Genomic DNA, 144,179 nt, shown 5'->3' with positions numbered 1-144,179 from the left:
CGGTCCCAGTTCCCGATGAGAGTGTTGGCCACCATGAGGGGGATGGTGTCGGGGTGAGACCAGCCCACCGCCTCCACTGCGATGGCGATGTGAGCCAGAGGCATTTTGTCGTCGCGCACACGGATCTGAAACAGCAGCAGAACAACTTCAATAATTATAATTCCCACTGTCAGTAACAGAGACTGCACTGACCTGCAGACTGGCTTTTTGTTTTGGATCACATTTCAACTTCAGTGTACATATACATATGTAGTTAAATAGTTTCACAGAGTGGTCCGTTTCTTGGCGACAACAATAAGCTCACAAGAACATGGGGTGTTTCCTTTTCAATATAACACATTGACAGTGTTATTAAATAAAATATTCAAACAGTTAAACAAAAGAAGGGCGTATCGGGGTAATACACACTTTCCATTTCTCCCAAATGTCCTCACATGTAAGTTCCTGGAGCCTCAGAGAGACGGTTATTCTTTCCATTACAAAGATTTCATGAATGATATCGTACCAATCATCTATAGATGGGCTGTTTGGTTTGAGACATTTCTCAGTGATTGCTTTCCTCGCAGCTACACTCCCAAATACATATTTTGTTTTCAGACTGTGTGAATAATGTTGTGTTGCTGTTTTAATATTTTAATTCAACTTTTTGTATTTTCTTTCCTTTTTATCACCACTGTAAAGAGTCTTTGAGCCCCTGAGAAAGCGCTTAGAAATCAAATGTATTATTATTATTATTATTATAGTAAGGCTGTGCTATGCTGACCAGCGTTTCCGCCAGGGGGGGGCGTCTTGCCGTTGCTCTTATTCAGCTCGGACTTCCCTGAACTCGAGCCGAGGGCGTCCAAAGAAATTAATAATTTGAGAGAAGATCGAGAGTTTTTATTGCTTGAAATGACGAAAAGGAAAAAGGACAAGAACATCCCTCTGCTGGAGGGGCAAAGGAGTCTGGTGGGATTCTTTTTGCCGCCAGCAAAGCACGTTCCTGTGACGAAAAAAACCAAAACACCGCCGCATCTTCCAAGGACCATGCCAGGAGGGGTGTCCCTGTCGGCAGGGAGACGTTTGTTAGGGAATAATTTGCTTAGGTATTCAACCTGACCCAGTTCATCGTTTTCTCTCCTCACTGTCTCTTTCTCACGGCATAGGTCTACGGCCTTGGGTATTGCTGCTATCTCTCTTAAGGAGGGGCAGCTTGGGCGCATTGTTGTTGCCAGTCTATGACAGAGCACAAGCCGCCATGAGGTAGTTTACTGTTCAGGGACTTAGGTTCCCTGGCACACATTATTTTCTATGGACGAGAGCTCTAGTTAGATTCAGGGTCCATAATTGTTTAGTCTCACTGATAAAGAATGTTGATTATTAAACTCCGAACTAGTTAAAACCTCGAGCTGCAGAAAGAGTTCTTCAGAATTGGTTTGGCAACCGCTGTGTCAACTCGTGACACACCACCTGTCTTGTCAATTCTCCGTCCGTAACTCCAAATAAACCGCCAGTGTTTGCCATCAAAGCTCCAGCTCTCCTCGTGCCTCTCTGAGTCCTGTTTCCAATTGCTTCAGAAGTTTCCCCCACAACATTAAGAGATAGTATAAGGGACGGCGCAATTCAAAATTGTGTGTGTGTGCATATGCAAAGAGATAGTATCTATAAGGGACGGCGCAATTCAAAATTGTGTGTGTGCATATGCAAAGAGATAGTATCTATAAGGGACGGCTCAATTCAAAATTCAAGTCACGTGACACAACGTGACGTCTCGGGGTGGACGCCCTCTCAGCCCTGGTCTGGCGGAAAACACTGATGCTGACTGATGTTGCTTTTGAAATAAACAACAATTGTTACACTGCAACGTCAGGGGAAAAAGCAAGTCATAGAGACATTTTGAGTTTTTAGTAAAGACACTAACCTTTAACCTCAACACCCTGGTTCAATTACCTTTGTTACATCTTTCTAATTTCTCTACAAGTGCTTCCTGCTGAAAAATAGCCCCCCAGAATTATGACAAATACTGACAGACATGTGTGTGGTTCAAGCCGCTTACCTCACTTCCTGTGAAGTTGCATGGAGGAAGTGCCGGAGCTTCACCTTTATAGATTCCAGGAAGTTTTCCAAAATGATACTTGGCCAGATCATTGAGCTCATCATGAGAAACTCCTGATAGAAACAACAACAACAACAACAACACTTCAAAAACCTCCTTAAGGGTTGAACAATTTTTTCTTTCCGGTCAAATGTCCGGAAAGAATTAATTTTACCGGACAAAATTGAAACTTAGCGGTCATGTTACAATAATAACAATAAGAATTGTGTATTTCAAGCATCCTACGTCATCGAGTGCCGCAGAAGGACTGTTCCAATGGTCTTAAAATCCCCACAATGCTTTGCGCACGGACCAATTTCCAAATCTTTGGCGGAAATCGCGCTCCATTTAAGGCGGGGACTCGCATATGACGCACACCTGTTAGCCTGTTCCACAATTCTTCGTTTTCCGAGGCTAGGAAGGATTCTTGCCTCGCTTCTGAAGCAAGTGACTCGGGAAGACATGTGCTACCAAGCAAGCGTCCTCAACATTGAGAAACACCCCGGGTGGCAACGCAAGAATCCTTCCTGGCATTCGGAAAACGAAGAGTGGAACAGGCGAGCAAGTGTGCAGGTGTGCGTCATCTGAGAGGCCCCGCCTTACATTTACCGCCACAGATTTGGGGAAATTGGTCCATGCGCAAAGCATTGTGGGGATTTTAAGACCGCGGAGTCTACACATGTGCAGCCTCGAAATTTCTCGCTACGAAGTACGCCGGGCTCGGTAGAATTCCAAGTATGCTGGAGATTGGAACAGTACTTCGGCGGGACTCGATGACGTAGTATGCTTGAAATAGTGGCTCTGGAGCAGCTTTACTCGACATTGAGAAACACCCCGAGTCTCCGTCAGACTCAGCAGCTGATCTGATCTCTGATCTCTCGTCCGGTTAAACTTCACTCGCGTTTATGTCCATATCGATCAGATCCAGCTCTCCTGACCGGCCTTTATAGAGAGCACCGATCAAACTATTAAGAGTGGATATCGGCCGATAAGCATCCCTAATTATTACCGGACATTCAGTAACGGAAACCCTGACTGGGAGTTATATATCGATCTGGGAGTTTTTATAGGTCAATAATAATATATATAAATGATGGATGTCTCTGACCTCCAGCAGCAGCCAGCACTATCCTGGCTCCTTTGTAGTGAGTGGTGATGTACTCCACCAGGTCTCCTCTGTTGATCGTCCTGCAAGCAAACACAACCCACTTACAGCACGAAGGAACCATGTACAAGACCATATAATAAAGCAACGTTAGAATTTGTAATATCATAATATGACATTCGTGTTGTCTTCTCCTGGTTTAAAAATGACAAAGAGTAAAGAGATGTCATTTTATATGGACCTAGTAGACTGTGGTAGCTGTTCTATTATTTCCTTGTATCAAGTTAGTCATTACATCTATATATAATTGATGATTATTTATCAAACATGTCATTGTGTAAAGATTTTGTGAAAGCACTAACAGTCAACCGTACAATATCGTTGCACTAACAGTAGAGATATTTCATTTTCTCATAAATCAATGCATGTTAGCTGCACTATAGCGTGTTAAATGAACTACTAAATGGAAAATAACTTGAGCTTTTGAGCATTTTATATATTGTCCTACGATTAAAAACATCCAACATACTGTAGGTTTAATGATATATGTACCTTTAACTCGCACACACTAGTTTTTTTAAGATAACGTAGATAAGCAAATGCACAACGTATGTATCTCTGTACACCGTGATACTAGTGTGTGTGTGTGTGTGTGTGTGTGTGTGTGTGTGTGTGTGTGTGTGTGTGTGTGTGTGTGTGTGTGTGTGTGTGTGTGTGTGTCATTGTCGAAACGCAATAACAATATTTTTGATCAGAAAACATAGTCTCACAGTAGCCTGGTGTGCATGTGTTAGTGGATGAGCACTATAAAAGATGGTCAGGGTCTCACTTGATGTTCTCGGTGGGGCCCAGGATGGTCCGCCCCAAAGCAGAGTCCCTGTACGCAGTCGCATGCAGGTAATCAAAGACCACTTCCTGCAGGTTGGTCTCCACTTCCTGCATCTCTCGGAGGATCACCCCACGCTCCCTCTCGATCTCCGCCTCCCCCAGCGTGCTGTTCTGGATGATGTCTGCCAGGATCTCCACAGCTGGGGACAAAAACACACATATATTTGGATAAATTGTTTCAAACGAAACAGTCTGTGCTGTTCAGTGCATTGAATGTGTAGCAGCCAAAATGCTTATTTACATTACATGACATGTTACTTGTTAGACGCTTTTATCCAAAGCGACTTACATACTCAATACTGTGGGCAATCCCCACAGGAGCAATTTGGGGTGAAGTGTCTCAGGGACACAACGACATGCTGACTGCAGTGGGGTTTGAACCTGTGCTCCCCTGATCCGAACACCAACGCACTAGTCCACTACGCCACACGCCACCCTGTCCAATTTAGCTGTTGTTTATTATTTTCTATTTATCAAGTATTTTTCTTTACTCGCTTTGAGCGAAAGGAAAATTGCTATATAAATAACATGTATTATTATTATTTGTTCATAATTTGTCACTGAATGTCAGGGCTTGGGGAAAGAGGAAGGGTTTTGATTTAGGTTCAGACATTTTCTTTTGACCGCGTGGTTCTGCTTTTAGTTATTGCTCACTTTACTTCATTAAACATCTTAAACTTGAACTTAAGTACTATCTTTTATCCTTTAACTTCAGAAGTACCAAGCCTAGTCCTAGCCTTTCTAGCGACTTCATTTATTGAAAATTGAGCCGCAACAGAATGTGTTATTTTTGGTTGTGCGACATCTATGATGGATTTTCCTCTAAACCAGGGGTGTCAAACTCAAGGCCCGGGGGCCAAATCCGGCCCGCGACTTCATTTTATGTGGCCCCACAAGAGCTTGCAAAGAATATAATATGTTTATTATACGGTTACGTGCTACTTTACAGAAGCACGTTGCCCATAAACGACATGTCCCACAATGCATCTCAAATTTGCCTTTTTCTCAGAATTTGACTTTTTTTTGTCCAAATATGCCTTTTTTCTTAGAATTAGCCTTTTCCTCATAAATAGATTTTTTTTTCAAAATGTCACTTCTCTTTTTCAAAATGTCACAATCAATGTTTTTCCAGAATGTGGCTTTTCTTTTAAAATCATATTGTGACATTCTTACTGAAGAGACTTGCAATTATTTGCTCTAGACTTCTGCTTTCAGACGTAGTTAATTATGAAGTTATATTAATTATTGATATAGTCTTAAAGTTTCAACCGGCTCTTTGAGTGCAACCATAATGCTGATGTGGCCCGTGATGAAATTGAGTTTGACACCCCTGCTCTAAACTATTGTTTGTCCTCTCCTCATGGTGACATGTTCCTTTCTATCATAGCCATTTGTATTCTCTTTGTATCCATCCCTACACACCAGAGTGGCCCTAATATCACCGCACTGCTGTACTGTACCTCGTGGAAGATCTTTAGAGAAAGCTTTGGCGTAATACACCGTTTGTTCTCGAGATGTATAAGCGTTCAAGTGAGCTCCCATGTTCTCGATCTCCAACTCCAGATCCAGCTGGGAGCGCTTCCTGGTGCCCTGAAGGATACAAAGGAGAGCAAACCTGTTATACTTTGCATTGTTAGAGAAAAGGTGTGAGACAAATGTCACTCGTCATCAGCTTCAGCTTCAATCTCAGGATCCATGTATTTGTGATCCTCTCTAGAATGGAAGTAGTCATCACATACAGAGCATCAACTAGTTCCTGAACAGTGTCCTTCACATGCTGATATCCAAGAGAGGGAGTTACACAGTCACAAGATGGAGGAATACCGGGTCTTGTAATCATACATCCTGTCATGTTCAAAATAGTTTTTACAGAAAATTTGCTTTTTTTTCTGAAAATCTCAAAATTCTGACTTTTTCAATAACATTTGGACTTTTTCAAAAAAAAATTGACTTTGCCTCAAAATCTTAAAATTCTGACTTTTTCGCAAAATTTTGATTTTCTCTCAAAAAATTTACTTTGCCTCAAAATCTTAAAATCCTGACTTTTTCTCAAAATTATGACTTTTTCTAATCATTCATCCCTGGCTTGATCTTCAATCTCAGGATCCATGTATTTGTGATCCTCTCCAGAATGGAAGGAGTCATCACATACAGAGCATCAACTAGTTCCTGAACAGAGTCCTTCACATGCTGATATACAAGAGAGGGAGTTACACAGTCACAAGATGGAGGAATAGAAAGCAGTATTCAATGTTTACTTCAGATTAGCTCCACGTCAGAAATGAGCATGCTTGTCATATGTCTATCTCCATAGAGGCTGAATCATCATGTTAATCACATAGCTATCATATGCCTAAAACAGTCCTGATGCTCTTCTAGGTAATCATACATCCTGTCATGTTCACAGCTACAGTTGGGATACCTTTGTTATCATGTTACTCTCATATTGGAAGAGGACATTCACTATTTTCCCAACAAAAGGCAATTATTTCACTCTGTAAAATTCACCTTTGTATCATTTGCAAGCATGTGTTTATAGAAAAATCTACATCAAACTTCAATAGCTATTGCACGATGCAAATAAGTCACAATAGAAGACAAGAAAACGTATTTTCATTGTCTTTATCTCACCTTAAATGCCATATGTTCCAGGAAATGTGCTGTGCCATTATTTCTGGCGTTCTCGTAGCGACTGCCGGCATCTATCCAGAGGCCCACCTGGAAAAAAACAGAGAATAAATTAAGTTGCCTTCTGCTTTAACCAATGTTGTGAACTAGAGATCACTTTTTAAATGTCTACTTTACTTGGTCTTATCACAATCTCTAATGTCATGTATGTGAAACACCCCTTGGGGCTGCATGTATGTATAGAACTTATGCCGAGTAAATAAATAAACAAGTTCAGTTTAACTTAGGGTGAGTGAGTGAGTGAGTGAGTGAGTGAGTGAGTGCTTACTGTGCAGGTGGTGAGCCCAGAGTCTTCTGAAGACACTCGGAGTCCATTTTCTAGAGTTGTCACCTTAGTTTCAGGAACATTGAGAGCCACTTGTTGAGCAGCCTGTGTCGATAACAGTCTGTGAGATCCAGGTGTGAGCTGCAGGTGGAGAAAACACACAAATGAATGCGATGGAAATTATACTACTAAAATTAGTAATCGTTTATTAGGAACAAACAAACAACCAATCTTCCTGCAGAAAGGACTCAAGACTACATGCACCATCTCATCATTCCTTGTTGTATGAAGCTGTGTTGCAAAAACAATCCCACATGTGTTATTAACCAGTGTCATAGCCTAAAAAGGTCAAATGCACCAACTAAAATAGAGTTTTAAACACTAAGACAGCCATAGGTTCAAATTGAGTTCAAGTGGTAGTAATAGTCCTTCTACACTGAGGCAAGCTAAATTAAAATCAGCTCCAAAAGATCAAGACTTCTTGTCTTATAAGTTGAAAGTCATGATTATGCAAACACCGTTTTTTATATATTTACTGTTGTACCTTCTATGTATTTATACCTCTAAATGCGTGTATATATGTGTCCATTTATAAGTATGTAGATGTGTATAGGTATATTTAAGTGGGGGTAAAGGTGTGTGTGTGTATTTATATAAGTCGAATCTGAATTTCCGGTCTGTATTACACAAATAGAGGAATTGACAATACATTTGACTTTGAAGGGTATACTAGGGTTGTACTAAAATGTCCAATACATTGACAGCTTATCATGATGACACTGCAGATTTAGGACAGTGGCATCATATGTTACAACCCACCCGTTATTGATAATGAATTTAAATGACCTATGTTTAGGTTTAAATGAAATGATACTTCACATATTACCAGAACTTGAATTGCCTTATGTAAGCTACCAGAGACTTTAACTGTCAGCAAACACTGGGAGCTTTTCCTCAGTTAGACTGTAATTTTGACACCTGGAGAGAAGGTATAATAACCAAAACACCACCATAAACACAATCTTCTTACCCTGTTTGAAGAACATGTCTTCAGTAAATTCCTTTGAAGGAGATTTCTCCCAGCAGACGTGAGGCGCTGTAAGGACGCCGCCATATTGTTTGTTTGTCACACTGCGCATGCGTCGCGTTCAATCACGCAATCTTACGCTACATCCGCCGTTGAGGAGCAGAGGATTTCATTTAAAGGAAAAAAACAGAATTGTTGCGAACATTAAAATGTTTTTTTCAAATAAATAGGCAATCTCGACAGTCCATATGATCAAGAGCTCCTTAAATCATCCAAATCGACCCAAAATGTATGAAAACAGCCTACAGAACTGCGTTTTTGCAAATTTGAGGCTTTTCCGTTTAAATTGAGTATTATTTCTAGGCTCCGTCAAAAAGTGTATTTTGTTTGTTTTTCTGATTATATTAAATATGATTTACTGTTAAAATAGTCACATTCTTTCTTACTTTTGTTTTCCATCGTTCAGTTTATTTTGAAAGGATCTGTCATTTGGGACCCGGAAATGGACCTTTATTCTCGCGCGAACCTCTTCAGAAATCTCAAGTTTGTCTTCTGGTTGTCAACGTTCTTCATAGCTCTTGATAGTGAGTATTAGAGACAAACCAAGGGTTAAAATACAACTTCATGCAGAGCAGAGAGACCACTACGGAGTCGGATATTTGAAGGTATTTCAGCATTAACAAAAACCTTGTTTCTCTTCTCTGCCTGCGGTTTAATATCAAGATAGTATCGCTAGCTGCTAATGTTGTGTTAGCTCTTGTTGCTAATGCGTAGCCCTAACGTTGGCTGATGCATTAAAACAGTGGGCGTTATTATTTATACAGAGGTGGAAGAAGTACTCAGATGTTGTACTTGAGTAAAAGTAGAAGTACCAGAGTGTAGGAATACTCTGTTACAGTAAAATTCCTGCATTCAAAATGTCACTCAAGTAGAAAAGTATTATCATCAAAATATAGTGAAAGTAGCGACAGTAAAAGTAGTCATTGTGCAGATTGGTCCATTTCAGAATAATATATATGATATGTTTTATAATGGTTGATCATTAAAGTGTTCTCAAAGCTGGTAAAGGTGCAGCTAGTTTGAATGACTTTGTATACTGCAGGGTAGCTTGTGAATTTACTCCAGGTGGAACTAAAGTCTGATTTAACACTTGATTATATTTCACATCATTCATCCAGATCTGTAAAGTAACTAAAGGTATTAAATACATGTAGTGTGGAGTAGAAGTACACCATTTACCTCTGATTTGTAGTGGAGTAGAAGTACAAAGTAGCATAACATGGAAACACTTAAGTCAAGTACTTGAGTAAATCGACTTAGTTACTTTACATCACTGATTATCTTTGGTGTGGCTTCCAGACAAGAAATGGCCGGTGGAGGGGATCTAATGGACGGCGACCTGGAAGATGGAGAGATTTCCGGATCTGGCTCGGATACGGAGATGGGAACAGCCCAGGTTCCTGCAGCTTTTAGCGGGCAGTCCTTCCACAACAGAGCCGCTGTCCAGCCTTCTGCTGCCTCGTACAGAAGTGGAAATAAGCCGGTGTCCAGCGACAGTGACCAGGATTCTTCGGACGAGGATTCGACCGTTTGGCGCCACAAACGCCTGAAAGCATCCAACGACGCCCAGCCGCCGCCTTCCAGCACCGCCACGAGGCCAGAACCGACCCGAATGGACGTACCAAACGCTCCAGGAGGCCGAAAAGTGAACAACATCTGGGGCTCTGTGGTGCAGGAGCAGTGCCAGGATGCCGTGGCTGCAGAGCTGGGCATATTTGGTATGGAAGGTGAATTCAGCATGTCCAGCAGGAATGTGGAGACGTATAACTTTGTCCTGGCTCGTAAGATAATGGACAAGGAGAGGGAGCTGGAGAAACTGGCAAATAAAGACGGAGAGGTGAACATGCTGGACACGGACCTGGAGGATTGCATGAAGGAGCGAGGATCAGAGGAGAAATCGGGAGGAGATACTAAGAGGAAGAGATCGGTGAAAGAGAGAATCGGCCCCCGAGCTGAAATGGACACCAAGGGTCGATATGTAGTCACAGAAGACGACCTTGAAGATAGGGTGACGGATGAGATAGCGTACAGGCTGCGGGAGCCTAAAAAAGACCTAATAGAGCGCATCGTTAAAGTCATCGGGAATAAAAAGGCCATCGAACTGCTGGGAGAGACCGCCACGCTGGAGGAAAATGGCGGCGTGTTCACGATGGACGGCAGCAGGCGAAGGACGCCCGGCGGGGTTTATCTCTACCTCCTGAAGAACACACCGAGCATCAGCAAGGGCCAGATCAAGAAGATATTCTTTGAGGAACAACACAACGACTGCAAGAGCAAGAAGGCGGCGCAGAAGAGGAGGCGGAACATGGTGGCGAAGAAGATGAAGCAGGCCATCGGCACGCTGAACCTACAGGAGCACGACGATGTCTCCAGGGAAACGTTCGCCAGCGATACTAACGAGGCTTTGGAGTCACTGGAGGACGCTGGAGAAGAAGAGGAAGGTCAGGAGGAAAGTGCTTCGGGCATCGAGGAGACGGCGGTGGTCTACAACGCTGCAGATCTGGAGGTCTTCTGAGTGATGTATGAACTCTGGGAGGTTTTGAGCAAGGACATTTAGGATTACAACACAATACTAAAAGTGCTGTCTGCTGATTCTTAACACCTGAGTGATCTTTGATTTGCTTCTACATTCAAACGAGAGCTTATGTTAACGTCATAGATTTCACTTAAACACAGAATGACCTGCCGTATGAACTCGGGGAGGTTTTCAACAAGAACTTTTAGGATTAACATTACAACACAATACTAAAAGTGCTGTATAAGTGCTCTCTGCTGATTCTTAACACCTTAGTGATCTTTGTTTTGCTTCTACATTCAAACGAGAGCTTATGTTAACATCATAGATTTCACATAAACACAGAAGGACACAAGACACAAGACAGGGTCTAAAAGAGACACACACACACACACACACACACACACACACACACACACACACACACAGGCAGTCTGAACTCTGGGAGTTTTCAACAAAAACATGTAGGAATTAAAATGAAAAGCACTGAGTACAGAATCCAAACTGATCCTTTGTGTTGCTTTTACCTTCAAAGGAGAGCTAATGTTAACGTCATGGATTGATCGTTTTCAGCACTTAAACACAGAATGACTTTCCGCAATTTAGTGTGATTTGTGATATAAATGTCATTGTTCATTTTTCAAAACGTCCCTTTTTTTGTTGTTGGAGAAACAGTAAAGCTCTTCTGTTTATTTTCTATCATATTAATTGTCTTTGTTTATACATTTAATTCGGATATACATTTACTAAATTAATTTGTGTGGAATATGAATAAAGGTGACTCTTGCAATTGCATTCTCTACTCTTTTTTTTTTTAAATGTTTACTTTATGAAAAATATATATTTACTCTTATCGATACGTATATGTTCAGAGAGAGTTTGTACGTTAATCTTATTTATTTTAACATCCTTTAAAACATTACATTTCAAATACGATATCAACTCAACATTTTTATTTCAGCATGATTGTAATTGTCTTCAAATATGTAGCGAAAAATATCCGATCAAAATATAAATCGTAGCTACTACAACCTGTCAAACAAACCACACATACACTGCATATATATATTCCCCTTAGCAACGGTCTGTTATTCGTAGCAACGGTCTGTTGGCAAAAATCAACAACCCCCGGAATGTCCAAATTAACCAATCAGAATTAAGTAGTCAAAAAGGCGGTGTCCAATAAGCAGGGAAGGTGTAATAAAATATAAATAGTTGAATAATAATAATAATTTTAAAGTTACTACATCTACGAAATTCTTACCATTCCTCCTCTCTTTTGGAACAATTCTAGTCCCTTTTCATTTGCCTTAAACCTCCACCAGTAATGTCCTATTTAAAGGTCCCATGTCATGGCCATTTCTACTGATCATAATTCCATTGTTGAGGTCTACTAGAATACATTTATATTGTGCAATTTTCCAAACTCACATTGGTTTCTCATACAGCATCTCTGTATAGTATGTGTATTCACTCTCTGTCCTAAACGGCTTGTTGGAGCTCCTGCCCCCCCCCCCCCCCCCTCCCTGTGAGCCCAGTGGCCGTCTGCGAGACAGCGAGACACAGCGAAACCCAGCCCGAAACACACACACACACCCGCACCCTGGCTAGGAGTTTGTGTGTGTGCCCAGGCTGAGTTCCGCGGTGTCTCGCTGACCCCACACCAGTGAGCCTCGCAACGTCCCGCCGAGTGTGTGTGTGTGAGGAAGTCCGCGGATTGGTCCAAACGTAACGGCTCCGCGAACATTACGTTACGTCACTATACCCGAAATACGTCACTATACCCAAGAAGTAAACAATGGAAAAAGAGAAATCCCCAACGAGGCGTTCTGGGGCAGCATAGACAGGTCTTTTCTGTGTTAGAGTTTTACTCGCTACAGGGTGTACTTTGAGGGTTTGTGACTCTGCAGACCGTTTACATGCAGAAAAAGCTACATAACACACAAGGGGACGGGTAATAACCGGAAAAGCATGACATGGGACCTTTAAATAATATAAATTGCAAGAATTCTGCATAATGTTGCCTCTTCAATACATGTTTTTATTCTTGATTCAGATTGGACCGGTAGGTGGCAGCAAAGGTCTGATTCTGGTGGTGGCTATAGCCTGAACTTTGTAGTACATTACTTTACTTACTTACTGAATGTTTGACTTTCCTAACAAGTTATCAACACTGTCTTTCTCTCCTTTAGTTCTGGGCGTGTAGCATACAATGTACTTCTCTTTCTTTTAAAAACAGTGATGATGAAAGCAGAATATAAACAAACAATAGAGTCTGGTCATTTCTCTGTTTTGTCACTACTAAGTACATTTATCTGATCTTTTTGGACGTGTGACAATATGTTGATAAATGCAGCTTTAATGTTCCATGTACCCCGTTTACCATCCACCGCTTTTGCTTTATCTTGAGTAAACAAATGCCCCCTGCTAAGGTGATATCAAAGTGAACTACGTGGCGCCTTGGAAATGATCATTATCTCTCGGTTCATGCCTGCCACATGAAAGACCCAGGAATAGCATGTTGAATAATACCCACCATTTATGGCTATTTCCATATATGCTGTCCGTTTTCTCTGATAAGCCAGTATAGTGTGTAGTTCATGCAGCAATTAAACCATCTGATTAATGCCTGAAATCGACTGTCACTGCTCATCTGTAGTGTTTATTGCATTCGACTCTCTGTTCACATGATGGCAAACAGACGTGTATTGTTTACTCTGCGATCAAAGCCAGATTATCAAAGAGATGTGAGCAGGAGGTGACATGTCTTGTCTCATTATTCATGGTGGAGTTTGTTGCATGCAGGCTCTGGTCTCAGGACCTCTGTATCTCTGTATCTGTCACCTGGCAACGAACTTGTTGCCTGGATACAACACGCTGTTTCTTATTTCTATTGGATCAAACAGAACCAGGGTTGAAAGACTTGTCTCGTTGGGAGGTGCTGCATGATGTCAGCACTCACAGGGTCTCCATTTTCCTCATTTATGATGGCACTTCTTTGGGAGTTGTTCCCCATTTATTTGTTGGGTTTATTTGGAAGTTTTCTCTATTAATTCTGTTTTTTTTGGGGGAAACTTTCCCTTTTAATTCTGGGGTTTCTTTGGGAGAATTTCCCCATTTATTATGCACTTTCTTTAGGAGTATTTCCCTATTCATTCTGGGGTTTATTTGAGAGTTTTTCTCCATTCATTCTAGGGTTCCTTTGGGAGTTTTTCTCTATTAATTCAGTTTTTTATTGTGGAAGTTTTCCCTATGTATTCTGGGGTTTATTTGGGAGTTTTCCCAAATGTATTATGCAGTTTCTTTGGGAGTTTTCTTCCTTTATTCAGGGGTTTATTTGGAAGTTTTCCCTATGTATTCTGGGGTTTCTTTGGGAGAATTTCCCCATTTATTCTGAGGTTTATTTGAGAGTTTTTCTCCATTTATTCTGGGGTTTATTTGAGAGTTTTTCTCCATTTATTCTTGGGTTTATTTGAGAGTTCTTCTCCATTTATTCTGGGGTTTATTTGAGAGTTTTTCTCCATTTATTCTGGGGTTTATTTGAGAGTTTTTTTCCATTTATTCTGGGGTTTATTTGAGAGTTTTTCTCCATTTATTCTGGGGTTTATTTGAGAGTTTTTTTCCATTTATTCTGGGGTTTATTTGAGAGTTTTTCTCCATTTATTCTGGGGTTTATTCTGGGGTTTATTTGGAAGTTTACTTATTCATTCTGGGGTTTCTTTGGGAGTATTTTCCTATTAATTCAGTTTTTGTTTTTAAAGTTTTCCCAATTTATTCTGGGGTTTCTTTGGGAGAATTTCCTCATTTATTATGCACTTTCTTTAGGAGTATTTCCCTATTTATTCTGTGGTTTATTCTGGGGTTCCTTTGGGAGTTTTCCCTAATTTATTATGCAGTTTCTTTGGGAGTTTCCTTCCTTTATTCTGGGGTTTCTTTGGGAGAATTTCTCCATTAATTCTGGGGTTCATTTGGGAGTATTTCCCTATTAATTCAGTTTCAAGAAATTCAGTTGTGGAAGTTTTCCCTATGTATTCTGGGGTTTATTTGAGAGTTTTTCTCCATTTATTCTGGAGTTTCTTTGGGAGTATTTCCCTATTAATTCTGTTTTTTGTGTGTGGAAGTTTTCCCTATGTATTCTGGGGTTTATTTGGGAGAATTTCCCAATTTATTTTTGGGTTTATTTGAGAATTTTCTCCATTTATTCTGGGGTTTCTTTGGGAGTATTTCCCTATTAATTCTGTTTTTTGTGTGTGGAAGTTTTCCCTATGTATTCTGGGGTTTATTTGGAAAGTTTCCCTAATTCTGGGGTTCCTTTGGGAGTTTTCCCCCATTTATTCTGGGGTTTATTTTAGATTTGTCCCCCATTTATTCTGGAGTTTCTTTGGGAGTATTTCCCTATTAATTCTGGGGTTTATTTGGAGTTTTCTCCATTTATTCTGGGGTTTCTTTGGGCTAATTTCCCCATTTATTCTAGGGTTTTTATGTCAGAATCTACCTATTTATTCTGCGGTTTATTCTGAAGTTTTCCCTAATAATTCTAGGGTTTCTATATGTACGTTTTTATGGGATGAAACAGAACCAGGGTTGAAAGACTTGTCTCTCTGGGAGATGCTGCATGATGTCAGCATTCAGAGACAACACATAAAATGGCTGTGGATGTGCACGCAGAAGATAAACATCACTTTTGACAGACACCACATTTCTTTGAGCATCGTCTCCCCTCCGAGCCGTGTCATGGAGGAACGGCTGGTATGTCACAAATCAAGACTTTTAGAGAAAGCTGTTCAAAGTCTTTTCCTTTCTCTGATGATGATAATGACACAAGCAGTAGTTAAATGTATTCTAAGTGTATCCGTGCACTCCCCGCTGACCCGTCAGAGCTAATCCTGGAGACAGAGAGGCAAGAGAGGCGACTTTAATTAGACAACCATGCTCCGGGCAGAGAGACTCACTTTTTAAATGTGTCTTGCTATCACAGTGTCTCACATCATATGTCTTCTCTGAGCTACAGCTGGAGGAACAGCATCAGTGAAGGTGCGTTAGGTAACATCATCTATGAGGACTACTGAGAACACAGTGACTCACCACTTTTACCAAAACAAAGGTGACCCAGTTTGGAGGAGAAAGGAGACGATGGATCACTTTGATTAATGTCAGCTCTGGAGATGATGTCACTTATATCCCAAAGACTTAATGTCAGTGAGGAACAGTTTGCACCTGGTTCATGTACAGCTCAGTAGGGATGTTAATAATTAAACGTGACCTATTATTGTTACCGTTTTTGTTTAAATAGCTATTAAAAAAAGCTTGACTTCACTGAATTAGTGGCTTTAAGTACGCCTGAGCTGGAGTTGTTGCTAACTTTGATGCTAACCTCCTTCTTTGTTTGAGTCTGGAGGAGATGTTGCATTTATTCACTGAAAATTAAACTGTACACACATTGAGAAAACCCAGACAGAGTGATGTTATGGCAGGCAAACACACAGCTTTGCAGTTTACCTGTTGATGCGGTGAAGCAAAGGGTGAGGTAAGATGTCAAATTACCTACTTTTATGGAAAGATAACAGTCTCTTTTTGGTTGTTAGACTCCTTACTTCCTGTGTGTTTAAGTGTAGATATATTACAAAAATGACACAGTTGTTTTCTTTATTGAATGCATGACTCTCTGTGAACGTCTAGTCCACATTTTGTGACATTATGGTCATTATTTCTTGAAATACATGACAGACACAACCCCCTTTAGAGGAGACTACATTTCACTATATTTTTGGTTAAAAGAAGAATCAAAACTATTGAAGAACAGACCATGAACTAGCTTCAGGAAGTCCTTATAGCTATGTTTGGTTCAATGCATGGTGTTTTTAGAGTCAACATAAATGCTCCTTTAAAAAAATATATATATATTCCTATCTTACATTTAAGTTATACAGCAGCCCAAATGATTTGACAGTCTACTCAATTGAAGCGTGAAATTGACAAGAAGTCCCAACATTCAGTTTAAATTTAGTAACATCTTTTCAAACCAAGCATGAAATTGCTGAGAGTGGCCAAGAAAAAAAGAGGACCCGGAAAATAATAATAATGTAATGTCTGACAGTGCTTATTAAATGAGCTGAAATAATGATAGATCCCTCAAAGTACTCAGTTCAAAGTACATATTGACAGCATTGATGTTACAGATGCATTTGTATGGGATTGAATGATTTAAAACGTATCTAAAGCCATCATGAATCCAATGTTTTTTTTTACCCTGCACAAATATATTAAAGTAATATTAAAAAAGCATTCTTTGGGATTTTCTGATGGACAAAACTAACTTTGTTGTCAACATCCAAAGTAAAAATTTCCCGCGGATTTATATGACTGCACATATTCTCCTTAGCAACGGTCTGTTCTCCTTAGCAACGGTCTGTTATCGAGAATTAACAACCTTCGGAATGTCCAAATTGACCAATCAGAATTGAGTACTCAATAAGCCGGGAAAAGTAGGTGTAATAAAATATAATATTGTCTAAATATAGCTCGGCTCCAATGCCACTGATTTCCTTTTCATATAACGCTTGATGAACCATAACTGAAGAATATATTTTGAAGAATTCCTTTTCATCGATGTTCCTCGTTCTTGACGTGGGTGGCCTTTTTTTTTAGTCGCTGTTAAGCAGCCAACTATGCCAGCACTATTTATACGACTGTCTTTACATCCTTACAAAGCTTTAAGCGTATATATGACGTTCTTCCAGCTCTTTCTCTGTTTCTCTCATCATTCAGAGAAACAGTGTTAAAGTCATTCGCTGTGACGTGGGCCAGCCTCCATTAACCAAATGTAAGTGGGTGGTTTTCAGTAGGTGTCTACATCACATGTGTCAAACTCAAGGCCCGGGGGCCAAATCAGGCCCTTGGTGGATTTAATTTCGGCCCGCAGGATAATTTTTTAATTACTATTAGATCTGGCCCGCCGGTATATTGCACGCACACCTTCACTCAATCCTGAGGGTTTCCTCAGCTCAGAGCCTGAGCCCAAACATTGATGACCTTGCACCCGAGATGAGATGCCAAGTATCTGCTTGAACTAGCATCAGAGCAGCACACTGAGTTTACATGGATGTTTCCTTCTGCACTTTTTCTCTCACGACAACAGGGCATGTTTGGTTTTCTCTTTGAGGGAAATAGTTTTTTTGAAGCTGTTGTTGGCCTGTGGAAAAATGTAATCATAAGAAATGACTCTGGAAAAGCTGCAGATAGAGCCATAAGAAATGAATGCAACTGATTATTTAATGTTTAATGTTGTTTTTATAGGCAATAATTTAAGCTTTGTTAGTTCCAGGTTTAATATGTGCAATAAGTTCATTTCAATAAGTTTTGCAATAAACATTGAACCAGTCCGGCCCTCGACTAGTACCCATTTTTTTATTTTGGCCCACTGTGTATTTGAGTTTGACACCCCTGGTCCACATCAACAGAGTAATGTAGAGCAAGTGAACAGTTTTGGGTATCAGCATCACAAATAGCCAGTCAAAAATCACGTTAAGGTGTGTTCAATCAATCAATGTTTATTTATATAGCCCAATATCACAAATGTTACATTTGTCTCAGTGGACTTCACAGTTTGTACAGAATATCAGTATGACAATACGACACCCTCTGTCCTTAGACCCTCACATCGTACAAGGAAACACTTCCAGAGAAAAACCCCACAGTTTAAAGGGGACATGGGAGAAACCTCAGGGAGAGCAACAGAGGAGGGATCCCTCTCCCAGGACGGACAGACGTGCAATAGATGCCGTGTGTAAATCGAAAAGATAATACATTTACAACATAGGTAGACCAAATGTTTGGAAATAAATGTGTGTTGTTGCTGTGGTCCTGCCAGACGCCCACCTTCATATATATTTTTTTGTTGATCTGTCTTATTTTTCTTTAGTTTTTCCACATTAATTATGAGATTTATTTTGGATATTTCTCAATTTTTTCTGGCATTTCTTTGGGAGTTTTTTCCTAATTTATTCTGGGGTTTCTTTGGCAGTTTTTCGCTTTTTATTCTATGGTGTCTTTGGGAATTGTTCCTCCACTATTCTAGGGTTTATTGTGAGGTTTCTTTGGGAGTTTTTCCTTGTGTGACGCGAGGATCTAAGGACCAAGGGCTTTGTATGTTGTACATATCACCATATTGGCATGCCCCTCCCCGTCCAGTCTGCTGATATCTTTCTTTTTAGGTCACTCTCTTCTAAATGTTTTGATCTGGACCAAGTGGCGGCGTCCTCTCACTGGATGTCGAGCTCATTAATCTGACGGTGACTTCTCCACCCCGTCATTCCTCTCTGGCCCTCAGATAATGGGCTTCTATTATGTTCACCACTCTGTAATCGTCCAGACTCTCAGACCACTATGATTGCTTTTGGCACCGTAATGCCCTCCGAACTGCTTCACATCTGTCTGCCCCATCAGTGAGAATATAGGTCTCTGATAATGCATACTTTGAGACAGCATGGAGTAGAAAAGTTCTGGGTTTTCAGTATGTATACAGTGAGCTGTGACCTCTGAAATGACGCCTGTTTTTTCAATATTTTTCAGTCACAGTTTGCTATTAAATCTGCAGCTGCTGAGAAAATTGATATTTTTTCAGTGTGAATTGTTTCTGTACTTAAGTACATGTTTCTGGTATCAGTACTTTACTCCACTACTTATTTTTCTGACCACTTTTTACTTTGACTTATTACATGTTGAACCCAAATACCTGTACTTTCTACTTCTTACATTTTGAACACAAATACCTGTACTTTCTACTTCTTACATTTTGAACACAAATACCTGTACTTTCTACTTCTTACATTTTGAACACAAATACCTGTACTTTCTACTTCTTACATGTTGAACACAAATACCTGTACTTTCTACTTCTTACATTTTGAACTCAAATACCTGTACTTTCTACTTCTTACATTTTGAACACAAATACCTGTACTTTCTACTTCTTACATTTTGAACACAAATACCTGTACTTTCTACTTCTTACATGTTGAACACAAATACCTGTACTTTCTACTTCTTACATTTTGAACACAAATACCTGTACTTTCTACTTCTTACATGTTGAACACAAATACCTGTACTTTCTACTTCTTACATGTTGAACACAAATACCTGTACTTTCTACTTCTTACATTTTGAACACAAATACCTGTACTTTCTACTTCTTACATGTTGAACACAAATACCTGTACTTTCTACTTCTTACATGTTGAACACAAATACCTGTACTTTCTACTTCTTACATGTTGAACACAAATACCTGTACTTTCTACTTCTTACATGTTGAACACAAATACCTGTACTTTCTACTTCTTACATGTTGAACCCAAATACCTGTACTTTCTACTTCTCACATTTTCCAAACAGGCTGGTTCCTTTAGTTTGAATGTGTGTTTGGTGGCGTGATCATTATTATTTAGAGTCATTGCGTGCCTATTGATTTGAACACGATCCGTGTATCCATCATTTCCTGGTCTTCTCTAAGAAGAGGGACCAATGAAAACGTTGTCATGTTGCCGTTGTTCAGCATGGAAACATTCATTAGCTAACAATGACATTATTGTTCTATTAATATAAAGGGAGGTCAGGTACTCTTTAAAACAGCTGCTAGTTATGGGTACTTTTTACTGAAGTACATTTCAAAGCCCTCTTTACTTTTACTTGAGTAAAGAAGTTTAGTCAGTACTTCTACTTTCACCAGAGTCTTTTTAAACACGAGTATCTGTACTTCTACTTGAGTAAAAGATGTGTGTACTTTTGCCATCTTTGTTTAGGTGGCACCTGGAAGGCACATTTCATCCAACTATGTCCTCCATCCATCAGCCATTTAGAATAATGGTGCTAATTTGCGGAGTCCACCCAGAGAAATGTTTGCTTTTGGTGTAAAAGTCCTATAATTAGATCATGGTTGTCTTTCAAGCATCAGGCTATGAGAAGTGTGCTTCGTCCTGATTCTCCGGACACATTTAGAGAACAGATGCAGAGGGGAGATAAGATAATTGAAGGGGAATCTTGTCCAGCATGTCTGATTGGAGTTAGCTGGAACTCTGGGGGATATCTGAGACACGCGTCCACTCCATATCAGATCGAACATGTTAATTATATTACTGTAATCAAGCGTATGCGTCTTGAGTGTGTGTGTGTGTGTGTGTGTGCGTGTGCGTGCGTACGTGCGTGCCAGGATTCAATGACAACGGATTGTAAGGCAACAGAAATGGATTTATTCATCTTGAAAGATTGTTGACTGGACATAGATTGACCCCCATCAACGTTATGCTATGCAAATATAAATTCTGCAACCAGACGCCCACCTTATGATTTTTTTTTGGAGGCATCCGGAAGATTGTTGAGTTTTCCTCATTTTTTCTTGGGATAAATAAAACATACATACTGCAAATGAAATTGTCTAACAATACTGTGAACATCACAAATTATCGTAACTTTTGATGTGTCACAAACGCCATTAATTAATATACAAAATAAAGAGTTTAGGCGCCCACATCGAACCTCGTCGGCCTCCACATGTAATCTTGAAAAAATGGGCACGTTTTATTGGTGTTAAATCTGAGTTGTACCACCCTTATCAGTCTAATCAGGCTTTTACATTGTATAATAAACGGTCCAGTGGTCTTCATCCTAACTAACCGCTCTATACTAATTCCAGTGAGGGAACCGTGCACAGTTCATCTACATGTTCAACACGATTAAGGAATACTTTTTCACATAAATTGCCCCTAATCTGTGTGATTCCTCAGTTTAACATTAATTGGCTCACTAAATCACTGCCAGCAGACTGACACCAGTGTGAGATTAATAGGCCTCAATAAATCCTCCCGAAAGCAGCAGTCTGGTCGCTGCGGAGCGATTTGAGATGGATGAGGAATGTAGGTATGAGAAGAACCTCTGAATTAAACCAACTTTGGAGCACCCTCATCCTTAATTAATCTGAAGTGGAAGCGTTTTAAGTGTGAAGTCAGAGAAATGTTGCTCCTTTCAACAAAGTTAATCCCTGGTCTGCTCTAAAAATAGCCAAACATTCGTCTACAAGGAAACTAGATTAGCTGCTATATTAGTCACTGGGTCTCAGCTACAGTCACATGTACTGCTTTTGTTTTACTCCCACTGATAATAACTAAAAGCCGACAAGAGTGAGTAGGAGCACGTTTACTTTCAGGGCCTACAACACAAGCTTTAGAAAGCACTAGTTCAATATTTTAGTAAAAGGAGCCCTTTAATGCTAATTTTCTGGTTCATATCAGTATGTAGTGTCTCTACTTTAAAGAGTCCTCTCCTGCTGATGTTCAGGTGTATATCAGTATTTAGTGTCTCTACTTTAAAGAGTCCTCTCCTGCTGATGTTCAGGTGTATATGAGTATGTAGTGTCTCTACTTTAAAGAGTCCTCTCCTGCTGATGTTCAGGTGTATATCAGTATTTAGTGTCTCTACTTTAAAGAGTCCTCTCCTGCTGATGTTCAGGTGTATATGAGTATGTAGTGTCTCTACTTTAAAGAGTCCTCTCCTGCTGATGTTCAGGTGTATATCAGTATGTAGTGTCTCTACTTTAAAGAGTCCTCTCCTGCTGATGTTCAGGTGTATATGAGTATGTAGTGTCTCTACTTTAAAGAGTCCTCTCCTGCTGATGTTCAGGTGTATATCAGTATGTAGTGTCTCTACTTTAAAGAGTGCTCTCCTGCTGATGTTCAGGTGTATATGAGTATGTAGTGTCTCTACTTTAAAGAGTCCTCTCCTGCTGATGTTCAGGTGTATATCAGTATGTAGTGTCTCTACTTTAAAGAGTCCTCTCCTGCTGATGTTCAGGTGTATATCAGTATGTAGTGTCCCTACTTTAAAGAGTCCTCTCCTGCTGATGTTCAGGTGTATATCAGTATGTAGTGTCTCTACTTTAAAGAGTCCTCTCCTGCTGATGTTCAGGTGTATATCAGTATGTAGTGTCTCTACTTTAAAGAGTCCTCTCCTGCTGATGTTCAGGTGTATATCAGTATGTAGTGTCTCTACTTTAAAGAGTGCTCTCCTGCTGATGTTCAGGTGTGACCATTTACCTGCACAAACACCAATATAAACCAGTATGAATATAGGTAGATATAGTTGAGAGAAACATTTCTATCCTCTGCAGTACATGCATGCTTAAGTTGTGTTAAAGTGGGGTGTGTCTGCTCTCATAACCCTTCACAGACGTCAGAATAAAGACCCCTATGTGGAGATGACATGTCTGCAGATCTAAAGCGACGGAGCGAAGCTGCAGGCGCTCTGATTGGTCGATCCTCCTCCCCTTAAAACCTGCTTCAGTAATGTAGCTCCCCTTGGTCTCGAGGAGCAGAGTGGAAAATCCAAAGTGACTGGAATTATGTAGAGTGAAAACACACTACTGGCTTTTTATAGAAACCGAACCGCCTCCCGTCGGCATGGTAACTGGCCCCCCCAATTTCTGGCGGTGTGAACAGAGGCGTCCCTCTCCCTTTCCCTGTGTTGAGTTTTCGGTTTCTGGATAATCGAGGTGGTGACAGAGAGGTGAAGCGATTTGACGTTGTGACTCACACACATCTCACTTTCAGCTACTCGTAAAACATTTTCATCCAGCTTTGGCTTTTGACCTGCTTTCTTAATGTCATCCGCTTTAAATACCTGGACAATTGTGTTCTTATCAACCTGTGGCATGTTTTTCTTTATCTAGTGTACCCCCATTTTCATTTTGGACCTTTTTAGTGACACAAATCTGACGTTTTCTAGCCATCGTGTGGATCAAAAAGCAGCCCTTTTTTATATACGTGCAATTCCCACATGCAATTCATATTTATTCGATTCAATTCAAAAGCTTTATGGTCATATACACAGCTACAGTGTAGTTACAGCAATGACATGCTGACGTCCCAGGCTCCTCCAACAATGCAACATAAATATATATTCGACATAAACAAATAAATAGCAAGAAATCCCACTTAATCCCAGAAATAGACTGTTGCAAGACTGAAGTGCAAGACATGCAGGAGAAGTGAAATATACACAAATAATATAGGATTTAAAATGAAATACTGCTTATTGTTATAATAAATAATGTGACATTTTCTGTCGTAGCCATGACAATAAGACACTCTTCTCACCTGAGACAGCTGGTTTTATGGCTGCATGGAGGAAATGAGAATGGGAGTGATTTGATTTGGATTCAGGGAGACGTGTGCACTCAGTTAAACACAAACTGGAATGAGAAGCTGCAGAAACAGATGTGATGTCTGCTGTTGAAACGCTGCTGTCAGGTCGCATTGTTACCAGACGTGCATTTATAACAGGGAACGCTTATGAATAAGGTGTGAACTGAGCCTTAGTCACACTTCATTTTCCGATTGCTTGACCCTATCTGTCATTTAAAGAAGCCCTATTATGCTTTTTGTGGTTTGCTGGTTTCCCCCTTTCCTGTAGTGTGAAATATATTTTTTTAATGCATGTAAATGGTCTGTAAAGGTGGAAATCCTTGTGTTTCTCGCCTGAAATGCCTCCATTGGACTCCTTTTGTTTGCTTCCGGAACATGATGAAACTCGCGCTTCGATTGGCTAGCGCTCCAACACATTGTACGTGATAGGTTAAGGGGGCGGGACATCTCTAAGTGGTTGACCAATCACAACAGAGCCGGCCAGCTAACAAGAAATAAGAAAAAAAGCTTACCTTATGCTATAATGAAACTACATGAAGGTCACATGACTTTACATCACAACCGCTAAGCTAAAGGTGGCTAATGTTCGGCGTGATGACTTTTAGTAGTTTATTTAGTCACTTGTTAGCAACCGCCATTTTTGAGATACATAGAAGCTTCAGATATTCACGAGTGGAGCTTTTACTGACATATTTAATGTCTCAAAACAAAAACTAAATTGTGTTAATTTAGGCATCTAACCAAAAACACATTTTATGAATCATTGACTAACAAGGAAACTTGAGGTGGCAAAATGCAGGTTTTTAGGACTAATTTCCGCAGTTAAGCCCAGTTAATTTCTGCACTACTCTTAACCCTTATGTTGTGTTCGGGTCTCCCGTGACCCCTTTCAAGTTAAAATTATATAATAACTACGCTCTAGTGTTTTTTATCGGAACAAGGTTTCATGATATCCTCCACAACAGCTATATAAACACTACAAAACTGATTTTGACAATTTTTGCCAAGTCTGAAGGTCTCTAAAAAAGTGTATAATTTGGTGTTTGTGTCTGGGAAGACCCACCAGAATTGTTTTGGGTCACTCTGGGTCAAATTTGGCCCAATCAAGATTCATCTTTGACTTTAGACACCCCACCCCCACCCCCTTCATCAACTGTAACCATTTTTTTCTCGCAACATGCACCTGGTCTCCCCTCCCTCTGCCCCCCTCCCCCCATGGGAACTCGACCTTTCACAAAGAATATGTACACTAACACTTGAACCTGAACACACACATGCACGTGTGCAATATGTGGTGTAATGTGTTTTGGGGCCATAACATTAAATTACAACAGGATTGTACGGTTATGAATGCATTATAAGTTAGTTATGATGTAATTAAAACAATATTGGATGATAGTCATTTTTTGTGTGTGTTTTGGACTGAGATAAATCATGGGTCAAAATTGACCCGCGAACACCATGAACGGTAACAGCTTTTGAACACAACACAAGGGTTAAGGCCAGTTAAATGATCTATGTCAGATTTTGGACAACACTTTTTACTGACAGGTTATTCTCATATTTTTATTATTAACTTTTTACACATCCTCAGTGTGAGTGCAGCAGCAGAGGCTTGTTGAGTAAAGCTCTGTGGAAGTAGAGTTGAGCAGTGATTCCTTTTCACAGTTACAGATAAACGGAGAGGTTTTAAAAACAGATAATTTATCAGCAGAGACTTTTTCACTCCCACTCAACAAAGGTCACAGATCACGGTGATATAGTTTTGTTTTTATTCTGTAATCCAATAACGGTGTTAACAGAAAGGAGTTTATGAACGACTCCTGAAGGTAACAGTGCTCCAGGGTTTTTCTCAGCTTGGTGGTACTACAGTTGGTTGTCTTGTTGCTAGGAAACATTGAGATATATTTTGGACCCGGCTCATCTCTTGTTGTGTGTGTTTGCTTATCGTCCAATATCTGTCTGTGTGCTTTTGTTAGGACTGTCTCAAAGACTTCCTGCATCATTGTGTTTCCTTTCAGTAATAAGGTGTGACTCATAACCCTTAGCAACAATGCCTTTTCTTTTTAAAGGTTAGATATTGCCCAGTGATATGTCTGAGAGATGGATTATTTTATTATATGATTTTAGAATATTTATGCAACCAACAATACATTTAGTAATCAGCATTATTCCAAGATATTGAAATAAAAGCTATTTATATTTAATCGACCGGACTTCTTTTCTGCGGATTGATATGACTGCACATTTTTTTAATATTTTTTTTTAAACAACAATAATAATAATATTTTTTAATTACATTTTTTTAATAATAATAATTATAACAAAGAGAAAAAAAAAACGTTAAAAAAAATAAAATAAATACATTCTCACATAGTCCCTTGATCCTCCTTAGCAACAGTCTGTTCTCCTTAGCAACGGTCTGTTAGCAAGTATTAACAACCTGTGGAATGCCCAAACTGACCAATCAGAATCGAGTATTCAATAAAGTGTTGTAATAATGATGCGTAATGATGGTGGAGGCCCTGACCAACGCTTTTCCATAACATAACACTTCTTTGTTGTCATTTTACTCAGAAACAGCTGAAACAGTAGTTGTGCTAAAAACAGGTTTACATCCATATCATTGGAGGAGGGCCTTTCACATATTTAAAAATAAGTAAGATTGAGAACAGAACCATACATAATGTTTTAGTTATGAGTTATATGTCCTTACACCCAGAAGATAATCATGCAAATAGTGCCACAGAATACAATGACGACTTTCTTGTATTTTGTTTCCCGTGCATCTTTACATAAATCCACCACAGCTACAACAGACCAACACCTACAAATATCGACGCATGTTAGGATGTGACCTTGCTTCCTCTTTACCGCCTCCTCAGTCCTCTCCTCTCCAGATGGTTTCCTTCCTATCAGCGCTTTGCAAAACATCAGTTTCATTTCCTATGTTGCTCAAAGGATACTGTTGCATGACTGATGAATGCCGACTTGGAGATGCATGATGCAAATGAAACTCCTTAGTTATGTTGTGATAGATAGATTGATATATTGATAGATTGATAGATGGATAGATAGATAGAAGGATGGATAGATAGATAGATAGATAGATAGATAGATAGATGGATATATAGATAGATATATGTATAGATAGATGGATGGATGGATGGATAGATAGATAGATAGATAGATAGATAGATGGATAGATAGATAGATAGATGGATAGATGGATAGATAGATAGATAGATAGAGATACATACTTTATTGATTGATTGAAATTAATTTGTTACAGAAGCAGAAGTGTGTTCAGGCTTCATAATTCAATACTTCAAATACTTTAAAAAAGTGGAATAGAGAATTAACAATTAAAAAATAAAATGAAAAAATGAAAAATATTATATCAAATATAAACAATATAAACAAAACAATATAAAATATTCTGGATAATTAAAATAAAAAGTCAAAAAATAATACAGGATCCAAACTATCACAGGTCTTTTATAAGAAAGGAAAAACTCAAATGTCTAAGCCTGTTCCACTCTGAGCCTGTTTTTCAGGTCTCAGGCTCGAAAATGACATTCCCAGAACAAATGACCATATCTTCCCTTCTAAAAGGGTTAAATTAATAATCTTTTCTCAAAGTAATGATAAACCTGTGAGTTGGATGTAGAAGTGTCAGAATCAATATAAATGTTTTTTATTTTAAAGAAAATTCAGATTTTACATAGTAAAAAACTATAAATTATAGTGTCCGTCCAAAAATTATTTTTTACAGATAGTGAAAACTACCCTTGGATGATGGGTTAGTAGACTAAAAGCTTTAGGAATCCAAAGTACAACATATAATAAGTACCCTGTATCAAGATTGATGCAAAACAAGTGAAATTTGACCTTTTTAGAGAGATTTAGCCAAAAACTGGGCCATCTGGGGTCATTTGGGTGGATTTGACCTATCTCTGGCCCCCCTTGCTCGATCTGGTTGGTTGACATACCCTTGTGACCGTTAGAGCCAATAGAATCGAAGGAGGAGACTCACATAGACACACATTGTAAAGAAAAAATGTTGCCGCTTCGCGTGTGGAAAGCGAAACTAAACTGGAGGAATGTCTCCTTCTGGAGTTTGGAAACTAAAACGCAGTTGTATTGCTTATGGATTATCAGAAATAATTTCAAAGAAGGCACAGACACATAGGATGAACCTATGGATTAACTGCAGCATCGTTTTTTTATCGTTTTAATGCCATTGAAGACCACTTTTGACCAAGGTAAGCCATATTTACATGTTTAGCTTCTTGGCTCCACATGTGATGATGTACGCTTTCGTTGATAGCGTCGCGAATGTTATCACTGAGTGTTGAGGTGGGCACCGTTAGATTCAGTGTCTCCAGGACACCAAAAAATAGTGTTTGGTTGTGCATCTAGGATAAGTAATAAGGGAGTTCTGAGTGAGTTTATGTGCCTTTGTCGGTCCCGTTTTTTCGATCGAGGCTAATTCAGAGGCTGAGTGCTAGCATTGTGGGGTTTTTTTGAAAAAAAAAATTAAAAAGATCAGTTAGCTGAGTTTCTTCCCGTTACATGGATATAACACATTCATAGTTTTATTCAATATTAAGATTCCTTAGACGTTGTTTCCTGCAAATGACGCGTTTATCCGCCCGGTACCGGGGGGAAGGTGTGAAACAGGTGTCTTTACCTTGTGGTCTGTTTTTTAAAGTCTGCATGCATCAGTTAACAGCAGCTATCCAAATCAACTGTATTCAGATAAAACAGACACCTTCTCACTCTGATTATCCGTATGATTTGACCTTGTGAAGTAGTAGGTATGAGTTGTACAGAAGATCCACCTCTGAGCTTTGCATGGAGCTGCATCCCATTCATGTGTATAATTATCGTAAACATTACTCCGGTGTAAAATCACAACATGACACATAAGTGACAGATCAATCATCTCTGCGTGATCTATGACTTCTCTGCCTGCGGCTACACATTAAATGTCTGAGTAATGCTTCATGCACCGCTGAAGCTATCGCCCTCTGTATCAGGAATCAACCAGCAGGCTTTAATGTTAGTAAAAACCTAAAAATTGCATATAGTGTTTGTTGCAAAAGGATCAGATGTTATCTCTTCTACTGCCTGAATCTGCTTTATGGTTTTCACTTTCTTTGCTTCATTTGTCCTGTTTTTAATTCAGCAGGTGAACCTATATGTTCATAAAATAGTGTGTGTGAGCTTCACCGTGTGTGTTAAACTCACAAGTAACTTACGTCATTATCTTCAAATAAAAAAGTTGTTTTTTGCAAGACAACAGGATATATTATATCGTTTTATGTATGAAACATTGTTTTCTCATGATCTCAAGACCTTCATTAACTCTGGGAAACAACTTTCTTTATATAAATGTTCACTTTTAGACTTAACAATGCTTTAGTTATTGAAAACGTGTGAATCAGAAGAGCCTGAAACAACCCTTACAGCACTGTGCAGTGTTTGTGAGCTTGTATTAAACTAAAACGGAGCATTTTCTGTCAGCTCAGATTTGATTTCTGCTTTTTTTAAACTGTAGTATGTGCTCATGTGTTTCTTGTTGGTGTACAAGCCTGAAAATGCAACAAGTAGCCGGATACAGACCTGGGAGGCGTGTGGTGCAGTGGGTTGTGCGTTGGTGTTCGGATCAGGGTTCAAACCCCACTGCAGTCAGCATGTCTTTGTGTCCCTGAGCCACTTCACCCCAAATTGCTCCTGTGGGGATTGTCCACAGTATTGAGTATGTAAGTCAATTTGGATAAAAGCGCTTAAAGTGACATGTAATGTAATGTAATAATGTAATGTAGTTTGGAGATAAAGTAGGAAATTATGTATTTTTGTCAAATCCCAAACAAGTTATTTTAACGCTGCAGAAGGCTAAAAACAAATCCTACGTAACATGAGTTTCTATTCTAAAACAAAACTGAGTAACAACTTTCAAAGCTAAAAAAAACATAGACAAATGTTCATCATTGACACCATTGAGGACTTTTCTAAAAACTAAAAACGTAACAGATTGAAATGCAGAAGGCTAGGGTTGTGATAAATGAAAGATACAGCACTGATGACAGTTTCTCTGCAACATATCCAGCCATGATATCCTCCAGTGTGTGTGCTGTGATACATCCAGCTGAGAGGATAACAGAGACATCATCAGACGGGCTGTTTGGGACCTTCTGCCTTTAGCCTGATTGATTTAGACCCTGGAAACACAGCGGATCATTGGGTCCATGGTGAGCCCACTCCCACTTTTCTGCCTCTACCTGCCATTATTTACATTTTGAGAGGTTTCTGCATGTGAGGATTACTGATTTCTATCAAGGTCAAAGCTGGAGCACCTGAAGGAAGATAGGAACAGAGGGAAGGGGAGAGATGGAGGTTTGGGAAGGGGCGTGGAAATGGTGGTTCTAGACCAATTTGACTGGGGAGGTCCTGGGGCCAGTTATTGAATAAGAGGGGCACATTTAATGCTGGACAAGGGGGACAAAGACAGTGTTTTTATTGTATTTCTTAAAGGTCCCCTATTATACTGTTTTTCATCAACAGGTCTCCAGATATATCCAGAGCCTGTCTCTGATTGGCTGAAACACCAAACAGATCATTGCAGCATCCCATAATCCCCTCTGTTTCAGCCCTGTTTCCAAAGTGCTGATTCTCTGTCTGTTACTTTAGATGAAAATAAGGAGCCCCTCCCCACGCCCCTCTGAGAGATATTTGGTTAAAAAGAACTCAATGGTGCTCTAGGAGGAGATTCAGGTGATAAGGGGGGGGGGTTACCTTGGTTGCTGATTGGTTCTCACACACACTCACACACACTTGTTGCTGTGTTTCTATCATTCCCTGTTGTACTTGAGATTCACAATTACGTTCATCAGATGTGAATTTTGATACCGATCCCACTTTCATCCAAATGTGTGTTACGTAATCCTTTTCATATCCTCTGCTGCTTTGTCCTGAGAGTACCCTGTTGCCATGGTAATCCATGATGGGATTGATGCTGTTTGGAGGACAAGTGGAGGGCAAAGTCCCAGCAAACTGCAGCTGTCCTTCACTGCTTCGTGTGTTTGTGCATTTCAGGTGTATATCAGTATGTAGTGTCTCTACTTTAAAGAGTCCTCTCCTGCTGATGTTCAGGTGTATATCAGTATGTAGTGTCTCTACTTTAAAGAGTCCTCTCCTGCTGATGTTCAGGTGTATATCAGTATGTAGTGTCTCTACTTTAAAGAGTCCTCTCCTGCTGATGTTCAGGGTGTATATCAGTATGTAGTGTCTCTACTTTAAAGAGTCCTCTCCTGCTGATGTTCAGGTGTATATCAGTATGTAGTGTCTCTACTTTAAAGAGTCCTCTCCTGCTGATGTTCAGGTGTATATCAGTATGTAGTGTCTCTACTTTAAAGAGTCCTCTCCTGCTGATGTTCAGGTGTATATCAGTATGTAGTGTCTCTACTTTAAAGAGTCCTCTCCTGCTGATGTTCAGGTGTATATCAGTATGTAGTGTCTCTACTTTAAAGAGTCCTCTCCTGCTGATGTTCAGGTGTATATCAGTATGTAGTGTCTCTACTTTAAAGAGTCCTCTCCTGCTGATGTTCAGGTGTATATCAGTATGTAGTGTCTCTACTTTAAAGAGTCCTCTCCTGCTGATGTTCAGGTGTATATCAGTATGTAGTGTCTCTACTTTAAAGAGTCCTCTCCTGCTGATGTTCAGGTGTATATCAGTATGTAGTGTCTCTACTTTAAAGAGTCCTCTCCTGCTGATGTTCAGGTGTATATCAGTATGTAGTGTCTCTACTTTAAAGAGTCCTCTCCTGCTGATGTTCAGGTGTATATCAGTATGTAGTGTCTCTACTTTAAAGAGTCCTCTCCTGCTGATGTTCAGGTGTATATCAGTATGTAGTGTCTCTACTTTAAAGAGTCCTCTCCTGCTGATGTTCAGGTGTATATCAGTATGTAGTGTCTCTACTTTAAAGAGTCCTCTCCTGCTGATGTTCAGGTGTATATCAGTATTTAGTGTCTCTACTTTAAAGAGTCCTCTTCTGCTGACATTCAGGTGTATATCAGTATTTAGTGTCTCTACTTTAAAGAGTCCTCTCCTGCTGATGTTCAGCTGTATATCAGTATGTAGTGTCTCTACTTTAAAGAGTCCTCTCCTGCTGATGTTCAGGTGTATATCAGTATGTAGTGTCTCTACTTTAAAGAGTCCTCTCCTGCTGATGTTCAGGTGTATATCAGTATTTAGTGTCTCTACTTTAAAGAGTCCTCTCCTGCTGATGTTCAGGTGTATATCAGTATGTAGTGTCTCTACTTTAAAGAGTCCTCTCCTGCTGATGTTCAGGTGTATATCAGTATGTAGTGTCTCTACTTTAAAGAGTCCTCTCCTGCTGATGTTCAGGTGTATAACAGTATGTAGTGTCTCTACTTTAAAGAGTCCTCTCCTGCTGATGTTCAGGTGTATATCAGTATGTAGTGTCTCTACTTTAAAGAGTCCTCTCCTGCTGATGTTCAGGTGTATATCAGTATGTAGTGTCTCTACTGTGACATGTCTCCATGCTTTAATACTGCCTGTGCTGCAGCACCTCTTTTCACCCTCTGTCTGAAACCAGAGCCCAGACTGCTCTGATTGGTTAGCTGGCCGGCTTTGTTGTGATTGGTCAACCGCTTAGAGATGTCCCGCCCCTTAGCCTATCACATACAATGTGTTGGAGCGCTAGCCAATAGAAGTGAGAGTGTTTGATTATATTTTTGCAGTTTGCAGGAGTTGGTGACCGACTTGCATATTCTAATGTGAGGTTTGAGGTGTTTCTTTTCTCATTACAGAGTTGCTTTTCACACAGTTTACTAATAACTTTGTTCACTTTCTAATTTTTTCTAATGTTTGAAACCAAAAAGTTGCCAAATAGAGGCTTTTGTATTCCTTCTGCTACCAATAGCGGATATGTTTTCTTGCTGGGGTTAGGACTACATAGTCAATTTGGCATAGCTATACAGCAATAAAATAATTCCTCACACCACACATAATGTTTCCAGCTGCTTACATTTTATATGAATGGTTCCAAACAGCCTTCTATATCTCCATGCTAAAGCAGGTACAGGTACAGTGAAGCAGTCGTAGTGGAAAGGTTTCCACACACAGCCTTTCCCTGGATATGAAAATACTTTCCTGTGTACTGTAAATGTGAAGGCTTGCCAGCCAACAGTGTGCCGGATGGCTTCCTCCTGAAGCATATAGCGTATCCATATTTCAATCAATTTTCAATGACTCCCATCAGGTTACAGAGGGAGAAAGGTGACACACACAGCCATTGACTTCCACTGATACCTGCATCCCAATTTAGATGTAAGAGACACTGCTGAGATGTGACATATCTGAATGATTAGGATCTTGTTAGCATTACAATTATTACCAGAGGTGGGAGAAGTATTGAGATCTTGTACTTGAGTAAAAGTAGAAGTACTCAGATCTTGTACTTGAGTAAAAGTAGAAGTACTCAGATCTTGTACTTGAGTAAAAGTAGAAGTACCAGAGTGTAGGAATACTCTGTTACAGTAAAAGTCCTGCATTCAAAATGTTCCTCAAGTAAAAGTAGAAAAGTATTCTCATCAAAATATAGTTAAAGTAGCGACAGTAAAAGTAGTCATTGTGCAGATTAGTCCATTTCAGAATAATATATATGATATGTTTTATAATGATTGATCATGAAAGTGTTCTCAAAGCTGGTAAAGGTGCAGCTAGTTTGAATGACTTTGTATACTGCAGGGTAGCTTGTGAATTTACTCCAGGTGGAACTAAAGTCTGATTTAACACTTGATTATATTTCACATCATTCATCCACATCTGTAAAGTAACTAAAGGTAATAAATACATGTAGTGGAGGAAAAGTACACCATCTACCTCTGAATTGTAGTGGAGTTGAAGTACAAAGTAGCATAACATTGAAATACTAAGTAAATGTAGTTACTTTACACCTCTGCAATTATGCACATAAACCCTATAGAAGAACATGATCAATATTAACATAAAAATGCATTTGACAGATGTTTCTTGTCAAAAAAAACTAATACTAAGGCGATCATTTTAGTTTTATCTTACAGTTTTACATTAGAGTCCTTACGAAAAATGTGCCAGCAGCAGCTTGGCTTCAAAATGTCTGATTCTCAGTGTTTGAATGGGAGAATTGTTGGAAGGACTTCTATTCATCTGTCTAAGGGAGATGAAAAGACAGCGTTTTTCTATGACGGCAGTTCTGATAAAAGCTCCAAGGACTTATCTTTAAGAGAAAATCTCAGCACCTTTAACTAAAGGTTACCATTTCCAATTCAATATTTCACAGTCCATGGAAGCAAAGCACGAAGGCGTTCAGGAGCTTCACTTCGACTATACAGTTTGTTTATTTATTAGCAGAAGAACTCAGAAACCTTGCAGTTGTTGTTTTCTGATGAGACTATTTTACCTGTGTTAGAGTAAGTGGATAAAAGGGAATCAAAATGGGATTTTTGATCTCTCATCAATGTCAAATTCAGACGTACAAAAGCACCTTTTAGACCAAAATTGCATGTAAAGAAAATGTGAAAGGACAGAAGTGGGAATGATTGTATATATTTGTGAGAAAAAGTGTGAAATCTCTCGTGACTTTCTAACGGACTTTCTGTCACAGTTTCCCTGCCTGCTGCCCCTCTGTAATATAATACTCTTTATATTATGATTACTAGGCGACCGCTAAGTGGGAAATACCAACCCAGTCCCACAAGAAAACGTGTAATAGCTACGTTGGTCGACAGGGCAAATAACCCTCTCAAGACGTGACATGGATACAATATTTTGTAAAAAAAAAACATGGAGCTCAAATAATCTTCGTAATATCTATCAAACTATGGATCCTACACATCCACTGGACGTAGATTTTAAAAGTACAATATAAACTTCTAGCTAGAAATGTAATCAAAAAGCATTATAACGGACAAACTATCCTACAATTTATTATTTTCCTCAAAAAATAAATCGGGTGTCCGCCATGTTTTTTTTTTCTCACGCTGGGAAAGTTTGCGATCACGTGACATGGACACCGGTCATTAGAAATGAATAGAGGCGAAGTCCCGCCCATCTACTTCCGACCCATGGGACCTTATTTCGGAAAAATTATGTATTGAAGTCAATGGGGAGAGAAAGATTATCTTTCGATCCCGTTTGAATTGTGCCATGAATTACACATATGATGTTTGTCAAACTAAAAAAATAATTTCCATGTAAAAAAAGTCACAGTTTGTCGTAAAACTGTTGAAATATAAGACTATGAAAAATACGCAACTAGAAAGACTACAAATCCCAGAGTCGCGTAAGTGAGCACGTTAGTTAGCATTACAGCCTTAGCCTTGTCATTTTTATTAGCCTTAACATGAAGTAACATTAAGTAACCCAAAATGTAAAACAGTAAGAGTAGTAGTCATATTTCGTGAACCCTTTGAAGAGTACTGTCACACCGGTGTGATCATTCTATAATACACCGTTTAAGCCCGGATGCCCCCGGGGAAGACATGCTAATGCTAACGCTACATTAGCATCGGCGATCTTTTCTACTTCATGCTATCTGCACAAATGGTTAACATTGAACATTAAAAAGATCAGGCAGTTCAGAGAGAATCAAAGGAAGGCAGGCAGGCAGCTTTGCATGACATTCTTCTGGACGTGTTTCATTGTGGTGATAGTGAGGGTAGTCAATCCCTTGTTTGGCAAGACAGTAGTGACGGCCATCTTGGTGACGTGTGTTGTTATGCGAGACCAGAGATGTAGTTCATTGAGCGGTTTCACACAAAAAAAGTCTTACTTCAAAGTTTTACTGCAAAACATTTTTTTTTTTACTTGAAAAATTATCTTTTAAATTGACAAACATCATATGTGTAATTCGTGGCACAATTCAAACGGGATCGAAAGATAACTTTTCTCTCGCCATTGACTTCAATACATACTTTTTCCGAAATAAGGTCCCATGGAGGTCCACCGGAAAGGGAGGGACTTCGCATCTCTATAGGAAAAAATATTGTATCCATGTCATGTCTTGAGAGGGTTAATTGTGAATCTACTACGTTTTGCTCTGTGGACAAACGTAGCTATTACACGTTTTTTTGTGAGGGTTGGAAATACCTAATGTTGGAATGGCAAGTGCAGGACTTTGATTTAAAGTGGACCTATCATGCTATATTTGAATAATATATTGTAGGGCCATACCTATATAAAACATGTCTGTGAATTCTTTTTTTCAAAATACCAAACAGATCATGCATTTTAGCCATGCCTCATTTCGCTCTATTTGCTCTTTTCCAGCCCTGTTTTTGCAAGGGCTGATTCTGTGAGAAGTCTTCTTCGCTGCTTTTGTGGCAGACTACAGTGCCACTTACAGGCCTGGCATATGTACTACAGCGTCTCCAGCGCTTTCGAGCAGCAATGGCCGTGGCCGTGGCCCAACCCCCCATTCCCCTGATAGGTGGAGAGTTGCCCATATAGGCGGAGCTCCCTGTTTCTGACGTCAGAACAATTTCAAATCTGTATCAGCTCCGTTGCAGCCCCGTTTTTAGAGATTTGGGTATGGAGGAAAAGAGAGAGGGTTGTGTTTTCTGACACTTGGTGAGTTCCCTGGAACACCGGGGACACATATTCATGTATAAAAGACGTACAAAAGTGCATTTTGCATGATAGGTCCCCTTTAACTTAGGTTTTTATTTCCTTGGTTATTTATAAGCCCTGCTTCACTGCACCTCTGTATGAATGTTTTAAGACTTAGCGTTGGTTAATATATTCAAAACTCTCAAGCTGTTGTCATAAATACATGCAGAGCAGATCCAAAACAAGACGCCTGCGCTAATGTTGATTGTAGAAACAATGCAAAACAAAAGCCTGAGAGTCTTCTTCCTCGTTGGATTGACTCAGCAGCTTGTTTGTGTTTCTGCTCGTTTTTTTTAATCACAGAGGTTAGTTTCTCTGCTTTTTGAGAGTCCACCATTTTAACACTGCGATTCACCTCTGCGCCTGTTGCCAAGCAACTCCTGACACTTCTGGGATGTGCAGTGAATGCAGGAGCTGCTGTGGTGTTTTCCAAATTGTTTGCACCGTGCACCAAAAGGTTTTTCATGTCGTCCGAAACAGACTGACACGCGCTCGGAGTATAGAAATGCATCGTGGTTTTTATTGTCAAGAAAACAGACGTCATAAAGTGACTGGAGCAGCTTTTAAAGAGCCTCCATAAATGTGTAAATACAATCTTCTTGCACTATTTCTATTGTATTTGTATTTACTTGCACATCTCAAAACATTCTCTTGCACTATTTTATTTGTATGTCCTATATCATACCCTTCAATAGTGTTTTATTGTCAGAGCTTGTACATTTTTTTATCTTCACGTGCTACTGCTTTAATTCTATTTTGAGATGTTTAAATGATTGTTGTTTTTTATGCTGCTGCAACGCAAACATGTCCAATATGGGATCAATAAAGTACCTCTTATCTTATCCTATCTTATCTTATATATATTCATGTGTCACTGTTGGAGGAGCCTGTGACTTCAGTTTTTCATTGCCATATCTACACTGTAGCTGCTGTACATATGACAATAAAACCTTGAGTCTTGAGTCTTGAAACTTGACTGTGGCGAGGAGGCAGCGAATAAATTGACTTTTAGTCCAAAACGGCTGAGTTTTAGGCTTTAATGAAGCTTTGGAAAGTTCAGTCCATGATTTGACATTTAAATATTCCATCTCGATGATTGGATGCTGCCCTGTTAGAGTCTGAAAATCTGTAAATGATTTAGTGTTTTCGTCTTTTAAAGCAGAGACACAACAAGGACAGAGGGGGAAACGAGGCTGGCATTTAAAATGAAATGATAGAGAATAGGACTATGCATTTCATTTTTGTTTCTTAAAAAGTCCCTCCCAGCTTTTTGGAGTTTTCCCTTTCCTGTAGTGTGTTATTTAGGTTATTGTGACTCCTTTGTTTACTTCTTGAACATATTGACATCACACTTGCGCTCCTATTGGCTAGCGCTCCAACACATTGATTGTGATAGGCTAAGGGGCGGGACATCTCTAAGCTGATTGACCAATCACAACAGAGCCGGCCAGCTAACCAAGCAGAGCAGACTGGGCTCTGGTTTCAGACAGAGGGTGAAAAGAGGTGCTGCAGCACAGACAGTATGAGAGAAATAAAGAGCTTTTTGAACATTAAAGCATGGAGACATGTCCCAGTAGAGACACTACATACTGATATACACCTGAACATCAGCAGGAGAGGACTCTTTAAAGTAGAGACACTACATACTGATATGCACCTGAACATCAGCAGGAGAGAACTCTTTAAAGTAGAGACACTACATACTGATATACACCTGAACATCAGCAGGAGAGGACTCTTTAAAGTAGAGACACTACATACTGATATACACCTGAACATCAGCAGGAGAGGACTCTTTAAAGTAGAGACACTACATACTGATATACACCTGAACATCAGCAGGAGAGGACTCTTTAAAGTAGAGACACTACATACTGATATACACCTGAACATCAGCAGGAGAGGACTCTTTAAAGTAGAGACACTACATACTGATATACACCTGAACATCAGCAGGAGAGGACTCTTTAATTAGTTATTCATAATTCGTTAAGTCATTCATCTTTTATTAGTATCAAAATTACGAGTTTTCTTAATTATCTTTGCTTCATTTGCACTTACTTGAGGCTAATTGTGGTGTTTGAGGGTGGCGACCCTGTCTGACTGTTCTTCCAAATCACACAGAATATAAGGTCATGCTTAACGAATGTCAGCAGCAGATAACAGGAGAGGTGAAATCCCGTTTGTTCAGCAGGACCCCGGAGCTTCACTACATGTGGATTAATAAACTGATAAGCCTAATGAATCCTGACAGATCCGAACAGGTGAACAGGGGCTAATGGAGGTCGCCTGATCCGTCTGTAGAGGTCCTCATTCAGACCATAAAACAAAGGAGGAGGAGAGGAAATGAAATGGCATTTGTTAAACATTATCAGAGGTGGGAGAAGTACTCAGATGTTGTACTTGAGTAAAAGTAGAAGTACTCAGATCTTGTGCTTGCCAGCCAACAGTGTGCCAGATGGCTTCATCCTGAAGCGTATCCATATGTCAATCCACAGTAATGACTCCCGTCAGGTTACAGAGGCAGCCATTGACTTCCACTGATACCTGCATCACAATTTAGATGTAAGAGACACTGCTGAGATGTGACATATCTGAATGATTAGGATCTTGTTAGCATTACAATTATTACCAGAGGTGGGAAAAGTATTGAGATCTTGTACTTGAGTAAAAGTAGAAGTACTCAGATCTTGTACTTGAGTAAAAGTAGAAGTACTCAGATATTGTACTTGATTAAAAGTAGAAGTACTCAGATCTTGTACTTGAGTAAAAGTAGAAGTACCAGAGTGTAGGAATACTCTGTTACAGTAAAAGTCCTGCATTCAAAATGTTCCTCAAGTGAAAGTAGAAAAGTATTCTCATCAAAATATAGTTAAAGTAGCGACAGTAAAAGTAGTCGTTGTGCAGATTGGTCCATTTCAGAATAATATATATGATATGTTTTATAATGATTGATCATGAAAGTGTTCTCAAAGCTGGTAAAGGTGCAGCTAGTTTGAATGACTTTGTATACTGCAGGGTAGCTTGTGAATTTACTCCAGGTGGAACTAAAGTCTGATTTAACACTTGATTATATTTCACATCATTCATCCACATCTGTGAAGTAACTAAAGGTATTAAATACATGTAGTGGAGTAAAAGTACACAGTTTACCTCTGAACTGTAATGGAGTAGAAGTACAAAGTAGCACAACATTGAAATACTCAAGTAAAGTACAAGTTCCTCAAAATTGAACTTAAGTACAGTACTTGAATAAATCTACTTACCACATTAGCTGCATGGCTAAAAGTGAGAAGTTTGTGAGACACAGAATGATGACAAGCCATTTGGATTTAAAAACAAGAAGGGTTGAGTCCTTTTGAACTCTAAAGAAAGGGTACAGATAACTGAAAACAGATTTAGATAAAGCAAGGACAGGTTATTTTGCCAATAGGAATGTATTTGGTTGTCACTGCTGTTCTTATATATCAATACTGAGCTTAAGTGGCAGGCTCAATGTGTCACTCATAACTAAATCTTAATCTGTGTGTGTGTGTGTGTGTGCGAGCGTGCGTGCATGTGTGTGTGTGTGTGTGTGTGTGTGTGTGTGTGTGTGTGTGTGTGTGTGTGTGTGTGTGTGTGTGTGTGTGTGTGTGTGTGTGTGTGTGTGTGTGTGTGTGTGTGTGTGTGTGTGTGTGTGTGTGTGTGTGTGTGGTGTAGTCCCTGTACAATTCAACACTGAATTCATCTTCCTTCAGAAACCATGTCCTTCACGGCCCTTCGCTCTGACTCTAATTGAAACACATGGAGGTAGCTCAGCTGAGCGCTAACACGATGACTCGGGGGATCATTGCGCGTTTCCCTTTCACTGGGCGACTGATATTTGAAAGATATGAGGAGTGGGTGGATGTCTGTTTTACACCTTTGGCATTAGCAGAAGCCTGAAAAAGGCTCTCAATCCCTGAATGGCAGTGTGTCCATACATTACATTTAAAAGAAAGTGCCATTTGCTGTGAACTCTAATCACATGTGTCACAAAATCATCATCCTTATATCAAAGTGGACCTATCATGCTATATTTGAATAATGTAGTGTAGGACCATACCTATATAAGGCATATTTATATATTTTTTTTTTCAAAATACCAAACAGATCATGCATTTTAGCCATGCCTCATTTTGCTCAATTTGACATTTTTTAGCTCTGTTTTTGCAAGGGCAGATTCAGTGAGAACAGCACCATCTACTGGCCTGGCATATGTACTACAGCGTCTCCAGCGCTTTCAAACGGCAATGGCCGTGGCTGTCTCCTCGTGATTGGTGGAGTTGGCCCAATAGCCGTAGCGACACTGTCCTGACGTCAGGACAGTGTTCAAATCTGGATCAGTTTTTATCAGATCCGTTGCAGCCCCTTTTTTAGAGATTTGGGTATGGAGGAAAATAGAGAGGGTCGTGTTTTCTGACACTTGGTGAGTTCCCTGGAACACCGGGGACACATATTCATGTATAAAAGACGTACAAAAGTGCATTTTGCATGATAGGTCCCCTTTAACAATGGATCAAATCACTACATACTGTAAAACCTCTCAAAACATTCTCTTTCACTGTTTTATTTGTTCTAAAGTATGTCCTATATATATATTCATGTTGCACTGTTAGAGGAGCCTGTGACCTAAGTTTCTCATTGACATATCTACACTGTAGCTAATGTGCACATGACAATAAAGCCTTGAATCTTGAGTCTACATATCATTTGAAAGAGTTGCTTGTAGTGAGAAATCCACTGAGAATTATACAGTTTATAATCAGGCATGATTTTATTTTTTAAACTGCAGTATGTGCTGAATGAAAGGCAGGTTTAACTATGAATAAAATCTCCGAGAAACACATTTTAGATCCTAAATATATCTGGTTCTTGTTTTCTAAATTGTTCTGTTGTCCTATAACACACTTACCTTCTTACATTTGATATTGATGTAATCCAGAAAGTTATCATTACTAGCCTATAATATTTGATACTCAGAGTAGTTCGCTGATTACATTGTTTTCCATGTACCTAATAATTGTATTGAAATACATTTTTAAACTAACTGTATATAATTATAATCTGCAGTTCCCCTCACAGATTAATGTTTTATATCTCGTAGATTTCCACCAGCTGCAACCTTCATGTTTTGTTTTAACGCTGTCGTCATCTTCGTTTCCAGCTGCAGCCGAAAACATGATAAAAGGATCTGATAAACCCACTTTAAGCAGCATTTAACAGCAGAAAGACAGCGTTTTCGTGGCAGCTAAAGAGCCAGATGTTTCCTTGCAAGCTGAGTGTGTGAACCTCAATTAAATACAATCACTGGAAAGACTGCAATCAAGCGAAAACATGATAATATTGTTTGGTTTTTAAATGAATGCACCTTTTTAACCCCCATCCCCAAAGCATAATCTCCATCTTCATTCCTCCTGATGTTACTTCTGAACATCGTTATCTCATTTTTCACTTAAACGCTAATTAGATGTAGCCCACAAGTTGTTGTTGGAGTTTGTGTCGCATGGCAACAACATCGATGTGAGGCTCCTCGCTGCCTTTGAGCTGCTGTTTCTCTGCGTCTATAATGATGCACACAGGAAATAAAGCCTATGATCATGAGTAAATAAGATGCTGCCGCTTAGTCTATGAATTCCTTTTTCATTACAAGAAAACAGACTCCCTATTCTCTCTAATAAGCAATAACAAGCATGGACAGTGCAGGGAGAGTTGCTTTATATATACATCACATTTGATAAGCTGCAAAGATCAACTCTAAATAAGAAAAACACGTCTGATTCGCCCAGTGATTGTTTTTTTTCTCACTCTGCCATTTCCTTGCTGTTTCTTAAAGAGTCCCTGTTTGGCTTTTAGGGGTTCAGTGTAGGTTTTCGTGACTCCTTCGTTTACTTCTTGAACATATTGACATCACTACGAAACACTCACGCTTCTATTGGCTAGCGCTCTAACACATTGTACGTGATAGGCTAAGGGGCAGGACATCTCTAAGCGGTTGACCAATCACAACAGAGCCAGCCAGCTAACCAATCCGAGCAGACTGGGCTCTGGTAAAATGTGTGTGTTTAAAGGCAGTTTTGTGTGTGGTGTGTGTGTGTGTGTGTGTGTGTGTGTGTGTGTGTGTGTGTGTGTGTGTGTGTGTGTGTGTGTGTGTGTGTGTGTGTGTGTGTGTGTGTGTGTGTGTGTGTGTGTGGTGTGTGTGTGTGTGTGTGTTGTGTGTGTGTGTGTGTGTGTGTGTGTGTGTGTGTGTGTGTGTGTGTGTGTGTGTGTGAGAAACTTGGCCAAAGACATAAAATATTACCTGACAATCTGTTTTGCTGTTTTGCTTAATTTCAAAGTTTCAAGACTATTTGACCCGTAACCACATCCAATAGGGAGGTCACAGCGTACTGGGGTACACCTCAATTTCACACCTGAAAACCATCAGTCAATTAATCAATTAACAGACAAAAACAGCAACAATTAAGTTATTTTGTTGGGTTCAAATGAATGAACAATTGCTCAAATAATCCCATTCGCATCTTTAAAGCATTCCAACAAGCAGCTGTATAAGATATCGGAACAAATTATGGTTATAATAACAAAGTATTTGATCAAAGAACAAGTGGAGGAATTGAGCAACAAATTTGAACCTGGAAATGTGCATAATATGGTCTTTTTAAAACCCAGGGTTTTAAGGGCTATAGTTCACAACGTAATAACACGAGAGGCTGTCCCATAGTCAATGATGGACTTTTTTATTCATCCATAGCCACCGTTGGAAACTTAATACCAGAGGAGGAGAGACATGAGCAAACAAAGACAGGAGATTTAGAGAGACAGAGGGTGAAAGACCGTTTAGCAGCTGGTATTTAGTCTCCTGTCTGAGCAAACAGAAGAAGAAGAAGAAGAAGCCTGTCAGGTTGAACTTAGCGTCGCTGAACACTTACTAAACATGTGTGGAGAAAAAAAAACAATGACTGGGCGATTCAGAGATATTTTAGTTATCTAGAGTTGATCTTTGGAGCAGAGCACAGTTTATCTAATGTGGAAATTATATGAAGCAACGGTCGCCCTGCCACTGTCAATGCTGGCTATTGCTTATTACAGAGAAAATAGGGAGATCCTATTTTCTTGGCATCATCACCTCATTCAATCAAATCACGCACACATACACACGCACACACACACACACACACACACACACCACACACACACACACAACACACACACACACACACACCGTCACACACCTTCACACACACCATCACACACACACACACACACACCACACACACCACACATCACAACACACACAGCCTGGAAAGGCCCAGATGATCTGAACGTTTTCTGCAAAAGTGCCACTCTAAAAGCGATTATGTTTCATTACAGTGGAAATGGGAGAACAGGGTTTCCTGGTGCCTTAGGATCAATAACCCCTCCTAACCCTAACCCACACACACACACACACACACACACACACACACACACACACACACACACACACACACCCTTCATCATCTCTTTTTATTCTTTAGTGTTCTAATTTAATTCATAACTTCTGTTAATCCCTCGTGTTGTCATTAGGGGCTGCAGAAATGAATGTGTTTTTACATTTGGACTGAAGCAGAGGAGTTGGTCTAAAGGGCCAGAGGGTTGGATGAGTCACTGCTGGGGTTTTATTGTGTTTGGGCTAATTGTAGGATGTGAGCTGTATTTGAGAGGAACATCACTTCTCAATGTGGAAAACACGAGCCTGATGACACACACAGGCTTGGGGAGTAATGGATTACATGGGAAACAAAAAAAACGGTATTCTCTTGCAGTTACATTAAGAAATACATCATCAGATTACTGGTACATTTCCAAAAATCGGGGATTACTAGCAGGATAACAATGTTTCAATCAGGAGAGACGGTTTTGATGTAAGAATACATATTTATTGCGAGGAATACACAAATTAATGTAATGGTGTTTTGGCGATTAGGCCCCGTAGTGCAGGAGTATCAATCGGGAGGGGAAAACTCCGATCCGATTAAACCCCCCCGGGGTCTAGACACTGGTGGTGGTGAATGGATAGTTGGGTTCAGTCTGAAGGGGAGGGGCTTAGCTTGACCCTGGATTCAGAGGGACAGGAGGTGAAAAAAGGGGTTGCGTCGAGTCACCTGAAATGACAGCTCTCAGAGGGGGGAGAGCAAATTTAAAAGGTTTGGCAGAGCGCTATGATAGGCTTGTGAGAATAGGGCGAAGTGATTGGTTAAGCTGGAGAGTGACGCCCCCGATCACTTATTGACAGGAGAGAGAGTAGTAACGTAGCATAGTAAATGAATGAGTAAAGAAGGTCTTCCTGGTTGAACTTGCGCTGAGCTCCATTAGTAAAAACCTAAAAAGAGCATCTAGTGTTTGTTGTAAAAGGATCAGATGTTCTCTCTTCTCTGTGAGCTGTTCTGTTCTGTAGGATAATACTTTTTACTTTTAATCATATCCTTCTTTCTATGTGATTTTTAACATTAACATCTATAAAGTGATAGTGTAATTTACGACTGTTTAGCTGCATTTAAATCACAGCCACCTGAATTATTCACTGTTTTTAGGGCATGAGGTTGTGTGGGAGGCTTCTCTTTCGTAATTACCGCTGACCTTTAACCCGGCATAATGCTACAAACACTATGGAGAGTATTATCTCATTATAAGACAGCTTCTGGCAATAATCCATCTGATAATTAAGAGCAGTAAAAATGGCTTCTGTGAATTACAGCTCCCACACCTTCAGACCCGGCGACCCGGCCCTCCCATTTGACATTCCTGCCCTCCCCAATAAACACGTTTTTTTTATTATTGATAAAAATAATTAAAAAAATTTAAATTATAAATCAACTGTGAACAAATATTTGTTTCTCCGAATCGAAGGGGAAAAATACAAAAGCATTGCACACAATTTAATCCAATCAATGTTGTGTAATTAACAAGGATAATCTGGTGTTTTTGAGTTGATGAGTAGTGGAGATATCACTGTCAAATCAATCGACATTAAGGAGAATACTTACTTCCGGGTGTAAAATCCTCCGTTATCCAATGGGAATGGACGCTCACATTGCCTTTGAGAGCCGCCGACATAAACGGATGCGGTGCTTCCATGAGCGTCAAATACCGCCGCCGATGGGAATACATTGCAATCAGTTTAAAGCTCTTTGCGTCCGTTTATGAAGCTGAAGGAGCCTCGGCGCGTCCCACCTGCACGCCACGGGACCCTGACCAAGCGTCGCTCCTGGACGTTTAGGGAGTGAGAGTGTGTTGGCACTGAAGAGACTTGCAATTATTTGCCCTGGACTTCTGCTTTCAGACGTAGTTAATTAATAAGTTATTATCCTATCCGATAATAATCCAATTCAGAGGCAATAATGTAATATAATACATTATTTTATATATATTATATATTTATATAGTTACAACCGGCCCTTTGAGTGCAACCTTTATGTGAATGTGGCCCGCGATGAAATTGAGTTTGACACCCCTGCCCTACATGTTTGAGCACCCTCTATGAAACGTACAGCACCCCTAAAATAAAATCTCTGCCGTCGACACTGGCCGCGGCACATGACGGTTTTGTGTGCCCTCCCATGAAAATCATAAGCCCTCTCTGTAGATTTGTTCTGACGCCGGGTCTGCACACCTTTAGTTCTATATCAAACATGTATTGTGTAACCCTCTTTGCTCTTTATCTCTTAGACATAACATGACTAATGGACCAGCTAAGAGCTGCTAAACTGGTCCAATTGTTAAAATAATAAAGCCCAAAGTTATAAATGGGACATCTGTCTTTTCAAAATAAAGCACAGGCTTTTGTAGTTATTCGCTTTCTCGTTTATTTTGACTGTGATGGATTATATAAATGTTTTTTCCGTTAATTACACATCAGCTGAGAGTCAGTGAGTGCGAGAGATAAACTGAGGAAAGACGCTATCAGGCCCTCTCAGCGTTCTCTCAGTAATTTGGCGCCTGAATGCACCGCAGCACAAATAAACAACAAGAAGCAGAGACTCGGGTGGTGTTAAATGTTTTAGTCCAAATCCATTAAAATGATGTCTGGCTACATTAGGACGTCGAACATTATTCAAATGTGAGGGGATGTATTTAAAAATGTATGATGCTTTCTTGTTTTAAAATATAAGTAAATGTGTTCTGTCTTTGAATGAATAAATGTGTTTTGTGCAGCTGTCTTCTTCTGCTGTTCCCTTAAAGGTGGGGTAGGTAATTCACTTCAGAAACACTTTTTGTTATATTCCGTGGAATGCTCTTAACATCCCGATAGCAATGAATATATGAAATGCTTTGACAATAAATACATAAAAAAACGTCATCTGTGGAAGCCGTGGCGCTGTAAAAAGCACGACCAATCATCTGAGCCGGCCCGGCTAAAATAACTGGATGGCCTACCTGCCTGTCAGCCTTCCATCTGTGCACAAACTTATCTCGTGCCCTCATTGGTCATGTGCGCGTTCGTGTGTGTTGGAGGAGGGGCTCTGTAAGGAAGTCTGAAGGAAGGGGCAGATTTTTTCTGGCTGTGTATTTTCAAATTCTAGCGATCTCGAGCTGGTTTCTCCAAAATTACATACCCCACCTTTAAGTGTTTACTTCCTGTTTGTCTTCTTCTGCTCTTCCCTTAAAGGTAGGGTAGGTAAGTTTTGAGAAACCGGCTCGAGATCGCTAGAATTTGAAAATACACAACCGGAGAAAATCTGCCACTTCCTTATAGAGCCCCTCCTCCAACACACACGAACACGCACATGACCAATGAGGGCACGAGATAAGTTTGTGCACAGATGGAAGGCTGACAGGCAGGTAGGCCATCCAGTTATTTTAGCCGGGCCGGCTCAGATGATTGGTCGTGCTTTTTACAGTACTACGGCTTCCACAGATGACATTTTTTTATGGATTTTTTGTCAAAGCACTTCAGATATTCATTGCTATCGGGATGTTAAGAGCATTCCATGGAATATAACAAAAAGTGTATCTCGAGCCGGTTTCTCAAAATTACCTACCCCACCTTTAAGTGTTTATTTCCTGTCTGTCTTCTTCTGCTCTTCCCTTTAGTGTTAACTTCCTATCTTTCTCCTTCTATATTTTGACTCTTTGTTATTGTTCTTTTATGTATCTCATCTTGCTCTGTAAAGCACGTTGGGCAGCATCTTGCATGAAAGGTGCTATATAAATAAAGATATTATTATTATTATTGTATGAAATTAGTGTGATTGGAAAAGTCAGAGAAGGAATTATCCAGATTTTCTCAAGAAATAACAAAAAGACAAAAGCCCGCTAACCTTTGCAAGATCACAAATCCACGGTGCTAAATGCAGCCGCTCGTAACTCCTGATGCAACGCAGGTTTATCTCGACTGTCTCATTAAAACGCTGCGGGGTCTATGATCTGAACCTATGTAACAACATGGAGGCCGCTGAGCTGGATGAGTCTTCAGCCGATCATTGGGAATGTCTAACGTGAAATATGTAATACTTCCCTCCCCATGATACTCATTAGGACTTTATCTCTCAGCAGGGTGTTTCCCTTCTTCAGCAGCCTCCATCTCGAACCTGACGGATGTAAAATTGATCCAGGTTTTCTTTCAATTAGCTGTAGATGTTTTACTCTGGCTAGCGTTTGCTCCCTAACATATATTTTTCTTTTGGAGATCAATACTCCACATATCTATAACAATATATTACTCCATATATTTAGATAAAATGTTTTTCAGTGGAACAGATGTGCAATTCCTATGTCATCAACCTGTCATTAAACTGCTTTCAAAAACCCTTAAAGGTCCCATGTCATGCTTTTCTGGTTATCACCCGTCCCCTTGTGTGTTATGAAGGTTTTTCTGCATGTAAACGGTCTGCAGAGTCACAAACCCTCAAAGTACACCCTGTAGCGAGTAAAACTCTAACACAGAAAAGACCTGTCTATGCTGCCCCAGAACGCCTCGATGGAGATTTCTCTTTTTCCATTTGTTTCCCATGCGGTTCCCGGAAGAAACAAATGGACCAATCCGCGGAGCTCCTCACACACCAGGACCTTTAGCGTACATTTTCAACTAACAGGGAGTCCCATTGACTTGCATAGAGCTCCCTGGCTGGTAATAGACGAGTTGGGATGGCGGAGAAATGCTCTCCGCAGACCCATTCTCACAGCGTTTATAAACGTTTTTCTTACTCAATATCAAGCCTAACTTATTGTGTTTACTTCGGCTGTGAGTGTTTGTGTGTGCTCAGGATTAGTTTTGCGCTGTCTCGCTGTATCGCCGACCCGGAAACCACACCAGTAAGCCAGATCATTGAGCAGCGAGCCTCGCAACGTCCCGACCAATCAGAGCACACTGGGCTCACAGGGAGGGGGGGGGGCGGAGCAACAAGCCGTTTAGGACAGAGAGTGAATACACATACTATACAGAGATGCTGTATGAGAAACCAATGTGAGTTTGGAAAGTTGCACAATATAAATCTATTCTAGTAGACCTCAACAATGGAATTATGATCAGTAGGAATGGCCATGACATGGGACCTTTAAATGGCTTTTTGTTTTAAGCTTTTTCTCACATATTGTTCGTTTTTTGGGGGAATTTCAAAACCTTTACAAATAAATAGCTACATTTGCATAGCAGAGCTTCTATCCATGCCTCTTCCTGCAGCTCCATATATCTACAACAATATATTACTCCATATATAGAAAATAAATGTTCAGTGGAACAGATGTGCAATTTCTAAGTGTCATTAAACTGCTTTCAAAATCCCTTAAATTACTCTTTCTCACATATTGTCAGTTTTTTGTTGGAATTTCAAAAACTTTTTAGAATAAATAGCTACAAGCTTCCATCCATGCCTCTTCCAGCAGCTAAGTAAAGGATGGAGCTATGGAGGAGTCAGTATCCCACATCCTAACACCGTGAAGTGGACGAAATGATGGCTGAAGGACCGATGTGTGGACTCACTTCCTGTTGCAGCTGGAATATCTTCACGATCTTCATCTCATCTCTGCTGTTTGGTTATTTAATTTGTATGACACTTGTAAATGCAGCTCTTTGGTTTTTCCAGCACTTAGTGGGCAGCCAATGAGGGGTGTCATGTCAGTGTGTGAGTAATTTAAAGGGTTTTGAAGTAGGCACCTGGAATAAAGCTGGTAAATGGAGCCGCTTGACTTGAACTTCAGGATTGATATGTGACAATGACATTATAAACATTGTCAGCTTCTATCAAAACATCTTCAAGGGGCATCAATGTGTTACAATACATTTGATCTCTTATACTACTTTCTATCCTTTGTCTTTTTTCTGATATTTTTTTCACTTTTGCCGACATACTATACTATTACCTATTTACTTTGACTTTTTCCACTTTTTCCGACATACTTTGACTTTTTTTAACATTTCGACATTCTATATATCAGTGACCATCAACTGGCGGCCCGCGGGCCAAATGTGGCACGCCAGACATTCTCATCCGGCACGCGCTGTGGCGCTGGCGGAGTGGTTAGTGCGTTCGCCCCCCACTCATTTCTTTTTTACAACGTCTCGTGAGTAATGTGCAGTACCGGAGTCCAACAGAGAGGCAGCAGCTGCGGGACAGTAGTAGGACCTGCCCTGAAGAAGAAGTGATCCTTCGTTAGCGTGAAGAGTCTGCTTTATGCGCTCCGCAGTAGCCCCCCGCTACGAGGCTCCGGCGACTTGACAGTACATGAGTGTGCTCCACTAGCACCCGGGGGGGGGGGGGGCTATATATAAAAATCGCTGGCCCCCGAAAGTGTCTCTAGGAATAATTTTGGTCCTTGGACAAATGTAGTTGGTGATCCCTGCTATATATACTATGACTTTGTTCCCTTTTATCGACATAGTATACTATGACTTTTTTCACTTTTTATATAATAAAAGTGACATAGTGTATGGTAAGTCGGAAATATATGAAATTAGTCGAAAATATCATAAAAAAACAACATAGTAAAGTCCTGGTATAGTATGTCGAAAATCTTTTTTCTCAACATATTATACTTATTTTTGTTTTGGTTTTGTTGGACTAATTTAACCCCTGTATATAAATAGAAACACAGACACAAACGTTTCTCTGTCTCTCACTGAATGAGAACCAATATGTTTAAAACAGCCTCTGATGCATATGTATTTCCAGCAGCTGGTGTCCTATAGGCAGGAGGAGGAAGGTGGGTGCGTGGAGGAGAGGGAAGAAGTCGAAGAGATTGAGAGACATTGTGTGTGTGTGTGTGTGTGTGTGTGTGTGTGTGCGTGTGTGTGTGTGTGTGTGTGTGTGTGTGTGTGTGTGTGTGCGTGTGCGTGTCCTGTCCTGAAACACACTCTTCTCGTCGGCTGTTTACATCTCTTTGGCACGTCGTCTGTGGCTGTTTCCATGGCGATGGGAGTAAAGATAGTTGGGATGTGTCAGAGATGCAGCACTTTGCTCAGTTTGCTCGATGGGAGTTGAAGAGTGAACAGGAAGTGGGAGTGAACAGGAAGTGGGAGTGAACAGGTCACACAGGAAGTGGGAGTGGAGGGCAGCGGCTGAGAAACGCTGGCTTGTTTTTTGGGCAGAGACTGGTTCTGTTGACGCTCACTAGGGAATGATGCTGTCATGATACAAGGGTTTAAAGCACATTTAAAGTAGATGATTAAGTAGAACATCCACCTCCATCGCTACCTGAGATACTGCACATTTTACAGAACGACATTATTGGTAGGTAGAAAGCCCAGAAAGGAGATCACATGCAAAGTCAGCAGTCATTGTGTATAGTTGTGTACTATATGTAGTTTAAATATGGTTAAAGGGGCTCTTTTATTCTCATGTTCAGGTGTATATCAGTATGTAGTGTCTCTACTTTAAAGAGTCCTCTCCTGCTGATCTTCAGGTGTATATCAGTATGTAGTGTCTCTACTTTAAAGAGTCCTCTCCTGCTGATGTTCAGGTGTATATCAGTATATAGTGTCTCTACTTTAAAGAGTCCTTTCCTGATGATGTTTAGGTGTATATCAGTGTGTAGTGTCTCTACTTTAAAGAGTCCTCTCCTGCTGATGTTCAGGTGTATATCAGTATGTAGTGTCTCTACTTTAAAGAGTCCTCTCCTGCTGATGTTCAGGTGTATATCAGTATGTAGTGTCTCTACTTTAAAGAGTCCTCTCCTGCTGATGTTCAGGTTTATATCAGTATGTAGTGTCTCTACTTTAAAGAGTCCTCTCTTGCTGATGTTCAGGTGTATATCAGTATGTAGTGTCTCTACTTTAAAGAGTCCTCTCCTGCTGATGTTCAGGTGTATATCAGTATGTAGTGTCTCTACTTTAAAGAGTCCTCTCCTGCTGATGTTCAGGTGTATATCAGTATGTAGTGTCTCTACTTTAAAGAGTCCTCTCCTGCTGATATTCAGGTGTATATCAGGATGTAGTGTCTCTACTTTAAAGAGTCCTCTCCTGCTGATGTTCAGGTGTATATCAGTATGTAGTGTCTCTACTTTAAAGAGTCCTCTCCTGCTGATGTTCAGGTGTATATCAGTATGTAGTGTCTCTACTTTAAAGAGTCCTCTCCTGCTGATGTTCAGGTGTATATCAGTATGTAGTGTTCTTCTTAAAGAGTCCTCTCCTGCTGATGTTCAGGTGTATATCAGTATGTAGTGTCTCTACTTTAAAGAGTCCTCTCCTGCTGTTGTTCAGGTGTATATCAGTATGTAGTGTTTCTACTTTAAAGAGTCCTCTCCTGCTGATGTTCAGGTGTATATCAGTATGTAGTGTCTCTACTTTAAAGAGTCCTCTCCTGCTGATGTTCAGGTGTATATCAGTATGTAGTGTCTCTACTTTAAAGAGTCCTCTCCTGCTGATATTCAGGTGTATATCAGTATGTAGTGTCTCTACTTTAAAGAGTCCTCTCCTGCTGATGTTCAGGTGTATATCAGTATGTAGTGTCTCTACTTTAAAGAGTCCTCTCCTGCTGATGTTCAGGTGTATATCAGTATGTAGTGTCTCTACTTTAAAGAGTCCTCTCCTGCTGATGTTCAGGTGTATATCAGTATGTAGTGTCTCTACTTTAAAGAGTCCTCTCCTGCTGATGTTCAGGTGTATATCAGTATGTAGTGTCTCTACTTTAAAGAGTCCTCTCCTGCTGATGTTCAGGTGTATATCAGTATGTAGTGTCTCTGCATGTCTCCATGCTTTAATGTTCAAAAAGCTCTTTATTTTTCTCATACTGCCTGTGCTGCAGCACCTCTTTTCACCCTCTGTCTGAAACCAGAGCCCAGTCTGCTCTGATTGGTTAGCTGGCCGGCTCTGTTGTGATTGGTCAACCGCTTAGAGATGTCCCACCCCTTAACCTATCATGTACAATGTGATGGAGTGCTAACCCCTCTAAAAAAAAGGTATATTGTTCTTTAAAAAAAACACCTAAATACACTTTGAGTTAGCCAAGGCTCTCTGAGAACTTGAGAGATACATTTAATTTCCATTAGTGCCCAAAATCTCTGAAGAAACTCAAGATTATGCCTGAAACGTCAGCCTTTGACCTTTGAAACATTAACAAAAACACATACAAGCCTACTTGAGATGTTAAGTAACTATTTTGTAAGGCTTGACATGATTGTATTGTAAACAAGAAATGGGAATATCTTGTCAACGGCTGTGAGTATTTTTAAGTAAATCAGAAATCAGTGCATCAGAGAAAAGGACAAATCAAAGACAGAAACAACCAGTTAGATAAACAGTTTATGTGAATCCCTCACATAGCATTTACCTTCACTCTGTACACACTGGGTTGAATGTGAAATACAGAATGTCATTTCATTTTTTTTCTATTTTATACATTTGTTTTCAGCATGCACGAACGGCTCCACGAATACAGACTTCAAACTAGAGTTTTTCCTCACAGTAAAACGTACGAAACATCGGATCAAAACCCTGACAGTTCGAGGACACAATGGGAAGCGCAGCATCAGACTACCATGACTTTTTTTTGTTTTACAAATAAGAGCAACAGTAAAGAAGACACAAAAATACATGTTCTGGATCCAAACTACATCATCCCGAAAAGACACAAAGAACGACCACTCCTTTTTTCCATTAACAGAGTGAAGCAGCGTGTGCACAACAAGGAGGATTGTGGGTAAAAGGGTGACACTTTGACAGCTAAACATCAACGTTGCAGTCCTTTCCGTCAGAGCTGCATTTTGACTTTTGCCTTCTTGTTTAAAACGGGCTGCTGAAATCACAGTGTGGATCGGCGTTTAGTTTTTTTTGGGTTTTATTGCAAATCTTGATCTGATTGTTTGGGATTTTTGCTACTGTGCAGATGTAGCCATTCTAGAAGTCCCGCTTTATAAACTTCTGCTACACTTTTTGCTCCGACGGGGCAACTTTGAAAAAATAAAGTTATGCAGTTTCGAGTAGTAATAATACATTTGGTTTTGCAAACATCTGCAGCACATATGCACGACTTCGGGGACTTCTACAACGGCGCCTGCATCACAGAACTCTGTCTCCTTGGTGTTGGTGCTCAAACTAACTGGGAGAGTGACGGTCCACTCCGACCAATCAAACTGCAGATCTTACCCTGGTGTTTTTAGGATACACACACACACACACATTTACACACAGCAGAGCACTTTAAACCTGCTGGAAATGACCAAAACAGAAGCAGAGATGTTACATGTATCCAACTTTGTCTCTCTATACCGTATATACTGTATGTAGAAGTTCATATATAAACACTTCATTTTTAAGTACACACAAAGTGCCTCACATCTTAATACACTTGATTGAGTGTCATTTAGCAACCATCGTTACCATCGAAAGACGTTTGTTGTCTTATATACAGGAGCGATATCTATACAGTCTCTTTTGAAGACGTGTCCGCTGTGCTCTCCTTTTTTTTTCTCCACAGGAAAACAAAACAAGACGTCAAAGAAAACGTAAATGCTAATCCAAGTTCTCCCAGGATTTCCTTTTTGATCTTTAACTTCCTGTTGAGCCGACAGCTGTCAGTCAGAAAGAGTCTTTGTGCGCCTCCTCGTCCACATAATGTCCTGCAGGACGTCCTCATGACTGAAGACTTATCCCTCCGTCATTCAAATAGGGAATGATTCGTCTACATTTAAAAAATATAAACACAAGTCTCATCTCTAAATATCAGAAATGCATCTTCTCTTGAACGTGTCCATATAGCACAGATCTCTGTCAGCTTATATCAGAACTCGGGGGTGATTCAATACTTTTTATTTCTTTTTTAATTGTTTGATTTTTTATGTGTGAGACGCATCTAGCTGTGAGCCAGTTTCTAGGCAACCATCTGCTACTGTTTCAGTATGAAGGGATGGGAGAGGCTGCTCTACACCTGTTGGTGCATAGGAAGAAATGTGTGAAATATTGTGAATGAATAAAGAAAAAGGCGTCTTTGGTGCATGAGATTTCAAAACTGTAACATGTTCGTCTGTGTAGTTTGAGAGCAGTTAATAGCCCTTAGTGATGCATGGTATACTGTGCAGGAAAATGATGTAACAGTTGTTGTGTTTGTGATCAACAAATCTGCTCTTAGGGTATAAATTGTGTGCAAATGCGAAAAAAATCAGGATGCAAATTTCTCATGGTGTAATTTTGTTTACTCTAATTATAATTGTGTCTCAATATTATGTGTTAATCACAATTTACGAGGCTCTGTAGAGGAGATGAGCCACAGGAACACCCAAAATCCGGACAAATTGGGGAACACTTAAACATCTCAAGCGTGCGTGTGTGTGTGTGTGACCTAGAATTACTATCCTCGTGGGGACCTACATCTGTTTACACAGTCACGTGTGGGGACTCGCCTCCCTTATGGGGACAAAAGGGAGGTCCCCATGAGGGGAATCATTAATTTTAGGGTGAAGACTTGGTTAGGGTTAGGGTTAGGGTTAGGCATGTGTTGGTTATGGTTAAGGTTGGGATAAGTCTCCAGGAAATGCATGTAAGTCAATCTAATGTCCCCTGAAGTGATGTATACATGGTATGTGTGTGTGTGTGTGTGTGTGTGTGTCAGTTTGGTCAGTGTTTGTTTGTTTTGAAAAAATGAGTGGGGATGAAGTATTAGTTGCTACTATCACATTTAAGTCACATTTTGTTGTCAATTAATTTCTTGGTGTCATGCAATCTTGAATGTAATGTAATTCTACCCTCACTCATCCTGTTAAAAAAATAAAATTATACAAAATATGATGTGTTAATCATCCACTGATTCAAATGCTACAAGCAGCACCTTCAAGAGAAACCACACAACAGGTACATATCTTCTGAGGGATTATTGAATAACCCCCGTTTAAACACACATTAACACCAAATCATGACCAAAAAAGTGTTCTGCACAGCAACCCTCACACCTGTTACCTGTCCAAAATGGCGGTGTAATTTCCTCCAGGATGTTAAGACAGAACGCTGCTCTCTGCTTGTGTGAAACCAGTAAAGACAACCTCTTTGCAGATATCTGTGAGTGAACAACCAGAGACACACACACAGCTTTGGTGGCACCCAGTCAGAGGAAACAGAAACATGGAGAGAATTGGAAATGGAAACACACACACAGCTGGTATTCTGTGTGTTCGCAGTCTCCTGGGTGGACTGTAGATGAAGGAAATGGCAAAATGAGACACGAGTCTTGTCCGAAAGCCCAACATAATAACGTTAAATTAAAAAACTCTTCCTATATATATGTTTTGCAATCTCACGGTGTCCCTTCCTGCTCCCCATGCCGTGTTGTTGGATGGTGACAGGATGATCCATGCAATAACACGAGCAGGTGAGAGACAGATTGTGAGTCGAGACAAACGTCCTCTTCTGTCTCCAGCACGGAAAATAAAGTCATGTGAGGTTAAAATGATATCTCTCTCTCTTTCTTTTTTATTGGAAGCACGTCTTTTTCACCTAAATACAGCAACATCCCTGATATTTCATGTGTCCTTTTATCTATGGCTGCTACTTCTGAAGCCAAGGGGTTTTATTGCAAGTGTCAAACATTATCGAGCTAAAGGAACTCCAGGAAAAGCTCATCTATCTGCAGGGAAAAGTGAGAAGTTGCTCTAATAGTCTTAGTTACACATGTAAGTACTTATGCACTATAATTCTTCATTGTGGAAATGTATCATAAGTCTAATTTAATTATACTTGTCTTCATAACTTCCTAATTTGGGTTTTACCACATGTATGTTAGGTTTGTAATTACCATGCGTGATGTATTTCCCCCTCTGTCCTTTGTACCATTCGAACTGTAAAGTCCACTGTCAAATGTCAAAATGTGTGATATTGGGCTATAAATAAACGTTGATTGATTGATTGATTGATTGATAGACTGTAATGTAAATTGCATGTGTGTGTGTGTGTGTGTGTGTGTGTGTGTGTGTGTGTGTGTGTGTGTGTGTGTGTGTGTGTGTGTGTGTGTGTGTGTTGGAGGAGGTCTCAGAGGATGGAGGGGATGGGGGAGCGAGAGCGTCGCAGAGGGCAGGGCGATCCGTACGGCGAGGTCACGGGAGAAAACCTCAGGGTGTTCGATGACAGGCTCGAAATGTTGTTTAAACTCCGGGATTTCTCATAGCCTTCAGATGGAGGAGCGACAGAGAGGAGGTGGAGGACAAATACACACACAGGCAGGCAGGCGAGCAGGCAGCAAGGCAACGATCCAAGTCCAAAGAAGCCGAGCGAAACCGAGACAAGACAGGAGACAGAATGAGACAGAGCATGTTTAAAATGTGGTCATGCCAATAAATGTATTGTATTGTATTGTATTGTATCGTGAGACAGAGCAACAGTCACTGAGAGCATGCACAATCCTGACTGAAACTGTGAGGCTTATTGAAGATGTGTATATGTAATCAGGAAACTCTAAACGTTACTGTTTTCCCTTATACTGTAAGCAGTGAAAAAACGGAAATGTTGACTTTAATTAGATGTATTTTGTACCTTTATTAGGTTAGTTGAAAGCAACTGTGGGGGAAACTTCTGAAGCAATTGGAAAACAGGTCTCAGAGAGACACGAGGAGAGCTGGAGCTTTGATGGCAAACACTGACGGTTTATTTGGAGTTACGGCCGGAGAATTTACAAGACATGTGGTGTGTCACGAGTTGACACAGCGGTTGCCAAAACAATTCTGAAGAACTCTTTCTGCAGCTCGAGGTTTTAACTAGTTCGGAGTTTAATAATCAACATTCTTTATCAGCGAGACTAAACAATTATGGACCCTGAATCTAACTAGAGCTCTCGTCCATAGGAAAGAATGTGCGCCAGGGAACCTTCGTCCCTGAACAGTAAACTACCTCATGGCGGCTTGTGCTCTGTCATAGACTGGCAACAACAATGCGCCCAAGCTGCCCCTCCTTAAGAGAGATAGCAGCAATACCCAAGGCTGTAGACCTATGCCGTGGGAAAAGAGACAGTAAAGAGAGAAAATGATGAACTGGGTCGAAGGTTGAATACCTAAGCAAATTATTCCCTAACAGCAATGATATTAATTTTAACCTTTATTTAAACGTATATTTAATAGCCTTCAAATAACCTTGTACTTAAAACACATCTTTCTTTTCTCTTTTATGTATTTGCATTGCTTTTGATATTGAGGTAATCCAAAGGTAACGAAAGGTAATCAGGTTATTATAATTACCTCTATATTGTGATACTCAAATTAGGTTCAATTTTTTTTGACAAGTAACCAGTGATTCAAATGGTTTACATTTTTAAATGAACCCTCATTTTTCACGTGTGACCCTGGAATGAACTCTGCTTTTAAGAAATACCTGTGTGATTAAAACCCTGTCCAGAATTAAGTGTGGAAACTCGTCAAATAGGAGATAATGTTATTCTTAAACTAGTTGTATTAAACATAAGAATAATTCATTAGCAGTTATTCATCTCATGGCATTATCGTTAGTATATTCTTTCACAAGAAGTTAGTAAATCTTACTTTACTTATACATCCCATTGAGGCATCTAGTTCAAATGTATATAACAATAATGTATATTAAGACTACCAAAATGCACTTATAACATACTGAAGATAATACCTTTGTTTTTTAACACTTTAATGATGGATTCACACTTTCCACCTGCTAAAATTACAGAATGTGAAGCCCCCTTATTGAAATAAACAAGCAGCCAGATCATTAATTAAATTGAAACACTCGTGAGGAACATGGAAACCTCATTAGCATTTTGCACACCGCACCATTCGTCTGTTTCAGAACAAAGGGCAGCTGTGTGTGTGCCAACAGGTAGATAAAGGGACTAAAAAGGACCCCATGTTTTATTCATCATGGAGGCACAGCTGCGGACGCCTACACCCAAAGACACTATTGGAGAGAGGCCTTCCTGTGAGAAAAACCTCCATGATGTGGTTTATCTGCTATAATCTCAATTACAATCTGATAAACAATCAACAAGTAACATCTGAACAGCTTTCCACTTCTCGTAACTGTTAGGGAATAATTTGCTTAGGTATTCAACCTTTGACCCAGTTCATCATTTTCTCCTCTCACTGTCTCTTTCTCGTGGCATAGTTCTACGGCCTTGGGTATTGCTGCTATCTCTCTTAAGGAGGGGCAGCTTGGGCGCATTGTTGATGCCAGTCTATGACGGAGCACAAGCCGCCATGAGGTAGTTTACTGTTCAGGGACGTAGGTTCCCTGGCGCACATTCTTTCCTATGGACGAGAGCTCTAGTTAGATTCAGGGTCCATAATTATTTAGTCTCGCTGATAAAGAATGTTGATTATTACACTCCGAACTAGTTAAAACCTCGAGCTGCAGAAAGAGTTCTTCAGAATTGGTTTGGCAACCGCTGTGTCAACTCGTGACACACCACCTGTCTTGTGAATTCTCCGGCCGTAACTCCAAATAAACCGTCAGTGTTTGCCATCAAAGCTCCAGCTCTCCTCGTGCCTCTCTCTGTATTTAATACGTTGTTGTTTTGTCACTTTCGCTAATACAGAATTTGTGATTGTGTATTTTTATGATACACAAATCTGAAACATGAACTGCTCTGACTGTTCTGATTAGATGTATTTAAATAATATTACGCACATAATGTAAAATGAAAAATGAAAATCCACATCTCATCTATTATAACATTTAGCTCCAATTAAATGCAATCATGTTTAAAAACCTGTTGTGTCTCGTCAAATGTGTTAGTTATGTTTTTGTATTTTGTCTGTCATTTCCTGTTTTATTTTGTATTTACCTCTTGTCTTTCATTTCAGGCCCTAGTTTCTTCCTCCACGTGTGTGTTTTTCCCGCCATCATCAGTGTCTGCCCCGCCCCTGATTGTTTCCACCTGTCCCCACTCACCTCATGTTTAAATAGTCCTGTCTCTCCCCTGTCCTGTGTCAGTTTGTCTGGTTTGTTTCCCCGAATGGTCGTGCCGAGCCTCGGCTCAGAAAGGACTGCTTTCTCTCATGTCAGGTTTTGTTGATTTTTGTAGGCTTAAGTTTTTTCTTAAGTTCTCCTTTTGTTATTCCTCCTTGTGAGCGCTTTTTGTTTATTCCAGCACCTACTCTGTTAAGAGGGATTTCCTGACCATTGGAATGTAATAAATAAATGTTATTACATTCAGGACTTTGTCTCTGGGTCGTGCATTTGGGTTCATCAGTTTCTGTCGAGGTCCTGACAAAACCTTTGATTCCTGCATGCAGTTACCTGTCATTCCACTTCTCGTAACAACATATTTTATTATATTTGTATGAGTATTTTTGTCATATTATACTGTACGTTGTTTTTTGGTATATCTACAGTTCGTGTAAATATTGCTCTACATGTTAGTGTTATAATAGTTGTTATATTTTTGGTTGTTTTTCTTACAATTTATCATCTTTGACTGTTTTTATGTATGCACCACATACACCAAGGGAAATTCCTCGTATGTACGCTGCGCCTCCCCTGAAGCTTTCTGGTTCTCACTTTGAAAACCGCTGCACTAGATCATTGGTATTCTTACAAAATGGGAGTAAAATCTTCCCTTTAAAGGACGGCGCTCTAATTGGAGGAAAGCATGGATTTAATTTTGGTCCCGAGAGAACAGTAGCACTCTGAGAATTTAGAATAAAGCTCGGACAGCCGGACGTTAACTTCTGCTAAAAGGCTATTAGATCCAACGCTTCCACATTACACAGCGCAGATTAACACAACAATAATGCCTCGAGAAGCTCGAGATAAAATGGAGGAATTCATCTTACATGCTTTAGTCTTCTTAATATCATTTTAGTGTGGTGACATATTATAGAGGCGGTTACCAAACATTGCCTTTTAGTGACCACACAGTGTCCACTGCATGAGTGTCTCAGTTTATACTTCATGACCTTTTCTGCTTTTGAAAGTTGCATGACTCAACAACAGGGCTTCCCTTTCTTAGTCTGACCTTTCCATCTGTGCGTCTATGTGCAATATACCCTGTTTTGCAATTAACTTTTGCTAAATGCAAAACAGTACCTTCAATCTCAACACCTTTATATGTTCACCTAGCTTTTACATGTTGATCAACCATGGTTTTAATAACATGTGCTTATCTCTATTAAAATATTTACCTACTGTACAGTTCAATGCAATCACATTAAAAGACCTTTGATTCCTCCATGCAGTTACCTGTCTTCCTCATCCCTCCGTCTGCAGCGTAGTCACTGGCAGCGAGCAGGAAGCAGGTTCCCCCCCCGCTGAGGTCCTGCTCTCGGGTGCTGGACCTCCTCATCGGGACCCTCTCCTCCGGGGACAGAGTGAGGTCACTGCCCCCCCCACTGCAGTCTGCTGACAGAACTGACACATACAATCTATATTTTAATTCCCTGACTCAAATACTTGTTCTTTTAAAACCCAACAGAGATGGCAAAAGTACACACATCCTTTACTCAAGTAGAAGTACAGATACTCGTGTTTAAAAATACTCTGGTGAAAGTAGAAGTACTGACTAAACTTCTTTACTCAAGTGAAAGTAAAGAGGGCTTTGAAATGTACTTCAGTAAAAAGTACCCATAACTAGCAGCTGTTCTAAAGAGTACCTGACCTCCCTTTATATTAATAGAACAATAATGTCATTGTTAGCTAATGAATGTTTCCATGCTGAACAACGGCAACATGACAACGTTTTCATTGGTCCCTCTTCTTTAGAGAAGACCAGGAAATGATGGATACACGGATCGTGTTCAAATCAATAGGCACGCAATGACTCTAAATAATAATGATCACGCCACCAAACACACATTCAAACTAAAGGAACCAGCCTGTTTGGGAAATGTAAGAAGTAGAAAGTACAGGTATTTGTGTTCAAAATGTAAGAAGTAGAAAGTACAGGTATTTGTGTTCAACATGTAAGAAGTAGAAAGTACAGGTATTTGTGTTCAACATGTAAGAAGTCAAAAGTCATCAGGAAAATAATTAGTGGAGTAAAGTAGTGATACCAGAAAAATGTATTTAAGTACAGTAACGAAGTATTTGTACTCCACTACTTCCCACCTCTGAAACTCAATGTCAGGTGGAGTTACTCCAGTATGAATGGTGCCATTTCAGTGATAATATCAATTATTTGGGCCACATGCCAATCAATTATTTGGGTCTACATGCAAATGACTTGCATGTGGAATAAGACCAAGTTCTGACCACTTGTTGATTAGAAACACATTAAAAAAAATATTCCTCTGAGGATGGAGTTGCTCTGTTCCTGCATTTGAGATCAATTCCACTTGTATATTGACTTTCTTTAATACTTTATTAAATATAACAAAAGACAAACTTTGTCCATTAATCATTTATCAGTTTCTCTTAAGAATTTCCTCTACAAATTTCACCTGAGATATAAAACAACACTTATTTGTAATAACCTAAACGTCTCAGTCTTACCTGAGCGGTTGCGTTCGAGTCCCCTTCCTCCTTTGGTGTTGCACAGGTCACTTTGAGTGCTGTTGCAGGTGGTGTTGAGCTCAGCTTTGCAGTAAATGGGCGACCCCCCCTGCACCGCCTGAGGAATGTGCTTCTTCCTCTTCTTGGGAAGCTTCTGCTTGGCCATGGCCAGCGAGTAGTACATCCCAAAGTTATTCACGATAACAGGAACGGGCATGGCTATCGTCAGAACGCCCGCCAAGGCACACAACGCACCAACAACCATGCCTGACCAGGTCTCTGGATACATGTCTCCATAACCCAGTGTTGTCATGGTCACCACGGCCCACCAAAAGCCAATTGGGATGTTTTTGAACTTTGTGTGGTTGCTACCCGTTGGGTCGTTGGGATCTGCGCCAATTCGCTCGGCGTAGTAGATCATGGTGGCGAAAATAAGTACTCCCAACGCCAGGAAAATGATGAGCAGCAGGAATTCGTTGGTGCTCGCTCGTAAAGTGTGTCCGAGCACTCTTAAACCCACGAAGTGACGCGTTAGCTTGAAGATACGAAGGATTCGAACGAAGCGAACCACTCTGAGGAAACCTAACACATCTTTGGCAGCTTTGGAAGAAAGGCCGCTCAACCCAACCTCTAAGTAGAAAGGCAGGATGGCCACAAAGTCGATGATGTTGAGGACGCTTTTAATAAACTCCAGCTTCACCGGACAGAACGTGACGCGGACGAGGAACTCAATGGTGAACCAGAAGACGCAAACGCCCTCCACATAGGTGAGAGCTGGGTCAGTTTCTATCTCGTACTGCGGGCCTGAGTCCGGAGCGCTGCTGTTCCTCGTTGGATCTGTCTTGTTGATGATGGTGTTAAACGCTTCGTGAGTCTCCAAGCAGAAGGTGGTGATGGAGACCAGGATGAAGAACAACGAGGCAAAGGCTATAAACTACAAGAGGGGAGGAGAAGAGCAGAGAAAAACATTGTGTTACTGTTAGAAAAATCGTACTCGTCACCAGCTTCAATCTCAGGATCCATGTATTTCTGATCCTCTCCAGAATGGAAGGAGTCATCACATACAGAGCATCAACTAGTTCCTGAACAGTGTCCTTCACATGCTGATATCCAAGAGAGGGAGTTACACAGTCACAAGATGGAGGAATACCAAGTTTTTTCTCGAAATGTTGTTTTTTTTCTTAAATTCCCAAAATGCTGACTTTCACTCAAAATTCTGACTTTCTCTCAAAATTCTGACTTTCTCAAAATTCTGACTTTCACTCAAAATTCTGACTTTCTCAAAATCCTGACTTTCTCTAAAAATTCTGACTTTTTCTCAAAATTCTGACTTTTTCTCAAATTCCCAAAATGCTGACTTTCACTCAAAATTCTGACTTTCTCTCAAAATTCTGACTTTCTCAAAATTCTGACTTTCACTCAAAATTCTGACTTTCTCAAAATGCTGACTTTCACTCAAAATTCTGACTTTCTCTCAAAATTCTGACTTTTTCTCAAATTCCCAAAATTCTGACTTTCACTCAAAATTCTGACTTTCTCTCAAAATCCTGACTTTCTCTAAAAATTCTGACTTTCTCTCAAAATTCTGACTTTTTCTCAAAATCCTGACTTTCTCTAAAAATGACTTTTTCTCAAAATTCTGACTTTTTCTCAAATTCCCAAAATGCTGACTTTCACTCAAAATTCTGGCTTTCTCTCAAAATTCTGACTTTCTCAAAATTCTGACTTTCTCAAAATTCTGACTTTTTCTCAAATTCCCAAAATGCTGACTTTCACTCAAAATTCTGACTTTCTCAAAATTCTGACTTTCTCAAAATTCTGACTTTTTCAAAATTCTGACTTTTTCTCAAATTCCCAAAATGCTGACTTTCACTCAAAATTCTGACTTTCTCTCAAAATTCTGACTTTCTCTCAAAATTCTGAGTTTCTCAAAATTCTGACTTTCTCAAAATTCTGACTTTTTCTCAAATTCCCAAAATGCTGACTTTCACTCAAAATTCTGACTTTCTCTCAAAATTCTGACTTTCTCTCAAAATTCTGACTTTCTCGAAATTCTGACTTTCTCAAAATTCTGACTTTCTCAAAATTCTGACTTTTTCTCAAATTCCCAAAATGCTGACTTTCACTCAAAATTCTGACTTTCTCTCAAAATTCTGACTTTCTCTCAAAATTCTGACTTTCTCAAAATTCTGACTTTCTTGAAATTCTGACTTTCTCAAAATTCTGACTTTCTCAAAATTCTGACTTTTTCTCAAATTCCCAAAATGCTGACTTTCACTCAAAATTCTGACTTTCTCAAAATTCTGACTTTTTCTCAAATTCCCAAAATGCTGACTTTCACTCAAAATTATGGCTTTCTCTCAAAATGCTGGCTTTTTCTCAAAATCTCAAAATTCGGACTTTTTCCGAATACTTAAAAATGTTAATAATCACTCGTCCCCGGCTTGAGCTTCAATCTCAGGATCCATGTATTTCTGATCCTCTCAAGAATGGAAGTAGTCATCACATACAGAGCATCAACTAGTTCCTGAACAGTGTCCTTCACATGCTGATATCCAAGAGAGGGAGTTACACAGTCACAAGATGGAGGAATAGAAAGCAGTATTCAATGTTTAGTTCAGATTAGCTCCACGTCAGAAATGAGCATGCTTGTCATATGTCTATCTCCATAGAGGCTGAATCATCATGTTAATCACATAGCTATCATATGCCTCAAACAGTCCTGATGCTCTTCTAGGTAATCAGACATCCTGTCATGTTCACAGCTACAGTTGGGATACCTTTGTTATCATGTGGACTCTGATGTTGGAAGAGTACATTCAGTATTCTCCCAACAGTTACTATCAATCCATCACAGACATGTTGAATGACGCTCTACTGTATGTACGGCTGTCGTGTCAAATTTTCATATAATTATTTAAATAATATATATAGATTATGTCTCATAACTCTGATTGCCTTTCAGTCGTTTATTTAGTATTTTTAATGTGTTTAAAAGAGACATATGTTAAGGATTAACATTTCAGGAATGGCAAAAGGTGGATTTGCAAATGGTTAAGGACTTATGGTTTAATGGTGGGGATGTTTAGATAATGCCTAAAATAATTTAAGGGTGGGACCAGTTGACTATTTTCTCTTTACTATATAGTGTGACTGTAAGCTGTGTTCTGTGTGCAAAGCCATTTTATCCTCTGAGGATGAAGTAGCTCTGTTCCTGCATTTGAGATCGATTTCAATTGTATATTGACTTTCTTTATTAATGTATTAAATATAACAAAAGACAAACTTTGTCCATGGATCATTTATCAGTTTCTCTTAAGAATGTCCTCCACACGGTGACTGGGAATCCATGCCCCGAGATAAATACATTAATTTACTCCAGAGAAAGACATTGAACCCAGAGACAAGTTAAATGAACTTGCATCAATTGGAAATGACTCCAGAGAGAGAAGCAATCTATTAGCAAGAGCAACAAACAAACACACACTTCCTCTTTGCTCCTGGAGGGAATGTAGGAGTGCACACGCAGACAGATTTAATTTAATACTGATGCTATGTTGGGCAGTTGGGAAGGAAAGTGGATTAACTAACCAGTCAGTATGGGATCGAGAAATGGGTTTGTCTTTGTGCAAATCGTTTTTTTGTTCTCCTATAGCACATTGAGGCCCAGGCTCCACGGGAACGCATACGGCAAAACGCATCGGAGTAACGCAAACGCCAAAAAGCTTCCGTCCACACGCAATATACACCGGATTATGTCTTGCTACACGAGACGGCTCCGTTTACATCCAACCGCTGTAAAAGCTGCAGTACATATGCCGAGCCTGTACGTGGCGCTGTAACTTCCTCCACAAAAGCAGCAACTTCCTCCACAAAAGCAGCGAAGAAGAATGGTTGTCATGGCTGCACTTCTGTTTATTCTCCTTGGTGGGGGCCGAGGGATCCGGGCAGAGTTTTTCGCCGGTCAACGTGTGTTAAAGTTTAAATCTTCCGGACAAAATGATAAAAGTGCCGGTCAAAGGTCTTCTTTGTTATTTATTGAGCTTTAAAACAAATGAATAACGACGATATAATGATATATAATAATAAAATACACAGAGCCTGTCTCTTTTTCCTCTCTTCTGACAGCATCAGTGTCTGTCTCATGCAGCAGCTGATCCTGTAATGATGACCCGACAGTAAAAATAAACATATTTATAACTAGTTTAGGTAGTTTGAGAGGTAATTAAAATAGCTAAGGGTGATGATCTGACTTGAAGTGTGTGTTTTGCTCCCGCTGCTTCACAGCCGGAGGAGCTGCGTGTCTCCGTCCTGTCAGATTAGACTTCACTCGCGTTTATGTCCATATCGAGATAAAGATAAATAATCTGAATTCAGTGTGCAGTGTACTTTTGCGGGGTGAGCAGCAGAGGCGGGGCTATTGCGTCATCATTATCAGAAACGGATGACCGTATAGGCTACCACACGGCCCCGTTGGACCCCCCAGAGCGCTCCGTTCCCAGATCTATCCACCTTTGGACCCGTTGTCGTTTGCAGGGTCCGTTTCTACCGTTCCGTTACGGCGTCGTGTGGCAAAAAGGGCTATACGCAAGAGAAATATGCGGATACAACCCGTTTTCGTTCCCGTGGAGCCTAGGCATAAGTCATGTCACTTTTCCATAGTTGCATTGTATTACATTTCAGGCTGTTGTCCTGGATTCAAGTTGCAGCAATAACAATAAAAACATGAATCACTACAATAAATGGATGTCTTCTTTATTCATGGTTTACTTCTAAGGAATTCATTATTTTACAGAATTGTGTCAGGCATGGTGGTCCATTGGCTGCATGTCTTCGCCCATCTTTCCCCCTTTCCTGTCTTTCTGTAGCTTAACCAAAAAAGCCATCTTAAAATGTGTCAAGTCTCGTTAAGAAAAACATGTGAGTTATAACAACTGATAATACAGCAGAATGTATCCGTACCACGTAAAGCATCGCCTGATTTAAATAGAAATTGTGCTTCAAAACAACTTTTTCTTAACCCTTAGATGCACGAGTGACTGGACCCTACACTCTTCCATAAGTGGGTCTAAAAGGACCTGTATTAGAATAATATGTGTTTTTATGCAATTTTTGGTTAAGAAAAATCTCTTGTATAATATTTAGTATTATATTTTGGTTCACACTAGAAATATTTTATATTTAATTTTTCACTATTTATAATTTTAGAAATGTCTTTTTTCCCATAGGTTTCCATAGAAAATGCATGCGGGTCAGTTTTGACCCACTTATGGAAGCTTGGGGTACTAATACAAAAACTACAATTTCTTAAAATGTAAATTAAAAATGTGAATGGCATGATATCCAAAACATGTTTTTTGAGGAATAGCTGGAATATGAAATGATACATTTTATTAATTACAAAGATACTTCAAGAAAACCACCTCACCGGGTCCAAAAAGACCCACTTATGGAAGCTTGGGGTACTAATACAAAAACTACAATTTCTTAAAATGTATAACATTTAAATTGAAAATTCAAATGGCATGATATCCAAAACATGTTTTTTGAGGAATAGCTGGAATATGAAATGATAAAAAAATGTCATTACAAAGATACTTCAAGAAAACCACCTCACCGGGTCCAAAAAGACCCACTTATGCATCTAAGGGTTGTTGAAATAGAATTGAAGTAACTTTATTTGGCAAAATGACAGCCCTGCAGCTCAGTCTGTAAATAATTCAAGGATTCAAGGCTTTTATTGTCCTTTGTTCATAGCTACACGACAAAAAGTAAACAAACACTGAAATAATACGAAAAAAATTCAAAGTTGGAGAGGAACCAAAGACGCGGCAGCCATCTTTATTTAATGAGTTACATAGAGATTTCGTTCTTGTTTTGGTGTTCCTCTGCACACCACCTGTCAGACGCAGAGCTCACATCCAGCTTTCCTGCGAGACGGAGCAGATTTGCTGCTTTCTTCACATCCTGCGCTCCTCCTACTGACGCCTGAAGAAGTCGTTTCACACCCTGCTTTGTTTTGGGATTGCATGACTCACACACTCTGAAAATATCGTTGCTGTTATTTGGGTCGCCCTGCAACTGAACTGTGTGCAAACATTTACTCTCCTGCTGGGAGCATGGGCTCTTTTTATATATCGTATACACTATATCTCTTTATCTTTCTTTATTAAGTGCCTCTGTCTGACTGAGGTTACTCGGTATCATCCACTTTCTACATTCAGTTCAATAAACAGGATATGATAATGCTCAGAAAACATTACTTTAAACAGAACAGCCGCTTTTGACAGAAAGCTTCGTCTCACTTTGCACACTGACCCTATCATTTTCTGTTTTTCCAATGTCCCCCTAAATCTTTTTATATCTCCTTGCGCTTTAAATACTTTGGTGATCGACTGAAAGTTAGAGAATCACAAGGACCAAGATTTCATGTTCAGAGTGTTTTTCTTTTTCCATTGCCTTATTTAGTCTAGTAGTGGAAGTAAACAAGACTCCATTTCTGCTATTTGCACTTGCAATCGGACAAAAAATTCTATTATTTTTCCTTATATCATATAGTCTATATTTTAATTCCCTGACTCAAATACTTGTTCTTTTAAATCTCAATGTCAGATGGAGAAACTCCAGTATGAGTGGTGCCATTTCAGTGATAATATCAATTATTTGGGCCACATGTCAATCAATTATTTGGTTCTACATGTGACTCAAATGACTTGCATGTGGAATAAGACCAAGTTCAGACCACGTGTTGATTAGAAACACTGTAAAAAAACAGAATTTCCCTAGAATTGCAACACGTATTTCTCAGCTTTGAAACATGCAAACTCTCCCCGTGCTGCTCATTTCTGGCTTCCTCCCTCTCTGTGTGCCTCTTATCATGAAATAAGCTGAAACTAGCAGCAGGAGATGTTTCCTTTCGCTGCACCAACTAACAACAACTCATGTTGGGCGGTCATTTTATCACGTTCACGTCTGCAGAATGAATATATACACGACCTCTGTAAAAGCTGAATCATGTCACATTAAACCAGCCAGGAGCCAAATGCACATGCATACACATTACATTACAATGCAAGTGCACACACTGACACCCTGTTTACACACACACACGCACGCACGCACGCACGCACACACACACACACACACACACACACACACACACCCTCACAGGGTTATTTATGATAGGCATTAAAATGCAAAGGCGCTGCTCCATGTGATTGCAACACGCTTCTCGACATGCTGATTTCCAGATCACACACTCTGCATGCTAAGTGACGCTGGGATCTTTATAAATGGCTGGTTGAAGGGTGGGCACGCACACACACACACACACACACACATTAACTTCCACATTAACCCTAATAATAACCAATCCTACATCTTTACCAGGCATGTGGATCTAGAGTAATTTAATCAAATGAGACAGAAACAAACATCTCCCAAAACTAGCTTCTGTAAAGACCTTTCTGTTTCTGTTCTGTCATTGTGTCTGATGTCCTTTATGAGTGCTGCATCACGTTGAGCTTATCACTCAACACTCACAGGAAGAACACAACGTCTCCTCCAGGAACAAATCAATCATAACATGTTTCCTCACACACCTTATAATCCTCTCTGCTGCCTGACACCTGGGCAGAAAGATAAATGACAACCTTCTTTAACGGCTCCGTGTATATTTTGACACAAACTGAGACATTTATTATGATTCAGCCATCAGCCGTATCACAGCGCTGATACCATGTGATCGCTGGAACATCCTGAAGCAGCGAGGCCTTCCTCTTAATCACATCATTTTACACAAGATGCTTCTGACACTCCCAGTGCTTGCTTTGTTCCACCAGACATGAGGGAAAAGCCAGATCAAACATCTCTAAACACAAGACCCCCCTGATAACAGGCATGGGTTGTTAACAGTAAGTGATACATCAGCATGGACTAATGCAAAGTAAAGAAACCTGGTGGTCGACAGAGGTGGGAAGTAGTGGAGTACACATCGTTACTGTACTTAAGTACATTTTTCTGGTATCAGTACTTTACTCCACTACTTATTTTTCTGACGACTTTTTACTTTTACTTCTTACATTTTGAACACAAATACCTGTACTTTCTACTTCTTACATGTTGAACACAAATACCTGTACTTTCTACTTCTTACATTTTGAACACAAATACCTGTACTTTCTACTTCTTACATTTTGAACACAAATACCTGTACTTTCTACTTCTTACATGTTGAACCGAAATACCTGTACTTTCTACTTCTTACATTTTGAACACAAATACCTGTACTTTCTACTTCTTACATTTTGAACACAAATACCTGTACTTTCTACTTCTTACATTTTGAACCCAAATACCTGTACTTTCTACTTCTTACATTTTGAACACAAATACCTGTACTTTCTACTTCTTACATTTTGAACCCAAATACCTGTACTTTCTACTTCTTACATTTTGAACACAAATACCTGTACTTTCTACTTCTTACATGTTGAACACAAATACCTGAACTTTCTACTTCTTACATGTTGAACACAAATACCTGTACTTTCTACTTCTTACATGTTGAACACAAATACCTGAACTTTCTACTTCTTACATGTTGAACACAAATACCTGTACTTTCTACTTCTTACATGTTGAACACAAATACCTGTACTTTCTACTTCTTACATGTTGAACACAAATACCTGTACTTTCTACTTCTTACATGTTGAACACAAATACCTGAACTTTCTACTTCTTACATGTTGAACACAAATACCTGTACTTTCTACTTCTTACATGTTGAACACAAATACCTGTACTTTTTTACTTCTTACATGTTGAACACAAATACCTGTACTTTCTACTTCTTACATGTTGAACCCAAATACCTGTACTTTCTACTTCTTACATGTTGAACACAAATACCTGTACTTTCTACTTCTTACATGTTGAACACAAATACCTGTACTTTCTACTTCTTACATGTTGAACACAAATACCTGTACTTTCTACTTCTTACATGTTGAACACAAATACCTGTACTTTCTACTTCTTACATGTTGAACACAAATACCTGTACTTTCTACTTCTTACATTTCCCAAACAGGCTGGTTCCTTTAGTTTGAATGTGTGTTTGGTGGCGTGATCATTATTATTTAGAGTCATTGCGTGCCTATTGATTTGAACACGATCCGTGTATCCATCATTTCCTGGTCTTCTCTAAAGAAGAGGGACCAATGAAAACGTTGTCATGTTGCCGTTGTTCAGCATGGAAACATTCATTAGCTAACAATGACATTATTGTTCTATTAATATAAAGGGAGGTCAGGTACTCTTTAGAACAGCTGCTAGTTATGGGTACTTTTTACTGAAGTACATTTCAAAGCCCTCTTTACTTTTACTTGAGTAAAGAAGTTTAGTCAGTACTTCTACTTTTACCAGAGTATTTTTAAACACGAGTATCTGTACTTCTACTTGAGTAAAGGATGTGTGTACTTTTGCCCTCTCTGGTTGTCGAACAGGCTTCAACAATCACTGATAAATCAAATGATCCTCTGTGTTTTATTTCAAGATGCAACAAAGCCAGCTAACTAACTTACTTTTAAACTCACTTCAGCCTAATGTCAGACCGACTACATGTTTACCTCGTGTAGAAACTCCTCTTGTATCCCGGACATTCAAAGTCAAAGTCAACTTTATTGTCAATCTTTCAGTTTGTGTGTACAGACAGAGAAATCTAAATACCGTTTCCCACAATCCCGAATACAAAAACAAATATAAAAATTGCATTGCTTTGATCGATGTCCACAGGTTTTCAAATATCAGCCTCTGAGATGTGTCCATTCCAACACCAAAACAATGAAGGTGAATGGAAGTTGGATTTTGAAGCTCATATTTGAAAATGTGCATTTCAAAAACCTTACTTTTCACGATGCCTTTATATACTTAAAGAGGACATATTATGCTCACTGAGATGTCCCGCCCCTTAGCCTCTCATGTTTTATGTGTTGGAGTGCTAGCCAATAGAAATGTGAGTGTAACATAATGATGTCACTTTGTTCCTGAAGTAATGAAAGGACGAACACAGGGATGTTAGCCTTTGCAGACCAAAACCAATATAACACTCTACAGTAAAATGGAAAACCACCAAAAGCCAAACAGGGCTTTTTTAAATGTCATTTTGAAAAGAATATTTTTTAATTATAACTTTATGTATAATACAGCGAGGAGAATCAGCTGCCACACTGGGGAGTGATCAACTAATGTCAAGCATGTAGTGACTAAGATCTGCCAAAATGTAATCTTAAAATAAACACTAATGATATTCTAAATATCCTGAGGTAAATCCAGGAAGCTGCAGCACTCAGAAAGCTAAAAGCAGAACGATCCTCAGGGGTCACACACATTTTTTTTGCACACAACATCTTGTGTTGGCACAGCAGCTTGTTGGATGGGCAAACCTCCCACACACACACGCTCAGTTTCACCAGCTGGCTCGGCCAATCACAACGCTCGATGCTCTCACTCTTTGGGACTCCCACCATCTGTTTGACACAATGAGTGGAAGCTTTGCCTGAGGCCACCATCCACTGTGACATCACCAAACTCACACCACACACACACACACACACACACACACACACACACACCACACAACACACACACACACACACACACCACACACACACACACAGACACACACACACACCACACACTCAGTGTCTCTGATGAGTCCCGGGGGGAAACAAACACAGGGAGAAATCTAAAGTAGGGAATGTCTCTCTCTCTCTCTCTCTCTCTCTCTCTCTCTCTCTCTCTCTCTCTCTCTCTCTCTCTCTCTCTCTCTCTCTCTCTCTCTCTCTCTCTCTCTCTCTTAATGACTCAATTTATTTCCCCTCTCTTCATGCTGCCTGGTAACAAATGAACCAGAGCTTGTAAACAAAGTTAAATAGAATCAACACAGCCGACTTTTGGCAACGTGTGATCCCGGCAGGTTACAGGTTGTGAGTGCTAAGCTAACTTAAGCTCAGCATTTCACCCTGACTTCACTGGGTCGTGCTAAACTTTCTCACCACTGAGAACAGCTGATCTACACCCTTCTCAACAACAGTAAAACAATTTATATATCTGCAGTATGTCAAAACATAATCTCACAGATGCACACACACACACACACACACACACACACACACACACACACACACACACACACACACACACACACACACACACACACACACAGATATAAAAGCTAGGTTTGGTTGCCTTTAACGCACACACACACACACACACACACACACACACACACACACACACACACACACACACACACACACACACACACACACACACACACACACACACACACACAAACACACACACACACACACACACACACACACACACACACACACACACACACACACAACACAGATATAAAAGCTAGGTTTGGTTGCCTTTAACGCTTGTTGTGTGTTTGTGGATTTACACAAGCCTTTGATATTTTTCATCATTATCTAAACACACATGCAGTCGGTCTGCTTCCACATGCTGTGAGATAATAACTGAGCCAGCCTGTAGGAGGAGAGTGTTGCATGCTGGGAAAAAGACGCCAGTATTTTTGAAGTTCTGTCACATGGAGCTCCACGTTTCTTAAATTAAACGGTGGTTAAATCAACATTATGCAGCGTGGTTACAGCTGAATGGCTCATTTAAACACCATCACAGTGCATACATAATTAAAACCGCCAAGTAATTGATTTCCGTCTCAGACATATTCTGTATAGAGACAAGGCTGGATGATGTTTATTTTATTGAAGAGAGATAAGATATAAAAACCAGTGTCTCTGATGAGTCCCGGGGGGAAACAAACACAGGGAGAAATCTAAAGTAGGGAATGGATCTAAAGCAGTGGTTCTCAACTGGTCAGGCCTCGGGACCCACTTTTTCCTTTGTCAATAAATCGCGACCCAACATTTTGAACCGTTCAAATCAATTCAACAAAAAATCGTGCTGTAATATATATACGCTTTTCAGCATACAGTATTAATGAAAGTGAAGTACAGTGCATATATCCCTTATGTCCCTCCACAGAACTAAAGTATGCTTTTAAAAAAGGTTTAATGAGATGATGGAATCAAAGCTGAACTGTATAACATACAAAGCCACACATGCTGAAAACCCATCCCCAGGGGGGTCTGGGGGGATTCTCCCCCAGGAGATTTTTTGAAATACTAACATATAAACTACACATTCTGGTACACTCTGAGAAGAAAATAAATAAATCTATTACTACCCGACATATTAATAATATTTTATGCCATTGTTTGTTTTTCACTTTGTTCTGACAGCTTGCTGCTCCACACAGAGAGCAGAGCAAAGAGGAGATAGTCTGTGTGAATTACTTTAAATTGTGGGTAAGGGTAGATAGCCCCCATTGTTCTGTGACCTGTCAATCATCAAACCGGGGGTCATATTTCATTATTTGTTCATTTTGATCTGAAGTTGTACCCATGGATGTATAAAGGATAGTTCTACCCAGAGCCATGGCGCTGGTTCTACCCATGGATGTATAATAAGAAGGTTCTACCGCAAAGTTATTCTCCGTGGGGACTTCCGGCAACAATCTTGATTCTGATTGGCCAGAAGACTCGAACAAACATCAGCAAAGATGTTTTATTGAGAAGATGATCACTACGTGACAGAAGTTTTCAAAACCGTTTATTGTCTCCGGTACTTCCAGTCCAACGCCTACTGCATGCACAGCGTTAGAAAATCGGGCCTTCAAAATAAAAGTTAGACTTTTTTTTCAATTTTCTTTTTTCAATTTTCTTTTTCAATTTTTTTTCTCCAAAAGGTTGGATTGGATAGGGGGAAAAGATAAGATGCAGATAGGGAAATTAACAGGTGGGCTATTTGGCAGGAAACATGGTTTCCCCTCCATTCCCTTACAATTATAACTTTTGGTGTCTTTCTTCAATTTAATATGCCATTCCTTGCACACTTAATGTAAATAATATCCTACTTTTAAATTATGTAAGCTGTAATTTGCCCTTCATCGTGTATATTTGACAGATAGTCAATATATTTGTATCTTTCACTGTCAACTATATATTTTACTTTGTAGTTCCGTTTCAAAATGTCCCAATTTGAGATTATTAAAGTATATCCATAGCAGGGTTTGCCGTCACTCACTCGACTAAAAGGATGACTTTTAATTATTTCATTTATTCTCGCTGCTAATTTAGTATCAACAGTAGAAAAACGATCCCTAACACCTGACCGCAGACAGAACAAAAGCACAGCTCCAGATGACAGGAGGATTTGCTGTTCCTTTGAAACTCACAGCTTTGGCAACCAACCAGATGCCAGGGCTAAAAATAGCCTCACAAAACATTTACAGCTGTTCTAATATTAATTATTCATTGTCAATATAAAAGTCGGCTGTTAAAAGGTACACAGAGTACTCAAAGGGTCAAGATGAAGGCTGATTTAAAGAGGTGTTTTCCCTCTCCTGTAGTGTGTTATAGGTTTTAGTTGCATGTCAACGGTCTGCAAAGAATAAAATCCCAACGTTCCGGAACACGGTGACATCACCACGGAACACTCGCGGTTCCATTGGCTAGCGCTCAAACACATTGCACACATTAAGCAGGAGAGGACTCTTTAAAGTAGAGACACTACATACTGATATACACCTGAACATCAGCAGGAGAGGACTCTTTAAAGTAGAGACACTACATACTGATATACACCTGAACATCAGCAGGAGAGGACTCTTTAAAGTAGAGACACTACATACTGATATACACCTGAACATCAGCAGGAGAGGACTCTTTAAAGTAGAGACACTACATACTGATATACACCTGAACATCAGCAGGAGAGGACTCTTTAAAGTAGAGACACTACATACTGATATACACCTGCACATCAGCAGGAGAGGACTCTTTAAAGTAGAGACACTACATACTGATATACACCTGAACATCAGCAGGAGAGGACTCTTTAAAGTAGAGACACTACATACTGATATACACCTGAACATCAGCAGGAGAGGACTCTTTAAAGTAGAGACACTACATACTGATATACACCTGAACATCAGCAGGAGAGGACTCTTTAAAGTAGAGACACTACATACTGATATACACCTGAACATCAGCAGGAGAGGACTCTTTAAAGTAGAGACACTACATACTGATATACACCTGCACATCAGCAGGAGAGGACTCTTTAAAGTAGAGACACTACATACTGATATACACCTGCACATCAGCAGGAGAGGACTCTTTAAAGTAGAGACACTACATACTGATATACACCTGAACATCAGCAGGAGAGGACTCTTTAAAGTAGAGACACTACATACTGATATACACCTGCACATCAGCAGGAGAGGACTCTTTAAAGTAGAGACACTACATACTGATATACACCTGAACATCAGCAGGAGAGGACTCTTTAAAGTAGAGACACTATACTGATATACACCTGAACATCAGCAGGAAAGGACTCTTTAAAGTAGAGACACTACATACTGATATACACCTGAACATCAGCGGGAGAGGACTCTTTAAAGTAGAGACACTACATACTGATATACACCTGAACATCAGCGGGAGAGGACTCTTTAAAGTAGAGACACTACATACTAATATAAACCCAAATATAGACCCATTAAATTATGTGTGATGTAAGTATGTATCTACCGTATATAAGAGTTTCAAAGAACACTTAAATGGAGTATTGAGTACAATGTGTTGCTTAGTTTTCTTAGATTACTTGGACATTGCTAAATATCTTTGACTGATCTAGTCAAGGTTTTGGGCAAATAATATGAGTAACATTCAAACTTGGGAAGAATCTAAAATATCAGTTCTTTGTCAACATCATGGTCCTAACTTTAAATCCATAATATTCCCTTTGTGACGTCGCCTGTCAAAGATACCCCAAAACATGTCTGGTAAAAAAGAAGTAGAGACAGATATTGAAGTGAGCAGCGGGAAGGCAGCTTATCGTAACATCACTCAAAATAACACAAAGGCTGGATTCAACCTCTCCTCTCAGACACAAATACACCCAGGGAGAGAGGGATACTAAATATAACTTCAGTCCTCTGTCTAGCTGCCTTTCATATGCTCATCAATACTCTCACTGCTCTCACACGTGCCTGGATCATGACAGATGATGTTTTGAACACGTCTATGATGTAGCAGCAAAAATATATGAAGAGTGTTCAGTGAAGAGAGTGGACATTTTCAAACGGCCGCTAAAAAAAAGTTTTTAGATTGTATATCAGTATGTAGTGTCTCTACTTTAAAGAGTCCTCTCCTGCTGATGTTCAGGTGTATATCAGTATGTAGTGTCTCTACTTTAAAGAGTCCTCTCCTGCTGATGTTCAGGTGTATATCAGTATGTAGTGTCTATACTTTAAAGAGTCCTCTCCTGCTGATGTTCAGGTGTATATCAGTATGTAGTGTCTCTACTTTAAAGAGTCCTCTCCTGCTGATGTTCAGGTGTATATCAGTATGTAGTGTCTCTACTTTAAAGAGTCCTCTCCTGCTGATGTTCAGGTGTATATCAGTATGTAGTGTCTCTACTTTAAAGAGTCCTCTCCTGCTGATGTTCAGGTGTATATCAGTATGTAGTGTCTCTACTTTAAAGAGTCCTCTCCTGCTGATGTTCAGGTGTATATCAGTATGTAGTGTCTCTACTTTAAAGAGTCCTCTCCTGCTGATGTTCAGGTGTATATCAGTAACAGTGGTTGATATTGGAATAAAAATCCACTCAGTTTGTAGAAACTTAAATAAAAAAGAGGAAATCTGAAAGTTTGACATCAACAGACTCTTTCTAAAACATCCCAGATGAAGTCTAGCATCCGTTCCTTTCCCCCCGAGCCACATGACGTCTCTAAAGTTGCTGCTATGCAAATCACAGCTTATCTTAACAGCCCAAAAGATGTAATTTCACACATAGGACACTGACTGACTGCCCATATTCCCCTAAATAAAAGACGTGATTCCTTTGATTCTGTGTTCATGTACCGCTTCCCAAATCCCCGGAGACTTAATGTGACATTAATCACATTTCAAGGCTGCGACACATCTGAGAGTCCGCCACGATCGTCTGAAACATCCTGGATATTTCAGCGACATGTTGGATTCTGCGTGTGTGTGTGTGTGTGTGTGTCTTTGTCACACACTGATGTATAGAAGCTCAGCCTCGCTCTGAGAGACCCCACTAACAGGCAACAGACAATGCTTTAAGCACTGTGTGTGTGTGTGTGTGTGTGTGTGTGTGTGTGTGTGTGTGTGTGTGTGTGTGTGTGTGTGTGTGTGTGTGTGTGTGTGTGTGTGTGTGTGTGTGTGTGTGTGTGTGTGTGTGTGTGTGTGTGTGTGTGTGTGTGTGTGTGTGTGTGTGTGTGTGTGTGTACCAAAATGTACAGGGTTGGTATGGTTACAATAAAAAATATCAAGTATCAAAAAATAAAAGTAAAATAACTTAATTACTTTCTGTTACTTTTGGGTTATTTAAAATGAAATGTAAGCAAGTACGGTAAATCCAACAGAAAATAATATAGCTCACACACACTATTTTATGAACATATAGGTTCACCTACTGAATTAAAAACAGAACAAACGAAGCAAGGAAAGTGAAAACCATAAAGCAGATAGTATAGTATAGATACACACTTAAAGTATTATCCTACAGAACAGAACAGCTGACGATAACGATGAAGAGATAACATCTGATCCTTTACAACAAAACACTAGATGCTCTTTTTAGTTGTTCAGTAATCCATTACTCCCTAACCATGGTTATATATAGTATTAATGTGTGTCTTATTTTATCTTCAACACAAGACATTTTGACAGGTTGAATTTCCACGTGTCTCTGACCCACGCTTTAAAAATCAGACGACATCTAAAAGTATTATTTTTGGCATACAACTCTCACTACTTTGACAATCTCATAAAAGTAAAAAAACATACAAAAATAGCACGGAGAGAACAAAGCAACTGCCTCGAGTTATCGTGTGAAACATGTCATAAAAAGAAGAAAACAAAAAAAAGTGTCGTTATGTAAATGAAGACAACCGGAGCTATTTAATAAACGAGAGGCTGGTAGACAAAAACGTTTCTTATAACAATGCCATGTGTTTTCAAAGGTTAAACTTGAACTATTTGGCCTTTTCTTACGATCATAAGGACAACGGTCATGCACATAATAAGCAGCAGTCTGTTATCAAGTATTAACAACCTCCAAATTGAATGGAGTATTCCATTAAGGCATGTAATATTGTGAATACATACAGTGCTAACTAACTCTATATGTCAAATGGAGGGGAACATATGACTGTGTGTGTCCGTATATTTGTACTTCTTTGATTTTCATATTGTGAGTAAAAGCCTCGTTGGCAGGGATTAGCTGAGCTCTCCCAAGACTCCATGAATTCATGAATAATGTATTGTCATTTAAAAGAAAACAAACATGCTATTATATGGGGAGTAGGAATTAAAAAAGGGGAACAAGACTAGTCAAACAGCTTCTATACATCAGTGTGACACACGCACGCACGCACGCACGCACGCACGCACGCACGCACGCACGCACGCACGCACGCACGCACGCACGCACGCACGCACACACACACACACACACACACACACACACAGCCACACACACCCTTTAATCACAGTCAGCCTACTGTCTGTCACTTTGTGTTTTGACTCCTGCTCCAGATTTCATGCCCTCATTTTAGCCAAAAGCTGCACCAAAGTGGGTCAAACACAAATATCTTTGGCTGGCCAGGTCAGACAGAGCAGTCTGGGTAAAAAAAAAATTCCTTTCTCGAGGGAGAACAGGTAGTACCAGACTGTGGAAACTAAAAAAAAAGAAATAGATATAAATGACCCCAGTTATCAGTGGGGGAAGTTTTGTTCCTCTCCATTCTCTGATGAATAAAGGACGGCATGAGACGTCTAACACAAGGTCAAAGCTGATTGCTCTATTCAATTTTCAGTCTTTTTATACATATCTGTGAAATAAAGCAGAGTTAGATAGTTTTCACTTTGCTGGAAATGTGACACTTGCTTCAAAATGAGTATCTAGATGCAGGTGTTCCTCCTAAGAATGAGATAAAGAAATATCGAGCTGACTCATTTCCATCTGGCTTCGCTTCATTATTCAGTCTGACATCATGTTTCTGTACGCCTCTCTCACAACCACAGCCATAACCAATCAGCAACGAGTGGCGTATCCTTCCTGACGTACGAGCAAAGAGCATTTAAAGTCTTTCACGACAATAAAAGGACAGGCAGTGAGAATGCATAATGTGAACTACAGGGATTTGTAGCCAAGAGGTCTTATGTGTAATTATTTCCACAACAAAAGTCCAAAAACAAATCCATGATTGTCATAAAAGAAGTCTGAAGATCAATAGTTGATCTCTCATTCGAGCAAGATAAACTCACAGCAGATCAATGGGTTTTTTGTTGTTTATTCAACATCTTCAGTGCCGTGGTGGCTCTCGCTGAGACACGAGGTATAAGGGAATAAGGGAAAGTCACAGTTGCTATGGAGATGTGAAACGTGTAAGTGGCGGCTGTGACAAAAGACGAGGCCGAATCGCACCGATCGGCCCTGAGCTGAATGCTGATGTGTTCTGACTGCACGATGTTCTCAAACAGACGTCAACTCTTACCTGAGACTCTCATTATGTCTATAGAACATATTATATACCAACTCTGTGCAGCAGGCATTACACAGAAAGACACTGAGGACAGCTAGATGCTACCAGAGGGGGGAGGAGTACTCACATCTTGTACTTGAGGAAAAGTAGAAGTACTCACATCTTGTACTTGAGTAAAAGTAGAAGTACTCACATCTTGTACTTGAGTAAAAGTAGAAGTACTCACATCTTGTACTTGAGTAAAAGTAGAAGTACTCACATCTTGTACTTGAGTAAAAGTAGAAGTACTCAGATCTTGTACTTGAGTAAAAGTAGAAGTACTCACATCTTGTACTTGAGTAAAAGTAGAAGTACTCACATCTTGTACTTGAGGAAAAGTAGAAGTACTCACATCTTGTAATTGAGGAAAAGTAGAAGTACTCAGATCATGTACTTGAGTCAAAGTAGAAGTACCAGAGTGTAGGAATACTCTGTTACAGTAAAAGTCCTGCAATCAAAATGTTCCTCAAGTAAAAGTAGAAAAGTATTATCATCAAAATATAGTGAAAGTAGCGACAGTAAAAGTAGTCATTGTGCAGATTGGTCCATTTCAGAATAATATATATGATATGTTTTATAATGATTGATCATGAAGTAAGAAGATATGATTCTACACTGTATTGAAGTAAACATGTATTGTTTGAACTGTTTTATGTAATCACAACGGTTTGGGTAATTATATATAGAATAGGAATGTTATTCTCACTTTTAAATTCACTGGCTCAGAGATTCTGTGTTTCAACACACCAACATCCTTATCATCCCTAAAAGCCAGATGCGGTCATTAAGTCGTTAAAAGACATCGTAAAATAAGTGGAGAAGAGTTTAAATGTCGGAAGGAGGAAAGGTTAGGTGAAAATATCCCCTGGGAAAGGAATGTAGAGTAAGATAAGGTAAAGATAAACATTGACTTTTGACCTAGTGTGGTTTGGGGTCTCACTCTGTTCGAAACTCTGATTGACCTCGGCCAGAAGCGAATCCAGCCAATCAGGACACTTGGAGGAGGTGGTCAGTTTAAACAGCTCCTCCCCAGGGGCTCTCTAATTCGCTTGGGAGAAAAGTGGGAAGGAAGAATTCAACACATCTCCGCCCCAAAAGTAGATAGAAATACTGATGTTTGTGTGTGTAAAAATGCTTTTTGGGTTTGGTGAGTTTGTTGGTCCTGATAACTGTATCCGCATCGCATCACAAACTTGAAGTCCAATTTCTTCTCGTTTGATGAGTTTGTCTGGTCCTGACGCATTTATCCGCATCGCATCACAAACCTGAAAAGTCCGGAGTGCTCGAGTACTCTGTATAACTTGTATATGTGTTTGGTTTCCTACTAGAAGTAAACTCAGATAATTTGTTATAACTTTGATTCCGGTGTTTTCAATTCCTTTCTTAATTTAATAGAGATCCAGCCTCATCCAACGAACGGCGCGTAGCAGAGGTATTCTACTCCAACAATCATTAAAGTGTTCTCAAAGCTGGTAAAGGTGCAGCTAGTTTGAATGACTTTGTATACTGTACTGCAGGGTAGCTTGTGAATTTACTCCAGGTGGAACTAAAGTCTGATTTAAGACATGATTATATTTCACAAATCTGTAGAGTAACTAAAGGTATTAAATACATGTAGTGGAGTAAAAGTACAAAGTAGCATAACATGGAAATACCCAAGTAAAGTACCTCAATATTGTACTTAAGTACAGTACTTGAGTAAATGTACTTAGTTACTTCCCACCTCTTGATGTTTCAGACGTCACTAAAGTAAGAGTAACTTCAGTCTGTTGGGGCTTTTAATGACTAACAAATTGAGAGTGAATTACACGGACACAACACAGAGGAAAACGCTTGTTGTGATTACAAACTGGGACACAATCACAAATCCAGCATGTGTCTGTTTACAGTGATCATTTAGGGTGTTATCATTTCAAAAACATATGGAAAAACAGTTGGTAATTTAGTTTTTACTTCACTCCCTTGAAACTTGATGCTGTGTGCACAATGAAATCATGACAGGAAAAATTAAATAATTGTAAAAAACAAGCCAACAAGATGCAACAAAGTGCTCCTAAGTCTACCTCAGAAAACCACCGTTCACCCAACACACCTTGCTGTCTTATATAATAATAACTTGGATTTATATAGCACCTTTCATGAAACCCGAGGACATTTTACAACAGGAAGAGGGGCCTCCCACGGGAGGGAAGAAAAAGAAAACAGTCACACAACAGGGACGAGAAGACAAGAAGATAATAAGCACAATTTAAAAGGCTGGGCGCAAACATGTTGGAAATGAAATGTCTTGAAATCAGGATTGGAAATTCTAAAAGAGGCCCTATTCTGCTTTTTGGGGTTTTCCCTATCCTGTTGTGTGTTATATAGGTTTGAGTGCATGTAAACGGTCTGCAAAGGCAAAGGATGGATACACGGATTGTGTTCAAATCAATAGGCACGCAATGACTCTAAATAATAATGATTACGCCACCAAACACACATTCAAACTAAAGGAACCAGCCTGTTTGGAAAATGTAAGAAGTAGAAAGTACAGGTATTTGTGTTCAACATGTAAGAAGTAGAAAGTACAGGTATTTGTGTTCAACATGTAAGAAGTAGAAAGTACAGGTATTTGAGTTCAAAATGTAAGAAGTAGAAAGTACAGGTATTTGTGTTCAAAATGTAAGAAGTCAAAGTAAAAAGTAGTCAGAAAAATAAGTAGTGGAGTAAAGTACTGATACCAGAAAAATGTACTTAAGTACAGTAACAAAGTATTTGCACTCCACTACTTCCCACCTCTGCATTTCCCGTTGAATTAGTCTACATCCATAACCTCTCGTTGAATGAGATTTGTCAGGTGGGTTAAAAGCACAGAGAGATTCATCTGTAGTTTTCTCATGTGCTCTCTCAATGAAAACATCGTCCCCTCTGTCATGAACCTTGGAGTGACCTTCACTAGCACTTTTCAATTCGACAAGCAGGTCAGCACTGTAGTCAAATCCTGCTTTTTTAAATAAGACTATTGGCCAAAACCAAGTCGTTTTTATCTTTTAAAGACCTAGAAAGGGTTATTAACGCCTTTGTTACCTAGAGACTGGACTACTGCAACGCTCTGTATGTGGGTATGGACCAGGCCTCAATTAAACGCCTGCAGCTAGTTCAGAACGCAGCTGCACGTCTTCTGACTGGCCACAAAAAGCGTGACCACATCACCCCTATTCTGGCCTCACTACACTGGCTTCCAGTTCGGTTCAGAATTGATTTTAAAATCCTTTTATTTGTTTTCAAAGCACTAAATGGGCTGGCTCCGGCCTGTATAGCCGAACTCCTCCAGTGCTACACCCCAGCCAGAGCTTTAAGGTCTGCTGACCAGCTGCTGCTGGTAGTGCCCAAGACCAGGCTCAAAACCCGAGGGCACCGAGCCTTCGCAGCAGCTGGCCCTAGGCTCTGGAACACTCTGCCCCTCCATGTGAGGTCGGCCCAGACCCTAGGGGTTCTTAGATCCTCACTAAAAACTCACTTCTTCTCTCTGGCCTTTTAGTCAGAGCGGAGCACGACACCTGACTATTCCCTGTGTTTTTTTATATTTCTGTTGTAAATTATTGTCTTTTATTGTGATTGTAGTAATGTGTTTTTATTACTTGGACAGCACTTTGGCTCGACCAAAAATCGCTTTTAAATGTACTATATAAATAAAACTTGATTTGATTTGATGTGAAACAAGCTACAGTAAATGAAAATATCCTTTACCCATCAGTCTGCTGGATTCCCTCCTGTTTAACCCTCTCTCTTCTCCCCTCAGGCAACTTCAAACTGCAGGTCCCACTTTGCTGTTATTCTCCACAAGTTGGACGCCCACGTGCACACGGTGAGAGAGTATCGCAGCAGGCCTTAGAGAGCCGTCCGGCCGGTGATATAATCCCTCGTGGGATTCACTGTTGACCCTCGAAAGGTCACAGAGAACGAAATACAGGCCGGCTGAGAAGAGGCACGGCAAGCTTGGGTTACTATAGTGAAGCCTGGTTGAAAATATCAATGTGAACACCTTCCAACATTTGTGTGTGTGTTGTTTGATAAGCTACACATCAACCATTTCTCATATTATACAGTGTATGGACACACATTTGAAGTGAATAAACGTATAACCACATCCTGCACCTTACTTTTAAATGCCTTATTTGGAGGGAAGGTTGGGATTTTAGCCTTTGCAGACCCTTTACATGCACACAAATCTATATAACATACTACAGGGAAGGGAAAACCCCCAAAAAGCAGCATAGGGCCCCTTTAACTTTGAATATAGTGTGAAAATACTGACATTTTATCAACTCTTTGCAATTACTGGTTAAATGCAAACAGCATTTCAATGTACAATAAAGTTGAATCTAATTTTATTTTAAATCAATTATTTTCAAGACTGAAAGTGAGCATTATGTTTCTGTACCTTTCTTATTCTGTAATTGTATATTTTGTACTTTTAATGCTCAATAAAAAAAAAATTCAGCCAAGCTTACATATCCTAGAAAACTGAAAACCGACTCTAACAAGCTAACAAGCCGACCCTTTTAATGGTTTATTGCCCAATACTGTTAGAGGGCAGTTAACCATTAAGGGGTTATACAGTAGACAGGGATTTAAAAGGTGAGATAACCAAAGCATGATCTAAATATTGACTGTCGACCACCACACATTTCCTTTAAATTGGATCTTGATGTCCCTGACAAACATCGCTGATTGTAAAAGTCTCTGGGGTTTGACAAACTTACAGTAACAACCGTCCTGTTGTCCTCTGGTCAAATTTCACCCGTTCCCAAATGTTTTTATGTCAGAATTAAGGTTTGTTTTATGTTAGTGCAAGAAAGGAATGGATATGTTTTGGGTTTTATTCAAATGTATATCATCTGTGGTCTTCTAGGGGTCCATTTTGTAAAATCTTTCAACATTTTTGCCTTTTTTAACTCAGAATTTAGGTTTGATTTTGTGTAAATTTGGTAAACTGACCATACATTTAAAAAAGTATCTTGTAATCTTGTGGTATTTAGTCAGAATAAAGTTGGTTTCAATAGGTGTAACACAGATTTGGGTGATTATTTATACTATTTGCTCCTTAAAGTAGTCAAACCACAGCTCCATGGAAACACACAAGCAGCCTAGACCCTGAATGTTAATGAAAATGAAGGTCAAGGCTTTTCTTATTCATTTTTTAAATGTAATATATCAACCCTGTGCTGGTTTGTGATCTTGTGACTGATGAGTGTCCTGTGGCTAAAATGTGAACCAGCACCTTTTCACTCTGACACCTCGGAAATAAAGCATTGGGGTTTGTCAGCACCCATGGGAGCTGTGTGCAAAATAATTGGCCAGGAGATGAATAATACATTTGTTGTGGCGTCTTAAGGCCTCGTACTGAAAGCTCATGTTATTACCTTTTAGATATGATGGCCATTTTTCTTTTTTAACATCCTTGTGCACATTCACGCGCAACAAAATCCTTGATTCTCAAGATGGAAACAAATGAATATGAATGACTTTGAGCCAGCAATATTCTGAATATATTACAGCGAATACAGCAGGATTTTGACAAAACACACTAATAAAAAAGCACCTCTTCCTGGTGTGATGACCTCCACTTGACAGCGCTGCTAATCTGTGATACTGTTGGATGTCTCATTCAACTACAACGACGCGTGTGCAGCCGTTTATTTTTTGCAGAAACGATCAAAGCTGTACGTCTGTCGCCACTACGGTAAATCTATTTGTGGCTTACCTGCTGAATTATTCATGTGAGATGTTTATTCTGGTCTCAGGTAATAGTGTCAAGTTGAATTGTTGTAGAGAAGCTATATTTCAAGCTCTCTGTACAGTCAAATATATTAAAAGAAATACACATATTCCAGCAGTTTTGGAGAGTATTTGTGTTACTATTTCATATTTGTATTGTTTATTTAATGCAGATAAGGAGGTTGGGTCCCAATTAAGAGGCCAAACCCATTCAACCTTTGAACCTTTGACTATTTATAATACATTTGTTGTGGCGTCTTAAGGTCTCGAAGGCAAATGGTATTACTTTTAGATATGATGGGATACAAGCGGCCGAGATGGGTTTTCTCCGCAGGGTGGCGGGCGTCTCCCTAAAGGCCCGGACACACCAAGCCGATTTTGGCCGTTGATGGGCGTCGACACGCCCTACTCAGATTGGTGTGTCCCGCACCGTCATGTCTCCCGCGACGGTGGGCAGTCGGCCAAATAAATCACTCTGATTGGCTGTTCAGCTAGCGAATCAGTGCATGAGAAGCGAAACGGAAGTGAGGGACCCAAACAAACGATTAAGAAGGCAAATCTGAGATTTCATTTAACTCCAGCTTTCGACACAGGTTCAGGAAAGCCCCATGAGCTTCTCGCTGTAGAGTGAAAATGGAACGCACACGCTATTTGTTGTTTGTTTATATCACGCAGTCTGTTCTTCTTCTCTCGGTGTATCACGCAATCTGTCTTCCGGTTGTTGCCTCTTTTCAATGACGAATACACACTACCGCCGCCTGCTGGTAAGGAGAGTTATTGCCACTCACGCATGCGCAGTTTGTACGTGCTTCTTGGCCGTCGGCTGAAGTCTTTGCGGTGTGTTCCAGTGCGACACATGGCCAAGACGCAGAGACGTGAGGCGACACAACAGTCGGGGGTCCGTCTGTGTCAGTTCTTTGGTGTCAGCTTGGTGTGTCCGGGCCTTTAGGGAAAAGGTGAGAAGTTCAGTCATCCGGGAGGGACTCAGAGTTGAACCGCTCCTCCTTCGCGTCAAAAGGAGCCAGTTGAGGTGGTTCAGGCACCTAGTAAGGATGCCACCTGGGCGCCTCCCTAGGGACGTGTTCCAGGCACGTCCAGCTGGGAAGAGACCGAGGGTTAGACCTAGGACCAGGTGGAGGGATTATACCTCTCCGCTGGCCTGGGAGCGCCTTGGGATCCCCCAGTCAGAGCTGGTTGATGAGGGGAAAGGAACGTGTGGGGCTCTCTGCTGGAACTGATACCTCCGCGACCTGACCACGGATAAGCGGGAGAAGATGGATGGATGGATGATGGGCATTTTTCTTTTTTTAACATCCTTGTGCCCATTCACGCGCAACAAAATCGCTGATTGTTAAGATGGAAACTAATGAATTTGAATTGTTGTAGAGGACCTTTGGTTCAAGCTCTCTGTACAGTCAAATATATCAACAAACATAAACATATTCCAGCTGTTTTGGATAGTATTTGTGTTACTATTTCATATTTGTAATGTTTATTTAATGCAGATAAGGAGGTTTGGTCCAAATGAAGAAGCCAAACATACTAAACTTTACAACCTTTGACTATTTCTTTGTCTGTTTGCAGAGCAGGAAACTAACATATTTCAGTGAGGTTATAAACCAAGGGTCAGATGATTGCATACCCAGAAAAAACATGCATACGGATTTTCCTCTTGCATAAACTATAATTTATAAAGGAAGAATATGTGGTGAGACCTCATGCTGACTTCAGACCACGCACACACGCTGTTTTAGATGAAATACTTTAGCTGCAGGAGATATAATAAGGAGCAGATTGAATACAAATGAACCTTTAAATGTGGTTGCCTTCTGTACATTTTCATAGCAAACGTCAATCAAAGATGCGTTAACAAACCTTATGAGTTGTACATTTGAGTCGTCACCTTCCTGTTAATGTTAGTTTAATTTAGTGCTGAATTGTGCAGCACTTTCTAAAGTCGCTTTTAACATGAGTGCTATGAATGAATCTCTTTTCAAATTAATGATGGAGGAGATGTCACTATGACGATGTGATGAATCTACAGATGCTGAAGACAGACAGAGGGACAGCTGCTCTAATGCAACACAATTAGGGGAAATTACGACGTTTTTACATCCATTTAAAACTGTGGAAAAGAGGATCATGCATGTGTGCGCACAGCTTCACAGTGAAAGCATATGTCTGTCGTTGTGTGCACACAGTGTTTTAGTCGTGAATCAACACAGATTTGTATGCATATGGCTCCAAGTGATTAGTGTTCTTTAGTCGCAGATCTAGGTACTAAGATTGTTATTAATTCTACTTGATTTCAGGGTTTCTCGCAACTGAGACTCCAGCTGTTATCTTGTGGATCTCACGTCTAAAAGGTAAATGGCTATGTGCATGTGTAACTGTGGCAGATAGATAGATAGATAGATAGATAGATAGATAGATAGATAGATGGATGGATGGATGGATGGATGGATGGATAGATAGATAGATAGATAGATAGATAGATAGATAGATAGATAGATAGATAGATAGATAGATAGATAGATAGATAGATAGATAGCGCAAAATTAGACCAGTTTTTGACAGATTGCTGCATCCCTACCACCACTTTGCGCTTGTCTTTGCATATTTTAGTTAAAGGGCCCTTAAAATACCAAAAAAACCTCCATGGTTGCCATCAATTAAAGCCTAGGTGGCATGGCAGTGTGCCAAAAAAGCTCTGAGGAATCAAACATACCATTAGTACAATAATTACATTTCCGTCAGAAAGCTAATGAGATACAAACCTTCGGGGAGGAAGAGGCAGAATGAGACGCAGATAAAGAAGCAGAGAGTTAAGGAAGGAATAACAAGTGATGCTAAAAGGGAGGCATGACGAATGAGGGGGGGGGGACAAGATAAGTTATATTATGAATGAGGAGAGGAAGAGAGGGGGTGAGGATAGTAAATGTGGCTGCCATCCTGACCATTCTTTGTTAAATTGGACAGATAAGATGGAGAGGCTCTCCTCGTCCACATCCATTTAGCCAATTCGCAATCTATTGTGGAAAAATAAATGTGCTTAATGATTAAACACACATTGTTTTACGCGACTGGCGATGGAGTTGAAACACATGTTTGACCTTTGATCTGTGCAACAAAGACCCAGCAACAATGAACACTATTGGTGAGCTTCAAACGTCAGAGGTCATTCCTGCACGCACAGTATTTCTGATGCTACACCTGAACATCAGCAGGAGAGGACTCTTTAAAGTAGAGACACTACATACTGATATACACCTGAACATCAGCAGGAGAGGACTCTTTAAAGTAGAGACACTACATACTGATATACACCTGAACATCAGCAGGAGAGGACTCTTTAAAGGCAGAGACACTACATACTGATATACACCTGAACATCAGCAGGAGAGGACTCTTTAAAGTAGAGACACTACATACTGATATACACCTGAACATCAGCAGGAGAAGACTCTTTAAAGTAGAGACACTACATACTGATATACACCTGAACATCAGCAGGAGAGGACTCTTTAAAGTAGAGACACTAAATACTGATATACACCTGAACATCAGCAGGAGAGGACTCTTTAAAGTAGAGACACTACATACTGATATACACCTGAACATCAGCAGGAGAGGACTCTTTAAAGTAGAGACACTACATACTGATATACACCTGAACATCAGCAGGAGAGGACTCTTTAAAGTAGAGACACTACATACTGATATACACCTGAACATCAGCAGGAGAGGACTCTTTAAAGTAGAGACACTACATACTGATATACACCTGCACATCAGCAGGAGAGGACTCTTTAAAGTAGAGACACTACATACTGATATACACCTGAACATCAGCAGGAGAGGACTCTTTAAAGTAGAGACACTACATACTGATATACACCTGAACATCAGCAGGAGAGGATTCTTTAAAGTAGAAACACTACATACTGATATACACCTGAACATCAGCAGGAGAGGACTCTTTAAAGTAGAGACACTACATACTGATATACACCTGAACATCAGCAGGAGAGGACTCTTTAAAGTAGAGACACTACATACTGATATACACCTGAACATCAGCAGGAGAGGACTCTTTAAAGTAGAGACACTACATACTGATATACACCTGCACATCAGCAGGAGAGGACTCTTTAAAGTAGAGACACTACATACTGATATACACCTGAACATCAGCAGGAGAGGACTCTTTAAAGTAGAGACACTACATACTGATATACACCTGAACATCAGCAGGAGAGGACTCTTTAAAGTAGAAACACTACATACTGATATACACCTGAACATCAGCAGGAGAGGACTCTTTAAAGTAGAGACACTACATACTGATATACACCTGAACATCAGCAGGAGAGGACTCTTTAAAGTAGAGACACTAAATACTGATATACACCTGAACATCAGCAGGAGAGGACTCTTTAAAGTAGAGACACTACATACTGATATACACCTGAACATCAGCAGGAGAGGACTCTTTAAAGTAGAGACACTACATACTGATATACACCTGAACATCAGCAGGAGAGGACTCTTTAAAGTAGAGACACTACATACTGATATACACCTGAACATCAGCAGGAGAGGACTCTTTAAAGTAGAGACACTACATACTGATATACACCTGAACATCAGCAGGAGAGGACTCTTTAAAGTAGAGACACTACATACTGATATACACCTGAACATCGGCAGGAGAAGACTCTTTAAAGTAGAGACACTACATACTGATATACACCTGAACATCAGCAGGAGAGGACTCTTTAAAGTAGAGACACTACATACTGATATACACCTGAACATCAGCAGGAGAGGACTCTTTAAAGTAGAGACACTACATACAGTACTGATATACACCTGAACATCGGCAGGAGAAGACTCTTTAAAAAGCAACCCTAAAGGCCTATAATGGGATTAATATTAGCGATTATTAATCCCATTATAGGCCTTTACGGTTGCTTTTGAAAGAGTCCTCTTATCTATTATCATTTGGAATTATGATAATAAAAGAGCGAGAAAATTCACATCAACTTCCCTGCGACTCTCATCAAATTAGCGCGTTAGCTCACATCTGGGAACAGTGTGTCAGCAATGTACCATCAGACAGTCTGTCACGCACCTGTAGACGCACACACACACACACACACACACGCACGCACGCACGCACGCACGCACGCACGCACACACACACACACACACACACACACACACACACACACACACACACACACACACACACAACGAAGTTAAGTCTCTCTATAGTGTCAAATAGTTTGCGCTGTGAAGCAGGATATTACATGTCTACAGTATATATACTGGGAAGTGATAAAGTATTTTGACGACAATCTTTTTGTTAAATTGGATAATACTATAACTACTTTTGCTACTTTTGAATGGAGGATGGATCGCTAAATTAATATTATGTGATGCAACGCTACGACGTCCTCCTCATTTGTTTGGACACAAATTGAGGCGAGTCAACCAACAATCCTGATAAATAACAAACGCCACGACTCTCTCTCTATTTCACAGTATCCCAATGTAACATATTCAGGATTGTAAAACATTTGTTTCAAGTCTTTTTCATGTACTGTATCTGAACGTCTCCCTTTCAGTAGAGAAAACACGTTTCAGTGCAAAACAGAGAAAACGTTCTGCATGCTGGTGCCTTGTTTTTATTTCTTCACGAGTCTGCAACTGGTGCCGACTCATGCTTCACTCCGGCACGAAGCATTCAGTGTTTCTGCAGTGAGAACGGATCTTCAAACGCAGAGAGGTGGAGGTGATCTCAGCAGATAGACCGGGTGGAGATAACCAGCTTTGTTTTCCCTGAAGGTATCGGAGAAAAAAGAGCGACGGACAGATGTGTGGAGTGAGAGGCCAGTGCTGCAGATTGATGTTGTGCTAATATGAAATGAAACTGCCAGAGGCGAGGAAACTGTGAAGTGTCCTGGGATATGATGAGAGATAAAGCAGAGATTGAGGCTGTGTGTGTGTGTGTGTGTGTGTGTGTGTGTGTGTGTGTGTGTGTGTGTGTGTGTGTGTGTGTGTGTGTGTGTGTGTGTGTGTGTGTGTGTGTGTGTGTTGTCAGCATTGTTCGTGTGTGTGTGTGTGTGTGTGTGTGTGTGTGTGTGTGTGTGTGTGCGTGCGTGCGTGCGTGCGTCTGTGCTGCGTGCGTCTGTGCGTGCGTGTGTGTGTGTGTGTGTGTGTGTGTGTGTGGGTGTCAGCATTGTTCGTGTGTGTGTGTGTGTGTGTGTGTGCGTGCGTGCGTCTGTGCTGCGTCCGTGCGTGCGTGCGTGTATGTGTGTGTGTGTGTGTGTGTGTGTGTGTGTGTCAGCATTGTCTGTGTGTGTGTGTGTGTGTGTGTGTGTGTGTGTGTGTGTGTGTGTGTGTGTGTGTGTGTGTGTGTGTGTGTGTGTGTGTGTGTGTGTGTGTGAATCATGTATTGTTTGTGAATGAGAAGTTGAAGTATCTGAACGCTGCATAAAGAGAAGGAACAGGTTTATTGATACGTACGAGGAATTTGACTTGATGTCGTGGTGCATACATAAAAGTAAAACAAAAATGTAAAACACAGATAGAAAATAATTTTAATAAAACTATGATAACATTAAAAAATTATAAAAAATATATTCAAATACAGCAGTATTTTCATAGCAATTGAATGGAATAAAATCTGTGCAGTAATCTCAATCTCACATTACAGCCTACATTAGGGATAATGTAGCTTTTTATTTATTGCCTTTCTCCATTTACAGTAATATCCCAGTGTGTCTGTGTTTTCTCTACCTCCAGTGGGTCTGGGTCAAATTCTAAATGAGACCCAGGACAGTGGAGAAAAAACCATCGACATCCAGACCTCCCTTGACTCTCAGATGGGTTTATAATTTCCAAATTCTGTCAAGGTCACTGCTATCCGCGGCCAGAGACAGAGACAGAGGTCTGTGTGTGTGTGTGTGTGTGTGTGTGTGTGTGTGTGTGTGTGTGTGTGTGTGTGTGTGTGTGTGTGTGTGTGTGTGTGTGTGTGCCTGCATGAGTGCGTGCGTGCGTGCGTGCGTGCGTGTGCGAGGTTATAACGATTGAGGGAATGCAAGACTGAGGAAGATAAACGGGACATTTCTTCTTCTTTAGATCCATCCACATCGAGTTCTTTTACTACAGTGAATATAGGATTAATGTTAATGACAGACATTTTCCTGTACTGTCATTAAAGGTATAATATGTACCATTAAATGTCTATCTATTAATAACTGGGACAATCACATTTGGCATCATCTTTTGGAAGAAGCGTCGCAGTAACTGGAGGAATATCAGCGGCGTCTTTGTTAGAGAAACCAGGTTATACATGGTGATGAATGGCTGGTAACAAATTGAAGTGAAAAACGAATCCTCCACCTCCCCCCTTTTGTTTTCCTCCAATCACAGTGAGTCCTCTAAAGGCCCTCTGGGAGACGGAGGTAAACAAAAGACATTCAATCCACACGAAGACGGTTTGAAATGAGTTGCATTATTGTGCTGCATTGGGATTGGTTGGTGACTTAACAGACATGTCCCAGTAGAGACACTACATACTGATATACACCTGAACATCAGCAGGAGAGGACTCTTTAAAGTAGAGACACTACATACTGATATACACCTGAACATCAGCAGGAGAGGACTCTTTAAAGTAGAGACACTACATACTGATATACACCTGAACATCAGCAGGAGAGGACTCTTTAAAGTAGAGACACTACATACTGATATACACCTGAACATCAGCAGGAGAGGACTCTTTAAAGTAGAGACACTACATACTGATATACACCTGAACATCAGCAGGAGAGGACTCTTTAAAGTAGAGACACTACATACTGATATACACCTGAACATCAGCAGGAGAGGACTCTTTAAAGTAGAGACACTACATACTGATATACACCTGAACATCAGCAGGCGAGGACTCTTTAAAGTAGAGACACTACATACTGATATACACCTGAACATCAGCAGGAGAGGACTCTTTAAAGTAGAGACACACTGATATACACCTGAACATCAGCAGGAGAGGACTCTTTAAAGTAGAGACACTACATACTGATATACACCTGGACATCAGCAGAATAGGTCTTCTTTAACTGCTGTCCTTTCAAGACGACAATGTGTTGATAATATTAAACATCATTTCTGCGTATGCATATTTTAATATACTCCAAAACTAAATTCCACTGACCTTTTAATATCTAATAACCTGGACCATTACTAAAGTTGTTGTGTTGGATGAGCAGACCTCTAAATGCAACCTATTTTCTTGCTTTAAAGAACTGTAAGGATATCAGTGGAAATGGACAACATGTAAACAGTACATTTTGTAAGATGGTGTTGATGAAAATTGTGTTTTTTTTTATATTTGTTTCTCCTCATACACCATGGGGACTTTAGGCACTTTATATACACTACTGTGCAATGCTTACAGGCACTATCAGACAGTTGGGAGAAACATGTTTCTATGGTGAAGGATATTTATTTCTGTGTTTGGCGCAAAGTGCCTCAGGGCCATGTGTGACATACAGGAAAAGATGAAGGAGACGCTGAAAAAGATGGAGCCTGTTTTCCCAATCTGGCTGAAAAACACCAGGAGATTGGCTCGAGATGACTCGTCACTACAAACACAGCATTTCACGTCTTTCAGGCTCACTTACTTTATCCTGATGACAAATGACCACCCTCTGACCTCCCACGGTAGTTATTTTACACCTTAACTCTGTTCTTTAATGTGCTAAAAATACACACACTCAAAGAACAGCACACCTCCAGGGGTGTGAAGGTGGGAAAAACAGTTTTTTGCTGCATGCATCTTTGGTGTTTTATGTGTCTGTGTGGCTCGGGGAGCAGAGATATGTCTCGTTAAAAAGTGTGCAGAAGCTTTTCCCTCAAAGGAGAGTGAAAAAAGCATCTCTGGCAGCCGGATCAATGCCAGGCAGACGGCCACACATCTTACTCTGCTTTGTGAGGGGATATGTACCGCTTCATGGGGATTATACGGAAGATAAAGAACACGGGGAAAGAATAATGAAGAAAGAAGGAAGGAAGAATATGAAACAGCACATACAAAGTGAATTTAAACCAATTGAACAGCACAGTGCTAGCAGAAGAACAGATTGCCTAAAGTGTCCTTAATCTCCTGAGCACATAAATTCAAATGTCTCATTAGATAAAACGACCATCATTACCAGTAATTCACTGATTTACGGTCATCAAGTGTCCGGCTTTCTGGCAGTCAAAGATATTTTTCTCATTAGTGAAGGCTACCAGATACAAACCAGCTAACAGAGAGAGCAGGGAGATGTAGAAGAGAGGGTTTAAGAAAGCTTATAAAGTGGGATTTGAGAAATGGACGCAGACTTTACGAAAAACAACTCCGACTACATGGCTGCAGCAGTGTGTTAAAGAGAACATTCTGCACACAGTCATGTAGACTAGCAACAATTAGACAGATACAATGCAAATCTATCAATGCAAAAATGTCAAACAATGCCATTCCTAACCTCTCAAATATGGAGGTGTTTTCTCTTTTGAGCTAATGCGTAAAAAGAGCAGATGATCCGGTGCATTGAAGACCAGCAAGTTGTTGATGACGTTTTAATGGAGTTGGTGCAAAACTGGAAGAAAAACAAGTATCTGATGGTGGAGACGAAACAAAAACTGGGGTTGTAACGAGGTTCAGAGATTTTTTTAATTCAAGGATCCTTAAAGAGACTTAGTAGTTAATGACCAAATAAAGAGCCGTCATTTTGTACCTCCTGTAGGCTCTACATCGGCACCACTTGTACATTTGCATAGTGGCCAAACTATGGTACTACAGTTATGTTCTAGTCGTCGTCATTGGGCCCAAAATGAATTTCTCCCATTGGTTGACATTGGGAAAGAGACGTCTGTAAATCAGCGTATAATTGTTCTGAGCTAAATAAACTACCCAGGACGAACACTTTTATAGCCCTTGTTTAAAAGTATGTTTGATAACTAACAAAGCATGCTGAGTCACAGTCATCCACATTGTCACTGAAAGCTGTTCAATAACCTTTAAAAGGATGAGGCTGGAATAACTAGGGTCTAAAAGTTGTGAAATGCGCTAAAAGCTGAATCCAGAGTTATTTTCCAATCTCCATTCATTTGACGGAGCCGAGAGCAGGTTATCGGAGGCGGGACTTACAGTAAGGACAACTCATGTGTTCAAGCTCTATTGGCTCACATATGGCGACCTAACTTGACTTTAATCCTCCATTGTTCGACCTAAACTCAAATATAAACATTGGCTAAATGCTTCCAAAGTGGGAGTATTGATGAAATGACCCTGAGTTAAATGTGAAGACCAGAGGGCGAGATTAGAAGCTGCTGACAGGATTTCTGGGAATGACATCGGGGTGAAGAAAGAAGTGTTATTTGGTAGTAGCACTTTGCACTTGGCACAACTACACAGTGGTTATTTGTCTCCGTCCCAGTGACAGGAAGTCCTTTCTCTCCATTTCCCTCTCAGGCTTTTAACAACAAACTTATGCTCTCTGTTGTTCGCTCTTGAAATAGAAAAGGATCGAACAGAACCGACTACTGCAATAACTCTCAGGGTTTGAAGACAGGAGTTGAGTTTCAAAGCGGTGTAAGGATAGAAACACAATAAAATGATACATCTATATTAATAGATTAGAAGGATAGATTCAGTAATCACATTCCCTACTCGAGAAGGAATATTCTTTTGTAGAAAGTTGAATCATGAGATAATATGATCATATTTTCCATATTTAAGTCACTTTTAAATAGGCCCTATTCTGCTTTTGGGTATTTTCCCTCTCCTGTAGTGTGTTATTTAGGTTTTAGTGCATGTAAATGGTCTGCAAAGGCAAAAATCATAGTGACATCATCATGTAACACTCGCCCCTCTATTGGCTATCGCTCCAACACCAATTGTACGTGATAGGCTGAGGGGGCGCTACATCTCTAAGCTGGTTGACCAATCACAGCAGAGCCGGCCAGCTAACCAATCAGAGCAGACTGGGCTCTGGTTTCAGACAGAGGGTGAAAAGAGGTGCTGCAGCACAGGCAGTATGAGAAAAATAAAGAGCTTTTTGAACATTAAAGCATGGAGACATGTCCCAGTAGAGACACTACATACTGATATACACCTGAACATCAGCAGGAGAGGACTCTTTAAAGTAGAGACACTACATACTGATATACACCTGAACATCAGCAGGAGAGGACTCTTTAAAGTAGAGACACTACATACTGATATACACCTGAACATCAGCAGGAGAGGACTCTTTAAAGTAGAGACACTACATACTGATATACACCTGAACATCAGCAGGAGAGGACTCTTTAAAGTAGAGACACTACATACTGATATACACCTGAACATCAGCTGGAGAGCACTCTTTAAAGTAGAGACACTAAATACTGATATACACCTGAACATCAGCAGGAGAGGACTCTTTAAAGTAGAGACACTACATACTGATATAAACCTGAACATCAGCAGGAGAGGACTCTTTAAAGTAGAGACACTACATACTGATATAAACCTGAACATCAGCAGGAGAGGACTCTTTAAAGTAGAGACACTACATACTGATATACACCTGAACATCAGCAGGAGAGGACTCTTTAAAGTAGAGACACTAAATACTGATATACACCTGAACATCAGCAGGAGAGGACTCTTTAAAGTAGAGACACTACATACTGATATACACCTGAACATCAGCAGGAGAGGACTCTTTAAAGTAGAGACACTACATACTGATATACACCTGAAAATGAGGCCAATATGTCCTCTTTAAAGTAACATGGCCCTTGCTATCTTCACTGTGATTGATTGTACATCATCACACTTTTTCTCCCTGTCTGTGAGTGCAGACGACAGGAGGGTTTTATACTGGAGGATTCCTGCCCTGACACCATCTGTGCAGCTCCACACACACCGTCACATGATGACACTAACGCCACCTTATTATTTGCCCTTTTTTTGTTTGTTTGGTTGTTTGTTTGTTCACCATATAAAGCGGCTTTGGGTCCCTTGAAAGGCGCTATACAGATGTAATCTATTATTATTATTAAAACGCTTACAGTAGACAACATTACCAACACTCAGCAGATGCTTTTATACAAGCAAAGTGACTGAATATTAATGTGTGGTGGAATCTAACCCAGTACATTAAATCAAGTATATGTACATACATATGATATATTGATCTTTTTAATAAGATTAATTATAGCATTGTAATCCTGCTATTAACCCCCATTTTCTTATATACCAGTAATCTGATGTTTTTTATGTAACTAGGGAAAACAGTTTCCTTTTTTTGTATCCTGATATATATTCCCATTACATGTAATCCGTATACTCCCATGTTCTGCACATGCTAATTGATATCTCATTCCCTCCTTCTTGATCTTCCTGATACTGACATCCTCCTCTAACCCTTGTCCTTTTATTTTGTCCTCAGTCTGTCGTTATGCATGTTTAGTGTCCATGAACACAGGCGATGGGGTCAGAAGGGACCTTTAAAACTGTCGTGTTGGGAATGAAAGGTGTTGAATATCGGTTAGAAGCTCGGAGAAGGTCATGTTTTATAGGCTCTTCTCCTAACCCCTACAAATAGAGGTGATTATGGAGGAAGTGGAAATGAATGACCTGCTGTCCTGTCACAGTGACTTGGGTTGCATTATGTTCCCATTACAACAGACATGATAAAACATAGATAGATATACAGTCGATTTGATCAAAATACAGCCATGTAAAGATCTATAAAGCACACTTCAGGAAAGGGACAATCCCAAAAAGCACAACAGAGCCTCTAGCTTAGCACTTAGCACTTTTGTTGTTATTTTTCTTCTTTATTAGCTTGTAAAGCTCTTTGAGCAACAGGAAAAGCACAATCTAAATGACACGTATTATTATTATTATGGAACCAGCTGAAACTCAGAGAGCTGGTTTCTCTAAACAAATTCAAAGCGACTCTAAAGGCCCGGACACACCAAGCTGACAACAAAGAACTGACACAGACGGACCCCCGACTGTTGTGTCGCCTCACGTCTCTGCGTCTCGGCCATGTGTCGCACTGGAACACACCGCAAAGACTTCAGCAAACGGCCAAGTAGCACGTACGAACTGCGCATGTGTGAGTGGCAATGACTCTCCTTTCCAGCAGGCGGCGGTAGTGTGTATTCGTCCTTCAAAAGAGGCAACAACCGGAAGACAGACTGCGTGATAACCGAGAGAAGAAGAACAGACTGCGTGATATAAACAAACAACAAATAGCGTGTTCCATTTTCACTCTAACCTGTGTCGAGAGCTGAGGCCTGTACTACGAAGCTGGTTCAACTTAACCTGGATATGTTGGAGTTAGCCGGTTGGCCTAAGCCAAAACATACGCGCTGGCGCTAAACTGTACTACGACGCCGGTTATCAAGTGGATCGCTCAAGCCAGCCGTGTCCTATCTAGTTAGGTGCGCGTTCACATGAAAGGGGTGGTATTTGGAGCATTCGACCAATCTCAAACACGGACAAGCGTACTGACAGCGCAGCGTCATACTTCCTGAATGAAAAGTGAACTTTAATATTAGTCAAATATGAAGAAGTTAAACTTTAAACATCCATGACTTAAACACTTTATCCAGGATAAAAGCCACATAGCTGCACCTGCAAGGTGAATACTGCTGGTAAAAGAAAAAGTGTTTGAATGCGTACATTAACAGGTTTATGAAATCACTGCCCCGTCCAAGACACGAGTGGATCTGACTTTAATTACATTTGACTCGAGTGTTTCGTCAACTTAATGTGTTGCTTAAAATAATACTTCTGCATACAGTATGTGACACTGTGAGTGTTGCACGGCCAGATACGGCTCAAGAAGCTGACTCAAATAAGGAGATATATGATACATTATGATGTGATATGATATGAATGATAATGGCACACATCGACGTCTGCACTCACAGTGCCGCGGACTGTACGTAATGTTACTCTGAGAGATATTTAAGTAAGTTTGCTTGCTGCAAATAGTGAATTGCTCTGAAGATGGGAGGTGATATTATGTTAACTGTCATATTCACAGTCAGTGATTTTTGCCGGCCGTCTTTACAGTTTTTCTGTATTTCCTCTATCCTGTAATATGAATTGATCGCTTTAAACTCCGCACACACAGAGCTCTGATTGGTCAGCAGGCGGTGCTTTCACTGAGTTGATCTCTTAGCCTGCCACCTAACCTGCTCCGGAGCAGGTTTGCCGCTCAGCATAAGTTACCATGGAAATCTAGCCTGCTAAAAAGAGAACCAGCGTCGTAGGGCCGGAAAGCCCGAGATTTCCCTGAATTTAGCCGGCTAAGCGAAAATCCAGCTTCGTAGTACAGGCCTCTGGAGTTAAAAGAAATCTCAGATTTGCCTTCTTAATAGTTTGTTTGGGTCCCTCACTTCCGTTTCGCTTCTCATGCACTGATTCGCTAGCTGAACAGCCAATCAGAGTGATTTCTTTGACCGACACCTTTTTGGCCGAAAACATGTAGAATCGGTAGGTTTTCGGCCAAAAAGGTGTCGGCACGGCCGAAAAGACACGACGGTGCGGGACACACCAATCTGAGTAGGTTGACAGGACGCTCATCGTCGGCCTGACATCCATCGACGGCCAAAATCGGCTTGGTGTGTCCGGGGCTTAAAAGACCTTGAAGCCGCTGTGTCTCTTAAAATTGTCTGTAACTGTGCTGTTACCATTCTTGGGCGAGGACTCTCTTGAAAAATAGATTTTTAATCTCAATGAGACCTATTCTGGTTAAATAAAGGTAAAATACAAATACAAATAAATAAATACAAATTATTATTGTTGTTATTATTATTATTCTTTAAGTACAGGAACCCGCCAAGAGTTAAGACACGAAGAAAACGGGAGTAAAAAGATAAAAAGCGGTACTACTAGTCTAAGGAAATTGTAGTTTTAATGACAATGATGTCTTTCACAGAAGGAACAGTGTTTAGGGAAAGACACATATGACCTGATTTGTGTTGACTATTCCATCACAACCCGTGTTCTCTCTACTGAATCTCATTATCTTCTTTGTGTGTTTGAATCAAAAGGACTTGTGTTAATTATCACCAACGAGACGAGAAACAGCTCAAACCTGTGAAGTAGTCAAAGCAGGTGTTGAGAGACAAAACAAAAAACAGGGAAATGTGAGTTATAGAGGATGAAAATTAGCTTCTTCTCCTCCCGCTCACGTTAGGATTGAACCCTCCTGTCGTGTTCGGATCAAACTGATCGATTTACTACTTTCATCAATCATATATATTGTCTTTTACACTTGATTGGTTCAAGGCCTTATGATATAGAATAGATAGAATAGAATAGAATAGAATATGTTATTGTCATTATACAGGTACAATGAGATGAGTAGAATATATATGTGTGTGTGTGTGTGTGTGTGTGTGTGTGTGTGTGTGTGTGTGTGTGTGTGTGTGTGTGTGTGTGTGTGTGTGTGTGTGTGTGTGTGTGTGTGTGTGTGTGTGTGTGCGTGTGCGTGCGTGGGTGCGTGCGTGCGTGTGTGTGTGTGTGAAAACGTGACACACTGTCCTCCTCCAACACTTGTGATGTTCTCGGTCAAAAATAACCCCGTATATATGTATGTGGGTGTGTTTCAGTAGATACATGTGTACATGTGTAGATATTTGTCATTTCAAACAACCCCTATGTACTTTTTCGTTTCTATTTTATTTAACTAATTTTGTTCGGTATTTAATTTGTCATTTTCGGGTCTCTAAAAATATATGATTTGCAAAACTGACCCTAGATTATGTTCAGATACACACAACCAAAATGACAACAATGTTGATTTTGGAATATATTTGTATAATTAGTGTAGTAATTAATGTAGTGTGGGACATTGTTGACATCTTAAATGGTGTTAAATAAAATGTGGTGATAATTCATGGTTTTTGTGTAAATGTAAGAACAGTTCAAACAGACCGGTCCAATTTTCCCGGGAACACCAAAGCAAAGGGGGGAGAAACGAACACGACAAGAGGGTTACAAAGAGTGTGTGAAAACGTGACACACTGTCCTCCTCCAGCACGCTGCTTAAGTGACTTCTAATGGTAAGAGAGTCATGGTTCGTGGCAGAGCTTGGCAGAGAGTGAATAGCATAATTGCCGGTGTGTGAGAGAGTGGGAATACGAGGGTGCTCCAGAGGAGAGGGTTATATTTACATGCTGAGTTACTCACACCACGGCATTTAAATGTGACACTGCAGCTGGCGGTAAACCTGCAGATCTCACACGGCGCCTGATTGTTTTTATTAACATAAACGCTTGCTGCAAAAATAGTGGAATGATATTACACTGCGTGGCACAGGTTTTGGATGAAATGCCAGCACATTAGATTAAGAACATGGTGAGACTCATATCTGATATTTATGGCATAAATGACACATAGTGGTGAAGTGATGATTCATATTTGTAAGCCGACCTGGGAGTTAGCATTTCAAGAGTTCCTTCGACAAAATGTAATGGGATTTTGCCATTGGTAAACTGCAGAAAAAATATGCTTTGTGCCCAACACACATTTACAGATTTATCACGTTTTGTTCAGCAGGATAATCTCAATCTCAATCTTTATTTATTTATATAGCACATTTAAAACTACCTCCGTTGACCAAAGTGCTGTACAGGGAATACATACAATATCAAATAACACAATGGGAGTAAAATAATAAAAAATGTAAAACGTGCAGCACGGTCACATGACTTCCCGTCACAACCGCTAAGCTAAAGGAGGCTAATGTTGGGCTATAAAGGAACTACAGCACGGTCACATGACTTCACGTCACCACCGCTAAGCTAAAGGTGGCTAATGTTGGGCTATAAAGGAACTACAGCACGGTCACATGACTTCACGTCACCACCGCTAAGCTAAAGGTGGCTAATGTTGGGCTATAAAGGAACTACAGCACGGTCACATGACTTCACGTCACAACCGCTAAGCTAAAGGAGGCTAATGTTGGGCTATAAACTACAGCACGGTCACATGACTTCATGTCACAACCGCTAAGCTAAAGGAGGCTAATGTTGGGCTATAAACTACAGCACGGTCACATGACTTCACGTCACCACCGCTAAGCTAAAGGTGGCTAATGTTGGGATATGAAGGAACTACAGCACGGTCACATGACTTCACGTCATCATCGCTAAGCTAAAAGTGATGTTGGGCGTGATGACGTTTAGTCGTCTCATTTAGACACTTGTTAGCAACCGCCGTTTTTAAATTCACCAGTGGGGTATTTACTGACATGTTTTTTATTTGTTTACTTACAAATTGAGCAAGAAGATTTTAAATGTTTAGCTCCAAACTGATTTTTGGTTTGGGAAACAAGGTGCAATATTTAATTTTTTTCTCACAGACATTAGTACAAGAGTCTTCGAAGACAACTTTTAAAGACAGTTGTTTAAGATCAACAATCTCCTTGGATTGTCCTTGGATAACAGCCGGATTACTGCTGAAAGGCTGCATTTCACACGTTTGAGCAGCGTTCAAGTCAAGCTCCTAAAATGTCTCCTTAGCGGAGGAGATGTTTGGTTACCTTTTACGCCGAGCAGATCTGATTCCCACGGAAATTGAGGTTAACTGTCAGAGAAAAGCATTCAAGGAACAGGTGGCGGAGCTCAGGCTGGAAGAGGGATTCACACTTCTTCCATCCAAGAGTCCTTTTTTTTTATAAGTCACCTATCTACCAGCCTACAAGAGAAACAGAGCCATAGAGAGGTGGAAGCTAGAAATATTTTACTGCATGACTGCAACCCTGAAGCTGTCCAGTCGAATTCAATCGCACAGAAATGGTTTGGCCGATTTGCATAATTTTGGTGTGTTTTTTTAGGTATATTGAGGATGTTGAATCCATTTCTGACTTTTTCAGGATCAGAAATGGGAGTTTTGGGTCCCCTAAAACGTAGAAATCGTCCCAAAATTCATAAAAATCAGCCAAAATGTCCACTTTCTGGTTGAAACTGCAATTTCTTATCCTGAAAATGTCAGAGATTGATTCAACATCCTCAATATACCTCAAAAAATACTCAAAAACTGTCCAAATCTGCCAAGCCATGTAATAGCCATTGTCTGCATATGCAAATTAATGCAACTTATGCCAATTGTGCAAATTGCCCAACATATGCAGGTTAGCATCCAGCAGTTTATATGTGCTGGGGACCCGTACTCTACATTTCGATCATAAAACTTAAGTAGACTAATTATTAAACACTGAAGAATGATCAGTGAAATCTCCTCTAGCAGCTCAGATCTCTGCAGTGCAGTCGTCATTGGGATAGATGACCATAAATGACTTTTAGGGTATTATTAGCAAACAGATTAAATTAGTTTAGGAGTCTATTATAGAAAGGGCCTGGGGTAATGTTATCATCACAGCCAGATTCTTACAACAGTGAAGATGTGTGAGTCACTGAGAAAATTGCAAATCAGTGTCTTACGTTGACACATATGCAAAAATGTTTTGTTTTGAAATGAATGAGTGTGTCTACTAGCAAAGGCCGATATTAAGGATGGATGAGTCATATCCACGCATAGGCAGGACAGATGTGAGAGATATGAGATGAGAATCACTATTTGGACGGTTTAGTGGTGATAAAAAGTGACAGGGGGAGTCCATTCAGCTTTTTTGTGGCTTTTCAACACTCACTGATCCACTGACTTCATCTGGACTATGATGCTAAATCCATGCAAAGATTAAAAGGGCACATGGAGGGCATGCCCAGGGTCATTTAAAGGGTATTTAAAACCCTATGATAATCAAATGACTGCAACAGGATCTCCAAAGGTCTAACATTTAGAGGTAAAGAGTTCTCACACCTTACTGAGACACAGCTCTCATTACTCAGTAGTAAACTTCACTATCGACCTGATAGAGGAATCTCTCGTTTCGCCGTCTTTTCAGACACCAGAGCCGTGGTATGCAGAAACAGGAGCCATACATTATTACACTCATCTTCAGCTTCATATCAGTATGTAGTGTCTCTACTTTAAAGAGTCCTCTCCTGCTGATGTTCAGGTGTATATCAGTATGTAGTGTCTCTACTTTAAAGAGTCCTCTGCTGCTGATTTTCAGGTGTATATCAGTATGTAGTGTCTCTACTTTAAAGAGTCCTCTCCTGCTGATGTTCAGGTGTATATCAGTATGTAGTGTCTCTACTTTAAAGAGTCCTCTCCTGCTGATGTTCAGGTGTATATCAGTATGTAGTGTCTCTACTTTAAAGAGTCCTCTCCTGCTGATGTTCAGGTGTATATCAGTATGTAGTGTCTCTACTTTAAAGAGTCCTCTCCTGCTGATGTTCAGGTGTATATCAGTATGTAGTGTCTCTACTTTAAAGAGTCCTCTCCTGCTGATGTTCAGGTGTATATCAGTATGTAGTTTCTCTACTTTAAAGAGTTCTCTCCTGCTGATGTTCAGGTGTATATCAGTATGTAGTGTCTCTTCTTTAAAGAGTCCTCTCCTGCTGATGTTCAGGTGTATATCAGTATATAGTGTCTCTACTTTAAAGAGTCCTCTCTGCTGATGTTCAGGTGTATATCAGTATGTAGTGTCTCTACTTTAAAGAGTCCTCTCCTGCTGATGTTCAGGTGTATATCAGTATGTAGTGTTTCTACTTTAAAGAGTCCTCTCCTGCTGATGTTCAGGTGTATATCAGTATGTAGTGTCTCTACTTTAAAGAGTCCTCTCCTGCTGATGTTCAGGTGTATATCAGTATGTAGTGTTTCTACTTTAAAGAGTCCTCTCCTGCTGATGTTCAGGTGTATATCAGTATGTAGTGTCTCTACTTTAAAGAGTCCTCTCCTGCTGATGTCCAGGTGTATATCAGTATGTAGTGTCTCTACTTTAAAGAGTCCTCTCCTGCTGATGTCCAGGTGTATATCAGTATGTAGTGTCTCTACTTTAAAGAGTCCTCTCCTGCTGATGTTCAGGTGTATATCAGTATGTAGTGTCTCTACTGGGAGACATACTGCCTGTGCTGCAGCACCTCTTTTCACCCTCTGTCTGAAACCAGAGCCCAGTCTGCTCTGATTGGTTAGCTGGCCGGCTCTGTTGTGATTGGTCAACCTGCTTAGAGATGTCCCGCCCCTCAGCCTATCACGTACAATGTGTTGGAGCGCTAGCCAATAGGAGCGTGAGTGTTACGTAGTGATGTCACTATGTTCTGCAACTTTGGGATTTGGACCATTTACATGCACAAAAACCTATAGAACACATTACAGGAAAGGGAAAACCCCCAAAAATCGAAATAGGGTCTCTTTAAATATCCTCAAAAAGACACACATGGAGAGCAGTTGTTTTTGTTTGTAGTACAGAACGTTGTTAAAAGCCTTATTGGCCAAATCGATTGGTTCATTTGTTTCAAACATGGAGAGCATTTGCAAAAAGTTCATGGAATTTAAATTCTACCTCCCTCATTTATTTTCACTGGGTGCTGATGTGCACTACCTGCTATGTGCAAAGCATGAAGAAGAACTGGACACAATGCTGGATCAACAATGTAATATATAAATGTGTGTTGTGTCGCAAACATAGTGAACCCTTTAGCTTCTTCCTTAAGACCAGACTTTTATCTTTGGAGCAGCAAACCCCTCGTGGTTTTCACTGAAGAGCAAACCAGCCGTGAATAACCTGAGCCTGAATCCAGGAGAGAATTACTAATGGAACTGGTGTTGCCAGGTCAGCTTCAGGGAACCATAGAAGAAGACTCTGTGCTGCTCTTTGGGGTCAGTATAGAAAAACACATATTTCTACAAACTTTCAAAAATGTGACGCCTAGTTTCAATATGAATGCAAGCATGGAAGTAACAGTCGTATTTCGTAAGGCATCTCCAACCCTAAACCCATATTAAAACCATCGTGATACAATATTAGTTAATATGATAGTCTTCCATAATAACATGCAGCATCATTTGATCTTTTTACATATTTTTCTCCTCCGTACGGAGTGATGTGTGTCTGTGTGTAAAGTCATACCACAAACGTATGAAGCCTACAATTTTGATTTTGATTATTATTATGAGCAAAGGCTTTAGATCTGCACTTGATCCAAATGATCATCTTTCTATTTCTTCATCTATTTAAAGGTCCCATGTCATGGCCATTTCCACTGATCATAATTCCATTGTTGAGGTCTACTAGAATAGATTTATATTGTGCAATGTTCCAAACTCACATTGGTTTCTCTCATACAGCATCTCTGTATAGTATGTGTATTCACTCTCTGTCCTAAACGGCTTGTTGCTCCGCCGCCCCCCCTCCCTGTGAGCCCAGTGTGCTCTGATTGGTCGGGATGTTGCGAGGCTCGCTGCTCAGTGAGCTGGCTTACTGGTGTGGTTTCCGGGGCGGCGATACAGCGAGAACAAGCGAAACTCATCCTGAGCACACACAAACACTCACAGCCGAAGTAAAAACAATAAGTGTGGCTTGATATTGAGTAAGAAAAAGGTTTATAGCGCTGTGAGAATGGGTCTGCGGAGAGCATTTCTCCGCCATCCCAACTCGTCTATTACCAGCCAGGGGACTCCCTGTTAGTTGAAAATGTACGCTAAAGGTCCCCACCCCTCCTGGTGTGTGAGGAGCTCCGCGGATTGGCCCATTTTGGTTCCGGGAACCGCATGACGTCATGCGGTTCCCGGAAGAAACAAATGGAAAATGAGAAATCTCCAACGAGGCGTTCTGGGGCAGCATAGACAGGTCTTTTCTGTGTTAGAGTTTTACTCGCTACAGGGTGTACTTTGAGGGTTTGTGACTTTGCAGACCGTTTACATGCAGACAAAGCTTCATAACACACAAGGGGACGGGTAATAACCGGAAAAGCATGACATGGGACCTTTAATAAACAGATCCATAACAAGTGACTTCTGAGCGATTACAATCTGGTGAAGAAGAATGTGTCACCTGAAGATATTTAATAATTGTTTAGATACGAATTGATGGACAAATCACAAACAAAATGCAGTGCTTACTGGACATATCTTTGTCTCTGAGGTATATTTATCTACTTTACAAAGCGGCATCTGGCTCCAGCTGAGATGGACATCAGAGAAAAAGATCCTCTCATCTTTGATCTGCTTCACTTCTGACAGCAGCCTTCACTCAGGGCGACATCAATGTCTGTTTGCACAACAAAAAGCGCTGAAGTCATGTGCATTTTGTGAAAACCACCCACCAGGTCGTCCATTTCGGTGGAAAAACACACTCAACACGATCGGCTGACTAACCCTTTTTTTGTTTTTACCTGTACAAACCCATCCTGGATATTGTAGGAAGAAATATGGTGGGAGCAGGTTAAAAGATGCACCACATATCAGTCGTAGGAACCATCAATGCTTCAAAATGCTTCATTCATAGTCAAATGCACATCATGCCGACTTGTCATTTACTTAGAAAACTGACTTTTCGTGAGCAGAAATTAGCTTTTTGTAAACCACATAGCAATGATGACCTACAATCCTTATTATGTTATGCTTGAAAAGGAGTTGATACGTCATCCTTCCTCCTTTTGTATGTGATCTACCCTAAGAAACGACAACAACTTATGTAATAATAACCATAAGACATAAGATGGATGTCAAAGAGAACTATTTTCCTGACATATAAAGATATATAATGGTCTTGTGAATAGTCTAAAACGATAACAAAGATTAAAAAGGGCCCCACAAAGCAAAGGGATATGTGCGTGTGCGTGCGTGCGTGCGTGTGTGTGTGTGTGTGTGTGTGTGTGTGTGTGTGTGTGTGTGTGTGTGTGTGTGTGTGTGCGTGCGTGCGTGCGTGCGTGCGTGCGTGCATGTGTGTGTGTGTGTGTGTGTGTGTGTGTGTGTGTGTGTGTGTGTGTGTGTGTGTGTGTGGGAGAGAAAGGGTGAGAATGACAGATAGAGAGAGAGTGCAAGGCCTGATGGGAAGTCGTATGGTGAGCAACTGTGAGGTAAGTGGTTCATGCATACAGAACAAGTCCCTTCTTTATCCAACAGGCCGATTACTTTCTCTTCTGAATGCACAAAGACACATTTTAAACCGTGGTGGATGACGTCTATCTGTATGAATTGATAAAGTATGAAGTATTTCCTGTCTAAACGAAGTTAGCAAGGACAGCTAATTCTGCAACGGCTAAAAACCAAGCAGAATCCACTTCAACTCCGACTGTATTTATTACAATTTGGGTCAAAAAGGGTCAGCAGAAGCGATCAGACGGGTTAAGATAAGAAGCTAACTTTCTTTAGAGGTAAAACCATAAGTAAGAACACCCAAAATGTCATTATTTACCCTCTAAACAAGAGAAATATCGCACACAACTACACATAGTAAAGACATGTAAAGCCTGAAAATGCAGCCGAAAGATCGCCAACCATATTTTTTCATAGCAAAACAACTCTTTCCAAAACATGAAATGAGTTGAAATATATCTTCTTAAATTAAATGCACAGTTTCCTCTGATTTCCACATCTATCTTGTGTCCTTAATTATGATTGAGTATAGTGGTATTGTGTTCCTTGTTGTCTACTATGCTTCAAACATATGTAGGTTCTTCCTCTTTTTGTAAAACCCAAATATTGTCGTCCCACTGAGAATTTATTTGTGTCATTTATAGTTGTAAATAAAAGTCAAAAAGCAGGTTTGACTGTTGCATGATGTAATGTGTCTGTGGAGACAGGAAAGTCTAATTAAACTCCAACAGTTTCGGACATTTCATGACAATTGGTTTTGTTAGAGCCATTTTCCTTTTGTTATTATTGTCTGAATGTTAGGCTTAATAATAATATGAATTAGATTAAACTCTTGATTATCAGGTATTGTTGTGAGTCACACTATGGTTTAAAATGTATTAATTTAAGGCTCACTTATTTGTTATGATATGTGCGTCAGTTTCACGTGCATGGGTATATGCCTATATATGGTAGGTTGATAGGACACAGCTGATGGTGATGAGACGGGGAAGCGGAAAAGTCTTTTGACCGTGTTCTTTTTGAAAATGATCAACTTTTAGTTACTATGAAGCGAAGAAATGTGTCCTCCTGTTTGTATGCCGTCTGGATCAATTTATAAAGCTCATCTGATTCAACTACGATCTCCGCTGAATTGTTTGGAAACAAAGAGAGGCGCGTCAAAACCCACAACCCCGACAGAGGTGGCTATTCAATTGTAGACAAGGATTAAAACGCCACCACAGGTTTCATTAGTTCAACGGCAAAACCTGGTAAAAATAAACATTGAAATGCTTATTTTGGAAGGGTTGTTTTCACTAGTCTCACCAAAATCTCTAAATTAACCAGAGCATGGAAAGACAGATGTTTTGCTATCTCAGATACAGCTGTGACAGAAGCAGAAAGTCTTCCTCATACTATCCTCCTTATGACTCCTCCCCCCTGTACACTGAGTTATTACAGTCAACCAAAGGCTTGTATGGCAATTATGCTATTATAGCTTAATACCGTGTAATGAAATGTATCTGCTGTATCCTGGGAATGTCATATACATGTATGTGTGATAACAGATGTGTTCACGAAGGGTTTTATGAAAGGAAGGACAGGGGGAGAGGAAGAAATGTGCTCTATAGGGTATACATATATATATATATTTGTATTTTTGTATTTGGGATTGTGGGAAACGGTATTTCGATCTCTCTGTCTGTACACACAAACAGAAAGATTGACAATAAAGTTGACTTTGACTTTGACTTTGAAGACTTTGATTTGGAGCTGTGATACTCAACTGTTATTTGTAGGGTGTGAGTTTTGCTTATTGTAATAGAGCACATGTGTCAAACTCAAGGCCCGGGGGCCAAATCAGGCCCTTGGTGGATTTAATTTCGGCCCGCAGGATAATTTTAAATTACTATTAGATCTGGCCCGCCGGTATATTGCACGCACACCTTCACTCCATCCTGAGGGTCTCCTCAGCTCAGAGCCTGACCCCAAACATTGATGAACTTGCACCCAAGATGAGATGCCAAGTATCTGAACTAGCATCACAGAGCAGCACACTGAGTTTACATGGATGTTTCCTTCTGCACTTTTTCTCTCACGACAACAGGGCATGTTTGGTTTGTTCTTTGAGGGAAATAGTTTTGTTGAAGCTGTTGTTGGCCTGTGGAGAAATGTAATCATAAGAAATGACTCTGGAAAAGCTGCAGATAGAGCCATAAGAAATGAATGCAACTGATTATTTAATGTTTAATGTTGTTTTTATAGGCAATAATTTAAGCTTTGTTAGTTCCAGGTTTAATGTGCAATAAGTTCATTTCAATAAGTTCTGCAATAAACATTGAACCAGTCCGGCCCTCGACTAGTACCCATTTTTTTATTTTGGCCCACTGTGTATTTGAGTTTGACCCCCTGTGATAGAGCAACCAACCTGGGCCCAAATGTTGTTGCGTTGTCATGTAAATGATCTTTGATGTTTCCCTATAAGAGAGTCTGTCACACGCAGAACACTCAGAAAGAGTCATAATGCTTGCAAGATCTTAAAAGACTTTACATCGATATTGTGTTTCTTTGCATATTTGCCTAACTCATCATTTTCTCTAGACAGCAGCTGATTGTAAATTGCTACGACAGGCTGATGATTGGCGGTTCAGATTAACGTGCCTGGCAGCGTCTCCCCTCCCACGCTCCGGCAGATATTTGCCCTTCTCTCAGACCTGCTGCTGTTTCCCCGTCACACTCTATTTACTCAGGTCTGTTTGCAGAGGATCAGCTGTTTCCTACCCTGGGGTTCAGCCGTCTGTACACCTGTAGCTCTAGCTAGACTGGAGCACATAACCATGTTCAAATATCAAGGGATTTATTGTCATATCCACAGTTACAGTGTAGATATGGCATTGAGAAGCTTAAGTCCCAGGCTCCTCCAACCATGCTGCATACATACAAATAACGTAAATATAGTGTTTATTTCTCAGATAGTCTACAGATTAAGATTACAGATTACAGAACCCTTACCCTGTACTCAGTTTCTCACACATGTGTTCCAATAGTCTTAAAGTCGTTTTTAAAATAGAGGTGGGAGAAGTACTCAGATCTTGTGCTTGAGTAAAAGTAGAAGTACTCAGATCTTGTGCTTGAGTAAAAGTAGAAGTACTCAGATCTTGTGCTTGAGTAAAAGTAGAAGTACTCAGGTCTTGTACTTGAGTAAAAGTAGAAGTACTCAGATCTTGTACTTGAGTAAAAGTAGAAGTACTCAGGTCTTGTACTTGAGTAAAAGTAGAAGTACCAGAGTGTAGGAATACTCTGTTACAGTAAAAGTCCTGCATTCAAAAAGTTCCTCAAGTAAAGAAGAAAAGTATTATCATCAAAATATAGTGAAAGTAGCGACAGTAAGAGTAGTCATTGTGCAGATTGGTCCATTTCAGAATAATATATATGATATGTTTTATAATGATTGATCATTAAAGTGTTCTCAAAGCTGGTAAAGGTGCAGCTAGTTTGAATGACTTTGTATACTGCAGGGTAGCTTGTGGATTTACTCCAGGTGGAACTAAAGTCTGATTTAACACTTGATTAGATTTCACATCATTCATCCACATCTGTGAAGTAACTAAAGGTATTAAATACATGTAGTGGAGTAAAAGTACACCATTCACCTCTGAACTGTAGAGGAGTAGAAGTACAAAGTAGCATAACATGGAAACACTCAAGTAAAGTATCTCAATATTGTACTTAAGTACTTGAGTAAATGTACTTAGTTACTTCCCCCCTCTGACAGCATTAAGAAAGCAGTTAAAGTGGCATCATGCGTTAGTGACGCTCCAACACTTCGTCTCAGAAACACAGCAGTAATCGTTTATGGTCGGTCGAGCAGGTTTTTCTAAAAATGAAAAAATCAATCAGTTTCACACACCGGACGGATCTGAATGAAAACAGGCCGTGGTGGTGATGAGCGATGATGATGTTGCCATGACAACAGGCAGGCTGAGCGTGCAGCCTGGCTTTTTTCTAGGTTTTTTTGTTTTTATCTTCAGGCGTGCAGCGGCAGGCGGCACCCAGACGGTTTGGGTTTTTTAACCTCTTAAGTGAAAGAAAGAAAGCAAGATGCAGTCTCAGGTGGCATCATGGGAGAATAAAGTGGGGGGGGGGGATGCATGGGTGAGTAAGGGGGGAGAAACTACAAAGTCAGGCATCAGTTTAAACCTCAGAGTCAGAGAGCAGACATGGGAGATGTAGAACAAATGTAAAAAAGGTGGTGTTGTTTTTCGTTACCATCCATATCCAGCATAGGCCAACTAAGAGATATGAGAGGGACAAACAAACAGGTTAACACATAAAAAAGGACACACACACACACACGCACACACACACACACACACACACACACACACACACACACACACACACACACACACAATAATAACCAACAGGTTCCAAATCAAAGCGCAGCTGTTAGAACACGCTGCATGCAGATTAAAAGAGAGAGGAGAGAGAACAGGATGGATGCAACAATAGAAACAGCGTGGGGGGGGCAGAGAAACACGCCTGCTACTGACTGCTGGCACGTGGACACTGGTGTGTGTGTGTGTGTGTGTGTGTGTGTGTGTGTGTGTGTGTGTGTGTGTGTGTGTGTGTGTGTGTGTGTGTGTGTGTCATTTCATTGTGAGTTACTGGATAGAGGAGAAGAGACTTAACACAACTTTTAACAGGACACAGTTCGCCAACCTTTTTTTAAGGCTAACACAAAGGCGCTATAAAATGTTTTTAGCAGATGTAATAGTAAGTATAATATAAGGAAAGAGCCTTTTTGCAAACGGTGATGGATCGATTGCTGTTATCGAGAATAAAACTGTTAATATCTTCTATTAAATCCAGGCTGAAGACTTTTCTTGTTGTCGCTGCTTTGTGTTTAAATCAAATAACACTTTATAAAAGAAATGGTCATACCTTACACTAAAGCCCTTTGTATTGTCTTGTGTTTGTGCTATATAAATAAACTTGCCTAATATTGTCAAAGGGAACTGTGTGTGAGCTTTCCACTGACACCGGTTACCAGGCCTTTCATTCGATGGAGGAATATTCAACAGTCCTCTCATCTAACGCCTTCTCAGGGGGCGGTTAGTGTCCTTCTTTTAGACCTTGCTCTCCCACTACGCATCACCTCTCTTTCTCTCACACACACGTTCACAGAGGAAGGCTGTGTGTATTAAAGGTTAACCAAAAGCCAGTTGGCCTTTTCTAACGGAGGAAACACACACAAAAGGCTGAGGGTAAGCTAACATGGCTGCAAGAGAAGAGCATCGTCACTCTCTCTGGTTCCCATGAAGACACTTGTAGAACCAGATGCTTCTGTGTGCTGTTGGTGGCGGGGAAATGTGGCGTGAATTCATCTGTGTTTGTGTGTGTGTGCATGCTGGGTGAGTGTGTGTGCAGGGAGACAGATGTATGCATGTTGTAAACACAAGCATTAGTTTCCATCAACTCCCTCCTGCCAGTGAAGCGTCGCTGAAACTAACTCAATATTTACATCTAGCTCCTTCGTCAGGAGCGCAACCGCCAAAAAATAACTAATAACATCTGAAGTACAAGGAACACCAAATCGACCGAATTCATCACGGCTTCTTTGACAAATAATGATTTCCAGCTAACTGTAATGCAAGGTTTATGTTGCTTTGGGAATAATATCTAGGTGCAGTATCAATTTGAGGTATTCAACTCTAATGTGCAACACCTTCACCCTTTTGTTAAAAATCTAGATGGAAGATTCAATAGACCTGACTTCATATAAAGGAATCAATTAGATATGAAATGAATCAACAGGGCACATTGATGCCATACATCGACTCATCACAATAATTGTGGGAATGCTGTAACGATAGGATACATTTACTACCTCAAAATGTCCCAGAAAAACACATATTCTGGGTTTTATCTGCAACTAAGGTGGTCGTTCAAAGGTCTTTTGTCCCTAATATGTAGTATAATTAATACTACACCACAGATGTACACATACTTGTCTTATATCTGTTGAGTTAAAATGCTGCTGGGGACAATATGAAGATACAGTATGTGTGTGTGGCCATTGCGTACATTTTTTTATTCACACACCATGTCTTCACTCAGCTGGCCAATAAGATAAGGGATCGATTTGTTGTCCATTACCCAGAATTCACCTGCAGCCTAACGCTCAGCAGAGCCTTCACTTACAACGGGGTCACATTATGAGAGGTAATAGTACTTTGGAGACATTTTTTGTTACGCTTAAAATCTATTTAACACCCTGCATTTTAATTATTAAAAAAACAAATGATAGAGCTTTGCAAATTTGAGAATAACTTGTGTGTGAGGTGTGATTTTCTAACAACTAACCTGATGGTGTTAAAGTTTTAAAAAGATGAAAAATACACGTCAGTTGTTTCAATCAGGGCGTCAAAAAATCTGCATGCATACTTCTGAAGTGCAGATAAAACCTCAAAATGAACACTTCTGTTATATCACACTGCACTGAGTGTAAAATTAATGTTTATAAAACATTAAATGCCACATGTGGCGTATAAGGTAACATGCCTCATATTCACAGCATGAGCTACTACACTCATTTTGGAAAATACATGTATTATTCTGTTCATTGAGTGTTTCTGATTGAGATCTAAATGGCTGCAAGTGTTGAAGTTGAATAACTAGAGCTGTAAATAAACAAATCCCTTACAACTGCAACCAAAAGATAAGAGCGGTTAAATAAACAGCATGATGGGAAAATAATGCAGGCTATATTTAGTCTCTGAAAATACACTGCTGCTGCTGAGAAGATCCATCCTGACAGAGAGTTAGCACCTTGCTTTATTTTCAAAGTGATAATTGAACCTGTACGCAGATCAAGTTCATAAACAGGTGTCTTGACTTGAAAGTATTCTGAATAAGTAGAGATATTATATAGTATATTATTCATATTACATGAACAGTTTGGGAAGAGATGATCCACTGAAGGCATTTCACCTTCTTAGAGGAACGTTTCTGAGACTTTTAAGTGAACTTGCATTAGTTTTTGTTAACTTTTCGTGGAATTTTGGGTTTAAAAAATTACTTTTTGAGGCTTTACTGTGAATGAGGAGGTTCTAAACAGGTGTCTTGACGTGAAAGGATTATAATTAAAGTAGATTACTTCAGTAGAGTCATATATAATTCATACAAATGTGTAGAGTTTAAATAACTTTTGGAGGCTTTAAATGAACCGGTTTGCAGATGAGGTTCCTAAACAGGTGTCTTGACTTGAAAAGATAATGAATACAGTAGATTACTTCTTAAGAAATATTATATAACATGAACAGTTTGGAAAGAGATGATCCACTGAAGTCATCTAACTATTTATAAGAAAGTTTCTGAGATTTTAAATCAACTTTTACTGAACTTTTGTGGGAAATTCAGGGTTGAAATCACTTTTTGAAGACTTGGGCTAAATAATTGTTATTGTGTGTGTTTTGAAAGCCTTACCCTCGCCGCCCTGGATGAATATGGGTCCTCGAACAGGTTCCAGATGACCGGCTGCCACTTCCTCCACAGACTCACATTCCCATCCACCACGTCCTCAATCCCAAACCTCTTCCCAATCTCATCCTCATCCTCCCCGGTGTCCACGTTGAGCTCAAACACATCCAGAGCCTCCTCCGCGTCCCGGTGCTGGCGGTACGTCATCCAGCAGCAGGGCTCCACGTCCGTCTCATCGATGCCCCAGAAAGAGAGCTCTTCCTCGAATAAAGGTCCACACACATCCGCCGGGCAGTGGAGCTTCCCGGTGCGATAGTAGTTCAACACATAGGCGAAAACCCCCGGGTGGCGGTCGAAGAAGTACTCGTTTGTCCGCGCATTGTACTCTATAAACCCCGGCACTTGTTGCAGCTGATCCAGCACCGAGTCGATGTCCGAGTCGGAGGCTAGCAGGGCCAAGCGCGTGCCCGGCAGTGTTTTCAGGGTGCTTTTGTACGTCTCGTGCCTGGTGCCCCCCACGTTGAGGATTATCCTCTCGTTGTCGTCAAACTTGCCCATCGCTGTGTATCAGACATGACTTGATGGGAAGCAGGGGGGAAGTTTTGGCGAGCAGCAAGTCCGGACGAAACGACGAGCCCTGCGCGTAAAACACACCCACAGTCCCGATCAAAAAAGCAAGAAATGCATGTCTGGTCTCAATCATCCGATGCTTTTGTGGCTATTTAGGGGGGTGAGGTGAGGTTTCCATAATTTGGAAGGTGGAGGTGGTCGATTTGTATCCCACAATCCGGTCAGACAGTGCACACACCCACAGTGCTCTTTAAAAAAGACGCTCCAGGATTGTTGTGGTTCGCAGCATCTCTGATCCCACTCATCCGACACTTTAGGTGCTATTTAGAGGGGGGAAATTGGGGTGTCCATCATTTTGGTAGGTGAATGTGCCGATTTGTATCCCACAATCCGTTCAGACAGTGCTCTGAGTGTTCAGTGATCACACACCCACAGTCCAAAACATCAAAAAAGACGCTCCAGGATTTCGGCCGTTGTTCGCAGCATCTCTGTTGTCACTCATCCGACGCTTTAGTGGCTATTTAGGGGTAGAAAGTGGGGTTTCCATCATTAGGTAAGTGGAGGTAGTCGATTTGTATCCCATAATCCGTTCACACAGTGCTCTGAGTGTTCAATGATCTCAAGCAGTGGCTCCAAACAGACTACGCTGCTGCCGTTGCGCGTCTCCTGAATCCCTGCCCTCTCCAAAGACGCACAACTGCTCGTCAGTGTCGAGGTCGTTACTCAAATGTATGTAACGTAAAACACGAGACTCATTTCGGAAAGTAACGTAACCAGAGGTGGAATAAGTACTCAGATATTGTACTTGAGTAAAAGTAGAAGTAGCCTACCAGAGTGTAGGAATACTCTGTTACAGTAAAAGTCCTGCATTCAAAATGTTCCTCAAGTTAAAGTAGAAAAGTATTATCATCAAAATATAGTTAAAGTAGCGACAGTAAAAGTAGTCATTGTGCAGATTGGTCCATTTCAGAATAATATATATGATATGTTTTATAATGATTGATCATGAAAGTGTTCTCAAAGCTGGTAAAGGTGCAGCTAGTTTGAATGACTTTGTATACTGCAGGGTAGCTTGTGGATTTACTCCAGGTGGAACTAAAGTCTGATTTAACACTTGATTATATTTCACATCATTCATCCAGATCTGTAAAGTAACTAAAGGGATTAAAGTACACAAACGCAAACAATGTAAATACCCAAGTAAGGTACAAGTCCCTGTAAATTGTACCTAAGTATAAATGACTGAACATTACTCAGCATTATAATGTTTTAGTAGGCTAATGAGGCCATTCATCACAGAAGATGAGGCTTTTGGACTCTCATTGACCGATACCTGAAGCAAATAGCATTTAGAGTCTGTTTTCTCCCTCGCTCGAGTCTAATATCTTCACTAAAAATAGAGCAGCCAGATTGCTGATCTCTATCGGGAACTGCAGAGTAAAAAAAAAAGAAACAGTCTATATACGAAAGGCAAGGTCCTTGGCCAGTCCATTTTCCCAAGTAGAGCCACAGGAGCAGTCCCAGAGGAGGCAAGGACTGGAGCCTTGGCTGCTTCAAAATCAGGATCAGAATAACATCAATCACAAATGCAAAAAATGCAAAAATGGGGCATGATATGAATACGTTCTTTGATTTCTAAGTAGAGGATAATGTGAAAAGAAAAGACGGCTCTATACTCTTGTTTTATTTAACATGAAAAATCATATGCAATTAAAGAATATGGCCACAGTCGGTTAAGTATTTGTTAAATGGACTTGGAATAGATTTTTAAAGAGGACCTATTCTCCTTTTTGGGGTGTTCCCTTTCCTATAGTGTGTTATATAGGTTTGTGTGCATGTAAATGATCTGAAGGCTAACATCCCAAAGTTCCCTCCAGAGAAAGTTTCTTGAATCATTTCAGAAGCTCCTTAAAATAGCACTTACATGATGAGGTATATTTCAATTTAAGCCTTTTCCCATAAAAATGTGCGCGTATATGCAGGTATTTTAAACACGAGTAAACCCCCCAAATAGGCAATTCATTCCTTTCATTGCCAGCACACAAGTATGCCTTTTCAACTGTTACTGTGGTTACGTTTTCTCTATATCCGTCACATATTCGGTCTCTCTTTTAAACTGTCTTGATTGCTGGAACAGTGGAAAGACTCACACAAGTGTGTCTTATTCTGTTTTCTCCCTGCCTGGTCCATGCCTATAGGAAGAAAGAAAACGGGACGCCTTTGTACAAACATGACCCATAGTGCTGCTAGCATTTCAAAAAATAAGTTGACAGTACCACAAAGACCACCGTGGTGAGGTGTAGTCTGACGAATGTGTCATACATGTCTTGTGATAATTAGACAACAAGGTCGATTTGGCTATGAAAGCAGATAAAACAACTCTTATACAATATGTATCCGTCTGCTATTTCCACAACACATTTACAATGCCCTGACTGAGGCAAGACAACCAATAAGATGTGGGTGATACGGGTAAAAGTCTATCACACAAGCAGTGACTACAACCAAGACATCAGATTGATTAACGAGCATTTAAACTGTTACACTTTATTAATGCTTTGACACCTTTGAGAATATGTTTTGGTGTGATTAGAAGTCTAGCAAAGCCCTTGAGGGAGCGGTGGAGGAAATTAGGATTTATTTTTGCAGACCTTGCAGGATCTGCTGCAAATACTTCCATCTCCAGGCCCATTGAGTAAATAATAAAATGTATAAAACAATATCCCCTTTAACCACAGGGCCTTGGATGGAATTAGGCAGGATTCCCAGTGGAAGAAAATAGAGCTGATTAAATGTTGCTTTACTAATTGAGAGAGACAACCTAATTTACGTTGAACCCCAGATCCCTTACCTCCGCTGCATGACGGAAAGTAATTAATAAACTGAACTCTAATTATAAGTTATGATGGGAGGGCGTGGTTTATTTCACTACGTTACTTTGGAGAAGGTCTCTATTTCCGAATCAGTAAAGGAGGTTTACTCTACTTTTGGGAAAGAATGAGAAAAGGAGCTTCAGTTTGATGGCATTTAAACAGTCAATCCTACATAAACCTACTTGATTTATAAATAATGAATGAAAACTAAGTATTCCTAAATAAGCAATATGTCTTACAGTACACAGTGTCAGGTACCTTATTGTCTGTAGCTGTGTTCAGGTGGCGCCATCTGCAGGATAGAAAGGGAACAACAACTCTTCCTGCAGCAGAAATCCAGTGCTGGATCACCCTCTGACCCTCTGTGAAACTGAAGGAGCAAATGAGAGGTGTTACACTTTCCAAAGAGAAAATGGTGAAAGTGATGTGTGAGAATATAAGAAGTTAGATCAGAGAACATGCCATCATTACGACAAACATGCAATATGAGTCAGATATATTTTAGTTTCACAATCACAGGTGTTTTTCACTCTGCAAGACGTTATCTTTCTGATAAATTATAGAACAGTTAGTATATTCACAAATTGCAAACGTCCTACAGATCAAAGTTGTAAGAAAACTGCATTTTGTATATTGTAAAAACTGCATATATCCATTTGTAAACACAAACACACACATGAAAGAAATCAAGAAAGTCCTGAATGAGAAAAACAATAGTCATGTAAAATATAAAAACATTCAAATCCTGTAAAAAGAGTTGTGTCTTACTCAAATTGTAGTGGACTAGTAAAGTAGAAAGTAGCATAATGGTAAAATACCAGAGGTGGAAGAAGTACTCAAATCTTGTACTTGAGTAAAAGTAGAAATACTCAGATCTTGTACTTGAGTTAAAGTAGAAGTACTCAGATCTTGTACTTGAGTCAAAGTAGAAGTACCAGAGTGTAGGAATACTCTGTTACAGTAAAAGTCCTGCATTCAAAATGTTACTCAAGGAAAAGTAGAAAAGTATTCTCATCAAAATATAGTTAAAGTAGCGACAGTAAAAGTAGTCATTGTGCAGATTGGTCCATTTCAGAATAATATATATGATATGTTTTATAATGATTGATCATTAAAGTGTTATCAAAGCTGGTAAAGGTGCAGCTAGTTTGAATGACTTTGTATACTGCAGGGTAGTGTGGAGGCTATTTTTATATAACATTAGAAAGACTGATTCTTATTATTACATTATAAGCTTATTGTGCTCATTTATGTGGCTGTGACTTTGGAATAAATAGACGTCTTTAGCCTGCAATACAGAGTAGCAAGGTCAGGTGCAGACACTGAAAGAATACAAAGAGTTATTCATAAACAGGACATTGCTCCGGCCTTGAGTTGTATGAGAGCTTCGCTCCCACACACAGCTAGGAAGCAGCATTATGGTTTTCCACTATATCTGCAGAAAGCTTCAGAAAAAAACGAATGACGTATGATGGCGACAGAGTAGGGAGGGACTTCCACAGGCCGGCCGAATGCTGATTGGAGGATCGTGTTGCCAAGAGACTTTTTTCTAAGTCTGTGCACCTACCAAAGAGAACCAAGTCTAAACCATGGTATCTCTTCAGCTGGTCTTGACCAATCATAAATGTACGGTTCTAAATTGGTTTGAGTCCTACTTAAAGGACAGAAAAAACTTTGTTTCTATAGGTAAATATACATCTGAGTTGACAAATATGACAAGTGGGGTACCTCAAGGCTCCATCTTGGGGCCTCTTCTCTTTAACCTCTACGTGCTTCCACTGGCTCAGATAATGAAAAACAACAAAATAAATTACCATAGCTATGCGGATGACACACACATTTACGTAACAATTTCACCAGGAGACTATGCTCCAATTCAAACACTGAGTAAGTGCATTGAACAAATCAATGACTGGATCTGTCAGAACTTTCTCCAATTAAACAAAGATAAAACTGAGGTAATGGTTTTTGGAGCCAAGGCAGAACGTATAAAAGTTAGCGCTGAGCTTCAGTCTGCAATGTTCAAAACAACAGATAAAGCCAGAAATCTAGGTGTAGTCATGGACTCTGACCTGAGTTTCAACAGTCACATTAAAACAGTTACTAAATCAGCCTACTATCACCTAAAGAATATATCTAGGATTAAAAGACTAATGTCTCAGCAGGATTTGGAAAAACTTGTCCATGCTTTTATCTTCAGTAGACTCGACTACTGTAATGGTGTCGTCTGTCTTTCCTGGAATTTTGAACACAACAGTAGCTTGTGAATTTACTCCAGGTGGAACTAAAGTCTGATTTAACACTTGATTATATTTTACATCATTCATCCACATCTGTGAAGTAACTAAAGGTATTAAATACATGTAGTGGAGTACAAGTACACCATTTACCTCTGAACTGTAGTGGAGTAGAAGTACAAAGTAGCATCAAATGGAAATACTCAAGTAAAGTTCCAGTACCTCAAAATGTTAGTTAGTAGGCTACTTGAGTAAATCTACTTAGTTAGTTTACAACATTGTCAAAGGATAAGAGCATGTTCTTAATCACTATTAAAACCAATTGCAGCTAAATTTAACTTAGCAACAGTCTCTTTTTTTTGTTGCTTTATCAGCTAGTTTAGTAAACAGAATACTAGACTACATTTGTCAGGAGGACACAAACACGACTTCCTCCCAATCCATGCTACAGTTAGCCAGGTGAATGTAAATGAGCAGCTGTTTGACACCATGTACCGCAACAACACGGCAGCCATTATATTTGTATTGTGTATTTGATTGACATTGAAAGATGGAGTTTAGCGGATATTTTGGCCTCCAAATTAATTTGTTTGTTTTTCACCCACTTCCAGGTTACTGAGCGCCATTTTCACCGACGTTATAATTGCGTGGACGTTGACGTTACAACTGGTTACCATGGAAACTTCTTTGGTACATGGATAAAGCATAGTCAATGGTCTAATAATCAATTAAAAGCAGACGTGGAAGAAGTACTCATATCTTTTACTTGAATAAAGTAGAAGTACAAGAGTGTAGGAATACTCTGTTAATATCAAGATAGTATCGCTAGCTGCTAATGTTGTGTTAGCTCTTGTTGCTAATGTTGTGTTAGCTCTTGTTGCTAATGTTGTGTTAGCTCTTTTTGCTAATGTTGTGTTAGCTCTTTTTGCTAATGCGTAGCTTTGGCTTTACAGTATGCATTAAAACCATGGGAGTCAATATCTTCAGAGGTGGAAGAAGTACTCAGATCTTGTACTTGAGTAAAAGTAGAAGTACCAGAGTGTAGGAATACTCTGTTACAGTAGAAGTCCTGCATTCAAAATGTTACTCAAGTAAAAGTACAAAAGTATTGGCATCAAAATGTAGTTAAGTAAAGTACTAGGATACTTTCCACCCCTGGTAACAAAAGTAATGTAATGTAATTTTACTCCAATATATATTAATTCATGTATTATTTATTAAGCTTTAATGAATTTTCAGATTTGGCATTAAAAAACATGTGATAATCTTTTTACCATAATGCATCTCTCGTTTTATTTTCTCCTAAGGCAACTCCCACATGAAATACACAACGTTCAACACAGAAATGTGACAATGCATTAAGGGGAATGACTAATACAGTGGTTCTCAACTGGTGGGTCGCGGACCCGTTTCGAGTGGGTGAATGTGTGAGTGAAGAAAAATTGGCGTTGGACTGGAAGTACCGGAGACCATAAAAGGTTTTGAAAAAGTCCCCACGGAGAATAACTTTGCGGTAGAACTATTCTTTATACATCCATGGGTACAACTTCAGATCAAAATGAACACATAATGAAATATGACCCCCGGTTTGATGATTGACAGGTCACAGAACAATCGGATCTACCCTTACCCACAATTTAAAGTAATTCACACAGACTATCTCCTCTTTGCTCTTCTCTCTGTGTGGAGCAGCAAGCTGTCAGAACAAAGTGAAAAACAAACAATGGCATAAAATATTATCAATGTCGGGTAGTAATATATTTATTTATTTTCTTCTCAGAGTGTACCAGAATGCGTAGTTTATATGTTAGTATTTCTAAAAATCTCCTGGGGGAGAATCCCCCCAGACCCCCTGCTGGGTTTGGGTTTTCAGCATGTGGGCCTTTTTATGTTATACAGTTCAGCTTTGATTCCATCATCTCATTAAACCTTTTTTAAAAGCATACTTTAGTTATGCGAAGGGACATAAGGGATATATGCACTGTACTTCACTTTAATTAATATTGTATGCTGAAAAGCGTATATATTACAGCACGATTTTTTGTTGAATAGATTTCAGTGGTTCAAAATTTCGGGTCGCGATTTATTGACAAAGGAAAAAAGTGGGTCCCGAGGCCTGACCAGTTGAGAACCACTGGACACACACATTTAGAAAACAAATGAAGGCAAATATGTGTGATGTGGCAATGAATAGATAAATACACTCATGATTAAGTGGTAAAACAGCCAATAATAGGGCAATGATGGTTGGGCTTCACAATAACAAAATGTGATATTAAATGATAACACTCTGCTAATGGGGAATCTCAATTTTCCAAACATATTTAATTTTTACAATGAATTTTTCCCAAACACTAAGCAAATTGTATTCTATTATCTACTATTACTATCTACTATGAGTTAAATAAAGTGAGTCCTAAACTGTAACAGACAAGGACACATGATGCAAAAATGATGATCATACATGCTGTGATTAATCACTTAAATAACTGACATCAGCACAAATTATAACAAGACTTGTTGTCATTTGAAAAACAAAAATCCACACCTGAATAGTAATAGATATTTAGAAAAGCACATTGATAGTATGTACCCAATGACTGAGCAATAAAATGCACTTCTCTCAATGATATAAGTATCCAACAAACATCCAATTAAACACATCCCAAATACAATGATTTAAAATGAAAAAAGTAGACAAATGTAACTAGGAAATGTGTTTCTGGTTGACCAAATGATTGTCATCGTCCTATATGATAATTACATTTACAAATGATTTGAAAAAGCACATGCAGTTGGTTTTGATGTATGCCCAAACACAGGTTCACATTTTCACAACACACATTAGAATATTCTGCTCATCGGCTCCAGCACATTAGAGTCAATCCCTTTATGATTAAACAGGAAATGGTCATCAATCAATCATTCATTTCTGGAAAGTCCCAGCACACAGGATGTTCGGGGTTAGGATGCAAACCATGAAAGCACTTGTTCTCTAAATGAACAGACGGAGAAGCTGGGGTTTTAAGTCATCCAATGCTCACATCCTGTGGCATTCATCATAGTGGAAATAAGCGTTAAAAGACCTGCAGGAAATGCAACAACAGTACCGCAAAAAGACATCTCAGTATTGTTATCCTAAGTCTGTTGGACTACTGGATAAACATGTGAAAAGTAATGGCAAATGCAAAATGCAGCCTCCCTTTAATGCAGAGAAACCAACGACAGAGCCAATAAAATAAATATACATGTAGTGATTTCATCCTAAAAAAAAGGCAATGATAAGTGTTGGCAAAAGCAGGACATTTTAAAGTCAGCACACAAAGACTAAAACCAGTAGCACTACACAATGCTGGAGCTCCTCCAACACGTCTATCCTCCGTCTGTTTTTGTGCCCAGTGTGCAGTGGTGCAAAAGTGAGAGGAACAGCAAGAGGATTGATTTTTCTTTTTTCTCGTGGGGGTGGAAGAGGGTCTGAGTTTAAACAGTATTCATGCACACTGCTATTTACAACAACACAACTATCTTTGGTAAGCATGTGTGCACCAAGTTATTATGGAAATGGGGTAAATTATAGGTAAAATCTGAATAAATGTAGGAACTTTACGCTGCAGATTCCTAATGCCATATCATTCTCACAGCTGTTACAAAGGTATGAAACGAGTAGCCTGACAGAAACAGAAGATTAATATGTCATGTAACCCTTTCTTGCATCTATAGGAAGAGTAGTATCATATTGACTCGTTGACCTTGTGCACATGTGTTTGTGCTGGTCCCTGTGAGTGCAACAGGAAAATAGAGCATCATGTGTTAGAGTTTCCTATGAATGCAATATATGATTATTGTTAATATGTAGACAGCCTTTTACTTTACCATCTCATAGAGTCCTGTTGTAAACACTGAAATGTTGAGTACCCCAAAGTGTTATGATAGAAATGTATAGTACGGGTCCCCAGCACATAGAAACTGCCGGGTGCTAACTTGCATATGTTGGGCAATTTGTACAATTAGCCTAAATTGCGTTAGTTAGCATATGCAGACAATAGTTAAAAAAAAATGGGTTGGCAAATTTGGATGATCTTGTTGTGGTTTTGGAAGTTATTGAATCAATTTCTAACATTTTCAGGAGCAAAAAGGGCAGTTTTAACCAGAAAGTGGACATATATGTGTTTTCTTAATGAATTTTGGGTCGATTTTAAAGTTTTAGGAGACTCAAAACTCCCATTTCTGATCATAAAAAGGTCAAACATTGATTCAACATCTCAAAAACCAGACCAAAATTGTCCAAATCAGCCAAGCCACTTTTGAAATATTGTCTGCATATGCTCATTAATGCAACTTATGCCAACTAGGCAAATTGCTGGGGACCCGTACTATACAATTCTAACATAAACTTTGGGGTACTCAACATTTCTGCATTCACACTGCAGGCAAGGAGACTATTTGGGAAAGAAAGACATTCAGGTTTTGATAATAATCCGTCTCATTCCTCCACAGTGAGTTCAGTCGGGCTTGTTTCGGCGCCTGAGGCCAGAAACAAGCTGCTCTGATCCAACGTCCTCAATGTTTGTCTCAGAGGAGTCCTCCAAACCTTCTTCCTCCTCCTCCTCCTCCTCCTCCTCCTCCTCCTCCTCCTCCTCCTCTCCTTCTTCTGTCTCTGCCACTTCCCCGTCTGACTCCTCAGGTTTCAGCTCCTTCATCTCTGCACCTTCTGCTGCAGCATCGTCTTCCAAACGCCTCGGACGGATCTGCTCCGAAGCTTCAGGCGTTTCTGGAGAACTTTCCGCTGCAGAGTCTTTGGCTCCGAGCGACTCGATGATGTCGTCTAGATTTCGCTCGCAGGACGACTCTGAAAGACAGGCGATATTCAAGATGCAAAGGTTTTATTGTCATATGCTCAGCAGCTACAGTGTAGAAATGGCAATGAAATTCTACGGACCTGAGCTCCTCCAACAATGCAACATATATGTAATAAAAAAAAATTGTGCAAAAAAACTGTAAATAGAATATGATATGTACAAGAACAGAATATGAAATAAAATAATGTAAATTAAGACTAAATTAAATACGGTTTATTGCAGTGATAACTATTTATATAAATAAATAGGTATATTGCAAGATGACAAACATGAATGTTTAACGGATTTAAAAGTGAAGGGCATTTTCCATTGATAAAAAACAGCTGAAAACATATATTTTTACGTTAGGGTTTTATTTATTTATAACGCCCTTTTATTTATTTATTTTATAGGTTTTATTTATTGTATATATTTTATAGTTTTATTAGCGACATTCCCTTTTAAGTTGGTCTTCATTCTTATTATTTTATTAGTTTTCTTATTGTTTTTTTATTGATTAATTTTATAAAAAATGTAAATGTTGATTTATATAACTATTATTATCATTATACTTATTATTATTATTATCTGATAAAAGCCAGAATTTAAAACACAGTTAAGTCTCAGTCTCAATGGATAGCATTCAAAGGAGATATGCAACAAAAGCCATGTGGAAAACTCTGAAGTATTCTAACAGCTACTGTAACATAACGAATTCAGCTTAATATCCATTTCCACATCGCTAATCCATCAGCACCAGTGTAAACATCACATGTCATTTGTTAGACCCTTTTATCCAAAGCGACTTACATACATTCGGTACTGTGGACAATCCCCACAGGAGCAATTTGGGGTGAAGTGTCTTGCCCAGGGACACAACGACATGCTGACTGCAGTGGGACTCGAACTTGCTACCCCCTGATTCGAAGTCCAGCACACTATCCACTGAGCCACAGCCTCCGTAAACAGATATCATGTTCTGCTGTCACTTTTTTTAAACATTAGAAATATTGCTTTCATTCATCAAGTCTTTCCTGTCTCTTGTGAGCTGTTCAGTAACCATCAATGAAACCCAACACTGCAGAAAGAAGTCACGGAGGGATTTATTCCTGCTATTAACCGCCGGAAAGCTTTCAACGCTAATGCAGGTTTAATTGATTTCAACAAATGGACAGTTTTTCTGTGTGAAGTATCTCAGGGCAGCAGAGACTCTGAGACTGAATTTGTCGAAACAAACATGGATGAGGTGTTGCATTAACAGATCCTAAAGTCAATTAAAACAGGAAGAAAAGGGGGAGGCTTCTGACTAAAACATGATGTAGTTATTTTCTAATGTTTGGTTCTCTTTGTACTTCACTATTTGAAAAATGTACCGTATAAAGTTCTGCTAAACTGCACTGAAATGGATGAATGTGTTCACTGTGTGCAGCTATAGTGTGATGTTTCACGTTTCAGGCCGCCATTTGCATGTCTCTGGATGACGGTTTGAAAGTATAATCAGCAGGTTTGTTTTTCGGTTGCAGATTCTGGGACGAAACCACAGAAAAGCCCCGCAGCACACAACATGCAAAACAGGTTATTCCTTGGTCTACTGTACTATAAAAAGCTGCACGGAGGCGCGGCTGTAACACCTGATTCTCCTCTTGTCTTATTTTATGTTTCAGCCAAAGTTCTTTAAAAGACACTTGTTATTATGTTTATACATATGTATGACATGGTGTATGGATATATGATAAACTGAGGTTTCTACTGCATCTGCTGCAACATTCTCTGGTGTATAAATATATGTTGGATTCACCATACTGTATAGTATTGTCACTGTAAATATTTGACCATTTTTACCTAGAACTACAGTATGTAAAATATGGGAATTTTCATGCAGAAACCGTGTTTGCAAACGTATGCAAATCAGACTTCAGCCACATTTGTAATCGTAAAATCAGATGCAAAACACTTCTCTAAAAACGTGTGTCGGCTCGTCTGCCAAAGTCAAAATTCCAATTGTGGTTTATGGCAACAAACCAAAGCTGAAGCCAGATCGAGAGATGGCGTGACTGCATTTTCAATATCTTATCATCTATCCTGCAGGTTGCTGGTTTGGGTCTTTTTCATTGGAAACATTTCACAGTTAGCACGCTGGATTAATGCACGCTAACATTGTAACTATAGGTGTGAGATGCATGAGGTTACTAAGCAAACTGGGAAGTGACAGTGTGAATAGTTTGTCCTAAGAACACGCTCAAACACTATGTACCGTTGATGTTGATTGGGGGGCAGTCCATGCCTCTCTTCTTCATCAGGACGCGGATGGTCTGCAGCTGAGACATGATCTCGTTCTTTTGATCCAGGGCCACGGACTTCACACTGAAGAGAAATGAAAACAAATATATCTCCAGTGGTGTAAAGTACATTTACTCAATCCCCTGTGCCCTCCTTTACACTGTAGGCCAGCTAAATGAAAAGGGACAGGCAGAGTAACGTGAGGATCATGTTTCAGAAGCAGAGAGCATGAAAACAAACCAGTTAGTGAGCGGGTCCAGCTGAGTGAGGATGGAGTTCAGCATCCTCTCCGTCTGCGTCAGCCTTTGTTCCAGCTCATTCAGCTGGTTCTCTGCACCGGAACAAACACAAAAGTGTGCAGAGAGGGGGACTTCAGGGGTAATTCAACACTCACATGTTTGTTTGATTTGAGGAAACACAGATATGCAAACAGAAATCAGACGGGGATGAAACACACACCTGCTTCCACTGATTTTTTTGCTCCTTTCACAACTTTCTCCTTTTGTTGTTCCTTGTCATCTGCAGACTTTATCTGTGGGTGGAAGAAAATGACACCATGTTGGTTTTGCAAATTCGTTTATCACATTTGTAAATGATCTCAAAGTTCCACAGTGTTACAGGCAGACATTTGACTCATTTGTTCCAAGTCTCATGTCATTTTATTTCGGGCAAGTCGAGTTAAATCCCGTTAAGTCCTTAATGAATGCAGGTGAGACTGCAGTAGCTTTATTTATTACATGTCTATTGTTAGACGACTTACATACTCAATACTGTGGTCAATCCCCACAAGAGCAATTTGGGGTGAAGTGTCTTGCCCAAGGACACAACAACATGCTGACTGCAGTGGGGATTGAACCAGCGCTCCTGATTCATCCGAAGATCAACGCACTGAGCCACACCCTCAAGTTGGTACCTGTCTTTTTATGATGTTATTGGACAGTGTATCTAATCCTGAATTAAGTGACACCAAAAATGGCAGTTTTGAGTCCCCATAATCTTTAAAAACGTCCACAAATTAATCAAAATCTGTCAAATATGGCCACTTTTTGGTTAAAACTGCCGTGCTTGACCCTGATAATGGCAGCAAAAGGATTCAACATCCTCAATGACCTCCAAAACCACTCCAAAATTGTCCAAATCTGCCAAGCAATTGTTTAGCTACTGTCTGCATATGCTAATTATTGCAACTTGTGCTAATGTGCAAATTGCTCAACATATGCAAGTTAGCATCCGGTAGTTTCTATGTGCTAGGGGCCCGTACTATACATTTCTAACATAAAACGTTGTGGTACTCAACATCTCCGTGTTCCCAACAGGTCTCCATGAGCTGGACTTCCTATCTTTACTCACCTTTAAGAACTTATAGGCTGCAAACACTCCGAGCCCGATGGCGTAGAGAGGCATCAGCGTGAACACGTAGCCCTTGTTGCTGTTGGATTTGAATTTGTTGTCGCTCTTCATCTCTTGCTCCATCAGCTTCTTCATCTGCTGCATGTTCTCCGGGCTCTGAGGGGAACCCGGTGCGTTCAGGTTCATCGGCTGACCTCTCACTGCACCTGGACCCGGGCCAGCTGGTACCAGAACAACATGAGAGGGAACAAAGGGAGAGGATTCTGATTACAGTGGGAGGAAGATATGCTTTTACATTTGTTGGGAAAATAGTGAATGTCCTCTTCCAATCTGAGAGTAACATGATAACAAAGGTATCCCAACTGTAGCTGAGTACATGACAGGATGTATGATTACCTAGAAGAGCATCAGGACTGTTTGAGGCATATGATAGCTATGTGATTAACATGATGATTCAGCCTCTATGGAGATAGACATATGACAAGCATGCTCATTTCTGACGTGGAGCTAATCTGAACTAAACATTGAATACTGCTTTATATTCCTCCATCTTGTGACTGTGTAACTCCCTCTCTTGGATATCAGCATGTGAAGGACACTGTTCAGGAACTAGTTGATGCTCTGTATGTGATGACTACTTCCATTCTGGAGAGGATCAGAAATACATGGATCCTGAGATTGAAGCTCAAGCCGGTGACCAGTGAGATTTTTCTAACAACATTACATTGCATTTAGCTGACACTTTTATCCAAAGCGATGTACAATAAGTGCAATGCCAAGATACAAGCGAAACAGGAGGGTCTGGCAGAAGACATTTAATCCCCACAAACTACAAAACAAAATGCCTAAAAGTAGATTGAGCTGCTAGAAAAACTATTACAAAGAATTAGCTTAAAACGCACATCCTGTCAGTAGAGAACGATATTATACATTGTTAGGCTAATTCAAGAAAGGCTTTTCACAATAAAAAACCTGCTTCTCTGAGCTGCCTCAAACAGGTGTTTCTATTGCACAAAATAAAACACCACTCAGGAACGTGAGGATTGGGAAAAGGCACTTCATTTTACCCAACGACTGTACTTAAGTACAATTTAAAGCTACTTTGTACTTCTACCCTTCTACAGTTCAGAGGTAAATGGTGTACTTTGACTCCACTACATGTATTTAATACCTTTAGTTACTTTACAGATCTGGATGAATGATGTGAAATATAATCAAGTGTTAAATCAGACTTTAGTTCCACCTGGAGTAAATTCACAAGCTACCCTGCAGTATACAAAGTCATTCAAACTAGCTGCACCTTTACCAGCTTTGAGAACACTTTAATGATCAATCATTATAAAACATATCATATATATTATTCTGAAATGGACCAATCTGCACAATGACTACTTTTACTGTCGCTACTTTCACTATATTTTGATGATAATACTTTTCTACTTTTACTTGAGTAACATTTTGAATGCAGGACTTTTACTGTAACAGAGTATTCCTACACTCTGGTACTTGTACTTTTACTCAAGTACAAGATCTGAGTACTTCTACTTTTACTCAAGTACAACATCTGGATCCCTTGTTCTTACCTTTTCTGGAGAGCCGGGGGTCGAACCGGGTCTCTTTGGTCCCGGTTCCTCCGCCAACCCCGAACATCCTGGGCAGGACAACAAACGTGAAAAGCACGGCCGTGAAAGCCAGGGCGACTTGTTGTGATGTTGACACCACCATGCTCGGTGCACACACACACTCACACGCACACACACGCACACACACAAACAAACACACACTCACACACACACACACATACACACACACTCGCACACACACTATAAGAGAAATGGATGAAGACGCTGGAGAAGGAGTAGGGGAATAAAAAAAGCTGTGAGGTTAAATGGAAATGAAAGAGTGCGATGAGTGAAACATAAAACCTCAGCTGTTCTGCTCAAAAACAGCTGGCTCTGATCCACTGCAATAAAACAGGAGCAGGACATCCGAGGGAGGCGCTTTCAGAATAAAAGCGTCAACTGGGAGACACGAGAACAACATTTGTGGAACGTCACGTGACCAAAAGTAAAAAAAAAGGCTTCAGTTGGGAATTCTCTAAACTCTAATTGTCATGTGACTATTTTATTATATGTTTTTAAATATATCATTTGTGCTCGTGTAACTATATATATATATATATGTATGTATTTAATATATAGGAATTATCAAAATGTGGGTTGTGACGAATAGTAAAAAAAAGAAAAGAAAATTGAGTTCTTCTGATTATTCTTTCTCAGAAAAAAATTATATATGAATAATTTTGCAAAAGATCTGACTTTTATTTTGAAAATACGTACAGCAACTTCCTCATCGCTTGAGGTTTTATCTGTTGTAACAGAACATGAAAAGCACGCTCCTGCCCCCTGTTTGCAGAAGAGGTTCTCTACATGTCTGTTTAAATATTGATAACTTACTCAAGTACTGTACTTAAGCACAATTTTGAGGTACTTCTTCTTCACTTTAGTATTTCAATTTCATGCTACTTTGTACTTTTACTCCACTACATGTATTTAATACCTTTAGTTACTTTACAGATGTGGATGAATGATGTGAAATATAGTCAAGTGTTAAATCAGACTTTAGTTCCACCTGGAGTAAATTCACAAGCTACCCTGCAGTATACAAAGTCATTCAAACTAGCTGCACCTTTACCAGCTTTGAGAACACTTTCATGATCAATCATTATAAAACATATCATATATATTATTCTGAAATGGACCAATCTGCACAATGACTACTTTTACTGTCGCTACTTTAACTATATTTTGATGAGAATACTTTTCTACTTTAACTTGAGTAACATTTTGAATGCAGGACTTTTACTGTAACAGAGTATTCCTACACTCTGGTACTTCTACTTTTACTGAAGTACAAGATCTGAGTACTTCTACTTTTACTCAAGTACAAGATCTGAGTACTTCTACTTTTACTCAAGTACAATATCTGAGTACTTCTACTTTTACTCAAGTACAAGATCTGAGTACTTCTACTTTTACTCAAGTTCAAGATCTGAGTACTTCTACTTTTACTCAAGTACAATCATGCCTAAAACAGTCCTGATGCTCTTATAGGTAATCATACATCCTGTCATGTGCACAGCTACAGTTGGGATACCTTTGTTATCATGTGTAATCTGATATTGGAAGAGTGCATTCAGTATTTCCCCAATACCCCCTCATTCAAAGTACGGTATGATTTTAGTGTTGCATTTCATGCTGTGGTTCTTCCAGAGTAAATAGGGTGTGCCCCCCTCCACGTCATGACATCCCTGAGTAGCAATTGGAAACAGGAGTCACAAATTAGCACAGGACATAGTAAAAAGACAAAAATGAAGAAGCTTTAAAATCAAGCTTTCTAAAAACTCAAAAAGAAATGTTGGCTTCCACCCATAATGTCTTTAGAACGGCATACTACATTGCGAAAAATAACCGGCCATACTGTGATCATCCTGGACTAATAGAATGACACACATGGAATTATGCTTTTTTTTTATAAATACGTGTGTAAAGTTTGTGAAGGCAGGAGGAAAGCTTCCGCGATCACCGTCTCCGAGTGACAGGCTGATAGAAACCTGAGAGAAACTTTATTATTCACTTAAACAAATGTTGATATGATGAAGCTAACCTAATCTCTTACATTCATAGGATTGATGTAACATTAAAACAGAGAATGTAAGTGTGCACCCACATGCAGTATTTTGTCTGTCAATATTGTTTCTAAGACTTGTTGCTCCCGGATGTTGGTTCTAAAATCATCAAGTCTGCACACAGTTATCTTTCTTCCTGTGTACGTGGTCTTCCTCAACCGTTGTAACCATTTCATGCTTGGGTTGCACTTTCTAAAATGCACAATGAGCATAGTTCAAAGTGCAGGATGTGCTATGTCTGGTTTCATATTTACGGAAAGACATTTCCGAGAAATACTTACTTTCCATCAATCCAAACTAAAGTCAATTTAGCATTTATTTATCAATGGTACATTTAATCGAGGTAGGTGAGGTCTGTCACGGCCACTTAAAACAGCAGATCTGTAACACAAGTATGTATGTCTTATAGTTGTTACCATCATTATGTATATATAATATTGATATATACAATATATCACTTTATTCATCACTGCAGAAAGGATCATGCCAGCCCACATGAAACACCTGATCAAGGACTTGTGAATCTTCAGGCAGAAAATATGAAAACACCTGTTCAAAGTTCCAGTTTCCTGTACATGGAACCATGCCTGTCCTCTGTTCCACATGTCTTTAGTCAGTTCTGGACCCCATGACTCGGTTCCACATGTCTTCAGTCAGTTCTGGACCCTATGACTCTGTTCCACATGTCTTCAGTCAGTTCTGGACCCTATGACTCTGTTCCACATGTCTTCAGTCAGTTCTGGACCCTATGACTCTGTTCCACATGTCTTCAGTCAGTTCTGGACCCTATGACTCTGTTCCACATGTCTTCAGTCAGTTCTGGACCCCATGACTCTGTTCCACATGTCTTCAGTCAGTTCTGGACCCTATGACTCTGTTCCACATGTCTTCAGTCAGTTCTGGACCCCATTACTCTGTTCCACATGTCTTCAGTCAGTTCTGGACCCTATGACTCTGTTCCACATGTCTTTAGTCAGTTCTGGACCCCATGACTCGGTTCCACATGTCTTCAGTCAGTTCTGGACCCTATGACTCTGTTCCACATGTCTTCAGTCAGTTCTGGACCCTATGACTCTGTTCCACATGTCTTCAGTCAGTTCTGGACGCTATGACTCGGTTCCACATGTCTTCAGTCAGTTCTGGACCCCATGACTCGGTTCCACATGTCTTCAGTCAGTTCTGGACCCTATGACTCTGTTCCACATGTCTTCAGTCAGTTCTGGACCCCATGACTCTGTTCCACATGTCTTCAGTCAGTTCTGGACCCCATGACTCGGTTCCACATGTCTTCAGTCAGTTCTGGACCCTATGACTCTGTTCCACATGTCTTCAGTCAGTTCTGGACGCTATGACTCGGTTCCACATGTCTTCAGTCAGTTCTGGACCCTATGACTCGGTTCCACATGTCTTCAGTCAGTTCTGGACCCCATGACTCGGTTCCACATGTCTTCAGTCAGTTTTGGACCCCATGACTCGGTTCCACATGTCTTCAGTCAGTTCTGGACCCCATGACTCGGTTCCACATGTCTTCAGTCAGTTCTGGACCCCATGACTCGGTTCCACATGTCTTCAGTCAGTTCTGGACCCTATGACTCTGTTCCACATGTCTTCAGTCAGTTCTGGACCCTATGACTCTGTTCCACATGTCTTCAGTCAGTTCTGGACCCTATGACTCTGTTCCACATGTCTTCAGTCAGTTCTGGACCCTATGACTCTGTTCCACATGTCTTCAGTCAGTTCTGGACCCCATGACTCTGTTCCACATGTCTTCAGTCAGTTCTGGACCCTATGACTCTGTTCCACATGTCTTCAGTCAGTTCTGGACCCCATTACTCTGTTCCACATGTCTTCAGTCAGTTCTGGACCCTATGACTCTGTTCCACATGTCTTTAGTCAGTTCTGGACCCCATGACTCGGTTCCACATGTCTTCAGTCAGTTCTGGACCCTATGACTCTGTTCCACATGTCTTCAGTCAGTTCTGGACCCTATGACTCTGTTCCACATGTCTTCAGTCAGTTCTGGACGCTATGACTCGGTTCCACATGTCTTCAGTCAGTTCTGGACCCCATGACTCGGTTCCACATGTCTTCAGTCAGTTCTGGACCCTATGACTCTGTTCCACATGTCTTCAGTCAGTTCTGGACCCCATGACTCTGTTCCACATGTCTTCAGTCAGTTCTGGACCCCATGACTCGGTTCCACATGTCTTCAGTCAGTTCTGGACCCTATGACTCTGTTCCACATGTCTTCAGTCAGTTCTGGACGCTATGACTCGGTTCCACATGTCTTCAGTCAGTTCTGGACCCTATGACTCGGTTCCACATGTCTTCAGTCAGTTCTGGACCCCATGACTCGGTTCCACATGTCTTCAGTCAGTTTTGGACCCCATGACTCGGTTCCACATGTCTTCAGTCAGTTCTGGACCCCATGACTCGGTTCCACATGTCTTCAGTCAGTTCTGGACCCCATGACTTGGTTCCACATGTCTTCAGTCAGTTCTGGACCCCATGACTTGGTTCCACATGTCTTCAGTCAGTTCTGGACCCTATGACTCTGTTCCACATGTCTTCAGTCAGTTCTGGACCCCATGACTCTGTTCCACATGTCTTCAGTCAGTTCTGGACCCTATGACTCGGTTCCACATGTCTTCAGTCAGTTCTGGACCCTATGACTCTGTTCCACATGTCTTCAGTCAGTTCTGGACCCCATGACTCTGTTCCACATGTCTTCAGTCAGTTCTGGACCCTATGACTCGGTTCCACATGTCTTCAGTCAGTTCTGGACCCTATGACTCTGTTCCACATGTCTTCAGTCAGTTCTGGACCCCATGACTCTGTTCCACATGTCTTCAGTCAGTTCTGGACCCTATGACTCTGTTCCACATGTCTTCAGTCAGTTCTGGACCCCATGACTCTGTTCCACATGTCTTCAGTCAGTTCTGGACCCCATGACTCTGTTCCACATGTCTTCAGTCAGTTCTGGACCCCATGACTCTGTTCCACATGTCTTCAGTCAGTTCTGGACCCCATGACTCTGTTCCACATGTCTTCAGTCAGTTCTGGACCCTATGACTCTGTTCCACATGTCTTCAGTCAGTTCTGGACCCCATGACTCTGTTCCACATGTCTTCAGTCAGTTCTGGACCCTATGACTCTGTTCCACATGTCTTCAGTCAGTTCTGGACCCCATGACTCTGTTCCACATGTCTTCAGTCAGTTCTGGACCCCATGACTCGATTCCACATGTCTTCAGTCAGTTCTGGACCCCATGACTCGGTTCCACATGTCTTCAGTCAGTTCTGGACCCCATGACTCTGTTCCACATGTCTTCAGTCAGTTTTGGACCCCATGACTCTGTTCCACATGTCTTCAGTCAGTTCTGGACCCCATGACTCGGTTCCACATGTCTTCAGTCAGTTCTGGACCCTATGACTCGGTTCCACATGTCTTCAGTCAGTTCTGGACCCTATGACTCTGTTCCACATGTCTTCAGTCAGTTCTGGACCCCATGACTCTGTTCCACATGTCTTCAGTCAGTTCTGGACCCCATGACTCTGTTCCACATGTCTTCAGTCAGTTCTGGACCCCATGACTCTGTTCCACATGTCTTCAGTCAGTTCTGGACCCCATGACTCGGTTCCACATGTCTTCAGTCAGTTCTGGACCCCATGACTCGGTTCCACATGTCTTCAGTCAGTTCTGGACCCTATGACTCGGTTCCACATGTCTTCAGTCAGTTCTGGACCCTATGACTCGGACACTAGTTCTACCAAGGCTTATTAGAGGTAAGCAGTGGTAGGAGAGGAGTGGAGTTATCTTTGTATTTAGGCTGCAAGTCGACAAAGGTGATCAAGTGCTGATGCTAATAATGATCCGATTAATTTGATATTGATTGTCTGCCAATACCGAATCCTGATCCGATTCTTCTATTTCCCAGATAATACAGCTGCACCGTGTACACTAGCTCTATTTGTTTTTGCCATTGTAATTCACCATAAGCAATTGTTGACTGTAACGTCTATGCCAACCAACTGCAATTTGTAATGTATTTTATCATACTTTAACGGTCACGTTCTGGCAACCACAGCAGCCCAAATGTTAACGTAAATATCAAGTTTTCTTTTTACAGTGTACTTATATCTGTACATTTCTTTTCAGTTTGCTTCAAGAAGTGGCTTCAACAGACAGAAGTGCAGGCCAGATTGGGAAAGGCTGAACGCTACACAACGGGAAACATTATGGACATGAACAAGGAAAAATAAAAAAACACTTTCTTTGTTGCCTTTTTCTTATCATACATAGTGTTACTGTGTTTGTTACCATTTAAATATTGAAATGTTTTTTTTAGCTGGCCAGGATGGCTGGTTTAGCTGGTTTACAGTAGCTGGTGTTTATGTAACATTAAAACAGAGAATGTAAGTTTGCACCCACATGTAGTATTTTGTCTGTCAATATTGTCTCTAAGACTTGTTGCTCCCGGATGTTGGTTCTAAAATCATCAGGTCTGCACACAGTTATCTTTCTTCCTGTGTACGTGGTCTTCCTCAACCGTTGTAACTGCTTTATGCTTGGGTTGCACATTCTAAAATGCACAATGAGCATAGTTCAAACATTCAGGATGTGCTATGTCTAGGGAGGCTGTGGCTCAGTGGGTAGTGTGCTGGACTTCGAATCAGTGGATAGCAAGTTCGAGTCCCACTGCAGTCCGCATGTCGTTGTGTCCCTGGGCAAGACACTTCACCCCAAATTGCTCCTATGGGGACTGTCCACAGTACTGAATGTAAGTCACTTTGGATAAAAGCGTCTAACAAATGATATGTAATGTAATGTAATGTCTGGTTTCATATGTCCAGTAAGACATTTCTGAGAAATACTTACTTTCCATCAAACCAAACTAAAGTCAATTTAGCATTTATTTATCAATGGTACATTTTATAGAGGTAGGTGAGGTCTGTCACGGCCACTTAAACAGCAGATCTGTAACCGTATGTATGTATGTCTTTTTTTTATATATGTATTGTGGGGGAAAACTTCTGTGTAGCAATGCAGTGGGAGTCACCGACTCAGGAAGGAGACACGGGGAGAGCTGGAGCTTTGATGGCAAACACTGATGGGTTTATTAGGAGCTTCGGCCGGAGAATTCACAAAACAAGTCCAAGAGCCAGAGGTTCTGACTTCACGGTAGAGTTGCCACGTCAATTCTGAAGAACTCTACCCCAGACTAGGGCTGTGCAATTAATCGTATTTTAATCGCAATTACGATTTTGGCCTGCCACAATTACAATAACAACATAATCGAAAAAAACGATTATTTTGCTTTGCTAGGTTGTGACAGTGCACTGCAACATATTTGATCAAATGTATTTGTATTTATCATATTTATATATGTTTAGTAGCTTGTTGAAGTGCGCTCCAAAATATTTGTTGATCTTGTTATTGGTATTTATTATAATAATTGAATTTTACGTTCAGGGAAATCAACAGTTAAAAAGATACTGTTCAAATTATTATTTGTATTTAAAAGTTCAATAAATGGATGTTTTCAAAGACATGAATAATCGTATTTAATAATCGTGATATCAATTATTGACCAAAATAATCGTGATTATGATTTTTGCCATAATCGCACAGCCCTACCCCAGACCCATGTATTTAGCTAGTTCAGAGAGAATAATCAACATTGTGCATAACAAGATAGAATCATAACACCTCTATCAGCTGACGCCAACAGGCAGGAACAGGGAGACAGAACACTGAGAGCACAGCAGCCAAGGCTACAGGTGCGTGTGCTCAGTCAGGACAGTTTGAACTGATAAACTGGGTCAAAGTTAGGGGCCCCAACAGTTCCTCTCTTTATTTGTAGGGGAAAACTTCTGTGTAGCAATGCAGTGGGAAATATTTTGGACTGTTTATTTCTTGTGTCTTAATTTCTCTTATTGCCTTGTTTTTTAGCATGTAAAGGATGAAGAACCCCCAGGGTTCAGCCAGGTAGGATTTAATCTATCTATCTATCTATCTATCTATCTATCTATCTATCTATCTATCTATCTATCTATCTATCTATCTATCTATCTATCTATCTATCTATCTATCTATCCATCTATCTATCTATCTATCTATCTACCTGTGTGTGTTTTTGTGTGTGTGTGTGGGGGGGGTATGTATAGTATGTCGTCATTTTTAACGACATACTATACTACACCTGGTTAAACAGTCTATATGCAGTAAGCTGATATATCAAGTTTGACTGAAAGCCAAAGGACCTGCCCAGAAACCTGCAGGAGGAGGCTCTTAAACACATGGATAAATACATATCTGTTGTAGCTCCTCGATACAAACACTCTGGGAGCAGTTCTTTGAAAGTGTCCACTTAAAATTGAATTTATAATTGTTTAGGGTAAAATGACCTCTCAAAGTGCAAAGGTGTTGTTCTCGCTGGACGCTGAAGCTGTGGGCTCTCTGAAAGATGGAGCTAATTTCAAGAAAAACCCAGAGGATGGTAAATGTTACATCATTTACAAAGACAAGAGCATCAATGTTCTTAAAGCGTGCAAGAACCAGTGCAAACACCAAGGAGGGTTGTTCATCAAAGACATCGAAGACCTGGACGGCAGGTGAGCTCCTTCTATTATTCCACGTTTTAAATGTACTGTATAGAGCGGGGGTGTCCAACCTTTTTTCACTGAGGGCCACTGAGGGCCCGGCGCCACGAGGGGGCAAAAGGGGGCATTGCCCCCTCAGTTGTCTTATTTGCCCCCTCACTTTGAGCATCATTCATCCATCGAAAAGTAAAATAAATGTCACAATTATTAAATAACTTTAAATAATTATTTTCCCCGACACACGTTACTATGTCTAGATCAGATTTTTTAATTTAGATTAAATTCAAAGTACCTTCCCGCAAAATATTGGACAAAAGAAACTCGGCTAGTAGTGTCAACTAAATCCTTTTAGTATTACAACAAAAGTGCTTTAAACGAGGTAAATTACGAATGTATGTTCTCAATCGCCAAGTATGGGATTGAATATTACATTTGTTTAGATTAGATTTATTGTCCCCAGGGGGAAATTCATTTTCACAGCACTGTGAAAACAATATGAAATCGACAAAAAATAAGACAGACATCTACAGATAGCACCACACGTACAGAAATATATTCGAAGGGCTGGGCCGCTCACTAGAGGTGAGGTATATTGCCTCATAAGTGAAGTTATAGGTTAGCAAATTCAATCAAATCTCGGTCATTTATTCTTGATACTTGAATTTGCATTAAGAAAAAAAACAGTTACAAAAAGTGTTGGTAGCTCATCCCTTAAAACAGAAGCTTCAGACTGCTTATAATAAGGGGAAATATGAAGGGTATATTTCAAACTTGTTATACTAATAAGGTATTGGGCTTTTTTTTATCAACTAAGATGTGTTATAAAATGTTTTCAAATGTAATTTATTTGAAAAGTGGGAATACTAATGTGTATTATCTGTTTACTATATATTTAAAAAAGTACAAGTTTCGGGTGTGGGCCATCCTCCATTATAGTTTAAGAATATTCTGAAAGAAATTCTAAATAGACAGCGGGCCGCAGTTGGCCCCCAGGCCGCAGTTTGGACACACCTTGCATTTACTGGTTTTCATATCAGAATCAGAATCTCTTTGTTAGTCCTGCAGCGGGGAAATGTACAGCGTTACAGCAAAAGTGGAATGTAAAAAAGGCATGCAATAATCAAAAAGAAAGCAGAAATTTGTCATAAAATAGAAATAAAGACAAATAAGTACACAACCATGGCTAAAGAAAATTATAGCGGGAATTTAAGTTAAACTAAGTGACATAAAAAGCATGTTATAGTATTGAGACGTCACCAAAAAGTTTATGAATATATGTATTTCATTCACATTGTACCTAATCTGCATTACTTGCACATTGGTCTTGCACTATTTCATTGTTTTTTATATTTGTTTTATTTCATTTCAATCTTTATTTCGGCCTCTAAAGACTTTGATGACGCATTATAGATTTTAGATAAAAACCTTTTGAAAAGCTAATAATTAGACAATTGTGTGTATTTTGGTCTGAAATCTGAAATGTTTAGCTCTGACTCTCAATCATTGCTTTCTTTGACCTCACTTTCTTTCTACTTTCTTTTTTAACTTATCCTTTAGTTATTTCAAGTGTCTCATGCTAAACGAACCCCCCTTTGGAAAATGTTAATCTGCAACCCAATATTCCGAAAATTCAACGGATCCTGGCCATATTTGTGTAGCATATAAAATGTATTTGCTCTCAGCAGATAAACAGGTTACAGCAGTGACGTGCGGTGAGGTTCATGGCTGGTGAGGCACTGACAGTCAGATTTACAAATATTATATTTTGACCTTAATCGAAATATTCGGTTATTTTCAAAAGCTTTTTTAGTCTGATGCTTCGATTCATTTTAAACAGACCGTTCAACAAAAGGATACCCAAAATCTAAATATTGGATTGTTCTTTCTTAGTAAGATCCCATTTTCATTACAAATGTGGTCTTACCTTGACTTGAAGATGAAGTCCATGCTATCCTTCTGGACAACAATCTCTATTACTTTTTTGTAAAAGTCCTCCTTATCTTCCTGTAGTTTCAAAAGTCTAGTTTGTTGTTTGCGTCTACCGTCTCTGCGTAGAATAACAGTAGCAACAAGAACCTGTGGGCTCACGTGCGTCCCCTTCAGTGCGGCAGAGGTTATGGCTGCCTCTCCTGGTGCTTTTTTCATTGCCGTTGTATGATGAGACCAGCGAGCCTAAATATCATATATACGTGAAATAAGTTATTTAGAGACTATGGATGGCGAGGATAAATGTAATAAAGGGATCTACAAACATTGCATTGGTGACCTACAGTGAGATGGTAACAGGCATGCGCTTAGTGCCCGCTTTCCAGACAGTTTCTGTGGGGTGACGCATTCTGAAGTGAGGCAGAGCTCATCTGTGCCTCACCTCGCCCTACAGTAACTGGCGGCTTGAGCACGCTCACAAAATAAGTG

General features: G+C 40.0%; 5 protein-coding genes across 7 annotated transcripts in view; 2 read left to right on the top strand and 3 right to left on the bottom strand.

Moving 5' to 3' along the window:
• Positions 1-8,172, bottom strand: part of pmpcb (peptidase, mitochondrial processing subunit beta) — a 14,024-nt gene extending 5,852 nt beyond the window's left edge. The window contains exons 1-8 of the mRNA XM_034131530.1: positions 8,051-8,172; positions 7,024-7,161; positions 6,699-6,785; positions 5,528-5,657; positions 4,009-4,207; positions 3,183-3,262; positions 2,036-2,148; positions 1-125 (exon numbers count right to left, since the gene is read on the bottom strand). The exon at positions 1-125 is cut by the window's left edge and continues 19 nt beyond it. Of these exons, the coding sequence (XP_033987421.1) occupies positions 1-125; positions 2,036-2,148; positions 3,183-3,262; positions 4,009-4,207; positions 5,528-5,657; positions 6,699-6,785; positions 7,024-7,161; positions 8,051-8,134 (956 nt within the window). The 5' untranslated portion in view covers positions 8,135-8,172. The remainder of the gene's footprint in view (positions 126-2,035; positions 2,149-3,182; positions 3,263-4,008; positions 4,208-5,527; positions 5,658-6,698; positions 6,786-7,023; positions 7,162-8,050) is intronic.
• A 400-nt stretch (positions 8,173-8,572) lies between these two features.
• On the top strand, positions 8,573-11,417 carry phax (phosphorylated adaptor for RNA export). Of its 2 annotated transcripts, none has more exons than XM_034131527.1 (2): positions 8,573-8,712; positions 9,407-11,417. In XM_034131527.1, the coding sequence occupies exon 2, from the start codon at positions 9,414-9,416 to the stop codon at positions 10,620-10,622; it is 1,209 nt and encodes a 402-aa protein (XP_033987418.1). In that variant the 5' UTR covers positions 8,573-8,712; positions 9,407-9,413; the 3' UTR covers positions 10,623-11,417. The 2 variants fall into 2 exon arrangements, with proteins under 2 accessions (XP_033987418.1, XP_033987419.1); XM_034131528.1 differs by having other exon boundaries at positions 8,578-8,631.
• A 44,159-nt stretch (positions 11,418-55,576) lies between these two features.
• Positions 55,577-118,469, bottom strand: kcnc2 (potassium voltage-gated channel, Shaw-related subfamily, member 2). 2 transcript variants are annotated; one of them, XM_034131277.1, is made up of 4 exons: positions 117,333-118,469; positions 62,362-63,295; positions 61,114-61,281; positions 55,577-55,978 (listed from the first exon to the last, which is right to left on the bottom strand). In XM_034131277.1, the coding sequence occupies exons 1-4, from the start codon at positions 117,882-117,884 to the stop codon at positions 55,917-55,919; spliced, it is 1,716 nt and encodes a 571-aa protein (XP_033987168.1). In that variant the 5' UTR covers positions 117,885-118,469; the 3' UTR covers positions 55,577-55,916. The 2 variants fall into 2 exon arrangements, with proteins under 2 accessions (XP_033987168.1, XP_033987167.1); XM_034131276.1 differs by lacking the exon at positions 55,577-55,978 and adding an exon at positions 56,936-57,083.
• Positions 118,470-125,307: 6,838 nt separating this feature from the next.
• Positions 125,308-133,460, bottom strand: ccdc107 (coiled-coil domain containing 107). Its single transcript, XM_034131444.1, has 6 exons — positions 133,058-133,460; positions 131,475-131,695; positions 130,584-130,656; positions 130,365-130,455; positions 130,099-130,208; positions 125,308-127,855 (listed from the first exon to the last, which is right to left on the bottom strand). The coding sequence occupies exons 1-6, from the start codon at positions 133,197-133,199 to the stop codon at positions 127,509-127,511; spliced, it is 984 nt and encodes a 327-aa protein (XP_033987335.1). The 5' UTR covers positions 133,200-133,460; the 3' UTR covers positions 125,308-127,508.
• A 7,459-nt stretch (positions 133,461-140,919) lies between these two features.
• cmah (cytidine monophospho-N-acetylneuraminic acid hydroxylase) overlaps positions 140,920-144,179 on the top strand; it is a 24,937-nt gene continuing 21,677 nt past the window's right edge. The window contains exons 1-3 of the mRNA XM_034131455.1: positions 140,920-140,942; positions 141,115-141,150; positions 141,559-141,776. Coding sequence (XP_033987346.1) covers positions 141,565-141,776 — 212 coding nt within the window. The 5' untranslated portion in view covers positions 140,920-140,942; positions 141,115-141,150; positions 141,559-141,564. The remainder of the gene's footprint in view (positions 140,943-141,114; positions 141,151-141,558; positions 141,777-144,179) is intronic.

The sequence above is a fragment of the Trematomus bernacchii genome, unplaced genomic scaffold (genome assembly GCF_902827165.1).
Source record: "Trematomus bernacchii unplaced genomic scaffold, fTreBer1.1, whole genome shotgun sequence".
Lineage (NCBI taxonomy): Eukaryota > Metazoa > Chordata > Actinopteri > Perciformes > Nototheniidae > Trematomus > Trematomus bernacchii.
This window is presented reverse-complemented; position numbering and strand designations above follow the sequence as displayed.

What these genes read in the sequence shown, in the direction of transcription:
- phax (XM_034131527.1), top strand. Translation starts at nt 9,414, where the DNA reads ATGGCCGGTGGAGGGGATCTAATGGACGGCGACCTGGAAGATGGAGAG.
- ccdc107 (XM_034131444.1), bottom strand. Translation starts at nt 133,199, where the DNA reads ATGGTGGTGTCAACATCACAACAAGTCGCCCTGGCTTTCACGGCCGTG. An exon ending in CAGCCTATAAGTTCTTAAAG is followed by an intron (nt 130,657 to 131,474) that starts GTGAGTAAAGAT and finishes TTCCACCCACAG; the next exon opens with ATAAAGTCTGCAGATGACAA. An exon ending in AAAAAAATCAGTGGAAGCAG is followed by an intron (nt 130,456 to 130,583) that starts GTGTGTGTTTCA and finishes GTTCCGGTGCAG; the next exon opens with AGAACCAGCTGAATGAGCTG.
- kcnc2 (XM_034131276.1), bottom strand. Translation starts at nt 117,884, where the DNA reads ATGGGCAAGTTTGACGACAACGAGAGGATAATCCTCAACGTGGGGGGC. An exon ending in ATTCATCCAGGGCGGCGAGG is followed by an intron (nt 63,296 to 117,332) that starts GTAAGGCTTTCA and finishes CCCCTCTTGTAG; the next exon opens with TTTATAGCCTTTGCCTCGTT. An exon ending in CGGAGGGATGAGGAAGACAG is followed by an intron (nt 57,084 to 61,113) that starts GTAACTGCATGG and finishes CTCCATCTGAAG; the next exon opens with GCTATGAGAAATCCCGGAGT.